The sequence below is a fragment of the Syngnathus typhle genome, linkage group LG14 (assembly GCF_033458585.1).
Source record: "Syngnathus typhle isolate RoL2023-S1 ecotype Sweden linkage group LG14, RoL_Styp_1.0, whole genome shotgun sequence".
Classification (NCBI taxonomy): Eukaryota; Metazoa; Chordata; class Actinopteri; order Syngnathiformes; family Syngnathidae; genus Syngnathus; species Syngnathus typhle.
Window position 1 is genome coordinate 8,674,083 of NC_083751.1, and position 144,179 is coordinate 8,818,261.

The 144,179-nt window shown below is 39.4% G+C and overlaps 1 protein-coding gene across 6 annotated transcripts; it reads right to left on the reverse strand.

Annotated features, from left to right (window-relative positions):
* Nucleotides 1-640: 640 nt before the first annotated feature.
* On the reverse strand, nt 641-120,880 carry ptprsa (protein tyrosine phosphatase receptor type Sa). 6 transcript variants are annotated; one of them, XM_061296807.1, is made up of 35 exons: nt 120,694-120,880; nt 120,417-120,524; nt 91,773-92,002; nt 84,891-85,036; nt 83,259-83,400; nt 70,953-71,141; nt 59,784-59,894; nt 51,049-51,318; nt 50,274-50,855; nt 50,031-50,167; nt 49,795-49,939; nt 43,837-44,157; nt 42,633-42,826; nt 41,673-41,699; nt 40,630-40,747; nt 34,240-34,833; nt 33,170-33,264; nt 32,813-33,063; nt 32,237-32,324; nt 31,902-32,114; nt 31,606-31,772; nt 29,433-29,548; nt 26,167-26,214; nt 23,400-23,497; nt 21,440-21,563; nt 19,243-19,418; nt 17,179-17,298; nt 15,571-15,725; nt 13,556-13,841; nt 10,669-10,847; nt 10,462-10,588; nt 10,252-10,377; nt 7,651-7,805; nt 5,086-5,221; nt 641-3,782 (listed from the first exon to the last, which is right to left on the reverse strand). In XM_061296807.1, the coding sequence occupies exons 3-35, from the start codon at nt 91,867-91,869 to the stop codon at nt 3,714-3,716; spliced, it is 5,802 nt and encodes a 1,933-aa protein (XP_061152791.1). In that variant the 5' UTR covers nt 91,870-92,002; nt 120,417-120,524; nt 120,694-120,880; the 3' UTR covers nt 641-3,713. The 6 variants fall into 6 exon arrangements, with proteins under 6 accessions (XP_061152791.1, XP_061152786.1, XP_061152789.1 ...); XM_061296802.1 differs by lacking the exons at nt 120,417-120,524; nt 120,694-120,880 and adding an exon at nt 107,740-107,817; XM_061296805.1 differs by lacking the exons at nt 26,167-26,214; nt 120,417-120,524; nt 120,694-120,880 and adding an exon at nt 107,740-107,817 and having other exon boundaries at nt 23,400-23,500.
* Between the last annotated feature and the right edge of the window lie 23,299 nt (nt 120,881-144,179).

Genomic DNA, 144,179 nt, shown 5'->3' on the forward strand with positions numbered 1-144,179 from the left:
TCATGATCAAAAAGCCCCAAAATTCAAACCAACAATTTAAGAAGATGAAAGTTTGATGGGCTACAATACAAGTTGGATGAATGAAGTTGCATAACATGTTTTTGCAAAAACACACACGTTTTTGTATTGCAACAGAGTTGGTTAAATAGATCAAAGTGAATACGATTTAATATTTAGTTGCTTGATGGCAGTGATCTGGCGCAGTTCTGCCCGGGGCTTTAACCCATACAACCACTGCCCCCTGGGTTGTGAGTCGACCACAGTACTGTAACGGCTGAGATAAAAACCCTGCAAAATGCATACACTATGGTGTTTAAGTCTGTTTTTTTGCTTGACTAGTCTAAATCATTCTTGTCTGAAGCCTCTTTTCTATTTTATGATAATATCTTGCTACATGATGACATGTTGATCTTTTTTCTCATGTTTGCAGGTCAAACTCACATGTCTAGAGCAAAAATTAAAGAATTAACATCACTGTTCCAATACTTTTGAAGAAGTGTGTGGTTCCTTTCAATCCTTTGTGGTTGTGACAATTACTGTATTTCATTTGGTCCTTTTCAAAAGTTGACATGTTCTAGAAAGTTTCGGCAAGTCTGGGTAAATCCAATTATCACATGGAAAGTATAAAATCCCAGGCAAATTGTTTTTCAGACAACATTTCTTTAATACAAAGTCAACATATCTACATACACAGTGGCTTAAAACCAATCATGTTTCAGTTAGATGTAACAGTTTGAAAGTGACAGCACTTGGCCCTCATACAAATGAAAACTAGTTTGAACTTCTTGATCGTTTTTTCGTTATGTTGTGGAAAATGCTTGATTCTTTTGTTAGTGTCTTGATTTTCTGTTCGTCTCACTTCAGTTATTCCGTGACATTTTCCAATGATTGTGGCAGGTGTTGACAGAGAGTCAGAAACGTTCTATTGCACAAGTTTCCAAAGACCTCCACAGTTACAGTTTCGACATAGGCGCTCCCATCAGTTCCACAAGAAGGATTTTTGTTCTTGATCAAATATGTCAAAGTTCCAGCTGTTTTAATGTCGTACCGGGAATGTAACTTTGCAGCAGGTGTTTGGTTGTCTTGGGTTTGCCTTCATTTGTTTCACTTCCTTCCTGTTTGTTCTGCATCCCATTAAAAAAAAAAGCAACAATGCTGCATGTAGAATGTCCCAAAAAATCAGTCACATGGCAACCGAACTATATGAGGTTTGCACCTGGCAACTGAAAATCAACTGAGATTCACAGGCAAAATTTAAGGGATGACTTATTTTGTTGCCTTTTTTTATGCCCTGATTGAGGTGTGTGTGATCGAGTACTTCCAGTTTTGACTGCAAAGGGAAAAGAAAAACGGTAAAAGAACCAAATGGTACCTGTTAAGGTTTTTTTTTTTTGGTGGGAAAATGAAACCATGATTAAGTAATCTGGCGATGATAATCCACTCATTGCACTGTTCCAATGAATTAAGATCTTGAGGGTCAAATGAGTTACAAATACATATAATCTATATATTTGTTTATTTACATGTATGTAGATTGTTGTGTATATATTTAACAAAAAAAATAATTACCACATTAGGTTGGAAATGAAGTAAAAAAAAAATTACAAAGTACATAAATGTTCTTTTTTTTAAAAACAAGGGTCATGCCTTGTACGTGATCATCCGAAGTACAGTATGTCAAATTTGGTGGAATCAGATAACAATAAAAATATAATATAATTTTCACTTTGTTAGATATTGTGTGGACAGTATTCTCCTCAGCTGCAAAAAAAGTAATAAAGTCTACTAATAAAGCAAATACTAATGTCTACAAAATAAATGATAATGTGTTGTTCTATTTGAAATTAACCTGCAATGCCTATGCACATTGGCACCGGAAAGATAATCCAAAAAGGGCAAAAAAAGGTTTGTTGTCTTTGCAAGACAACTTTGTTTTTACTTAGGTTAAACAAAAATTGCTAAAATGAAAAAGGAAGCCATCATATTTCTAAACTCTGGGTTGGTAGGGCAAGACAACAAAAACATGATTGGATCGTTCTAAAATGGATATATTCTTATAGTCTGCATTTAAATATATGAATGTGTGAGTGTGCAGTATGTATGTACATATATGCACACACACATTATACTGACGATTTCTACAGTGAAAAAATAGAATGTCTTTTAACATAATATGAACAAATAAGCACTTCTCTTTTGCTATTTTTATATAGAAAATGCAATACAACATCTTTGTTAAAAAAGAAAAGAAAAAGTTAGCTATGTAATGCAAAATAAATCATCGTAATACAACACTGATGTTTTCATAATGTTACAATAACAATAAGGCTTTTTTGGAAATATAAAAAGGATTACACACGGTTCTGTCCATCGCTCTGGTTGTTCTGTGCGCGTCTTTCGGAAACCCTTTCATGGAATCCAAACAAGCACATACCAAAGCATTGATAACTCAAAAAAAAAAAAAGCCGGCTGAGCTGATGTTCAGGAGTCACATTTAAATTAGTGCGTCAAATCCAGCCTGCAGTTTTTTGGCAGGGACTTTGTTCAAGTTCATTTTCTTGCAAGGATGTGCAAGTAACTCGGATCGATGATTTTCCTCGTAGCTCTGCTTGCGTCATCCACAGAGTAATAAGGGCTCAAAGAAAAACCCAACAAATGAGTGGACAAGGGATCTTCAAACACCTGGTTTTGTAATACAAATAGACCCAATTGTTTTTTTCCTTTTGTCTTTTGAAATGAAACCTATTTTAATAGTCACTCGTGCATGAGATAAGCAGCATGTTTGGTTTGAAACAAAAACTAAACCCCAAAAAAAGATTGATATATAGACGATGAGCATTTGTCAATGTACATAAAGAAAGGCTGTGAGCTATCTTTGTCAGGTTTCTCCTTTTGTTGCAAAGCTTCTGACCACATGTATTTTTTAATGTTTGCAACCCCAAAGCTGGTTAAAAAGAAATAAAAAGTGGGTCACAGACGACCAAGCCACTGCTTCTTTTTACAGGCACAGCTTCCCACAGTTCTCCAGTGACTCGCAGAAATTCTCATTGGATGAGATGTTGCTTTCGTCCTGACAACTTTCCTTCTGATCCCTTCTGATCATGTGATGTGTGATGGACTGTCACACTTTCTTCAAAGGAGCATTGCTCATCATTAGCGTGTCTGTTTCTTTGCTGACCACATAGGCTGTCTTCTTGCCTACGGTTTCCCAGCTTTTGGGAGAAAGACGCACCCATTCCGCAACCACAATTTGGTCATTCCTCTGAATAGTACTCAAAAAATATAGTTGGAAAGGGCGAGAAAAAAAGTACTTGGAACTTTCTTTACATCCAGGGATATAAAAAAAAAAAAATCACAAGAGACTGTCACTACATCTTGGCTAGAGCCATCTCATTGATATTTTCCTTGTACTTCATCTGTTGCGTGACATTTCAGCAAACCTTTACAATGTCTGTATGGAAACACTTGAGGTAAGGTAAGAAGTCGGACACTTGCCAATGCTTCTGGGTCCGGCTCCTTTTTTCTTCACTGCGGAGTCTGAGCTATCTAGCTTGGAATTATTCTGGTTGGAGTGGTGACAGAAAATCTTGGTTGAATGCGTCTGACTGAAGAGTGGTGTTCTTGTTGTGACACCACTGTTTCAAAATTCAAGTTTCTATGGCTCAGGAGACTGTTGAGGGGGTGACAGGACTCATGGGGGAAAGAAATGGCTTTTACGTTGCATAGTGATCAAAGCTTCCTAAGTACTCCAGAGCGGCGTGATAGCAGAACTGGTACTCATCCTGTAGAAGAAGAGCATACACAGAGGGAGGAAAAAAAAAAAGATATCAGAAATATAATCGCTACAGTACTGTGAGCAAACGCTTTGATCACTATGTCATTAAAAAAAAAAAAAAAAAAAAACAGCCGTTTTTAATGCAGATTATGTCAGGAAAGACATTTCATGCAGCGCATAGCGAATGTTTTTAAAAGGATAAACTTTCTAGAGGTCATTTAATAGCTAGTTCCACTCAACTTTAATTAAATGTAGCTGCCCTCAAACAAAGTTGAGGACATTCATGCACATTCTGTTCAGAGGCAGGTGGTCAGCAGGTCCCAGGTGGGCCGGCGCTCTGTTAACCTGCCGCAACGCAGGCGGCGTTTGAAGCCAGTAAGTGCTGTCTAAAGATAGGTACCCGGTGTCACGGCAGCGAGGCATCAAGGACTGCTTGAAACCAACTGCACTTCCTGTTTAATGAGATGCCGTCAAACTGCCTCTGGAATACGCGGTTTTGTCCCCCACTGGTTGAGAGGGCTGAATATGAGGTGCTGGCATGTCCACGTTGCTTAATTAGATTCCCCGCAGAGGGCATAGCCCTTTATATTGCATATTAGAATTCCATTAATTAATAATTGGTTTAATTCCAAGCGTCTGTTGAATATACAATAACCAAGTAACTGTAAGATGAAGGAAACAGACGCAAAAATGACATTGTAGCTAGAAAAGATAAAAGTATGTACAAGCATTGTATCTACATAACTTTAAACAAACAAACAAAAAAAATGATGGTAACAATGATATTATCAAGACAGGAGCGGTGTAATGGATGGTTCACCAACATCAAACATCACCAAAATAGGTCATACTGAGTTGCCATGGTGATAAAAAAAAAAGAAATCCAAGTATTACAAGACAGTGAAGGCTCCGGGGTACAGTGAATCTCAAGATGTCATCTTAATTAAAAGTAATGAGAGACTTGCCAGAAGAATAGCAAATAATTGAATTGAAATGAATTATCGAATACAATAAACCACTGTGACACCATTGATGAGATGTTAATATTGTATATATTAATAGATGCGACTGGTTATTGAATTACGAGTGGGCGACGTAACTACAGATTAAGGCAGGCATTCATATCATCTTTACGCATGTTTGGATTTGCAACAATTTCTTTTTGTTTCAAATCACATTACGTTCAATTTTTTTCTGACTATTTTTGTTTAGCTTCCAAAGCTCAATTGTTAAATAATAATGTATTTTTTTTTTAAAAAGCTGATAATGAAAGGATTTCTTTGACTGTGTGTATGTGACAGACATCTGACCTCAGTTTGGACCATTGCCGGCCTCTGTGTCCGAAGCATCTTCACCGTCTGGAAGATGTCAACAACGCCTTCGTAACGCATTCGCTCCAGGACGATGCTGAGGGTGATGAAGACGCCAGTCCTCCCCACACCAGCACTATAAAACAGAGCACCAATGTGAAGCATAGAAATAACAAGCCACAACATTTGGATGGCAAAGTTAGGACCTCTTGTAAATGAAATACAATCATATTTATTTGTAGCGCAAGTTAATTTCTTGGCAGACAAAAAGGACTGGAACCGCTCAAGGTCACAGTAATGATGACAAAAATGCAACCAATCTAATGGTCCGATAAATAACAAAATATCTTGACATCTTTCTGGCTGCAACTGCTGTCCATAAATACAGTCTAGCGTTTTAAGTAGAATCCGGAAATACTTCAAAGCTTCCTTTCTAAGCTGCTTTGCTGTGAAATGACTTCCACTCCAGCAATGGAACAATAATTGATATGACAACAATTTTATTTGGGCTTCCTCCAAATGTTAAAGCTATTTTGTTGACAGATCAACGAAACTGACGGCTGAAGTGCTCGTGGGTATGTCTGTGTCAGAGAACAAAAGTCACTTCGAGTGTTTTGGAATTATTTAAAGAAAATAAAAAAGCCTTTATGATATCAGACATAGTATTTCTGAGATCTCCAGCCACCCACGAACATCCTCCCCCGACTTTCATTCCTGGTGTATCGCTTAGGCCACCCAAAGCCGCTTCCCGGGAGTCGATCACAGCTTTGTCACATGAACTCAAACTCCTCTTCCCAGTGCTCCTCTCTCACCAGTAGCATCCCCTCTTCAAATATGAAAGGGCGGACCAGCCGTAGCCCACTGAGAGGATTTGGAGTCTCTCATTCACAGAACTTAATCATGCAATTAATGACAAAAAGCACAAAGGTCTATTAGATAGTGGCTGAGAAAAAGAGTGGAGGCGGCGGAGAAGTGGAGAGCTTGGTGGGAACGGAATGAAGAAGGGCTGGGAGAATGAATGGAACGAAATAAAATGAAGGAGTAGAGCAGAGGATTAGAAACAAGAAATTGGGATGACAGCTGAGGAAGGTGCAGAGTAAGGGAAAAGGACAAAGCCTTCAACCAAGAGTTGACAAAGCAAGGCGGCTGCCAAGAAACCAATCTTGGTATCAAACGTTGAATGACATGAAGTCTTGAATTCAATATATAAAGACAGGTTGGATGTAAAAACTGAAAAAATAAAATAAAATAAAATCAAGTGGGTGAAGATTAACACACTAAAACAACTCACACTAAATATGTATTCCTATGTTATTTTTGGTATGATTTTACAAATAACATTAAAGGATGATGTTTCTCACAATATTTTATTGTGAAAATTAAGAATACAGTGAGCCTATTAAAATGGTTATGTATTTTCCTTGGAATTATTTTTATTAAACCTCCACTGACAAAGTCTCAACAGGCCATTTGATGGCTGGTGACATCAGCTTCCCGACATAACAGGTGACGTTATGTTTGATGATGTTATCGCACCCGTGTGACACAAATGCAGAAAAAACAAGCTACAATGACTCTTTTAGAAAAGTAAAACATTTATGTGACAGTAAGAAAATGAGTCATATTGTTAATGTGTTTGAATCATCGACTCACAAGAATTTAAGTGGGGCACTGGCGAAGCTAAGTGGGAAGCTAAGGGCACCGCACCCCTTGTAAAATATCCTTGGACCCCCCCCCCCCCCCAGGTTCTAGGCCAGATAATTCTGATTTTTCTGGAATTTTTTTCTCACATTTTTCCCGTGCTTCACAGAGAATATAGTTATAATAAATGTTTATCAGCGTTTTGGGTTTTTTGAGGGTTTGCAGACCGTCTGAGATAGCCTTGACCCTAGGATAAAAGTCTAGCCCCACCACTGAGTGGAGGATCTCCGAAACACACAGTAGATCAAATAATATGCAATACACCATTTGTTTTCTATATATAATCAAAAAGAGGGTTGCCCATTTTGTAGTTACAAAAGCTAAAAGATGGATCCTTCTCAAGGCCCATCGCTAAATATGAATAATCTGAGCTCTGACACATGACCACAAGCAAATATCCATTTTTGGCATGTGTAGCATGCCAAGTTAATGATGTAGGTTACCTTGGAATCTACACCCCAGGTATTAGAATCCATCATGAATCATAAAAAGAAAAATAATGGCTGTTTCATTTCATGCTCCTCCTCTTTGTAAATGCCAAATTGCATCTCAGCCTTATCAATTATGAAAGAAATGGGCCTGTGGAGTTCCACAGCATTACCATAGCAAAAAGAGAAGTGAGTATCATACTTGGTGATGCTGTGAGGAGTACACAACAGGAGGAGGCAGAAGGAATTTTAATAACAATGTTGGTAAAAAATAAAATAAAAAATCTCTTTGTATTTCAGTTTGTCATGAAATGCTTCTCACCAATAAAAACATTATTTACAGCTTAAAATAGATTTCATTGTTTCATGAGGTGTCCATCCAAGGTTCATTGTACTTTAGATTTAGATTTCACAACTAAGGTAAGAGTGCTCCCACCTGCAGTGGACAGAAATTGGTCCATCCTGTCCAAACTGCTCCTTGGTTTTATGCACCTGGCCAATAAAATCAATGAAGCCCTCGCCAGATTTTGGAACGCCTTGCTCCGGCCAGTCGGTAAACTGGAACTGCCTTACAGTCCTGGATTGCCCGTCCTGTCAAAACATGGAAGGAGTGAGTTCACGAGAAAGAGTGTGGAATATACACATGTAGTCAGATAATAATTGACCTTCGACCTTGGCCATCGCAAACATTTTGGGATGTTTGGCATTGAAATTTCCATTTCAGTGAGTATTTGCGAAAACATGCTAGAGAACATATCCTGAGTTGGATATTAATGAGATTCATGGTGGGAAGAAAAAATGAACAGTGCCACATGAGAAGGAAATTCACAAGTAATAGTACCTTAACACCTAATGGTCAAAATATTTTGTGAAAAAAAACCCATTAGTGAGCATTTGTGTATGTTGAAAGCGCTGTCTAATGAAATGAATCCTTATTCGCCCAATTGTCCAACTCCTGCTGGTTTTGTTGGTGTGTAGTGTGACATGGCTCCCACTTGAAGCTTATCAATAGTTCATTGGGATGATATGCGTCTTATCCCAAACAGCGTACAGAATAGTATAATCCTGTGCGGGCGATCAATAGCGCAATTTGATGGATGAGAGTTGGGGGAAGGGGTGGAGGTTTAAAAAGCAAGACTGGCTGACTAGTTTAGCAGGATGTGTGATTGGATGATGAAAATAGAAAATTAAAATTGACAGTATGCTCACTAGATAAATAGTCTATCTATCTAAGTAAATTGATCAATATTGATAGAACCGCACTCAAGTTTAATGTATTGCTTTCAAAACTAACTGTACCTTATTGCGAGAAGGACAGAAGGCTTTTAAGACAGAACCCTTTAAGGAATCATTAATTTTGTAAGATATCCAAAGACTACAATATTAATATTATACGGATGTTCCTGCTTCATTCAACCACAATGCTGTAACTAGTATCTTGAGTGGTTTACAATCATTATTTTAGTCTGAGCTATACCGTATGTTTTGTAGGGCTAGGATAAAATAAAAGAATTTTCACGTTTTGAGTATGCAGATTACGTGACTCATTTAGAAGAATTGAACAGACCGATAATAATCTAATAAAGTCCACAACATTCACTTCTCTTTATTCTTCGCAGTTGTTTTTTTTTCCTAACAGCGTTCGCGCCACTATGCACTCTTACATGTTTAATATAGTGATTGTATCACAGTAATCTGCGTACACCGACTGGTTTTGTTCATGTCATGTTTGTATTCCGCTTTTGGTACGGATAGCATGTTTCCTTTCTTTTCACCCTTTGTCTTTCATCTGCAAAACATTACGCCTCAGTAGGAGGATTAAAAATAAAACGAGAGCGGCAAAGACAACGGCACAATGGGCCACATGCTCAGTCGGGAGAGTGTGGGGGGGGGGGGGGGGGGAGGAAAATTTAACACACAACCTGAGGGCCCACGCTGCGTGTCAAATTGTGTGATTAAATACGTGACTGGCTCGCGAGATGTAAGTGTTGAGGCATGCAAGCAATGTTATTTTACTTTGCAAAACAAATTGTGCAAGCTTACTCTCATTTAAAAAATATGTATACAAATGTATACAGTAAGCACATAGACAACACTATATGGGGTTAATCTGAGTTTATTCCCACTATCCCCGAATCTACACACACTTCTAACATATGCATCTACAATTGAAGCTCTTCTCTATATGTAATTGCCATAGACTGATCCTCTTGAAAAAAAATACTTGCACTATCAGTTTCAAGCCCCCTCATGGTGGTTTGTCTGTCGCACTGATGAAGTGAACCCGTGTTAGTTTGCTGTCTGCTGCCTCATAATAATTCAGACAATTCTAGACCCTATGAGACTAAAAGACAATGCTGAACCATTTTTTAATGAGGTGTTAAAATTTTCTATTACATAGATACTACTGTGTTTAATAAAAATATTTAAATTGCCTCTGTCAAGTAGGTTCATTTTTGGTTTTAAGAAAAAAAAAACCTCGGAGAATTGTGATGGAGAAAAGAATAGGGAGAACCATATGGTGCTGTTAAATTTAAGTCTATGCTTTAGTTGACCCTGCTTTTCTTTAACTTCTACATTTAGATGATTTTTTTGTAACATTCTCATTGTTTCTATGTACACCAGAGTTCATGGATATAAATAAAAATAATTGGATGGTTGAATGTTGTTGGCAGAACCGCTAACGCTGCATCATACACAATTACCACAACATATCTGTGCATGATTACGTGCATACTCCAATATGGCACGTGTATGATATGCAATATGTTCTGCTACCATCAGCAAGACATTTACCTAACTACCTGCCACACAACTTGGAAAACCAGTGCAGAGCAGAAGCAGTTTTATGTCGATGCTGTAGTATTGCTCCCATTTTAAATTAGCGCAGATAATTGGTCTTAGAATAAACCCAACACATGTATTCTCATCAACAGGCCCTTTGACATATACGTTTTCCACTTATGGCTTCTAAGAAATGTTGCAAATGATAAAATCTGTTGACACTGAGCTTGATTTGCAGTTCTGATCATCTTACCCTGGCATCTGTGACCTTGAACTCTCGTAGTATGTACTGAGGCATGTTGTACTCAGCCATGGGGTCCACGACAAAGTATTGATACCTAGCAGAGCGCTCTGCTGGCCAATACTGGTGACACTTTTCCTGTATAAACACATGAAGACGTTTAACGGTGTCTTGATCATACTTATGATACAGCCGGTTAGAGTGTAGGAGTTTGTGTCATACCCTTCCCATCTCTCTCAGTTTGGTCAACATGACTACAATGGTGGAGTTATTCTCCCAAAGCATTCTCCAGAAGTCCTCTGTAGTTTCTGCCAGAGGGCCCTGTGTGGCTATGTAGGCCTTCTGTTGCCTTTAAAATTATTAAGAAAAAAAAAAATCAAAACAAAACCACACCTTATCCTTACAATGCACACAACCACATCCTCCTACCTGTATCCGTCAATAAAACTAGAATTAATGTAGTCAGATCCTTCCAGGCCTCTGATTGGCTGCAGGCAGACACGCGTGGTCTCGTAGGGCATGATATTGACCAGGCGATTCTTGAACTTGTTGCACGGTAAGTTGGCACTGATGAAGCGTGACGTGTGGGCTTTGGAGTTGGCCAAACGCTGGCAAAACAAAAACATGGAGGAATACGTTGATAAACGAACAGCGGACAAGAGAAGATAAGGAAGCAGCTTGAAAAAAAAACAACAGGGCGAAAAATGAAAACTGACTGATAGCAAAGTAGTTTAAAAAGGATGTAAGAGGAAAGAAGAGTAGAGGACAGTGAACATTGGTGGACAGATAAAAATGATGTAGAGTCTACATCATCAGCTATGACTACAATGCGGCCCGTGAAAAAAATGAGTTTGACACCCCTGATGTGTCATAGACATTTGTATGCCAGACGTGCATCTGACCACCAATCCGATTGTTAAAACACAACGAAGCTACAGTTTTAAAGGGTCACTGCTTAGTAAGTATGCATTCCGCAGAAAGTAATTCAATATGTTTATCCTCTTTTGTAAATCATGGAGTCCGGGGGGGTCGATATCAATTGTGGGAATCTATGGCAAACACAAACACACATAAACAAACTTGTAGATAAAGAATGAAGGAAACCACAAACTCTCTGGAAAGTGGGTCACTCTCGCCTTTGATATGTTGCAATGTATGCAAAGAAAATGCCTTGCAGACGGATATTCAAACTAAAGATATTAATGTTTCAGCAGTTATCCATTGAATGGCTGAGAATTGGATTCATCCATGTTCATCTAATGTTTGTATGAAAAGACTTAAGTAAGATAAATGAGCTTCAAAACATTTGATGTGATCGACCAGTCCACATAATGTTTTTCAAATAGTCTATGTGTGTGTGTTTGAAGGTTCTCCTGGCATTTCTATCTGAACTGGGTCAATCATTAGATTGTAGCATTTCTTCCCCGATTTCTCTTTAACATGAGCACCTATTCACTTGGATTTCATTCAGGCCTTCCTCTTTCCACCATCCCTCGATCCCTCTTGCTTCGGCCTTGGCTTTGATCAGAGCTCCACAAGGGGACCTGGATGGGTTTGAGGCGGCCTGGCAGCGCTACAGAGGCCCTTCAGCTATATCACCAAATACTACAGTGGGTACGTGACTCAGATCCAAAGCTGGCCAAGTCAACAGAGCCGAGAAGCATCAACGCTGTCGCTAAACCAACGCGCCAATTCCTTTCCATTTTTAGCACAGCAGACTAAACATTAGGCATGGCACTGTACCCAACAAGAATTTGTGTGGTGGTGGTATCATATCAGAAACTAGACAAACATTTTGACAATAATTGTTAAAACAGAAATACACACAGGAATTATTGCGCCAGTTATAAATTAATGAGAAACCTTCAAGTCACTTCCTTTTAAATAGTCCACTACCAGCCTAAGTTTTGCAGGCAGTAAGAGCAATAACTCATTTCATCGTCATTTGAATCTCCTCTACAACAGTAGGCCAACTGCAGTTGTCTTCCTGTTCATCATCACACTCAATAATGTACTACCCCGCAGCCTCCTTCACTTCCACCTCTCTTACTTAATACAGGCTTTGGAGTGAACATGATTATTCCCCTATTCAACTCTTGACGCCAGCTCAGCATTATCATCTGTATCATCTGACGGTGATTCCGTCACTGCTGTGCCTCACTAAGTGGAAACACACCAGCACAGTTATTGTTTCTTGGCGGGGTGCCATCCTGATACATGGTGAATGGGAAGAAGATGACTAACTTGAGCATTACACTCAAATTAACATGTAATATGCATGTAATTCAACATCAGGAGTTATTCATTATATTCTTTTTCTACCAAACAGATAGATTAAAAAACATCGTTATAAAACTTCCAGCAAAATCGAATTCAAAGAGTGTATTGTTCTTTTGAAAATGTCATGTAAGCTTTAGTATTTAGTTAGCTTGTATAGTTTAAGATCAGGGGATGTTTGAGAATAATTGTCAATTTCTGCACATGTTGTCCTGAATGTTGTTAGCTACCTAAATGTTGTTCAGAGGCCGAGATGTACCAGAGTCAAATTCCTTGTTCGGCATGCTCAAACTTGGCAAATAAAGATTGATTTGATTTAAAAATGCAAATGCTTGCAGAACACGCTACCGAGTGTGGCACACATTTACAGAGACAGCCTTGCAAACACAATGTGAAAAGAGCCACCCGCTCTCCTTATTTTTTTAGCCACTGCCATCTGAGCCACGGCGTTGCCACCACTCCCTTCATTTGCTTAATATAGATCAGAAAGTTCTACAAGCTATTACATTTTCGTACAGCTGAGAACGAGGAGGGATTCCATGTAGCCTGGCCAACTTGCTTGTGTCGAGAAGCATGATAACAATGCCTTTTGTACTGCTCTATCTATAGCTTTGCTCCATCTGGCATCATATAGTGTAAAATCTATAACAAAGATAAGTCAACAAGGCTCAATAAATCCCCTTTAAACAGAAGCCCGGTGCAATTAAAAAGGATCATAAACTTCCAGCATTACACATTTTAGCAGTCTCATGTGTCTGACTAAATTCTGTTTGTGAGAAATGTACTTCTTTACTGACACAGCATCTTCCCCTGTCGTGCTGATGGTGAAATACTTGTGTATTTTACCATGCTTTATTTAAACTGTCAAAATAATTTGATATACTGTAATTAACTGGATGTCAATTATTCTCATGCATCCTTTCTTGTTTTAACGAGGGAGCTCTGTCCTTTATAAAAAAAAAAAAAACCTGCAGGTTAAACTTGCTTGCTCCACACTCCCTTCAAGTATAAATTTCCATCAATGGTTACTTTCTCGTACCTTGAACTCAAGCTCCATGCCAGTGACGTGCTCGCCGCTCTCAACCTGGGCCAGCTTCTGGATGTAGGAGTAGAGGCTGCGGGCGGCCACCTCGGTGTTGCCACAGGCCACCGCCTCTAGCAATGCATCATGAATGAAACTGTACTGGTCCTCCGTCTGCACCATGTAGTTACGCTGGGAGCGCATCAGTGTCACGTGGCCATAAATGTCCACTGTCTTCTCGTGCTTGATTCTTTCGAGCATAGCGTCGATGACAATGAAACAACCCGTTCGACCAACGCCAGCACTAAAGAGTGGAGAAAAATAAAATACACAAGATTATTTATTTTGTCACAAGTATGTATGTATGTCACTATAAAGGTACTTTTAATAAATAATGAAAATAGTATCTAAGATTACATCAGTAAAATAAATAATAATAAAAAATATTAGCAATAAATAATAGTACATGATAAATAACAGATAGCTGCTCCATTTACGGCACGTGTCAAACTCAAGGTCCGGGGGCCAGATACGGCCCACCACATCATTTTATGTGGCCCGCCAAGACAAATTTGTGTCATTACTAGAATTGCCTTTTCTAAAAAATGTCTTTTATTAAAAATATTTGACCAGTTTTTTCTTGTCTGATTTGAAAACGAGTTATTTGTCAGTTTATTTTGTAGCTTTTACTGTACATAATATGAGGTGCTCAGACATTTATTTGGGTTGACAGTCGTAATGACCCTCCGAAAGAAGCTATGACTACAATGCAGCCCGCAAAAGAAATGAGTGTGACACCCCGGATTTACGGTATAGGAAGATATTCGAAGCGGCAGACACTAGAATACAGTACAAACGGCAGTTAAAAGAAAACAGATTGATAGATCATCATTTTCAGTTGCTGTTATATTCATCGAGGTGTAATTAGCTATTGCACTGGATCTGATCATAGATCATAGTGTACAGGGGTACCTAATACTGTGTCCTGCGAGTCTTAACCGGTAGTGACGCAATGCACTAGAATTGTATTAAAAACAATCACGTAGACCGTACACAAGCTGTCATTTCAGTTTTATAGTGTAACGCTTTGGACTGATTGGGGTCTTCTCATCTTGACAAAAAGGAAGGCTTTGAATAAGCCTTTTTGAAAACTATAATTTGTTAAAGGCTACAGGGCAAAAAAAGAGGAAGAAACATGAAAAATGGGATCGGATTAGGGTGACTCTTTTTGACGGCGTGGGGAAACAAGAGACAGACATGGGGAGAATGGGAGCAGAATAAAAGCGGTGCTTTGAAGGGGAAGATGATGTGATCACTGGAGAGAGAAAGGATCTGCAACTGCTAAGAAAGAGTGAGAACAGTTTTCTATCTGCTGTATTATTTAATGTGTAGAGCAGGAGGAAATGTGCCATTTTATTCATTGGTAAATGTTTAATATGCAGTATCTAATGTTGGCAACATTTCACTATATGTTGGTTGTACTTTTTAACTTCTGGAATGAATTAAATCAAATAAAACACAAGTGCAGGATGCTCATATTTATTTATTTTTCCATCCCAAAAACAAACAAATATGTTTGAATATTTGTCTTTGGATTGCAGTGTTATGGTGTTATTATATTTGTATTTGGGATTTTGTTATTGTTCTTTAATGCTAGCAGTCTATCACAATACTGTCATTTTTTAAGGTGCCATTTTATTACATTTAAATATAAACAGCTGGGTCTCTGGGGTATTTGCCCACCCACTAAGTGTGAAATAAATGTTTCCATGTGATACAGAGTAAAGATCTTCCCCCGTGAATTAAAATGCTTTCGGCGAGTAAGTCGGACACGAGATCCACCCAGTTGGTCTAGCTAAGAAAAGAGACAGCCTGCACGGCTTCATTTTTGCAAGACAAAAAAATATAATACAATTCTTGATCTTTGAGGTATTTTGTCAAAAGGTTATTCGGACATTTGGTTTCAAATTATGAAAAAAGAAGCTACAAACACCCCAATACATTGAATTACGATAAAAGTTACTGTTGCTGACCTGCAGTGGGCGATGATGGGTCCGGCATCAGGCGGGTTGCAGGTCTTGACCCTACGGAGGAAGGCCAAGAAGGGTGTCGGGTACTCTGGCACGCCGTGGTCAGGCCACGCTGTGAACTGGAACTGGCGAACCTCACGTTTCTCACTGGATCCATTCTAAATAGAAAGAAAGAAAGTCGTGTTAAATAGACCAGAATACCTTTTTTCCTCCACTGAGCCTATTAATGCAATTCAGAATTGCGCAGCACTTTCCCAAACCTGACTTAATGCTTTGAGATATGGATTACCGTATTTTCCGGCCTACAAGGCGCACCGGACTATAAGGCGCACCTTCAATGAATGGCCCATATTAAAACTTTATCCTTATATAAGGCGCACCGGACTATAAGGCGCACCATTAATGCATCATGTCAGATTTTTAATCCAAATCAAATCATTCTCCATTTTATCTTTTTTATTTCAACTTCAGACGGAACAATTTACGTTATAATCATAAAATAATGATCCATAGTCTTTTTGATTCATGATTCATAGTCTTCAGCGGGCCACTTATGATTGATTTCACGACACAATGCTTTGGGCCAGTTTAAATTTAGGAATTTGGTCCATATATAAGGCGCACCGGACTATAAGGCGCACTGTTGTTTTTTGAGAAAATTTTAGGTTTTTAGGTGCGCCTTATAGGGCGGAAAATACGGTAATTGATTTAGCTTTTTTAACAGACAATGACCTTGTTTGTTAACAACATTTCCACATTCATTTTTTTCTCACAGTTACTAGAAAATGAGTGCGTTTCATAGATTTTTGTACGATAGAGCTGTTTTTTAACAACCCAAGAAAGAAAGAAGGATTCACAGAAAGATTCTTTGCAAAGTATGAGAGAAGAGAAATCCCTTCATCTGTCCTCCCTTCTCTTCTCTTGTGGAGATACTGCTTGCATTTCAATGCGGCGTTTTTGCTTTCCTGACAGACTCTTTCCCCTTGCTGAATAAATGAATAAATGAGTGTGGTAATTAAAAGCAAACGTGCCTAGATCATATTTTTATGGGTTTTTCTTTGGTCACTCCCTCATTTTGTTGCCGAGGCTTCCAGCAAAAATGTGACAAGCCGTCGGCTGCCACTTGTGAGGAGACATTTTTGCATCTCTGCAGGAGAGACATACATATGGATCTCGACCACGGCCACCGCTTTGATGATTCACCGTTTGTACATCTTCCACCGTCCTCTACTGCCTCAACACAGGAATCCTGCAAAATCTGTTTTTATTCACCAAGCTAAGGGATGAAATGAGCTCATATTCTCTGCAATACTTCTTTGCACAGATCCAATTAAAGCAAGGTCACTCTGCATGGTAATGTGTGTGTGACACTGCAAGTAGCGCTTGTGATGTCTACTTTAATTAAACTTAAATTTGATCTCACCTTGTGCTTTTTTGCCTTTTCAAGTGCATTTTAGGAAAAATCTGAGAGTTAAATACTCGGGAGAGATTGTGTTGTAATATTACAGGCATTCTTTTTTCATTTCAGGTTTCACACATTATTACAATTTCAAATGTTTATATCTGATAATCAGGAATAACCCAGTTAATTGGAAAAAAAAAATGATTTACCTTGTGCAAGGAGAAGGTGCGCACACAAAAAGTGGCTAATTCTATGGTGTCCAACAGGGTCACTTGGGTCATACCATAGGTTTCTGAACCGCGACTGGGCCAGTACTGGTCACATTTTATCTGTGGGGAAAAAAAAGAGAAAGAAAAAAGGGTCAACAGGTTTAAAAAATAGATTATCGAATCAAATAAAACAGCAGTGAGAGCTGATAGATGGAGCTTCTCTGCGTTTTGCAACAGAAAACTGCACAGTAAACACAGAATCACACTGTCTTGTTTTAATTTCCACAATTCCCATCTACACCCAACAGTACCTAATGTAAAAAAGTCACGCACATCTGCATGCCCGGCTATATTTTCCATTTAACATCTGCTTGAACATTTGGTTTTCAGCGCTCTTGCACTAAGCCTGCAAAAACACATCACCTGCCTCCAATGTCAGTGCATCTCATTGAGTTTCATTCAATATGGTGCAACACCCTGGAAGACATTTTCTCTCTCATTTCCTGCTCAAACTGACGCTGAGCTTCCAGCGGTCACATGTCCTGATCATGTCTGACAGTGGAGGACAGTGCCTGTCAGGATTGTGCACAGGTAAACAACTGAAGAGAGGTGAGATGAAGTGGAGACACCCGAGGTAAGTAAGTCTGATGTTGACAATGGTTCGGCTTGACAGGATGAAGTCATGTTTGTATTTTTGACACACACACACACGAACACATACACACGCACACACACACACACACAAGTTCACTTGCTGTGAGGAAATTACCTTAGAAGATTTCACACTGTGTTTTCCATTTTTGCTATTTGTTTTGAGGCAGTCATACAAAAATTCAACTCAAGTTTCCGATATTGTCCTCAAGTGATAGGAACTACTCATGGACCGATTTAACCAAAAGAACAAAGGAGATATAGTGAAACCATCTATAGTTTGAAGGTTAAATACATACCCGTTCAAAAATATTGAAACTAAAAGGAGGAAAAAGCTTTTTTTTTTTTTTTTTGCTGACTTTGCCATTTTAAATGCTTTCTTTACACTGTACTTGGTTTTCGTGGCATTCATTGGGAACGAAAGGCACAAGACGGGAGAAGGGACAATAGTGCATGGCAACGGCCAATAACTGTGAAATGTCTCTGACTGACTTTTCAACTCCCAACTTCTGTCAGCTTCACAATTACTTGTTTTACACTCACAGACATCTCTCTGGTTTTTATGCCACCTTCACAAATCAAAACCAAATCTGAAATTTAGAGTCAGAATGTAGCGCTGTTTATTGTTAAAATAGTATAGGAGAAGAAAAAAAAGTAATAGGACACACCGGATGATGAATGGACGAAATGAAATCCACAGACACACTCGCAAATCTTGCAGAAATCTTCCCAGAGAAGTGAAAGCAGTTTTAGATGCAAAGGTGAGACCAACACTATGTGTTGTTTGTCCTATCACTTTTATCCAAAGTGTAAGTCTCGACCCAACATTATGTATATCTAACTTCTTTCATCAACAAACTGCTCTGGGAGGGAACAGTCACAGTTCCTGCAAAAACTCCCCAGCTTACAATTTAATTTTAGCTTACTGCTCTGTGCAAAAAGAAGCATCTCTTGAGTGTTAAAAGTTGCCAAGACTTGCATGGTTCGGTATTTGTACAGAAACTTCTCTCACTTTTGTAACTGCAAAGGGGTGATAAAAAAACAACACAGCCAAGTCCCCCATGGATGTTCCCCATACTATCAGACGTGAGAGGTAGACCATTAGTGAGATAACTGTTCAGGCACTGCATTCGCGACCTCATTCAAATTTCACAAATGTAATTTCTATTTTTCTCTGAAAGCGAGCTATCTCAAGAAAATAAGGTCTGATTACCTGCCAATGAAGTTTGAGTTTGCATTTGGGAAATCACTGCAAAGCTGTACCATTTTTCACATTTTGTACCTCGGCTTCATGAATCACTGATTTGATTTTGATGTATATTGTGGAACAGCATTTTAAAAAGGCTAGGACAGTCACTAGAGGCAAGCTGCACAGAAAAAAAACAAGTGTTTTGTGTGCTTGAGCAGACTTACCCGTGACTTCTCCTCCAGTCTGGTCATCATGACCACGGTAGCTGCTCTTTGCTCCCACACCATCCTCCAGAAGTCCCCAAATGTTTCTGGTAAAGGACCTTGGGTGGCAATGTAGGCATTCTGCTTCCTGTAGCCATCAATGTAGTTGGCATTGATGTAGTCGCTACCAGTGATTCCTACACAAACAGCGGAGAAAAAAAGTTTTCAATTACCCTTTTTCCTTCAAAGTGAAGATGTAAAAATCTTGCTTGTTACTGTTGTGTCAGATCATGAATGGAAACCAACTAAAGTTTTTATTGGAAATTATGCTTACAAAGCTGCACAAAAATTTACAATGCATGAAGCTACAAAGTCTGGCTCGGTATATGCATTCTTCATCAAGGTGGTTAGTGTAATATAGTTTAGGCCACATACATCCTTCCCCTTTTTTCCGTCTTCTTCAGGGTCATGACTTATTCGAGCACATTCATTTTTTTGTAGACGATATAAGCTAAAGTAATAATATAGTGCTTTACACAAAGACTTGTTTTCCAACTTGTAATTAAAATGTGAGAAGTGTTAGGCAGCAAGAACAGGTGGACGCAACAGACTATTTTTACTATTAACAAATCCTGCGTATTGTAAATTTCCAACATTGGTTCGTAATAAAGTGTCAATATTGTCTCCCTTTCTAACTTCCAGGAGACATATGTTAGACATAAAAAGTCAAAAGATCTCTTATTTTGCCTTAAAGCAGGAGCCCTTGTGCTGTTTTCCCCCCAGATTGGTGCCATCTGTTCAGTCTCAGTTGTTCAGTCTGGACTGCAAATCTATGGATGTGCTACAACCGACACCATCTGATTTCTCACCGCCTCAACAGTATATGTGAAGCTAAAAGCAGGAGGCGGACCCGTTAAACATGTCCTTAAGATGCATACTAGAAGCGCTAAGGGGCTCACTCCGTGCAATTAATCATCTCTTGACTCTGTGGATGAGCACATATACAAACCAGCAAGACTTGTGATCTTGAACTTTTGCTTTCACTCATGTCGTGTAGCTAGCAAAGTATCTGTAGTACACAACTTCAAAGGTAAACTATGAAGATCACTGCATGGCAGAGTTTCAAGAGCACTATAAGTCTGTCGTTTCAGCGTGCACTGTGCTTATCTTGTCACCGAGCTCTGATCTGCACATGTAAAAATCAAAGCTGATGACACTGTGAGGGTCATGATCCCGCACATGATGAGAAAACAAACTTTTACAGTTAGGTGAAATTCAAACTGGGAGTGGGGATGGAGGATTTTATATTTGAAAGTCACGTTTTTGCGCCAGACGTCGCAACACTTGATGACAATGAAACACTTGGCTGGTCTAATTTAAGAGTTTAAGAGAAAGGAGACTTAGTGAGGACAAGAACCAAGGTGGAGGGGAAGAAAAATAGTGTGGACAGAGATGAGATGCTCACAAGAGGAAGAAAAATGAATTAAAATAAAAGATAGAATTTAGGAGTAGGGAATGTATGCAATGCAAATTCCATTAAAATTGATACTGCACTGAGAGTGGTGACTTGGTTTTAGTCATGGCTAAATGAATGGAGAAAAGGCTGTGTGCATGAATTGTTATTCTGCTGCAACTAATAGCAGAATCACTGCAGTGTAAAATAGAAATTTCAGACTTGATTAATTTATGTATTTATGGATGAGGCGTTTGTTTTTTTCCCCCCTCTCTCTGTGAGTTTTTTTTTTTTTTATGTTCTAACCACAAATTGTGAGGTGTTGAAAATCTATTTGGAACATTTAGCTCACACAAAAGGGAAGAACGGAGAAGAAGTGATTTTGTCATCATTGAGAGGAATCAGGAGTTGTTTGAGTGTTCCAAGCCCGAAAAACAATGTCAGAAGTGAAGAGTGACTACCTCTGACAACGTCCCGAACGATTTAGGAAACAAAACAAGATTTTCTAGCCCCAGCGCTGTGTCTGAGGAGCGTCAAGACAAAAGTGAAGGATAATCTGACAAATAGGCTGGTACAAAAAAAAATCCTGAGTCATTCTTAAGTGTGAGATCAAACTGATTGCCGGACCAATGTCCTCTTGAATTGACAACTTTAATCCTGTAAATGTGAGCCCAGTCAAACAGAAACAAGTCCTTCAACTCATACTGCAACAGTTCAGCTTCAAAATGTCTGAGTGAGCAAAATGAGAGGATAGGTGAGCCTTACCCTCAATGGGAACCAGGATGACACGGGAGTGGTCGTAGGCAATGACATTGGCGTAACGATTTTTTGGCTTGTTCACCTCCAGGTTGGAGTGTTCCCAAGTGAACTGCTGGCCTGGATCAATGGACTGATGGGGGACAAAGACAAAAGAGCACAAACAGAAGAACTCAAAGAAAAGTTTAAGAATGACATTTCTTATTATAAAACAATCCTTTATTGCTTTTGGGAAAATTTAATCTGTCACAACAATCTAAAGATTATAAACCATGTGCAACTAGGAAAAGCTTCAGAAAATTGCATGGAACATATGCCTAAAAAGAATGAAATGCATTGTTGATATCATGCAATTGAATGTGAGTGAAGAAAGCTGTCACTGGTTGCGTGTGGTCTTTAGTGTACAATCAAATGTGACAGCTTGAGGAAGGAAGGAAGAGGCCGACAGTTTGTCTCTCCACACGTTGCCTGAAGCAGCATGTCACACAAGGTCTATTATATCTGTTGGTCTTTGACATCATTCAGACAAAATACTCCTAAAGTGAGCAGTCAAAATATTGAAGGGTGCGCTACTCTCAGGCTTCATATTAAATGGTCAAACGTGGCTCTAGAAGATATTGTTAAATTTAGTTAGATTGGGGATTTCAAGTGGGGCTGAGGGAATATTACAATTGGAAATGTCTTAAAGCAATGGAGCCAAAATGGGTTTAAAGACTTTGTTGCAAGGAGTGGAGAGAACATTCTAGGTTCCTGTGGTCAAATTGAAACTGAAGGAAGCAAAATTTGGTGTGAGACACTAAATGAGAGCATCACCATTGGCAAAGCGGTTGGCAGAATTTGGCAGCATAAATAGTACGAACTATGTAGAGTAACGTTAAGATAAATTATGGGCACCTTTTCTTTATTATTATTGCTGTTCTCTGGGCTCAGCAAATCCTCACTACGTAAGCCTCTGCCGCATCTCCCTCTCTTGCCTCTTTCCTCCATTTTTTTTTCTCCCTCCACTTCCTGCCTGGCTGAAAACCAATCAGTCAACGGCCTGTAGAGCGCCGCTTGGCAAGCATGGTCGCATGGACGAGTGGCCATTCATCACGAAAATAACAAAATTAAAATTACACTTCTCTATTTAATTTGGTCATTTATTTTTCCTGAGGGCTGATGGGGTTGTTTGAAAGGGCACAGGGAGGGCGAGTGAGTAAAAGATATATTGGGAGAAGAAGATTGGGTGGTTGAATTCACTCTTTAAGCCAAATAATTAGACTTGGCATCACGTCTCTCGCCTCCGTGAGCGAAACAAGCTTGTCCCTTTACTGCACGGCTCAGCTGTAGAGTTATAAATAATAGATACTGCGGAAATGCTGCAATGCTATGAGAAGTCATTATCGCCAAAACATCCAACATCTTCCAGCAGGCATGATGTGTACCCTCTTTCCACCTCAGCCTCGTGAGCCGACAGCCACCGTGATTTAGGGACAGCGAGCGGGAGATATTGCTTGTATGCAAACGAGAGCTGATTCAGCGCTCCTGATTTCTAATCAACTCCGGTGCCATTTACAACCCGAACGATCGCAGAACTCAAGATAGCTCAGTTAGCCGCTCCCCCTCCCAATACTTAAATTCACAACACCACACTTCAGTTGAGTACAACACAAAGCATGTGCATGCCTGCCAGAGTTCATTTTTGATATGGTGACTCAAATTTAAGGAAAACCCCCAAGATTCAAGTATTCAAGTTAATCATTGCCCTCATATGTATATACACACACCCACACAACCACAAACACAGATACATACATACATACACTCACATGCAAAAATTAATCAACAAGTAATTGATCATCAAAACAATATTAAATGTTTGCACCTTCCGTGACGGGGATAAAAAACACCACCACCATTAATCTAGTGAATAAAATGGACTCTTGTGTCCAACAAAATCTGAAGGCTGAGAAAATTTCTGTCCACCCACCTCGTATTCTTGGGAGAGCTTCAGGTTGTCGTTGGCTTTGAGAAGCTCTGTGTGCTCAGCCAGTTCAGAGATAGGAATGGGAGGGTGATTCATCATACCTGCTTGCCAAAACAAAGGAGGAAACAATAGAAGGAAAAAAAGTTATGACATATTAGGACAATTATATACACTTCACTTTACGAGTGAGGTCTTTGCATACACAAAATTGTTGAATGTTGGGTTTTAGTGATGGGGAAGCTTGTGCACAACATGGTGTAAAGTAAAATAATGTATTAACTGGGTGTGTTATTGGAATTTGAGCTTGTGGATAGCAAACTCCTTTAAAGTAAAATATTTGTCAACAAGTAACATGTTGAATCAAAATGAAAAGGCAATGGTTGAGAGCATACTTGATTGATCAGCAGAAGCACAGAAGCTATTTTCAAAACTAGCAAGGGATCCAAAATAAAAACATCCTAATTATCAGAATTAGCAGAACCATTTTGGATAGAAATTATTTTATTTTAAACTGTTGGACATTTAGTATTTTCAGACTCCCTCATATATGTGTATTGGGTAGCTGTTGCAAAAATAGCGTCAGTACTGACAGTACTTATTAGTGACACCAGTCCGTAGCAGGAAACTAATTTACTGTCCTGCTGTGGACTATCTTTACTAAGTCATGCGGGAACGGACACTGAAGCACTGTAATAGAGTACGGACCAGACATTGTGATTTTGTCCCCACATGCGGCATGGCAAATTTTACTATTTTATTGTTATGTGGCTTTTTTTTCCCACACCAAGCTCAAATGCCAAATGAGTGTTAAAATATGCCCAATGGAAAAAAAAAAGAAGATTTTTAAAAGCACCCTAAGGTCTAACTGGCCATGCAATTTAGAATGATTAGATAAATTATATTTAATTTCCTCTCACTGACAATGCTTTGTCAGAAGAGGGTCAACTGTATCGTTTGCTTCAGTTGCACAACTCTCAGTGCTATCTTAGGGGAATCAGTTCATTTTATACACAGAACAATGCACCAGCATCCACTACATGAAGATTTTTGAAGATTACAACAAGATTGTGAGACAAATGGAGATGATATGGAATGCCATGACGCTCTCCTGAAAACGAGTGGACACGCTGAATTAACAGATTGGACAAGGCTGGGAATAGAAACATGCTCATTTTCAGTGGATCACACATTGAAATAATACAAATACCCTGTCGGACAAAAGAAAAACTCAAATCAAGGATTCGGTGTATTGATCTGTTCATTCATTTATATTTACTCAGCGAGTGAATGCCTTAATATGCATGCAGGGTGCAGATGCACCCCTTGGAAATGAGTTATTTATCATCTCTGCCACAGGATGACAGGAAAAACTTAAATTGCAAATTAAATGTGCTTGTCAGTTTAGTTGCTTGAAATTCAGAGGGAAAGGTGTAAGATGCTACGCTAGAAAGCAGGGAATGTGTATGCAAATAAGGGGCCCACATTTCTCCTGCAGAGAACAGGATATGGATCTTTCCAGTAGAGATCAAAGAATGTTTGTGTGTTTTTTGTGTGCATGTGTGCAAATGCCTGGATGGTTGTCCACATGCATTTGTGAATGTGTACAGCTTTGCAGACACACTGTATCAATTGCTTTTACTTTGGGGCAGCCCACATTACCGTCTGCATGCATAAGTGCTCGCAACAGTTCAATAAAAACATCACACAGCCAAAACGAACCACATTGCTGGAGGAAGAGACAGATGGTCCTACACTCTTTATCATCATCATCTATCTTTGCACTTTGTCAGCAGAACTTACCACACTCGCATTGATGGACCTCACAACTCAAACGATTACTTGAGCTCTCACTGCATCTTTCAAAAATGCATTTGTTCAATAGAAAATAGTCTATTTGTTCCCTCGCTGTCATTTATACACATCACGCTAGGTTGAAATGTTGATTTAACAAAATATGCTTTGTTGTAATTTGCACTCAAGTAAAGTTAGTCAAGGACAAACTGTTATTCCTTTCTTCCCCTGCTTTGCGCTTAGCATCCTTTTACACATTTTCCCTACACACCTACAGATTTTTCCCAGCACAACTATAAACATGATCAATATGCATAGACAACAAATTTCGCCGTCTAATTTTGTATTTGCAATCTCTCGATCTGACTCTTGACGCATCTGAGATATATAATAGATCTTTTTGATGGGCTCCTTCCTTTGACGATGCCAATTTCCATTTAAAAAAGGAAGAAGCTAAGCTAAGGAAATAAAAGGAGGAGGAAGGCAGGGGTTTGAGGAAATCCAGGAGCATTTTTCTCCCCGCTCTCTCTCTCAGATGATCTTTCAGTGAGTAGAGAGACTAATCACATTTCAAGCAACTGTTTCCCACTAGTTTAATTCTGTTGCTTATCTTTGAGCACAGAAAATAGTCACTACATTTCAAATGGAAATGGTGCAGTAGTGGTAAAAGAGCAAGGATAGCCACAGGAAGGTGGAGGAGATGAAGATAACAGGGACTTGACTTGAAAACGTATCCCTCCATCAACAGACGTGATCTCAGTGGTTATTTATGCACGTGGGATTAATGCATAGCTGACAGCCAAGTGAATACTGTGATTTACTGAAGCGACTCAGTACACCCATAGAAACCAACATAAAAAATTAGTGCCGATATTATGCTGCATCATGTGAAAAAAGAATGCAATTCATTTGTAAATGGAGACAAGCAGTGCTCAAAAACAAAAGCTGGTATGCAAATACTAAGAGCATAAAGACTAACTTTCATATTCAATTTCAGCTGCACTCTGAGGACTGTTTAGACCAGAATCTGAAAGAACAGCAAACATGGGAAAATGTTTCACAAAGTCGGTAATGTAAGAAAATGGTTACGGAAAGCCGACAAATGATTGGAGATAATGAACAACAGTTTTTTGTTGTTTGTTTTTTATATTGTATACAAGGATGGCCTGAATAAGTCTTTGGAGCCAGTTCATAATCTATATAGATGTAGAACTCATTTAGTACGAATTTTTGCATATCTTTGCTAAAAAATGACCCGAATTATTGTTTCATTCAGATTTGATACTAATTCAGAATTAATACTAATTCTGGATCACTGATTACACTGATTATATGACCTGATGTCATTGTTAAACATAATCTTGCATATTATATAATGAAATGCGAACATATTAAATGTTCATCAATATGACCTTTCCAATTCCAATACAAACACGGTATGGATGAAACCTTGACATTACAGTTAATGACCCATAATATTATAATTGTTTGTCAATGACTTTATAATGTGTGGATTTCCATCAAAATTGAACGCGATCAGTGGGATCAAGTATACCTACCCATTATACGAAAGTTTACCCTAACTTGAAGCCAGGATGTTGCACACAAGCCAAGGTGAAAAGTGTGACGAAAACAAAACCTCTTTGGTTGGGTTGGAAAAAACAGAAAGCAGAAAAAAACAAGTCCACAAGACCAAGATGAAAGATTATAAAGTGGTGAAGAATTGATTTGTTATCTCTTTCATGAATCCCAATCTAATTGACTGAGGAACAAAAAACGTTTTTATTGGTGAAAATTGATTCGAATAAGTTTTTCTTTTGGAGACATCAGGAGTAAAGCTGTGGAGTGGTATCGATATTTTTGTTTTGGCTGTCAGTTCTGGAGCCAAAGCTGTCGGGAGTCAGTACCTAAGGACTTTGATGAAAGTTCAAAGTATTCTCTGTTCCGCATGAGAAGTCTTCTCCAACCACTTTTGGTAGAATAAAACTAGTTTTGAAGGGAAGGAGACGATTGGCATCTCAACGATCAATATGTATCAGTATTGTGTATTCATTCAGTTTATGTATTAATATTTTCACATTTGAGTATATTTGCAACACACACATTGTGCAACTAAGTTTGTCCATTCAGGGTAGCAGTAGCTGTTGACCTTTTCATCCCAAATTGCTAAGCGTGCAAGGAAGGCCCATCTTTGCTGTTGGTTTTCATTAAATACGGAATAATGATTCTAATCAATGTAAGATTGATCTTTTGACCTTAACTGCCTTGTAGTTTTGGTGTGATGTTGCGAACTAAATATTGTAACTAACTGTGGTGAGGAGTGTACCTCCTACCAGAGAAGGATGCAATTCGAAGGATGGTTACCCGAAGTGAATTACAATTACTAGGATGGGTACTTGGTTACCTGAAGTGAATTAAAATTACGATGATGAGTACTTAATTTTCATTGCAAACTAGGGCTATATGTCGAGATAGATGATACCATGAGAGTAAAAGAGATAAAATATGGCAGAAGGTTGGAGTTGAAGGCTAACAACAAGTCAGCGTTGCAAGCAAAAGGCGACGTGATTGGACATAGAATGTGGATATTCACCGAGTTGTGCTGCTTCATTACTTTGGCCCCATTTTCCAATTAAACCCCGGAAACCACAGAAGATAATGAAAAGAAATGAGCCACTCTGCGCTTTTAGTAGTATTGCGATGTCAACGTGTGAGGCTATCACGTGACACACACACACAACCTCTCTTTCAAATACATTAATTGCTCATGGGAAAAAACAATCAAATATCATTTTAGTACTGAAGCAGCACAATTGCTAATAAAGCATAACCTCAACTGAATGGAGTCAGGCCGAGCATAAGAGCACCGGGAGCGTGCTCATTTCAACAATAGTTGCTTTTAGCTGATGGTGATGTTCACAAATGCTCAGCGTCTCACTTAATTGGTCCAAAGCGTCTATTTAAATGTGGTTCCCGGGGTGCAGCGATAAAAATGTGGTGTATTTAGAGAGAACTGTCTGCATATATTAGTCAATTTTATGTGTACATAAGACAATGCAGGATGTCAGATGACCTCAGCAAGTGACCATTAATGTACCCTTGTCATTACACAGCCACTCATTTGAAAGAGGCTGTGAATACTGATCAAGATAAATATGGGGTAGTATAATGAACTCCATGGTTGGGCGGTTAATACTATTTTCTTAAGTCTCTTTTTATACCCAACTCCCACACAAAAGCACACAAGGCAGTATGCACTGCATGTACGTGACCCCGAGGACACTGGAGAGAGAAGCTGCAGTTTGAAATGTGAATCTTTTGATGGAGAGGACTGACCATGAAGTAAAAAAAGGAGTCAAAAGCAGAAGCAGAGTGAAGGACTGTAAGGAGTGTCTATTTAAATCCTGTAAACAGCCCTCGACTTGGCTGGCTGCGCGACAAAAATGCGTTTCAAATTCAAGTACGAGTCTCTCAAAATGTCTTCTGCCAAATGAGCTGCCAGTAGTGAGAGAACACAGTCGTTGAGAAGAGGCTACTGAGCATCAGCAAAGTAAAGGCAAGATGAATGATGCAACATAAACTTTCAAATATATCCCCACAAGACTTAGCTGAAGGTAACGGCAAAGATCGAGCTTGATTTGTTTATTTATTTAGAGTGCTCCACCTAAATGAGCACACCACCTTTGAAAAGTATGCTATTCATCCATTTCTCAAAGGGAAAAACTTTCAGAATTTAGATCATGATTAGAGTCACCTGTAATTGATCTCTTTCGAACCTGATCTTTTTTTATAGATTAGCAGACTGTGTACTTCTGCTCTCATTTTTGCATTATAGCAACATTGAATGATTAAAAAAAAACATTTGTTTAGCAAGTGCACATTGACAAATCTTTGATTAATAGAATTTTGTAGCATATTAAATGATACATTATTCATAACACAAATCAGTTGATGAGTACTCATTCGTGATGAGCACGGTATTTGAAAGATACTGCTTGACTAAATGATCTCCCAAACTAGATATTTGTTACATAGTTCTATGGACAGCAATGTATGTTCTTATCAATGTACTAGAACTCAAATTTTATCGTTTTGTTAAAACATCGTAACTAGATGCTTCATATTTAATTATATTGTTTCCACAAATGGACTGTGAAACAAGATTCAATATAAAAGCTGTATCAAACAAATCTTGACAAAAAAAATTAAAATTGGTCACATTTGAGTTGTGTGGAGTTTCCATACCTGGTGTTTGGAAGTTGATTCGTCTCATTTCCACAGGGTCGGTGGGATGATGAGGCGTGATGTCGACGTTGTTCAGCAGACATTTTGTACGTGGTTCTGACTCTTTTCTCTTGCGACTGGATTGTAAGAAAAACAGGGAGGGGGGGGGGGGGTTAATTAAAGCTCTGCATTGCAAAACCCGTTTCTAAGGCCACTAAGGAGCTTTAAAAAAATAAAAATACTTGAAAACTTGCGTGAAAGCAAATCAAGAGCTGAGGAGGAAATTATGTGCACATTTGTGAGTCTCCTACAGCCACAATAATTAGTTTGATTTGATTGATTTGTTTATTTTGGCATGTACGGACATAGTCACAATTCATCACAGTTTTCACTGTGTGCACTGAACAAACACAGAACTTGCCAAAATGGGAAACGGGATGAAGCAACTTCACTAATCGTGTCCTGCCCCAATTCCAACCAAGGATTTTGTTTGCATGACACATTTAAAATACACTTTCACTCGTATTTTGTCCACAAAACTAAGAATGACAGTTCAATTTTACATCCAACACACAAGGGTGATGTTTCAATTTTTAATTAAAGCTATCTTTTCTGCTGAGGTCGTCTACATTGCCTTTCCACTGTCAAACGTGATAGAATTCAGTCGAACCTTACCTGTCAGGTTTGCTGTTTCCAGAGAAGGCAATTGGAGTCAAATAAATACATAAAGATGGTGAAAACACACAAGGAAAAGAGGGAAGGGGGGAGCCAACAAGAGAGATAAATCAATGGAGAGCAGTTTGAGATTCACAAGGGTCACTCCTGGGCCCGCAAAAATTGCAAGATAAAGCTCATTAGCATTTGCAGGAGATTTCTATGGGTGTGTGAGTGTGTGTGTGATCAGAATGTGGCTGCAGACAGAGGAGGGTAAAGTCAGAGCCAAGGGCAGAGACGGAAAACACTATTCACCAGGTAGCGATTGGAAGAGCAGGGAGACAGGAGAGTGAGGGGGAGAGAAAGAGACCAGAGGAAAAAAAAACACAGCGATTCAAGGAGAGATGTTACTCTTCCTAACCACCAAGGTAGAGGTGAGTCAAGGTCAGACAGGGATCATCTGACAGTAGTAGTATCTAGTTGGAAAGTTCATAGCAGCCCTCTTAAGTTAATGCAGGGTTCTGGCCTGCATTTTTCACAATGCTCAGTTTGAGCTCTGACACACTAAAGGATACAGCGTCAAATCATCTGATGTATGCAGTTAAGTAATAATGGGTAATTCTATGTGGACAGAAGTCTTTGGACACATCTCTGAAAAAATACCGGACCTCAATTATGGAGATAGTTTTGGAATAATCTATACATTGGTATATCTTTATAATAATGGTACCATTACTCGTGTGTGGTATCGTGTTTATATAGTTAATAAGACATTCCCACAGTACTAAAACAGAAAAACTATGGCATGAACTTGGCATTACAATAGAATAGGTTATTGAAGGTTTACAAAATTCTTATAATTGAATAACCTATTTATAAATAATGGGAAAATATTCTATACAGGATTTTGTTTGTAAAAGAAACTATTGTAAATAGGTGCTAGAAATTAAGAATGGAGTTGGGTCCCCTATTTTGTTCTTGTATGATTGTGGCCCAAAGTAAGGGTTTTTCAATGCATGGTTTGTGTTTGTAATATACCCTTTGACATCTCAAAGAATCTCATCTTTTCTCCTTTCTCTGACCTCCTCACTTCTCAGGATTAACAAAACATACGTTTTACATTTGTGTGCAACCATGCCGTCGGGGCTTGGAGTAGCATGCAGGCATTAATATAAAATAAGCTCTTCATTTGTCATGTACATTCTAGTAGTAGCTTCTCCAATAAAAAAAACAAGTTACTGGTTCAACATCAAATACTGAAAAGACTGCCATTGTGCTTTGCTGAGGAAGAAAAAAAAAGCCCCCAAGTTCCTAAAACGTTTGCTTAGATTCGCTTGTGAATGACTAGCATCAGAGCCGCTGTTTGTATTCCTAAAACACTGTTGGGAAGGAAGGGAAGCATGCATAGACTTTCAACTGTCCAAAATGAATGAATTGTGAACTGCCCTTGACATATTTTTACTTGAAGTCGAACTTGGTTAGATTTTTTAAAATGGTAACATTCACCACCTTCAAACCAAAAATAAAATGGCCAACTCACTTTTTATACAGGAGGATAGCGATGACAATACAGATGATGAAGACCACGGCCAGCACTGGGCCCACCACCCAAATTAGCCCATCACCGCCAGTCTCTATTGGCTGTGGGTCGTCGACTTGTTCAGGAGTTAACACTGTGTCAGTGTAAGGACTGGTTGCAAACATTTTCTGAGCCGAAAAACACAGTCATTATCATCACTATTTTTAATTACAAAAAGGGTTGAATAAAAATAATCTTATCTCGACACACTCAAATTGAAATATTCCTGTTGACTGGTTTTAAAGGAGAAAACTCACCCCGGCAGTAGCATTAAGCTCTGCCATGAGGAAGAAAACATACTCCTGGCCAGGTTCTAGAGCCTTGTTTTCACAACTGCTCTGCCGATGGTCGGAGCCCACGGTGAAGCTGGAGGGAAGCTGCCGGAAGCAGGCAATGATGTAAGGCTTCCACTGGTCCAACTGGGCCAACTGACGACGTGAACGGCGCTTGGGGGTCACCTCCCGCAACAGCTGATTAATGCAGAGGGTTTTGCGTTACATTTTGTGTGTTTTACACAATGAGAACTAATGTAGATTGATGGTAAGTTAGGGTTAGTGAACCCAAACCTCTAACCCCCTTTTCAACACATTACCTCTTCCATGTCCATCTCATCAGGAGTCTTTAGATTTTTCACAGTACCTGTGGTTCTCTTCAGTGGTACCACAACCACATAAAAATTCCTTAAAAAAATAAACATTCGGAAAAAACAAGATTATTTTCTTTTAAAACTATGGATGTTGGTGAGACATACAGTAAAATAAAAGACCAGACTAGAATTATTTTATTCCAATCATTTCAGATAACAGCGACATTATCCATCCAATTTTGAAAGTTGGGAACTTAGAAAAATATTTTAACAATTTAAATCCACAAAATTAATTAAGATTTTGAACCCAAAACACATATTCAATCGCTCATCTTTTTTTAAACACTAAATCTGTTCAAAACAGTTCTTACTTGCAAATGTTTTTTTAAAAAGGCATTTTTATAATTAAAAAATAATTAAGGTTGCAATACTGTAAAAAACATTTTGTTGGAAAATGACAATTTTCCGTTTTACCATTTTCATCACGATTACAGCGAAGGATGTGTTACGTATTCTGCAGGGTTGCAGCTACATGACTCTAAACTCAAGGCTAGATCATACATTACAGCAAGTTAGACTCACTTAACATCCTTGGCATCAACTGGTGGGAAGGACATGGTGAGAATATTGTCAGGCTCCGCGTAGATGTCCAGTTTTGGTTTCTTGACCAGAATGAGGGGGGCAGTCTTGGCCACAACACGGTGTTTTGGCCCACCATCCATGCTTTCTTGGCAGGTCACTCTGAACTCATAGGTGGTATTGTGCCTCAGGCCAGTAATGAAGACCCGGAGCTTTCTGGCATCGACGTCCATCTTTTGACGGTTGTATTCGATCTAGAATTTAAACGCAGGGTTCAGAATTTGACACAAATTCAAGAATTCCACTTTTTAGGTAGTTTGCGGGAGGCCAAATTCTAGAAAGTAACTTCATCAAACGTACCGTGCATTTGTATGCGGACCTGCTTTCAGAAAACTTCCATGCAAGGACCACAGTGGTCTTGGTTGCCCACTTGATGGTAAAATTCTTTGGAACATCTGTTTGGTGGGGGAAACGGTGGAAAAAGGTATAATAAGTGGATTGAACATAGCACCAGTCCAAGTGAAAACCTCTGGTTAAAGCAATAAGAGAAAATAGTTGTTCCCCTGCAACGTTCCTCTGGTTTGGAGAGTGAGAATCGGTGAGCTGTTACAGACTGTGAGAAGGGCAATGCCATTGGTTAAGACACAGAGGACGGAAGACTCATGGAAGACAAACCCATGGAGCACAAAGGTGCGCCCACTGGCTAGCTATCATCATAGTGCCAACCAACCTCAACACTGTCTTATCAATTAAATCAACGTTGACGATGATAAGCAAGACCCCAGTATTCCTCTACCTCCACTGATTTAGGGTTGGCACTACTGACATGCTGCCAAGTGAACAGAGAGACAGACTCAAAACACAGCATGCCTTTGCAGTGCAATTGGGGGATACCATGCCACAAGGTGTCCCGTAAATGGGCAGGGAAAGTGGGTAGAAGAATTGCAGAAAAAAACAAAACAAAGAGGGTTAGAAAGGGCGCAGTATCTTCAAACAACCTCAAACCCAAAACAAGGAACCAAGACCAGTTTTCTGTCCTTATCAAAAGGTCCAAAAACTCATTTGTGACTGGGTTTGCCTAAAAACCATACCTTCGTTCAAAACTGGTGGTGTAAGATGGCATTAGTGTGAGTGTGCCTGGAAAGGGGCTGCAAAGACCACTTAAGGAGTGTCTGACCATACAGCACTTACCTTAGATTTTAAGGCTGCTCTCCCTTCTTTCTCAAGGACTGACTAGGACTTACTGACTCTGGTTTTACCTTCTTTGAGTTAGTGAAGTGAGTATCCAACAGCAAGCATCTTAATATCACTATTAGCTTTCTTGAGGAAGAGTGCAGGTGGATAGAAAGGGGTGTGGTAGTTTTTTGTGTTCTTGCAAAAACTCCCAACCGCCTGGTAATTGGGTTGGGGGAGAAACAGGCAAGGCCTACCTGTTGGATCATAGCCCACAGTCCGATACTGGATAGGTGGGCTGTAGGGCCCAGGACCTACAATGGTGTGCGCACGAATTTTCACATCGTATGCCGAGTTTGGTTTGAGGCTGTTGAGCACGTAGGTGGACGGGTTGGGGGGCAAGTGGAGCTCCCGTGGTGCTCCTCCGGATTCAGCTTCCTTATAGGCCAAAGTGTACTCTGTGATTACACCGTTCCTCTCTGCCAGCACTGGTGGTAACCAGGACAGCTGCACTGAGCAACATGTCACGTTGGAACCTTCATTCATTTGTGGATATCCTCCTGGTGTATTCTCTGGTACACTGAGTTCCACACCAGCCTCCTCCCCAAAGCCCCCTCTGCTTTTGGCGGAGAGTTTAAATAGGTAGGTGGCACCCCGGTGAATGTTGCCCAAGGAGTACTGCCGCTCTTGGGGAGAAAACTCGAGTGTGGCCAAAGGGGATACATCTTTACGACCAAACTGGAGCCTGTAACCTTGCAGGTCCATGCCATCTTTCAGGTCTGGTGGATCCCAACGTACCAGAGCAGATGTTTTAGACTCCTGTGTCACTGACAAAATAGGTGGACCAGGCACTGCAGAGAAGAATAGACAAAAAAGCGTAATTCACTTAAAACTTACTTACAAAACTAAAGATCTTGCACGTTTATTTAAAACAATGCTACAATCGTTAACATTTCATCAGACATACAGTCAAGGTAAAGAAAGCATATACGTAAAAAGTAAAGCAGCTTGTTATTTTTATACTGAGCATGTTGTGTCCTCAATTGAACCTTCCCATAATGGTAGGAATTACGAATAACTGATAAGAGAAGTAATCGCATTGATTATATGATATCTATTTTGCATCAGGCACAAGCTAGGGTAACATGCTTACTACGGAGCACTCACTTTTCACCCAATTCGGATTTCAGGTGAGAGAGACATAAGAATCAAGTGCATTCAGTTTTGGACGATATACACCTCAGCCTAGTTACAGTCCTACTTTCACGATTTATCAGGATAGATGCCGCCAGCTCCTCAGCTGCCACCAATTGTTCTTGAGAGATGGCTGTGGATGAGCAAGGATTACTTGCAAAAACATTCTATTCTATCCTCACTCAATTATCTTCCAAAAAAAGTCTTGCAATGACACTACTCAATCTCAGCCTTGTCACTTTAGAATAAAAAAATGTACTGAATGAAGAACACACAACAGCTTGTAATTCAATACGTGTATAACGGTGAAATGGAATCCAAGCAGGAATTAAAAAAATAAAAGTATTGCCTGGGGTGTATGAGTAAACAACGGAGTAGTTTTTATAGCATGCTATCTTAGAGACAAATATGGATACATTTGCCTTTCTTTTTTTGCATTACAGCTTTTGCGTCTACTCCACCAGTATACAATTACTGCGGAATATGGTAATTTGGGGATACTAGCAACACTGCGCCTACATATTAGTGGCTCCATATGATATCAATTCAAATTAACTCATTCAAAGTAAGCAGGACATCAGCCTCCTGTTCATTTTAATCATTTCCGTTTGCTAATGGTCCACATTCTGCTGGACTCAGATGAAGATGACTTCTGATGATGGGGGGTGGGGGGGAGTGTGTTTGGTGAGAGAAATGCCTCTAATATAATCCCTCTACATACTAAATTCCATCTTGATGTCATTAAGAACCCCACTCTGCTTTCCTGCTCACTCCTAATCATGGAAATTAAATCAGATCGTTCTGAATGTGACTGCTGAGAGTACGTGTTTCAATTCGAAATTTTTCTTCACTCCAATTCACTGTATAGATCAGTACATCTGTGTAGATTCTCAGTCATTCAGGTCATGGTAATCTGCAGAGTTTTGATAGCAAAAAAAATACCGTTATTTCTGGACTATAAGACGCACCTGATTATAAAACGCACTAGCAAAAATTAGGGGAAAATCTTTTTTTTTTTCCCATATATAAACTGCACCGGACTATAAGGCGTAGGTGTTTAATTAATTACCATTTGTGAGACAATATACACAAAGAGGATTGTCAGGAAAGAGATGGTTCTTTTAAGGACGCATACTTTTTATTAACATAATGTTTATTGACAGCGATGAAGGAGCTCTGCAAACATACAAACATGTATAAGTCTCTGTGACGACCACAATAAACTTAATGTGCAGGGAACACTAGCAACACACAACCAATAATAAAATGGGGCCACTGACAGGGGTGAAGTTGGCAATGTGATACGAGCTAAACGTAAAGCTCTGGAGAAGAAATGACTGGGGATAGAAATACTGAAAAGGGTGACGCAACAAGATGCCATCAACAATAGCCTAGTGCCCTCTACTGGCCAGAGGAAACATCTACAGTACACGCAGAAGCTCCATTTTATTCGTTAAGAGCCAAATCAACTGCCTTTGATTTAAAAGTGGCATCATATGCATTTCCGTTGTCACCCATAATAAGGGTTTGTGTATCAATGCTTCCTTTCTCCAATAATGTTCGCTTTGATCTCGTTCCGTCTCTTGTACGTGTCAATTGTGTGGCACTATTTGCCTGGCGGACGGACATGCCATCAACAATTTTTCCCAGTGACCATGTCTGGTCACATATCCCTCCGTCAAGCAAAGCGGTGCTGCACAACAGCGGTTCACAACCGTTTTACTAACGAGTGTTTAAGTGTATTAGACATCAAAAAGATCACGGAAAATCCATAGATACGCCGCATCGGACTACAAGCCGCAGGGCTCAAAGCTTGTGCAAAAAGTAGCGGCTTACAGTCCGGAAAATACAGTACTCGTTCTGTTTGTTGAAAATATTTGATCTTTAATCCACAAATTTCTCTTAACTTTTACGAGTGCGGGTTTAAGTATTTTTGCCTCAATGGATGTGACCTCCGGGGGTGGTCAACAGGGTATTGTTTTATCGCATATGCCAGCAAAGTCCCAAACTCATTTTATGTTGGAGATTAGTGTCTGAGTGTGTTTGTGTTTCATTAAAAAAAAAAAACTTCAAAATGTGTTGTATATTTTTAATCATCATTTCATATGATGAGAAGTGAAATGGTTTGATGTGTGTTTAGCCATGTGTGCAGTGTAACTGTTTGTAAAAGAGAGCAAGACAATCTTGGGGGATAAAAAAATGAGGAATGATGAAGGTGACACAGGACAAAGAGCAATCTCCCTTGAAGACAAATACTGCAGTTGGAAATAAATATTTGTTTGTAAGTGTGTGTATGTGTGTTGTGAATAATTCTGGGGGTTCTTCAGACCTTAATTATCCCTTGGTGGTCATCAATCTACTGTTTCTTCTGCTCTCCCCTCCCCTATGCCCCCCCCAAAAAGAATCATCTACAATCCAACACCCCTCCTCCACTTCTCTGCATCGAATTCAGGTTCTATTCTGTCTCAATCCCCTTTCGTGAGCTTCCTGGCACGTTTCCCATCAGGCCACAGTATTAACAGCCTGCTGCTGACACCCACTCAGCCTGATTGAGAAAGTAGGGATCATGTTTCCCTCCCATTTCCGCCCTTTCTCACCATCACTAGATGAACGCTCACAGCAAATAAAACGTACAGACTCAGTGCCGCCGTGATCATCTGAAATTGTACAACACAATTTGCAGTTACAGTTGTTCGACTGTACATTGGGAACATCTTAACCTACAGCTCATTTGTCCAGACTTCCAAATCTAAGTCCTTAATAACAGTCAAGAGGCTATGTTGTGCATGTGGACACATATATTAAGGGTGAAGGATATTAGATATTTCTTAAACTGAACCTTGGAAAGGTCAAGACAATTTCATCAAACTACTATCTCCCTTTCCTTTTAATGTTGTGTTTCTTATGCAGAAGCGCATGTGGCAAGGCTTCATGGATAAATTTAATTTGTAATGCAAGAAATGTCAAGGAGACACCATTTGCACTACATTACACATGGCATATTTCCAGATCTTACTTTATAAAAGAGAGCAATCCAGAAAGAAACGCAAGACTGGTTAACACAAAATCAAAAAATGCTGTTTGAGAGCAGGCCTCAAGATTTTCATGTACTATATACATTTTCTTGTACTGCATGTCGCTCCAGAGTATGTGTAGGACTAACAAATGCATAATAACGAAGAAAGCGCTGAGTGTCGGTCTAATTTCGAGGGAAATTTATTTTAAAGATACAATGACAAAGAACAACAGACCTTGGATTTAACATCTGCGTTTCCTAATCGTGGGTGTGTTCTGAACATCGGTCCAAGCGTGCACGGCTTTACTCTGACCGCTCACTAACTCAAAGCATCGTTCAAATGTGCCAGTTGGTTATTCAGAGTGCAACCAAAAAAGGAGTGCCAGGCCGAACAAGGAAAGGAAACAGTTTAAGCTGTCGGTGATTAAAATAGTACATCCACTGAGCCTGTCATCCTAGCGTTTGAAAGCCCAAGATCAAGTTGAGTCACCACTGTGCATAAATTCTTTTAATATATCACAAAAGCAAATTCCCGTCCGACGTCATCTTCACAACTCATTGTCAGCAATGCAAGTGAGCCAAATAACCAATTGTATTAACAAGACATTAATATGCAACAGAGACTTTCAGACAAGACTCATGAAGGCCCTTCAGCAACAAGGCTTAAACAAAAGAAGCCAACTTAAATGTATCTAAACTTACTGTTTTCATTCTTTATTGTCTAAAACAACAGAACTAGTTTTGCAACACTTTTCTGAAATAAGTTGTGTTCAAAAGTGGCAATTAATTGTTTTATGGTAAAAATATTGTTCTTTGCAATTCAACTTAGCTCAACATCATCGTCATCTAGAGGTATGGAAGTTTTACCACACACAATTTGTATACATTGTTGAGTGTCCAGCAAAGTTGATGAGAGGGATGCAACCTCTCCGGATGTCTTTGTTTAATCAGATTGATGCTTTTAACTGGAAATGACTAAAGATACGTGTTAACCGGGGCTTGCATTTCAAGTCTGCTTCCTGCACTCCACATTGAAGTGGCCACACCCTTTTCCTTTTAAACTCACACATGCACCTCATAACATCTATTGATATGGTGTAACAACAGCGTTGCATCAGATAATGTCTGTTAGCAAGCTTTCAAGATGCTGACGTCTTGCAACACTACCTCATAGCACAATCCTATAAATAGGATAAGAGACTGTTGTGACGTATTAAACAGCAAGTACTTGCAAAGAATCCTGCAGCTGCTTTAGTTTTGCTGTTGGTCTCTTGGCACCCTCCCTCATAATTTTTTTGTCAGTTCTTGATAATGTCACTACTGGGCCATATTTTATTCAGTTGATGATGACTGCCTTCACTGTGTTCCCTGGTATACTCATTGCCTCTTTTGTATCCTTCTCTTATTCGAAACTTCGGAATAAAGAGATCCTTCTGATTCTGGAAGCTCTTTGTAGATCATATCTTGTGGAATAAGATGTTATGACAAAAATTTTATGAAAGTCCAACTGCAAGATCTTTACGAACGCCTTAATGTGGTGCAAATCGGAGGCACTTAAGATTTAAAGTCAACTTCAAATAGTGGTAGCTGTTAGACTCCAATTGAATATGAGGTTGAATGTGATTGGTTAATTCTGAACACAGCCACATCACTTGCATGCACACCTCTTCATCTCAGTTACTTATTTTTACTTCCCAATAGAAAAAATATTCTTTGTTTTCAATTGAGTTGTACAGATTATAAATCACATTAAACGGGAGGATGTTTCGACTTGATTTATCTTGTTCTTCCTCTTCTTTTTTTTACGTCAACATAACAAGGCTTTTGAACAAGGGTCTGTAGTTTTTACATCAACTTCATACTGTCATGACTTAAGTTTGTCTTGTTTAATTTTTTTTTATTATAATAATAAAATGGACTACGTACAATAGACATCATATATATGCGTTACACTTGGATTATAAATGGTTAAAGCTGGCCTGTTTAATCTTCCTCTCATGGCATATATAACAATATTTCACCCTTCAATCATAAAAAAAAAGGGTTGTTGCCCTTTGAGGGAAACATGTTCAGACTGGCAAATATCAGTGAACCGTCTCTAACAGAAGGATCGAGTGTGACACCTCTCTCCTATGCCCCACACACAATGTCACAACCTCCTGGCACTTGTAACATCTGACACTTGCCAGGTATTTGAGGCCCCAGTTTTGTGTCACCATAATATTGATTGAAAAGATTATTTTTTGTTTCACAATTTGAAACTGCCTTTTAAATGCCATTGACTCAGCGTGGGGTGGAGAAGGGGAGATCACAATGTGATAATATTTCTATCCACGTTATTATAAAAACTGAACAGATCTCAATACTGTGACCCATGTGCTGCATTAAAAAACCCTCTGTCACACACATCAAGGAGTCCCATCGTAGTTGCACTGACCTGCGCCTTTGGTCACCACCAGTTTGGGTTTGCTCCGTGCTCCATCGCCTTTGGTGGTGTATGCCGCCACCGTGATGGAGTAAGTGGTGTCTGGTTTGAGCCCTCCAATAACCATTTCCTACAGAAAAATTAAAAACATAAGGGCAAAATATTAGTTTTTGTAAATGTTTTACCTTTTTACCAAACTTCATGCACCTCATGTTGACTAACTGGACTTTGCATACAACTGTTACACGTCCCTTGGGTGTGAAAATATTGTTTCCCATATGGTAGAAGAATATGAGATGTGTAAATTCAAAGTATCCCATATCCCTTTAGATATACACAGGTCAATAATTTAACTTTGCGATAAATGCGTTTGAACTATAGTACATCATATCCGTTCACTAGGAGAGTTTAAATCAGCCATTATGTTTCCTTTCACTCTCTTGAAAGAAAGCCTTCTAATCAATTCTTATGAATCTTTCAAGAGAGTGAATGAATGCAAAATGGACTCTTTTAACAGGCTGCCTAGCAGACAGATGGCGGAGGTCAATAAAATTAAATGAGCTATAAGCATTGTCTTGCAATTTAGATGGTTTCTGCACAATGAAGACGAACCAAGGTTTGTGTGCTAGTTTTCAAATTAAGATCATTTAAAAAATGCTTTTGTGTGATAAGGAACATGCATGCATGCATGTGGAGTAAAATTCACTGTTTCCAAATTCAAACAAAAAAGAAAATAAAAGAGACTCAAAGAAGGGACTAATATTGTTTTCAAGTATCACTAGGGAAAACAAGATGGGAGCACAAGACAATATGTTTCAACAACACACAGCAAGTATCACTCCAGGCACGATGGACAGTGGATAGTACATCAGCTATTGACATGACTGTTTTTCCTCAGTGGTCTAAAGACAAAGTGCCCACTTTTAAACTCTCGAGTTGCCATCCAAACACATGAAGGATTGAAGTAGTTTGTAAAATCATGCCGGATTGATGCAATAGCCACTGTCTATAGCTTCCCAACTTCACAAAGCACTCAAGTGGAACTTTGTACTCACATATTCAGCTGTATCGTCCGTTTCCCACTAACAACCCCCGCCAAAGAGGAGAGTATGGGAGAGATTGCAACATTTTTTAAAAAGGAGAGAGAGCAAACAGAGAAGAAATAGGATTGTGAGCGATGGTGGCATTCAAGATTTGGGTGCAGAAGGCTGGAGTCAGAAGTAGGTCGCTTTTTTTTGTGATACCACAAGAAAAAAAGAACTGAGAAAAGGTTTGCCTGCAGGGCGTGGCAATGTTTTTTTAGTGCTAAATCATCAATGCAGCAAAATCCAGATGCACTATTGGAGGCTTTCAAGGATTTTATCGTCATTAGAGTGTATTGTATAAGCATTTTTAATTTTATTGTATATTTCTTATATGGACTTTTTTACTGTAATGTAAAAGGCTCAGTCATTCTAGTTGGGATTTATGTTCAAACTTAAGTGTACACTTAGACAAAAGGGAACAAATAGATTGCTAGCTGTCATGGATGAGTGATTTATGGTGAATTGTTTTCATGATAGTTTAAGTGTTTTCCATGGTGAACTACAACGAGCAGCAGTTTCATTTTGTCCTTGCATTAGATTCAAGTGCACAATCATTTTAATGGAGAAATGAACAAAGGGTCCAGACAGTCCTAATAAAAGCCATGAAGGAAATGTTGCAGAGAAAGATGAGTGAAGCTTTTGGTTACAGTTTTCGGTAAGGGAAGAGGCAGTTCAGAATATTGCAGTAATACGAAATGATATCCAAGCGGGAAGAGCACCCAGATGATTTCCCCAACTCCAGCAATATTTGCACGGTAACTTTGCTGACCTAGATACACAGTTTGTAGTGTGTGGAAAAAAATGACTCTTACTTGTCACTACTGTTGAGTTAGAGGAAGTTTGACGGTAGGAACATGATTGGAAAAAAGATTCACACCTTATGAAATAATATTCGGTCCACAGCCACTTGGTATACATAGATGGTCTTACCTGGGCATCAGCCAGCATGACATCCTTGATGAGGGGCAGGCCCCTGGATTCTCCATTCTCCACACGAACATAGTGGACCTGATAGCCACGGATCTGACCGTGCTGCTTTCCTGGCATCAGAGACCGCCACATCACCTTAAGTGCAGTGGAGTTTAACACCTCCACCTCCACTCGCCTTGGAGGGCTGCCAGGAACTACAGGAAGCATTTAAAATACAATGTAAACTGAATAGAAGCTGTTTTCAACTAAATAAAAAATATTGAAACATGGAAAAGCATATTGAATAAAGATGGAATAGTTGTAGAAATTGTCCACAGATTCAGAAATATCATTATACGTGCAGTAGCTATGTATAAATATCATGACTGTGTCATTTCCAATAACACTGACAATTGGTTGTTTTTGTTTCTTGCTTTAGTTCTCATCCTCTACACTCACTAAGGCTTGTATTTGAAAGCAATATAAGCGTGACTAAAGTTTCAGCTACATCAGTGGTGTGCAGAAGGCTCAAAGTGCCGTGGTAATAGAAGTGGAAAAGATTTTGGGCAAGCCAAGGCTAGCCATCTGTCTGATTCTCATGTGCTGCGGCGGGCTCACATCGAGCCATTTATCTGTTTTATGGCTGAGCTGCAGGTTCTGTCATTGAGTTTTCACTGAGAATTTACTTGTTTTACTCATTACATTTGCACACTGTATTTTAGCTTAAACTGGAACATAAAACACATTAACTTTTTTTAATCTACATAAATTAACGTTTTGATGCACAACACAAGTCCAAAATGACCCGCATTCATTTCCCATGTCATTGGAGCTGACTGAGTTTTCATTTGTTCACCCTTCATTCAATTTACTATTGAATACTCCAAGTAAACTTTAAATTTTTGATTACCAGAGATCAATATTTTAATATTTTGTTTTGTAGGTTATTTACCCAACATGTTTACACTTGAGGGGTCAGATTGATTCGAGCTAAACAAATTTGCAATTAATATTTGTGATATGTATGCCATTTTGCCACACAATACAATCTATTTTTCAAATAACAGACAGCTATTGAACTATAAATAATCTCGGCTGCTTCATTGAAGACTATCCTATGCTATAATGACTTTGTAGCGCAGGTATGGCAATTTGTCAACATTTCTGTGAATGCTCACCCAAAGAAAACAAATACATGTTTACTACAAAACAGACATTTATGTACCGTCTTCATCGGTCCTGCAGATTAACGGCTCGCTTTCAGGGCCCGGCCCAACGACCGTAAGAGCGGACACAGTGATGCGATACTGGGTCCATTTATCCAACCGCTGCAGAAGCACCTGCTCTTCGGTGGCAGGCACGGTGGGCTCTTCCACCAACTCCACATCATCGCTGATGCCCTCTGACTGTTCCACCACCTGGTAGCGCACCCTATACCCCGCCAGGAGACCATTCTGACTCTTCAATGGCGGGGGGTGCCAACTTACCAGCAATGTGGTGGAGCTGGTGCTGCTGCACTTAATTTCTTGAGGGGGGGCTGAGGGCTCTGGTGAAGTGGACAGGACAGAAAAGTAGGCAGAGGGGGAAGAAGGAGGGGATAGAGGACCAGAAGGATGGTCAAAGAGGAGGGTGGGGTGAAAAACAAAACAATACAAAAGATGGGAGAGATAAAGAAAATGATAAAAAGGAAAATTTGAAACTTGGGTCATAAAACAATAGGAATAATTTAAACTAACAGAATTGCGGGAGCAAACAAGAATGTAAAATTTGGATTAAGAAATGTGAAGATAAATGGAGTGATGGAAACATTTATTGTAATAATGAATCAAGATGCTTCAACAACAAGTTGAATTTGAGCTGATCTATTCAGTTTTTTTGCATTTGGATCGTTTTTTTCCATGTGATCCTTGAGTTTTACTTCTTGGTGTAGGCCTGGCGTCTTGTTTTGACAAAAATGGCTGTCATACGATTAATTATTTTGAGTATTTCCCTCTTTACATTATTTTTTCCATGTGTAAAAATCATGTTAATAGTATCTAACATGCAAAAACCAAAACCTATTTGTGAAATTCCAAATTTTAACTTGATACTTTTCGCTTCCAATCTGGAAATAATTACAAATATTGTATTTAGTTACACAGCATGCCTTGCATTGATCCTTTTAACCATTTGGTAAGTAGAAAAAAAAGGGACATTTCCCTTTCGCCGCTATAATTGTAAATCACTACATTAAGCACCATTCATTATTACATTGAATGTAAAAATAGTACAACTGCAAACACATGAAATAAATACCAACAAAATTTAAGCCATTCCACACGCAAAAACTCAAAATCATAAACGTGAGAGGGGAACTAGGAGATGAATTTTTATGTAACCATTGTCACTCGAACAAATATAATAGTTAATTCAAAATAATAACATAGAAAAACATGGGACAAACAGAATACTCCACACAACCGCACAAAAAATAAAAAACGAGGAAAAAAAAAAAATGACAACAAAAATTGTCTGCATCATACGTACCTGGCTCCCACAAATACTACATTTTAAAGACTTTCTTACTACCAGCCCTAGACTATAGCAAGTGCTTCCTTTAATTAAAGACAATTAAGAAATGTTTGAGTCATGTTCAATTCAATTTTGCACTTTAATTTGGGTGATGTCAACATCAGCTTTGGATCCACTTTCAGAGTTCGTGAGGTTCAGCTTTTTGCTTTAGCCAGGTCTGCTTAATACTCATGTATGTTTGGGCCGGAAGGGTCCACAAGACTGTGAGAGGGGAGGCTGTAGGCTTAGCAAGGCGTATAACACACTCATTTATTTTTGTTTAAATGAATCCCATTTCATATCATTTGTTTATTAAACTTGTGAAGCTGCCAGGGTAGTTAGCTTCCATGACACAAAGGAGAAACGCCTTGGATTGATTGTAAATGGTACATACTCATTAAAGGTTAATGATATTGTATTGTGCATGACCGCATTGTCACTTTTTGCAAACCAACTTGACGAATGCATGGAATAAAAACCGGAGTTTGCGAGTGGTAGACAACAAATAGGTCAAGACCTCGCAATCCCTTCCCCGTGTCCAATGGGCTTATTTCTTTTCGGTCTTACTGGATTTGGAGCCTTTGAGCTTATTTCCACCACTTTTGTTGTATTAGCAAAACTCTCCACATCAACAATGATTGCTCAGTTCTCAGTCTTTGTGATGTAGTAAAGAGGCTGTGAATGTGACAGTGCACAGGCTATCGCTGTGCACAGGCCTCCTCTAGACAGATGATGGTTTAAAACTGGCTGTGGCAGAGCTTTAATAAAGTGCATTACCCATGAACAAGACCAGCAGTAGGATTATGGATTCAAGAACTAAACGAGAACCTTTGGTACTTCTTAACTTGAGGGTCTTTTGAAACTTCTATGGAAGTTTCATGCCAAATCATTTGTAATGTCTACATTCCAATTCTTTTTGAATCTGACACCAGGGAAGCAATTAAATTAAAGTAGCTGATGGTGGGAATGTGCTGTGTAATTTTAGAAGTGTACAATTCAATCACCTGCTAAAATCTGATTTGGAGATACCAATTAGAACTGTAAACTGTAGTTTATTATATGAGTCAAGAATTTATATTTAGCAGTCTGTCAACTCGGGATGTAACATGAATAGCTTACACTGCACTGTGACAGAGTTTGAAAAACTTATACTCAACTTGGAATCTGATCAAATTGAATTCTTCAAACATAAGTGACTTACGCAATGGTCCTACGCCCGGTCAGAAGCTACCAAACGCTTCTAGTAACCGCATTGCCTACCGTTGAAACTGGCTCAATTTGCATAGTGCATGTACAGTTCTAACACTTCATCTAGCCAGGCCGGCATTGGATGTCACACACACACACAAAAAAAAGAATTTGCAATCAGCGAAAAAGCACATCTCACTGCCTGCATGGGAAATGTGTTTTCATCAGCAGTGTCAATGAGCAGCATGGTCACATTTGGAGATCATTATAAAATTAATCTTCCTTGATTCCAAATGCCCATGCTGTATTTAAAACAAATGCTCCAATACATCTAAAAACCTCTCGTAATTACAGTAAGTGGAAAGGCTAAACGGCTTGTTTGGCTAAATATGGAGGATTTAGAATCCACTGCTTTAATTTGAGAGACAGCTCGACTGGCTACTGGCAGTTCCGAGGTATAATCTAAACGCATAAAGCCTAACAATCCAAGGGAATGGGTCAGAGCTCATAGCAAACCATGAAATTAATTCTGAAGCTATGAAATGGGATTTCTATCTGTGACTTTGTGGCCCTGCAGTCCGCTAACACCTACTCCCAGGATACAACTCATGCCCTATTACCATGTCTTAAAACTGGGAAAGAGCGTGAGGGACGCTGGGAGCCTGCCCGCTTCTCAAATTGTGGACCCAATCAAGCCTCGTCTGAACCGTCTCACATTAAATAGGCTCAGGACTGTGACACCTTAACCCTAGAGGCCTTGCTGCTTCTCAATGAGGGCCACTGTTGTCAGTAATATCAGATCTATTTTATTCATTTCATCTTATAACAAATAAGAAGCCCAAAGTGGCTATTGTAATTGAAAGGTGAAAAGGCAATTAATAATACAATTTATAACTAGACATTCTCGACAAAGTGGTCCCCATGACAATAGCCCCGGGTGATGCCTCTTCCATTGAGCATAAACATTAACTTTTTTTTGTATTCATAAAACAGATACTGGACAATTACTTCATACTTGTATGTCTTTGTTTATACTTAGTGGTGAAGAATTTCAGTCTGCCTTGGAATACAGCAGCATACTTTTTGTTCTGTGTTGTATGCCACTGACAATTGCACATCACTAGTTTTAACATGAAACATATGGCCGACATTATATCTTCCCTCAAGCTTGGATATATAGAGGCACTATAGTTTCTGACATTAATAGAAAGCCACTTAGCAGTGATGTCACCATGATATGATTTAACATACCAGTGACACTGCTAAAATGGAAAAAATACTGTGATGTGTTAAAACCAGATTGAGAATCAGGTATCTCTGGGAGGTTGTCAGGAATGGCAGACTGAATCCCTCCAACCACAAAGACACTTACCTTCTGGCATCCAACAGATTAAATTCTTGTCACTTATATTTCTCTCTGTTTTAGACTGTGATTGCTCTGACCTACACAGTAAGCTCCCAACGAGAATCCCTTGAGAGCCGAGTGTTGACTCCCACATTCGCCCCTTAAACAATATTTCCTGGGAGAGTTCACGGGCAAAAGGCAGAACCGTGAATGGATAGAAAAGGTGGAGAACTAGGTAAAAGCGAGCACTCAAATAGTATGCAAATTTAAGAAAAAGATGCTCAACACTTCAAATATGGACCGACACTCCGATAAAAATTATGGTTATCCTTTTTATCCATTGTGGAGTGGAGAAGCTCCCTTTCTCTAATTCTGGCTTGGACCATTCGTACTTTTTCAGTATGTGTGTGGAACTACAGTATGCTTGCAGCTGGCAAGACCTCCCCCAAAAAAACAACCAAATAAACAAAATAAACAGCAGCAGGCTACAGTTTGACACAACGTCAAACCAATCCATCAGAATAACCAATAAAGTAACAGAAGGTAACTAAAAGGATAAACTCAAAAATTTCAATACAAGGGAAGGGTCAGAATGTGAGCAAGGCCATTCATTCCAAGGAGAGCTTAGTATGTTCCTTTTCGCAGAGGAACAAGTGGCAAAGACAGAAGGGGATGGGGGAGGCGGGGGGTGGGGGTCAGAAGAGGCTGATGTAGGATGGAGTGTGTATCCAGCCCAATGTGGTTGTGGTTTATCTTTCAAGGGAAGAAAACACAGCGAAGGAAATAGCAGACGGAGTGACAGGTGAAGATGGACAACGACACCCAAGAGACACCAAGTGAGGAATGAAGCTGGAAGAATATAAAATATATTTTCATGCCTAGAACAATCAACAATGCAATGATTTAGATTCATAATAGCACCCCCGGGGGGTAAGAGTGACTGCCGCATGCAACTGGCGCTCTCCTCGGTGAAGCTGCACTGTCTGTGTAGCTCTGCTGCTCAGAAATAAAAACAAACAAACAAAAAAAATGAACAGTGAGGTGGTTGCTTCAAAGTTCCTGTGCCCAGATTTTGGAGTGTGGGGCAGCCAACAAGTTGCACTGGTAGAAACAGAAAATGTGTTAAAGGATGTCTACTCCTTCACCATGGTTCTCCTATGCACTGGTCATTTTAGTATCACAAATGGTGGTAGAAGGGAATTAGAGCATCATTTTTAGTATGACATTTATATATGTATCTATTTAACTTTTGCAACTGTTTGAGTATCAACACCCCATACATTTTAATATCACATAATAGACATGTCAGGATATTTGGTCTTTAAAAGAGTAGGTAAGGGAGGTATTTATATCATCATGTTGAAGCATAACGAGGGGAAGGTAAAGTAACATTAATTAAAGAATTAGAAATAAATGCCAACTTTAAAAGGGCAATAAGAGCAATTAAGGACAACAACTGATCAGGTTGTTGTAATACGTACAAGTGAAACCATCTTCGCAGAAGTAGGCAGGAATTCAGGAGGCATACTATATTTGGTGGACAGTTTTTCTTTGGTGATCAAACTCCCATATATTTTTCCCAATTGTGACCCAGTTCATAAGAGAACCTTGGTGGATTTAGAGCAGAGTTGACGTTTTGTGTTTTCATGTGTATCAAAGTGCACTTGCTCATTCCAAAAGAAAAGCAACAAGAAAGTAAAGCAGAAACTAGTAACACAACTGGGACACGTAAGTGCAGATTGATTAGGTGCAGAGGAGACTCCTATGCACCTGGAACCACAGCCATATTATCCGATAAGGTAATTCAGATTCCGTCCGTCTAAATTCAACCAAATGAAGCGATTTCTAATGCACCGTACATCTAAATGCACAAGATAAAAAAAAGAAATGGCGAAACGAGTCAAATTCAAAAATATGAATCCACACAGCTCGGCTTTGAATCCTGTTATGTCTAAGAAGAAAACATTGTTCAAACAATGCAATATTCAGCACCAGAGAACACATAATTTGCAATGCCTAGTCAATGGTGTTTTCTTGCAAAAAAATATGTTTGGTTAAGCAGGCACAATAGAGTAGAAATATTGGCAAAAAACTACATACTGGCTTGCAAGGTCTTCTGTGACATGTCATTGGTGAACGCTCCAATGCCCTTGTTGGAGATCGCTGCCAGAGAGAAGTGATACTCCGTGTTTGGGCGGAGACCTTCCACAATATACGAAGACGCAGGTCCAAATGTTTTCTTGATCTATGATCAATGAGAAAGATAATCGTCATCATCATCAGTGATGGGATAAGTATACCTTGATCTCTGCTGTGTGCTTCACTGAAATGCTTACCTGAGAGCCGAAATTCCCCTCCGTGTAGCGAAGTTCATAACTTATAATTCCTTCTTTGTCAAAGGCTGGTTCCCAGGTCAGTTCAATGCTAGTATCGGATACATCCCCAACTTGAAATTTGGACGGCTGGCCAGGAACTGAAACAATTGGGCGACTGTCAATTGACTGTTTGTAGTATGTACGTATACATATAATTAAATATAATATGCAGTGTTTTAACCATAGAAAAATTTATTTTCTTACCTCCTTGCAGCACTTTGACATGGATCGGCTCTGAGAAGGGGCCATCACCGACTGACGTAAATGCTAGGACTTTGATGGTGTAAGTCTCTTGAGGAACCAGGCTCTGAATTGTGGTGATAATGCTGTCCTGGACATTATGAATCTGCCAGAGGCTCATAGGCTGGGAGTCATCCATGGTGTAATAAACTCGATAGCCCTTAATCTGCCCATTTGGTTCCTCCGGGTCATCCCAGCGTACCATCATGGTGTTTTGGGATATAATCTGGGCCTGAATGTTACGAGGTGGACTGGCAGGGGCTTGTTCACCAGTTCTGGTTTCCACGGGTTCACTGGGAGGACCTTGGCCAATTGTATTGACGGCCGAAACTCGGATTTCATACTCTGTGTTGGGGTAGAGGCCACCAATGCTATAACGTGTAGTGGTGATGTCATCTACAGTCTCATATTTGCTGTCTGGGGATTTAGCACGATATTGGATGATGTAGTAGGTTACTGGGTCAGGGTTGCCGGAGTCCCAGGTGATAGTCACACTAGTGGCAGTGGTTTCAGTAACAACAGGAGTACCTGGAGGCTTCGGAAGAGCTGTTATGGTAACGAGACAAAAGTTGTGATTAACTTTCAGTGATTAATTAAAAAAAAAAAAAGACTTTGGAAAGAAAGTGGTTGATTCGAAAGATAACAGGACAATTAAAACAATCTAATCTAAAAAGGCGCATTTTGTATACATTGTTCATGAATCCCCGGTATTTCCTTCTCACTGAGTGTTATCGCTTACATTTGACAGTGATCTGCGCCACAGCTTCAATGATGCCAAGGCTGCTCATGGCCACACAGGTATAGTTGGCTGACTCACGAACGCTGCTCAGTTCAAGAACATTCCTACCCACTGGCATCTCATCCTCTGGCGTCAAATCCTCTGAATTTAACATCCACTTGACGTAAGGCATGGGGGACCCCACCGCCACACATGTTATGTTCACACTCCCACCAGGCATAATTTCTTGACTCGTTGGTGGAATGGAGAAGCGAGGTGGCACCCGTCGGACTGAGAGGAGGCATGAGGAGAGGATGACAAACAGCGCAAAGAGAGTCAAAGCAGAAAGAGAAGTACCAACATGTATGTCGATGAAAATGGACCCTTCTCGTAGAAGTATTTAACACAAAAAAAGTTTAACATTGTAATGGGAACAAAAGACAAACTAAAAAGACTTTTCAAAAACGTAAAAATATACAAATAAGAAGAAGGAACTAAACTAACAGAACTGCTTCAACAACAATATAGATTAACAAGAAAGCAACGATTCATAGCAACAAGGTTCCATTGACCAATGTTTGACCCATCACAGCACAATTATAGACACAAAAATCTATTACGAGTTTCTCATCTTTGGAGCTGGACTGCAGTTCATAACCAACTTCATCATAACCTGATCACAGCCTATCAAAGCCTATGAAGAAATAGGCCTTGTGATACAGTAGTACTATCAATAAGGTCAACATGGTAACCTGGTACTTCCTGTCCACTCTGCCACAGAGGAAGTTAGCCATTAGAGGCTTCCCCCATAGCATAGGAAGTGTCGGGTTACTGGGGTCTGGGGATCTGAACATATTCTAATACTGATTGTCACTCGTCACCTACATCTAACTAGAAACCTTAAAGATGAGAAACTTTAATGAGATTTTTGTGGTTTAGGGTAGATCCACTGGACAAAGCCTTATTAAGATCTGACACGGTTCCATTGATAGATGCAGCTATCAGTTTCACAGACAGCATGCATAAATAGATCAAGGTAAATTAAGGATAAATGATAACAAAATCAGATATAAAAATTGAGATAGAATGCATAGAGGAATATAACTGAAGGGTCGCTAGCATGCCCAGACAAAAGACGATTGGAGAGCAAGGAAGAGATACAAGATAGAGAATAAAGCATTAAAGGAGTGGATAGAACGGAAGGGAACAGAGGAGCAAAGAGTTCAACAGAGGAGTGGGGAGGTTTGGAGAAGGGTAAGGGGCGGGGAGTAACCCACTTCATTAGTATGTAAACTTTTTTTCCAACATCTAATGTGATAGGATGTGATGTTGGCACATTGTCACATCACAATCCTAGTTAACACAAAATAAGAATCGCGTAACAAGGTGTGTGCCTACAAGTACGTATAAAACAACTAGAGTTGTTGCGGCAAGAAATTCTTCTATCACAGTGTTGGAGTCAAGGAACAAAACAGGATCCACGGGGAGTCGAAATCCAGAGAAGGAGGGAGACAGTTGAGAAAGGGGAAATGTTGATGAAGGGCAGAATGAGAACAGGAAAAACAAAACAAAGGAAACCTCAATGGAGAGGAATTATAATGGAGATACAATAAGTTAATAAAGTATGAGCTCTGATGCACATAAAATAATTGGTGGATATAAGATACATATAAGCTGTTTGTAGATTTCTGCCATTAGAGGTATGACTCTGGGTGTAGTATGCAAGACTATATTCTGGAAATGATGTGTATGATAGGCATCCCAATAAACACTTGACAAAGGGACACAGAATGGGAATGCAACTAAATGTTTCCAAAGGAGAACCGAGTTCATACCAAGCATGGTTTTCTGTTTTTAATTAGTACTATGTGAGCAAATTATGTTAAGATGAGATCATTGCTTTTACTGTCATTGACTGGCTTTTTATAAAAGGTCGGAGTATGTAAGTACCATTCCTAAAATATTTGAACACATGGGAGGATTATCCTTGCACATGCCAGGTGGTTCAGCAGTTCATTCTGCTTAGCCAGATAGTTGATTTTGGTACATCATTGAATGATTTATTTTTTTATTTTTAAGAGGATCTGAACGAAAAGCTAACTAATTTGGGATTTAAAACTAAAATGAAACCTGCAACTAGAGTTAATGATGATGCAATTCTATTACATTTGGCAACCTTCATTCTTTTTGACGTCAGCATGTTTGTTGGGATGCAAAGAAGTTCAAAGAGAGTGAAGGACATTTGTACAAATGTAAGGGTAGAAAATGATGAACTAAATGAAAAAGCTGTGACAGACAGAGTCAGAAAAGACAGGACAAGTGACAAGGCGGAACCAAACAACAAACTTGAGCAGCAAGACAGTACAATAATAGAAGTTGACAAGCAGATTGACTGGTGGACATACAAACATACTGTACAGTACGCACAGGTTTAGGACAGGGTTATCATAGAAAGGGAGGGAGGGGGAGGGCATAAGTGGGGAGATAGAAAAAGGAGATTGTGATTCCAAACCAAAGCAAAGGACAGACCATGGCTTAAAGAGGATTTGAAGGTCTCACACACTGGGGCTTCAAAGCAAGAGTTAACTACACGAGGATAGCTTCAGAACCTAATCGTGCAAATGCAACCCAGGAACTCTCAGGTTGTTGGGATTGATTTGGGTATGGAGTGGAGATTAAATGGCCTATTGAAGCCATTTAAAATCGCTTTTAGAAACTATGGAGTTAGTGATGGCCGACTGGGGCATTTTGACTTATCCCAGACAATGCATGGTGCAGACATGGCAAACTGTTTTGTACTGACGTGAGCTTTTCATCTTTGGGTTTGGTGATTACTAAAAGGATATGGGAATTAATGTCAGTGGGATTGCATTCTATTGTTAGATTGTGATTTGTGCTTTAATAATATTATTATTATGATTATGAAAATAGGTTAAGTGAGTTATAGAATGACTGGTCAAAGACCCTAACTGAGTAAATTGTTATTGTATACTCCTTTCTGCGTCAAACAACTTACTAACTTTTGGCATTATCTGACATTTGACGCATGAATAATTAAAAAAAAACTGTTTAAGGTTTAGAGTAAAAGAAAATGCACTTGAAAATCCTAATTTTAATTGTTATTTAGTTGATTTGTTAAAATCATTCAGTTGGGTGGAAGTAGCCTAACAGAAATCTAACGAATGGTGGCCGTAAATTTACCGTTTCTCTGCGTTCAACTTTATCAATAATAATGCCTTTCAAACAAAGGTGATAGGGCAGTCCATTCATCACACAGACATGCATGGGTGTGGCAAGAGTGACATACAGTAGTGCCCCCATCCACACTGAGAACTAATACAATCCAAAAATGTCACACCAAGCCCTTCCAAGCATGCCATCACTACCCAAATACAGGACTATTCCAGACAAACTGACAAACGATGAGTGACAAATTAAAATGAAGAAAAAAAACAAGAACTAAGTCCGCACAGTTCCGTAGAAGACATTACTGGAATGCACTTGTAAATATATTATTTTGTTTCCATGCTATGTTTTGTGTTTCCATTAATTTGGTCTCCAATTGTAACAACAGCATAGGACAGAGTGTCAGTTTTCTGCGGACAGGCTAGATCACAATGTGCGCTTCTCTCCCAGGGGCTCAGGTCGGTCAAATGGATTGGGAGCTGCTGGGTGAATGAGGCTGTCTCGAAACTATTGCTACATGAACATATGTAGATCAGCAGTGGAGAAACACCCCCCCCCCACCACCACCATGATAAAAGCCATGTTTTTAACAGTGAGGTAGACCTCAGCTCAGTTCCCAAAGGAAACTATAGGAATGCTAAATTCTGATCCCTGGCCTTACTTTTTCTGATCACTAACTTGGGTATAAAATAAAAATAAAATAAACAGACTGCTCCGGATTCATTGTGTGTGTATCACGTTTCATCTTCATCTAAGAGAAGTCAATACTGTCTTTTAAGATTGGGCCTGTGCTTTCCTTTCTAAACTGAAGCGCAAAACATACAATTAAAAAGAAAAACTCCCATTGGTAAGGACAGGCTTCTCATTCACAGAGCCCAGGAGCCCAGCCGGCCCATTTGGAATTGAAAGGACAAGAAAAGAAACTTATAGCTCTATTTGGAGACATTATCTTGTTTCAAGCCCCAATGTGGAGAGAAAGACAAAAGGACTTACAGTGAACGAGGTGAAAAGCAGTCGAGAGAGAACGCCAGAGTACTGCACTAATTTTAAAAGTGGGTGGTGTTGTGGAGGGATTTGTGCGCCCCCAAGAAACAAACAAACAAAACAAAATAAATCAACAAAATCAAAAGTGAGGTGGACATTATTGGCCATTTTGGTAGGGCAGGTTTTGTTGCCCTAAAATGAAGGGGGAAGCCAAAATAATGTGCAGCCTTTAGTGTCACCTTGAAGCTGAGATTACACCCTCTTGCTGCCTGAGGACACAGGCATCATATGGAGATCCTTTTGTTACGCTTTCTGGTTGAAGTCTACAACATTTACATAGAAGCTGCAGGGGTCAGCCTGTTTTAATACTGTACCTTGGCTGTGCTGATACTAAAGACGTATGGGCAGCTCATCAAAATGGAAATTATTACCCAAAGAAATGTGACAGGAATCATTCCATGAGCATCTGACTATAGGAGGATTATCAACTTTTATTTAATTACTATTACAAAGGAGAAGCTGCCAGGTGTCATTCAAATATGTCTTCATGTAGTTTTCCTTTTACTAAGTCTTTGGGATGGGATATATACGTCGTTATTTGTACAAATAAAACTTTTAAAAGGAGTCTGTGAGGATCAGCCACAAACGTCAACTAGAAAAGGTAGGTTTTTTGTTTCATTTGGCCATTGAGAACATAAGGTGTAATCTAGCTTTCTTTCCCAACGTCAAACACAGATACATAGCTAGACATGCAAGCACATTGGGAACCAAGCAGATATGATTAGAGGAGGGCATACATGCACATGCGCACGGAACAGCACAGTCTTTCTGCATCAGTGTCATCATTTTGACCATATAGTCAAAAGTGACTACACGTCACTACTAGATTTTCCACTATTTTTGGAGTGGGATTTTGCCAGGCCTCTGGATGGCAGTTATCTGATTTCCTGGTGACCATCTCTAAAAAAATGATTTTTTAGTCACGTGAGTGTTGAAACTAACAATATGTGAGAAAGAATTTGGGAGTGGGTCACATCTTGTTCCAGTCCTTAACTAACAGAATGAAAAGACCTCGGGCCTGATAGACTAAAGGTTTGAAGATTATTCCCCCCAAAATTGCAAGTTGTAACCCAAAACACACTGAATCATTGGTATTGGCTCAGTTTGTTATTCAAGTGTTTTTTAATATTTCAGTCTTACTGTCTGATAGTCAAGTTTCAAAAAGTAATAGAAACACAAACTCCCATTCTTACGAACTGTCTCTCACGTTCATGCTATATGTTGTGTTTTATTTGTGTTGTGGATCAAAATTAACAAAAATATCATTTTAAATTTTTATTTTAATTAAAAGTAGCCATAACAATTGTAAATATAAAACAAGCATACTGTATTTTAAGATGATGTATACTGTCAAGCCACATGATGGCCTCCATAATTGCAATCATCAAGATGCCCACTTCAGTCAAATTTTTCTTTTTTTCCAGTAAAGTATTCATTTGAACAAGATGACAGAAACACTAGCTGTAGACACACTTTCATTCTGCATTTCCATATGCATTTCAAGAGTCAAGAAGCAGAGCAGCAATATTTGGAAAAGGAAACAGAAACCAGTCATAAAAAACAAACTAATATTTTTTGAAAACAGAAAATGACATTATTATACAACGGAAAAAAAGGAAGACAGACGTACACACACCATAATAACAACAAAAAACAACAATAGGAGAACCAAGGGAAAGCCAAAACAGATTGTTTGGGAAAAAGACTTTAAAAAAAAAAAGAAAAAACTAGGAAATAATAAAATGGACCAGAACACACAGAAAGCATAAAAAAGGACCAATACAGCCAAAAAGGTTTTGGACAGGCATGCAAGCGCAGTTACATTCTTCCATCGTGCAACATGTTCTGTTATTTCCACGTGCTGGGTTTCCATGACAACACATGCAAGAAAGCCTTTTTGATGCAGAAGCAATACCAGAGGATGCGAAACGAGAAAAGGCCCCACAATGCAAACATAAAAGTAAATTAACAAAAACCCGAACTAGTCAGGTTTTATTTCATCATTTCTTCCTCTGAAATATAGAAGAAAAGTTCTTTAAAATTAATTTAACAGTTTGGATTTCCTGGATTATCATTTATTTAATTTAGAAATGAATTGAGCAATGTAAAAGGCAAATCTAACTAGATTGTTTTTTTTTCAACATTTGGATTTTTTTTTCTCAATTGCGGGTTCATTAAAGTAAAAAAGAAAAAAAACACACCAACCTTCTCGAAGCTCTGAGGGATGTAAAGGGGTTGATGCAGAACACAATGACATGAGGAGAAGAGAAAAATAGGGGAAACACAGAGAGAGTAAAAAAAGCCACCTCAAGGTGTTTAGCTGCAGCTACATTTCCCTTTGCTTAAATCCCTTTTCCCTCATTTCTTTCCCCACACTGTCCCTGCTACTGGTGACACCCATTTTGAAAGAACACTTGCCTGCCCACCCCTTGAATAACTGTCATATTTAATAAATAAGCCCAAACAATCAAGATCATTCACTGTTGCCAATATGAAGAAAAAAAAGTGGTTATGCACCACTGGAGTAAAGATTATGCATATTATAATTAAAAGTTTCAAAAGCTCCTTATGACCACAAGAAGTTCCACTGATGGCTAATTCTGTTTTTCTTACAGACGGAAGTTAAATAAACACAAAATAAGGAAAAACTAATGAGCGATAGAAAAAGAAATAGACACATTTTGGGCTGAAATTAGAAGCTGCAGTCCAAGACATTGTTAAATGAGGAATTAATCATTTGCACCATCATTACTGGTTTGTATTTGGCATATACTTGAAAATAATTGTGGCACAATAATAACTCTAAGACTTTAATTCTTTGAAACAGATCTCTACTACAGCTGCTAATCTCAGGTGCAATTTGTGAACAAAAACATTGTCAACATCACGTATCAGAATTGATTGACAAAAGTGAACTGAAAACAGACAAAAGGTTGACGCCATTCAAGTGTATTATACACAGTATAGTCGAGTGAGGGCACCTGAATAATTATGACCACTGTATTTACCTAAAGGCATGCCGATGGAGCCAGTGTTTATGAAAACTGCATGAAATATTAAATTCATGTTTTTTGGCTGTCTCTCAATCAAGGAATCTACTAATAAATCCCAAGGCTGTGTACCAAGTGTTCCCATTATTGTTATGCAAGACTTCAAGTATTGCTCTTGACTGTAATTTGTCATCAATACCATGAGCAATTACGGTGTATGAATGAATACCTCACTAAACCAATTTTTTGCCTATTGTGATATAATAGCAACAGTAAGTACAAATAACATCCCTGACCCAATTTCTAATGTCAGACTAGTGAATTATTTATTGGGAACAAAGTTATTTGGTACACAGCAGAAGGAACAAACTGAGTAGACACCGAGGCATCTTTATTTAATATGTGCCATATAAATTATACATGGTGTTAGTGCATCTGCTTCAATTTATTAAACCTCACTAAACAGGGAGTCATTGTCTTTTTACATTAGTGGTAGGGGGGGTTGTCTATACTGCCTGTGTCCTTCTTTTCCGTACCTTTACTGACCAAAAGGACTACTGGATGTATGACCATATTAAGATTATATACATAGCAGAACCTAAGAATTTTATAGTACAGTTATGTCCCGGAAAACGACAGCAGTTTTGCTCACTGTGTTAAAACCATCATTTACTTTTCAGATTTTGATTGGTTACGACTAATCTCTTTTCAATCAAAATCCAGACTTACCGTTTTGCTCCATTACCTGAAAATAACAAAAAACCTAAGCAACTTCCACATGTTGGATACGGTGCAAAATTACAGTTAAAATGTGTCTTGCAACCGACAAAAGCAAGGACATACGGCTTCTTGTGCTACGCAAATCCTTCCAAGCGAGTTGGGCATGGCGTTGGAAGACACAAAATGAAGCGTTACATCATATAATACAGGAGTACATCAGTTGGTCAAATGAATATTTCGCAATCGGCTTGTATAGTTCACATTCAATTACACATCGAGTAGGCAAATCAGTGCTAAAATATTTATACTACCGTATTTTCCGGCCTATAAGGCGCACCTGCCTATAAGGCGCACCTTCAATGAATGGCCCATTTTAAAACTTTATCCTTATATAAGGCGCACCGGACTATAAGGCGCACCATTAATGCATCATGTCAGATTTTTAATCCAAATCAAATCATTCTCCATTTTATCTTTTTTATTTGAACTTCAGACGGAAACAAATTACTTTATAATCATAAAATAATGATCCATAGTCTTTTTGAGTCATGATTCATAGTCTTCAGCGGGCCACTTATGATTGATTTCATGACACAATGCTTTGGGCCAGTTTAAATTTAGGAATTTGGTCCATATATAAGGCGCACCGGGCTATAAGGCGCACTGTTGGTTTTTGAGAAAAATTTAGGTTTTTAGGTGCGCCTTATAGGGCGGAAAATACGGTACTTGGATAAAAGTTAAGATCAACAGAAATGACACTAAAAGAGGATTGTGCAGATATTTTACTTTTTTTGGTCTAACACGTGTTCTCCCTACCTCGCACATATAGGTTAGCTGGGGACGAGTAGCGGACGCCTTCCAAATTAGACGCCACACACTCGTACTTTCCTTGGTCTGTCTCCTCGCTCCTCTCGATCTGCAAGGCACCTGGAAATAACAGTGTCCAGCAAAAAACACCAGAATGAAAGGAAGAGACAGACAGAAAAAGAAAAAAAGGAAGGAGGATCTGATTAGTTGATTTTTTTTAAGGATGGGTGACAGTGCATGATGTCAGAAATGTCTCTAAACACTGGGCGTCTTGAAATACTCCGACTTATTACATCGAAATGTGCTTCTCTGCGCAGTGCTAATGCGGTTCACCATGACAAACCGCGTTCCCCTCCAGCATCCGCTATACACAGATAAAAAGGGAACAAATTTAATAAATAAAACAGCGGGCTGAATCAGTCACAGCAAATTTGTTGGTAGCCGTTGGATGTGACAAAGTAAAAGGACAACGTAATAATGCAAATGTAAAGAAAGCTATTGGGCAAAGGGACAGGGATGGTAGTGTAAACTAAACGGGATTAAACACAACATTTTGCAAAACACTGGCAAAGGGAGACAAAGGGAGTTGCAATTCAAACAACAGCAGGGTTGATTGTCTTCAATATGTAACCCATGGGTGATTGCACTAATTTGTAATTCACAGGAATTCCCTCATTTTAGGTAGTGTTTGATAACGAGCCAGTCATCTCTTATCTCACCGGTGTCAAACTCAAGGCCCGGGGGGCCAGATACGGCCCGCATAATTTTACGTGGCCCGCGAAGACAAATTGTGCATCAAATTTGTGTCATTACTAGAATTGCAAATTGTCTTCACGTTTAATATCTTCTTTTTAAATATTTGACCAGTTTTTACTCATATGATTTGAAAATGAGGTATTTGTCAGTTTGTTTTGTAGCTTTTACTGTATATAATATGAGGTGCTCATACATTTATTTGGGTTGACAGTCATAATGGCTATGACTACAATGCGGCCCGCGAAAAAAATTGAGTTTGACACCCCTGTCTTATCTGATTAAAGATTCTATACTTTTGACGTGTAAATGAACTAAAAGAGGAAGGGTATGGAGGCGGAGGTGAAACAACGGGTGTCACATCGTTCTGCATTAGAGCACAGTTGACGGTATGTCTTGATGATATCATTAGTACTGCTGGCTGGTTCAGCAAACAGATTGCAGCCCAGGCTTCCCTGACAAATGCTGCAATGTAGCTCATTAGTGTCGATCCAAGAAGCGTCAACGTAGCGGCCACCACCACATACATTGTGATATACTGTCTGTGAGGTTCGCCTTTCCATCAAATCCATAATGGCACTAAGTGTTGACCTTCAGCAAGGCCGAGCAATCCTTATGTAGAGCCACAGACTTTATTGCATATTATTACATGGGCACAACTCTAGGTACAGCGTATGTCCAACAGTTTTGACTTATCCAAGACAATCGGACATATGGCAGCTGCCTATAACAAAACACAATAACATTTCTGATGTCTACAGTCTCGAACCCAAAATACTCCAAAGTGACTGACATGGCTTTTCCTTTGTTTTCAGTGTGGCTCTCTATGACTCCTTTAACACTGGGTTCTAGAGCATTCTCTATTCAGGCTCAAGCACTCAGCACAACAGGTATGCATTATCAAAGGTCAGTCCACTGAGGACCACTTGAGTAGAAAGAGGTGAATAAAATGCCAGGTTGCATTTTTGGTGACAGTGTTGCCAGGCTTTGTGCTCACAGATTTCAGTTTCATATTTTTCTTGTTTTCCAACAAGTGGCAGGAATAGGTAAATTAGGATTAGGGTTGTGATTGTCCAAATACTTTTTTGTGTCCTGGGTTTTGTTAACGGTGCAGCAGTTGTAAAAGCACCATATAAATATAAGATATTTGTTTCCATTGTCAAGGGATCCCGGATATCCAATCTGAACAGTCCTACCTTTCTGTATCGCTGCGGCAAGCACAGCTATATTTAATATATGATTGCTCCATTAAGAAAAAAAACAAGAACTGTAGATTAGATTAGAGTTTCTTATTTGTGGGTACTTGGCAAACAACCATAAAATCCATCATATTTATTTGCCGCTGTCGCAATGTCGTCATATCTCACTTTGTGCATACTGTAGCTAATGCACCACCATGCCATCTTATCTTGCTTATGCTTATCTTCATTCAGTGCACAATTGCAAACTGTACAAAAGTCATTTGAAATGCTACTTGATGTAAATTAGTTTGCATGTTTAGTGGTAGAAGTTAAACTAGATTGCAAACTGTAATTGTATGGCCGAATTTAAGATACATTCAAAGCAATTTAATTCCTGCATAATAATAATAATAATAATAATAATAATAATAATAATAATAATAATAATAATAATAATAATAATAATAATAATAATAATAATTCACGTATATGTATACATGTATGTGAAGTGAGTAAATTACTAAATTAGACAAAAACAATGAAAAATTAGGACAAAAATAGAGTAGATGAAAAATAAAGAGAAGAAAAATAGGACTAGGATGTGTTGAGGCATGAGTGATTAATTGTGTAAAGTGCCCCAAGTTGTGGTCTGCCCACACTGTCATTATTTTTCAGCAGCTTTGCCAATTGTACCCCCCTTTCCCAGACCTACTTGTGTAATTCAATTAGTTTGCTCCAGCAAGCCTTGATTGATTTCTGTAGGCAATCAACAAAATAACTGGCCCAGTCTCACTCCCTAATTCTTGCTCTGAGGCCAGTCAGGCTTGCCAGAGGCATTTTATTCTCGCTGTTTCCTCTCAAGCTTCTCACGCAAACATTACTCACTGCATCACAACACAAATTTGATTGAAAACCAGCCGGATTCAAGGGGACAAGCACTGATACCTTTCAAACACAGCAGTTTTGTCACAAAGATGGATATATGAAGGTAAAATATTACATATCAGTGAAGATACACCTGTGTTTCCATCTGGATATTGCAAACATATTTTGGAAAGAAGAGTAAGAGATAAGATTGTACTGCTCAATCTCATGACATGGGCTTGGAGTCTATTTCCGCTGCACTGTTTAGTTCATATTCCTCAAAGATAAGAGTGACGTTCACTGAATACTTGAACTGTCCAGCAATGCAGCTGCACAAATGTCAGAAAGACTCCGATTTCTGTTTGAAATTTGGTTGAAGATACTCATGTAACCTAATGGCAGCAGGACCTGCAGGTCACTCTACAGTGGATATTACTGTTGTCACTCAGATACGCTCTGCCACCAGCCCAAGGTCGCTGCATTGTGGCCAAACCAGTGTGAGGCCAATCTGTGATGCCATTGTTTGTGCCTATCTGGCGAGGTACCCAAAACAATACAAAGTGCCCTCTTTATGGTGCAATGCACTTGTTTACTGCAAACTAACGACAACCTCAAGATTAAAATATCTTTGATGATGTGAAAATTGAGTGCTATCATAAATGTGAAAGGCAACATTTTTCACACAGAATGCGGTTCTCATTAAAATGGTCAGAATGCTATGACCCATCAATGTACCTTCATAAAAGGCACATGACATACTTACCTGGGTAACGAAACAAAAAAAAAAAACTGCAAGAAACACATTGAATCACAGTAGAAATCTGCTGGAAAATAAATTCATGTAAAATTATTCTCACAAACGCAAATTTACACTGTCATTCTATTCTGTACTTTAATTCCTATGCTGTCACGTAAGAAAAAAAAATCTTGTAAATACAGCTTAGTTTTTAAACAGCAGCCATAGCCCCCCAGGAGCATCGCTAGGTTCATCTTTGTAAGAAGCTCTGTCACAGACAGGAGGGAATAAATGCAAATTTCTGTAATGCAACTTGCTTATTAACATTACATGAGTGTCTCTCGGCTCTAGCGGAGACCAGAAGGATGAGAAGGATATCAAAGCGGAGTAGATGGGGAAAAAAGAGGTCACAAAGCTTGCTAGCTTACAGCCTTACAGTATTCATTAGCTCGGACTAAGACGACCTCCAAGCCCATTTCCCCATTTTAACATAACCAGTCCAACAACCACCCAAAAAAAGAGTTAAATTACTCCATATTTTTTTTTCCTGACAATACATATACATATATAAAATGCACGGAAGACACAGACGGAGATGGAAGAACACAGGTGAAATGGGCATGTTTAACACAGACATCGTAAAACATAGATCACACAGTAATATTATCCTTTTTTTTAATGGGGCACCAACAGAAGTATCACCCTATTTAGTCTTAAGGATGGTGTTGTGAGAGGTCTTGTTATACGTAGGATTAAGATATTTAAGGTTATATTTATATTGTTTCACTATGATGGTTAAACATCTTACCTCGAATCGGGGTACCCTCTGGAGGAGACACAAAAATGAAGACACAACATAGATTTAGTTATAGGTTAGTTGTAGAGTTATAGTTGGCTTTGGGAGTGGATCACTGGAACTGGATTATAACCCTTATAAGGCTTTAGGAAGAGCATATTTTTATACAAATAAAAAAATAATCTCTCTCACTGCTGGTATCACAAGGGGATTTTATAGCAGAGGTCCTCCACTTTTTTATTTCTCTCTTGACTGTATGGTCCATATTAAGAGCAAAAACTCAATGCATCATCGGCAGGGCTTGGCATTTATTTAGTACTGGCTGCAAGCAAGGGTGATAAGACATTGCTAGGGCATGACCTAACGCCAGCATAGTCTGCTCCCGTGTCATAAGCCGTTTCCCAGCCAAATGACCTTGAGTGGGAGGTCAGTAAACCTGTTAGACACCACTAACACCATAATATCCTGGGTATCTATATTACAAACCTGCTGAGGTGATAATGCAGTCTGCAATGATCTAGTTCAAACTGTACCTTCTGGGAACCACATGCTAAATCAAACACCTTGAAGTCGTTAGTTTTTTTTTTAATTCCACAAATCGTAAAACCCCTAAAGTGTTATAGATAGACACTTCATCTACAGCTTCAACACTCCTGCTCGGTCATTTTGTCTCTTGCTTTTTTCCATTGTTTCGTTTCTCTTACGCGGTGTCCTTGCCTATTCAATGTTTATTGTAAGTCTATTGTGTTACAAGCTTGACTACAGGCCAAATATCCCATTAGGGACAATAAAATACTCAGCTTATCTATTCACTCACTGGTGGGCTTTTTAAAATGTAGCTGTGAGTTGTTGCTTGGATGTAAAATGCATCCCTTGAAGGCAGAGCCATGAATTGTTGGGGACAGAGATTAACTCAAACCCTCTCACTCTGGCATGCACTACATTAAACTGTTATTTTGCCCATAGCAAGTGTTTTTTAAAAAATGTTTGACTCGAACTATTTTCCCATCTTTTGCTCTTTCAACTTATCTCTGTTTAGGAATTGTGCCATTTTCAATTTCACTCCCTTCCATTTGCTTTAGTTGTACAACTTACGGCACTATAAGTCATCTGTTGCAGAGGTCCCGAACCACCTGGCCGTGGGTCCTTTGGTACCGGGCCGCACAGAAAAAAAATCAATTCATTCAGGTCAAGACGCTCGTCTCTGTCACGTAACATGTTTCCTCAGTCGAGCCCGCAAAGCGACGGAGCAGATACTTAATGGTGAGTTTTATTTGTATGTGTTTTTTATTGTAAATTTATTATTTATTTATATATTCATATAAAGGCCAGTCCATGAAAATATTGTCTAACATGTAACCGGTCCGTGGCGCAAAAAAGGTTGGGAACCGCTGATCTATTGAGTTGGTTTATGCCAAGAAGAACGCACAGGGGGTGGATTCTTCACTACATTTGGACTGTATGTGATACCAGCAGATAAGAGGCAAGCATTGAGTTTAAGTCTAAGGTCTGCCTGTTTTGTGATGTATTTGTATGTATATATACAGTACATACTGTAAATAGTGTTCCCCCGTTGATCTCTATTGCAGATTTCGTGGCGATTGTTTTCATTGGTTGTTAGTTTACAGCAAAGTCTACATGTAGACTTGGGCTATTTCAAGTGTATTACCATGCGTCGAAATATATGCCAAGCAGCACCAAGGTCTACTAGAAGAGATGCATTGTAATTCAGAACAAGAAGAACTTAGTACTCTTATTTGGAGAACTGTGTGAGCAAGAGTAAGAACAGACACGAAGGAAATTAATTATGTCATAAGGTTGTGTCTTTGAATAGTTTTAATTTGTTCAAAGCATGTGGGAGGGGAAAAACATTATAAGAAAAAAAAATAACTTCCTATAATGGATAGGTGACTCTACGCCTCACGATAAACAGGGGCTCACTGCATACACCAATATGTACTGTATGTATACACAATCATACGGAAGTCATTGCAACAAACAGGCAAAACTGTGTAAAAAGTGGCATCATGAAAATGATTTTGACGTCCTGTTTCGAAGCCACATAAGGTTAATCACAAGACAATGGACATTAGGGCCCCAAGGAGGTTATATTGTTATGGTGTTAGCATTTGATTAGAGGTTGCAAGAAGCGGTTGAGTTATTTTAATCCAAAGAATATGAATTTTTAGTTGGGAAGTTAAGGGTGTTACTAGTTCAAGTTTGGATGAGGTGAAGGGTACTGTTAGGAAAAGGTTGGGGTAAGGTTATGGGTAAGAAAGCAAGTTTGTAAAAGGGATGACAATCGCACATAGGCCTATTCAAACTTGTGACAAAAGGGGATGGGGATTGGTGAAAATAAACAGGTTCAATAAGTTAAAGGTACTTCATTTAGGAACAACACAGATAAATAGATATGCTACGGAATTATCGAAGGCATCTTTTCTGTTTTGGTTTAAAAAATTAGTATAGAGACAGAGACAACGAGACAGCCAGCGAGACAGACAGAGACGGAGACGGAGACAGAGACACAGAGAGAGAGAGAGAGAGAGAGAGAGAGAGAGAGAGAGAGAGAGAGAGAGAGAGAGAGAGAGAGAGAGAGAGAGAGAGACAGAGACAGAGACAGAGACAGAGACAGAGACAGAGACAGAGACAGAGAGCGAGAGATAGACCGATAGACCGACAGACAGACCGACAGACCGACAGACCGACAGACCGACAGACAGACAGACAGACAGACAGACAGACAGACAGACAGACAGACAGACAGACAGACAGACAGACAGACAGACAGACAGACAGACAGACAGACAGACAGACAGACAGACAGACAGACAGACAGACAGACAGACAGACAGACAGACAGACAGACAGACAGACAGACAGACAGACAGACAGACAGACAGACAGACAGACAGACAGACAGACAGACAGACAGACAGACAGACAGACAGACAGACAGACAGACAGACAGATAGACAGATAGATAGATAGATAGATAGATAGATAGATAGATAGATAGATAGATAGATAGATAGATAGATAGATAGATAGATAGATAGATAGATAGATAGATAGATAGATAGATAGATAGATAGATAGATAGATAGATAGATAGATAGATAGATAGATAGATAGATAGATAGATAAATGGCCAGGCAGCGTACAAATCTACCTGTATTATAGCAATGCAACTGAATGGCGATAAGCCTCCCTCCTTTCTAAGCTTTGGTCCGTAAAAGGTTGATCAGCTTACATTGACATTGACCTAAATACACCTCAACAAGTGACTGACTTATCAGCTGTGGCATTATTTACTCCGCTGATCACTCCAGATGTTTGCCAAACAGCCCTCTAAATATATTAGAAATATAATTCAAGGCCCTATCCTAGGTGCAATCTGGCCTGAAATGTCCATCGGCATACAAGATAGATGGATTGTCTGATTTTTTACACTTGTTTGACTGTCATAGTGTATCTGGATAAGATCAAATCGTCCCCTCAGCTGTACTGGAAATGTAAAAGAGCAGTAAATAATATGGATCTTGCAGATTTTTTAGCTTAATCCAAATGTAATATAGGATTCTACCATATGAGGCTGTGAGTTTCCATTCAAAAAACATTACAAAAACTCAGGCCTTCCCTACCTTTGGGGCATTTAACCTGATAAGGCCACTGAAAACAAGATGTTTGCAGCTAAAGCTCATTCAGTAAGAAATGTCAAGCTCCCTCCATAACTCTGGAGGAACTCCTTGCGGGTACCACACAAAAATATCACTGGCCTGGCAGTGTAGTGTGATCTGGAGAAAAATAAATAGGGGGGGAGGGGGATCAAACTGTCTTTGTACATTTAAATTGGTCTCTCAATTTATTAGTACCGTATTTTCCGCCCTATAAGGCGCACCTAAAAACCTAAAATTTTCTCAAAAACCAACAGTGCGCCTTATAGTCCGGTGCGCCTTATATATGGACCAAATTCCTAAATTCAAACTGGCCCGAAGTATTGTGTCATGAAATCAATCATAAGTGGCCCGCTGAAGACTATGAATCATGACTCAAAAAGACTATGGATCATTATTTTATGATTATAAAGTAATTTGTTCCGTCTGAAGTTGAAATAAAAAAGATAAAATGGAGAATGATTTGATTTGGATTAAAAATCCGACATGATGCATTAATGGTGCGCCTTATAGTCCGGTGCGCCTTATATAAGGATAAAGTTTTAAAATGGGCCATTCATTGAAGGTGCGCCTTATAGTCCGGTGCGCCTTATAGGCCGGAAAATACGGTAAGTTTGTCTTGTTGTTTTCTGTGACTTTTTCAAATGGGGTATTCCACAACCAAATAACATATCCACAGGCTGACTTATCTTGACCTGAATACTTTATTTTTACTATGGCAAAGTGAAATTTGGAGTCACCTTCAAAGGCTTGAAGGCTTGCCTGGAGCAAACAAGTAAACAGATAACACCTCTTTAGAGGCAGTTCTGATACCTATATTGTGTAAGCTCTTCTATAAAAAGTATAGCAGTGTTATTAATAACTTCATTTTTAGCATGATGTAAAGATACTATAAAATAATTTGGAAAGAATAGAAAATCACTATTTTTTTGTGAGAAAACATTTTCCCATGTTGTACTTATTGCTCATGAGGTATTTTACCATCAAAGGCTACGTTCATGTCGTTGTGATTGCAGGCAATTCTCACGTGTAAATATATTCTTATATTGCAACAAAACGCTAGGTTGGCTAAATTTTGACCCATGTGATCAGCTAAAGTAAATCAGCCAAAGCTTTCCTGGATGTTAACCTGATGTTACTTTCCTCAAGATGGAGTACTATGTATATAATAAATTGACCTAGATCAATATGCCTTGAAACAAGCTTGACATTATAAGGTATTGTAAGGTTCAAAGGTGACGGTGGTGGAAATAACTGAACAGTGGAGGAAAAGGGTTAAGATAGAAGGTAGAGTAAGGGATGCATGCATTCTGGACAGGAGTTTAAAAATGCCATCTGCTTGAAGGAAAGTGGGTGGGCTTGCATGACTTAGATGAACACTTACCAAAGGTTTCTGTAAATCACAAAGCAAGATGAAAGTAAATAGAGGAAAGAGGAAGAACAACATAGTTGTTTTAGGGTAAGGTTGAAGGTAACTGCCACTTAAGAATTACAATGCTGAAGTTTCAACTTGGGTTTTGTTGTGATATCAAACATTTTAGTTATTTAAAGGTTGAGAGTGTTATTCAACTGAATAATTGTCATGTCTTTTTATTTTTTATTATTTTGATCATACTAATTTTGGTGTCTTTTAATAATCAGTTTCAGTTACCATATATTTTGGTGTTAGATTGAATGTGGTGAATACTTTGCAATGTGTATTCATTGTGATGTCTCTTAGTTTCTTTCACACACAATTACAGACAAAGTACACAGAGAAAAAGAAAAGCATCCTTCAATTAGACAGGACATACAAATGCTATTGAAGGAGAATCAAAAGAATGATGACAGAGAAGTTAGATTAGAAAGCTGTCAAATTTGCTGACACCGTGTTAATGATAAAGTCAAGTAAACCAGCATCGATTGACGTCAATTTAAAGTTCTCCTTAACAAACACAAATAACATTATAATGTCCATAGGCATGTGTACAGTTAGTATTTCATATCCAACCGACATTATAAGTAATTCCATCAGTGAAATAATATTGAAAAATAGATGAATAGTAAAATATACTTCCTTTACAAAACATACTGAAATCTATTCAATGGTTATACTTACCAAGACTTGCAGTAACTCCTCAAAGGCTTTGATTAGAGCTAATGAGAACACATCCCTACTACACACTGCACAATTTGAAATCATAAAAACCTGCTTATGAATTATTATTACTTCTATAGGTATGTTTCATAGGAGGTAATTGATGCCAATGCAATTGATTTATCTAATGGTAAATAGGGTGGTGAGAAACAATGAATAGATACAGAACTTCAATTTACTCATGTGCAGAAGGTGGTGTGGACAAAAATATGTGCACAGATATTTCTGGGACTTCTCAGGGTTAAACTAGTGCTGTAGATTATAGTAATTATAAAAGTCCTCTCTGCAGCTACACTACACCTTTACACATTAATTGATTCCCTGATTCACCTACGTTTATATCCACGAACTACTACAAAGGAATCTGGGTTGAAAAATGACAAATAGAAGTCAAGAATAAATATTTGCTAAAGGAAAAACATGTTTGGTAGTTGTCCATTTCTTATATATGGATAGGGATAAATAACAAGATGGTCAATCAATTATTTGGAGTATACCACACGGGAGGCACAAATAGGACATGAACTCAATCGTGAGACAATTTAGTGGAATCCACACTGATTTACATTTGCAGTAACAGATCAAATAAGAGTCATTGGATTTTTCCAATGGTGACAAATTATCGACCAAAACTATCTACCCCTTGTTGCCCTGGGCCACTTCAGAGTCTGCACTAAATTAGCTATATAATTAGACTTTGCTTTAGTGGACCTCTCAGTGTGGTTTAATCAATGGGGAACAAGACACAAACATATCCACAACTGTGTTGTGCCACTACAGCTTTAATGCGACTTCAGTGACTATGCCAGGGTAGTATTAATTTTTTGACCTTTTTCATTCCTTGACATACTGTAATTCCAATGTATTCTTGGGAGCTACACTCAAAGTCTGTTTAATACCTTGCAGGCATCACCAAAAGTATTTTGGAAGCATTTCACAACAATTCAGGCTATTGTTAAACCAACTTTAAAAAAAAAAGAGTATGTTGGGAATAGAAAAAAATAACATCAACACGCTTAGTAGCCTTTCCTTACCTGAGCGTAGCTGTTTGATTCTCCCATCACTTGCACTGGGGTCAATGGGCAGAAAGTCTTTATACCAGGTGATTTCTGGGTCAGGGTTGCCACTGGCGGCGCAGAGCATCGTTGCTGTCCGAGTGCGCTCCACTACTTTCAGTTGAGGGCCCATGTCGATGTTAGGAAATCCAGGAGGGAGTAGATCCTCTGTATAAGGAAAATGAACATCATTATCATCATCATCACATATATACAGAGCATTGCAAAACAGTCAAAACATTTTAGAACTTGTAGACAGTGAAATAATTCCAATTCAAATTATGCGAAAGGTAAATAAATGCAAAACCCTTTAACTTACTAGCCTTCCATACTTCAGTTTTCAATTGGACATGAAAGGTACAAGACTTGTGTTTTTGTACGAGCTCTCACACTTGCCTCATTCATCACATTCAAGAGCCATTGCACAAGGGAGGATTATTTTTTGCAATCTTGGATACCCACATCTGATAATCATGCATGATTGAGCAATTACTTCACTATTAATGGATGAGGGAGTGTAGTGTTCTCCGTAGTCATTGTCCTCCTTTTGCTGTCACGCTGGGACAATTAGTCCCTTGGGTCAAAACGCCTGACCTTTACCCTGACTGGAACCAAAGTAGTGACTCATTCTTAGATTATGAGAGCTGCAGGGTGTAGTGCCTTGAGCTGCAATATGCATCAGAAGCTCAAGGCCACATCACAACTCTGAGAATGACTAAGAAATTGGCCAGTGCTACATAGGTCACTGGCCATTTAAAGAGCCAGTGACCTAATGTCAACATTGCGTATATCATGGTAGTATCGGCAACCAGGAACTACTGAATTGGGGACAGTAAGTGGAGTCACAGCTGAAGCACTAGGTAAAGAGTAGGGCAAGTGGCAAGATCACTGCCAGACGTGGTGGAACCCCCAGGCTAAGGCCATGTACCACTCACCCCTGACATTACCCAGACTCACGACTGTGAAGTCCTTGAGCAAGACAATGATAGCCTGAATTGCTCCCTGAGCGTTACATTAGTCCCCTGTTCCATTGTGTGCCACTAACTGTGTGGTCACTACAGTGATGAGTTAAACAAAGAAGACAAATTTCGTGAATATACATGTAAGCATTTACAGTGTATCATGACAATGATTATTGTCATTCTTTTATTCTTAAAACTAGACTGTCAAGCAGCTTTTGGAACTAAAAGTGCCAAGATCAGTGCCTACTAGTAACGCTTAGAGCCGATTTTTTTTTACTGCAATGTAAAAGGGGCGATGATGTCAGTTTGCTATGCACAGAAAATGAGAACTTTTATATTTGTTGCTTAAAAAGTGATGCTCTTGGTTAATGTTGGTTGACAGAGCAGAAAGGAACGATTAAGTCTAATATATGTTATTAGCATAATCAATAAATGCAAACATAACATTTGAACAATAAACACACACAAAATGCACTATGACTGGAGCACTTGGTTATTTACTTGTGAGAGTATTTTCAAACGTAAATAAGTACCGTATTTTCCGCACTACAAGGCGCACCTAAAAACCTCCAATTTTCTCAAAAGCCGACAGCGCGCTTTATAATCTGGTGCGCTTTATATATAGACCAATATTGAGCCACTACAGCAGGCGTGTCCAAATATATGGACTTACATATGGAAAAAGTTTTAAAATAGGCCATTCGTTGAAGGTGCACCCTATAATCCGGTGCGCCTTATAAATGGAGAAAGTTTTAAAATGGGCCGTTCATCGAAGGTGCGCTTTATAATCCGGTGCGCCTCACAGTGCGGAAAATACGGTAGAATCTTCTACAACAACAGACATTCGGTTACCTTCAACTAAAGCTGGCATCAGCAGAGCATGATGAATATTTCACTGCTGAGTTCAAAGACATACAGGCATTTACACCATTTTCGGCTCTACTGCTGTATCCTTTCCATCGATTATTGATGATCACCGCTGTGTAATCTTTTTATATCGAGTTGCCCTGAAGCTTAGAAAGGCGATTGCAAACTACATTTACCTTCTGAAACTTCAGGACACGAGAGTGCAATATGTTCTCACAAAATCCCTCTTCTGTATGTCATCAATGATCTATGTTAAACATGCCATAATGGTGCGGCACTTTCATTCCCTTCTAGCTAAATCTGTCTGTCAGAGAAGGATTACATCACGGTCTGGGCTTTTCCCTGTGTCTACCGTATGATGTACTGGCTGTATATGAGGCTTATCTGCGCTTTCAGTCATCAACCTACAAGATATGAAAACTATAAATTGGAGTCAGGACAACCCACAGTTAGAATGTTGGAAACATTCACTGAAGAAGTGGATTTGACACGAATAAATTCAGTCACGTGACAGAGAGAATTTGTTTCAGCTTTGGACATGAAAAGGTGAGCAAACAAGTCTCCCAAAACAGCAGTATACCAGAAGAATCTTATATATAATTTAATATCCTTACAGCTGCTCTGACTTGATGCACTTTGGGCTGCTTTTCCTGAATGCTTGTTGTTGCATCCCCAGGAATTGTCAGATAGCATCTTTCCTCAAGCTCACAGGCTCTGTCAATAAAGGCGGCCATGCAAAAATAAACAGATTACTCATCGAAGGAGTGCTACTTCTGTTATCCAGCCTGACTGTGAAGGGAAGAAGAAGCCAATAACACACATAGATGCTATCCTGCCTATTCCCAAAGGACCGCTCTACCATAAGTCTCGTAATTGTATTTCTTCTTTGATGTGCACTTTTTGTGATGGCAGATATTTACAGGGCAAATAGAATCAATGGAAGTGCACTATCCATCAATGACAAGGCATTGTTTATTTTACCAAGAACGGCCTTTACCACTTAGGCCAATAATCATTAGACTCCAGGTCGCAGGGCGTCCACCTGCTGAGCTTATACGTTTAATTATGCAGCAGGTTTTGAAACACATAGTTCAGGTTCTTTCACTGCAAAACAGACATCCCAGCAGAAGCATACAGAATCCCATACGAGTATGACTGCACGTCTGTATTGGCAGATGGTAAACGCTAAGGTCAAGCTACAGTTTTCAACTTCACTTGCCTTTGGTTTTATTTTTTTTAACTGTCTATAATTTGGATTTAACATTTAATATTATTACACAAGTGACAGGTGCAAAGCCTTTAATCAGCCTCTGGATTGTTGAGCCGGCGCTGATAATCTGCAGATTCATGCCTGCTGTTGCCGTCAGCATGCTATCATGTGGCCTGCTTAAAAGGTCTGTCCTTTACACTCACTTAACTTTCCGGACTAATCCTCCTCTCTGTGGATCACTGGTACCAAAAAAGTAGTAGTTGCGCCAAAGTCAAACAACATTTAAATGTTAGTATGACTGCATCGATCAGAATGATTTTTAGGTGTATTGGTTTTCAAATAACGTCAACATTTGTTGTTGTCTGTAAAATATGAACATTCAACCAACATGGCAACAGCATTGTGACTTCAATAACTAAGACGACATTAAGCAGAAGTGGATTTTTGTCTAACAAAATACATTGATATTACAATACAGCAGACAAATAACTGGACAATGGAAGAGTCTGGGCAAAAAATACATTTATAGTACCGTATTTTCCGCACTATCAGGTGCACCTAAAAACCTCCAATTTTCTCAAAAGCCGACAGTGCGCCTTATAATCGGTGCGCCTTATATATGGACCAATATTGAGCCACTACAGCAGGCGTGTCCAAAGTCCGGCCCGCGGGCCAAATGTATATATCTTATATATGAACAAAGTTTTAAAATGGGCCGTTCATTGAAGGTATGCCTTATAATCCGGTGCGCCTTATATATGGACAAAGTTTTAAAATGGGCCATTCATTGAAGGTGCGCCTGATAATCCGGTGCACCTTATAAATTAAATTAAAGTCCCAATGTCCGTCACACACACATCTGGGTGTGGTGAAATTTGACCTCTGCATTTAACCCATCCCCGTGTGATTTTGATCCATCCCCTGGGGGAAAGGGGAGCAGTGAGCAGCAGCGGTGCCGCGCTCGGGAATCACTTGGCGATCTAATCCCCCAATTCCAACCCTTAATGCTGAGTGCCAATGGGTCCCATTTTTATAGTCTTTGGTATGACCCGGCCGGGGTTTGAACCCACAACCTTCCGGTCTCAGGGCGGACACTCTACCACTAGGCCACTGAACACCTTATAGCGTGGAAAATACGGTACAGTTCCAAGGCAAAAATCACTGCTAACTAAAAATAACATGCATGTCTAAATGCAGTCATCAGATGTAACGATTGACGGCTTTAACGCTGATACCCCTGATCCATTCCAGATATCATACGACGGTGGGCAAGCAAAACTTAATTTGTGGCCACTGCAGAAAATGCTATGGGGAGCACCACCATCCCCCACACCTATTACTCATATTATTATTTTCACTTACTGAAATGATTTAATTCCATCAGAGGCATAATCAGGTTAACTGATTACCCAGTGCCACAGCATGGAGACACAGGTTATGAGCAGATATAAGCATCGATATTGCAAAGGGATGGCTAGGAGATTGACACAGAGAATGTAATCAAGAGAGAGATTTTAGCAGCTTTTAGCAATGTGTCTTGACAGTTATTTTGTGATACAGCTATAGCGACAAATGTTTATTTTACAATGTTTGTACTCACAGATCAAAGCATTTGGAATTGCAGTCCCCCGATTCTCTATTGCTATCCCTGTTGAATTGCTTTTGAGAGATACAAAATGTGATGAGGGGAAAGAGGCACAAAGAGATCTCAGGGACATAGATAGAATAGCAGCACAGAGGGAATCTAATCATAGCGATTCTGGCCCCATCGTGGCTCACCCTCTCCAGATACACATCTCAGTTGAATTATGGTTGTTATACAGCCTGCCCTCCACCTTTCCACATTTTGCACCATTGTGAGAGGGATATGTTGCATTGGCATTTTTGACATCAAATGGATATCATTTACTGTACCTCTAGGTACAAAAAAGATACACCCAGCTTTCACACCATGTATGGATCAGAGTGACATTGCTATTGCTCTGATAAACTTTTTATAATAACATCCATCACCTTTGTTGATCTCTGTGCATAGCTGAACTACGTACAAATACATATTAGTAAGCAAGCATTGTAAACATGGTCGAGAATTGATAAAGGAGTGAGAACGAAATTAAAACAAAAAAACATTAAACCAATCCACTAGTCGGCATCTTTCAAACAAATGTATCACCTCCAAGGCCAGCTTCAAATAGGCAAAAAAGAGATAGGTGTTGCAGCCAAGGGCTCGGTAGGGTGTGAAAAAACAAATGTCAGCCTCCACTACAGGTAGCCACCAATGGCCAAAGTTTTGTCATACATCATAGCCAAAGATTAAAAGTAAGTTAAAAGTAAATTTTGACAACTTTATTATTATTATTATTATTATTATTATTATTATTATTATTATTATTATTATTATTATTATTATTATTATTATTATTATTATTATTATTATGTCTTGCATACAAGTGAGCAGGACCAATAATAAATCACAAATGCCTGATGAGGGCAAGGTAAAGATTACATTAAATGTTAAAAAAAAGGGGAAATGTTTGTTTTTCTTTCTTTCTTTTTTTATTAAACATCTCTCTGTCTTTTCCTATCTATCTTGTCAGGTTCCTGAGGCGACTGGGCCAAGACATGCACACTCCAGGGGGACAGTAGATGAGGCCTAGGCCATTACAGGAAGTGCTTCACCGAAGAGAAACGTCAACCAGTCAGGTCTGGTTTAGTGGTGGGTGGTTTGAGTGTGAGCTTCAGGAGGGCGGGAGTGAGAAAATCATGTGTCAGTGCTCCACACAGTAGGTGTGATTATGTTGCTCCACAGGCCTTTCGAAAATGTAAAGGCCTTCATTCATTTTGAATTTTAATAGTGGAAGTTTAGGCCCTAATTAAGAACTGATACACACCATTTCCCTAAAGTAAAACATGATGCTAGTAATGGACCATATTTTGTACTTGTATCTATATAAATTTCATGGAAATTGCTCTGACAATTTGCCTGTAAAGCAAATTTTTGTGAGTTTAAGTTAAAATCATTAAAGTCATCCATCCATCCATCCGTCTGACCATCCGTCCGTCTGCCCATCCGTCTGCCCATCCGTCCGTCTGCCCATCCGTCTGCCCATCCATCCGTCTGTCCATCCATCTGTCCGCCCGTCCATCCATCCATCCATCCATCCATCCATCCATCCATCCACCCATCCACCCATCCATCCATCCACCCGTCCACCCGTCCGTCCGTCCGTCCGTCCATCCATCCACCCGTCCGTCCGTCCGTCCGTCCGTCCATCCATCCATCCATCCATCCATCCATCCATCCATCCATCCATCCATCCATCCATCCACCCATCCATCCATCCATCTGTCCATTCATTTTCTGAACCACTTATCCTTACAAGGATTGTGGGTGTGCTGAAGGAATGATGTGTGTGAGTGTAGATGGGGGTGTCGCTGTGTGGGTGTCGGAGTATTTTTTTTTCCAAACTGTCCTATTGCTGTTTTGTTTTATTTTATTTTTGTTGTTGTTTGCAAATTAGATTGAATTTCTATGTACAAAAGGTGCTATGTAAACACATTTACGTTTGATTTGAAGTGTTTATATGCATTGCATGGTTCATCTCAGCTCATACACCAGAACATCAAGAGGAGACCATGTCCTATTTCCATAATTGCAAAAGAATTTGGCAGTAGATGGATGTGCGAGACTATGCTGGTAGGTCATTGTCCTAGGGAGCATTCAAACTCATGCAATTATGCGACTAATGATATGATTGGAAAGTTGTCTTGATGAAGAGATCAACACGATTGGCTGAATGTGGTTAGAAATGAGCGGAGAACTACTCAAATGGCTTCCAGGTAATCGCTTAATGCAATTTGGAGGTGACATGTATATGTGGCAAAAAAGGTTGGAAGAGGATTACAGCTTTCAACATGGTGACAGTGGTTAGACTGCTAGGTAAATACACCACTTGGAAAGGTTAAAACAAGAGAATGTGTATTGAATCTTCATAAACTAGTTCACCAGAAAAGAGGAGAAAGGATAATTCCTTCTGCCTTCTGCATTCGGCAGATTGGTGAGTGATATAGGAGAAGCTTGAGCATTCCAATGACAATTGGAGATGTTGCCAAACAACTTCCAAAAATCACTGTTCTATGAATCAAAGATTTTACCACTGTCCAGCCTTCCGAGATTCCCGCCATTTTTTTAATTCTCTCCATCAGGGGTGTAAAACTCGTTTTTTTCGCAGGCCGCATTGTAGTCATAGCTTCTTTCGGAGGGCCATTATGATGGTCAACCCAAGTAAATGTATGAGCACCTATTATTATATACAGTAAAAGCTACAAAACAAACTGACAAATAACTCGTTTTCAAATCAGACTAGCAAAAACTGGTCAAATATTTAAAAAAAAAAAAAAAAAACATAAAAAGTGAAGACAATTTGCAATTCTAGTAATGACACACGAATTTGATGCACAATTTGTCTTTGCGGGCCACATAAAATGATGTGGCGGGCCGTATCTGGCCCCCGGGCCTTGAGTTTGACACCTGTGCTCTAAATAATGGTACCATAAATAGTTTTTAAACACCAGTTTCTTGTAATTGAGTATTTAACTTATTGTATTGTATTGTATCTTACTGTACTATATTTTTGCATTCAAGAAATGAGATTCATAAAATGCGCAGGCTGAATATTAGCAGTGACATTACATTCGGACTTCAGTTCAATCAGTCGTACCCAGAGGCTCTACATCACAACCTCTGTGGAGAACAACTTCAGTCATCTGGGCTTGTAGATCATTTATATGTAGAAGAAGAGAAGATAAGTCACCCCATCTTTTTTAAATTTATGCATGATATGGGCCACTCAAAGGTCATCACTTGCACCGATTCTAATCATCACAAACCACCTTTCTTTCTCAACTCTCACTTTTTGCTCAGGTAAGGTAAAAATATTGATTAAATTTCAATACATTATGGTGAACATGGACCGAAAACTCATTTTGTTAATTTAATTGCCGAGCATAATTGACCAAATGAATCACCAATGTAAAAATTGAAATGGCAGCCATTGAAAAGCATGGCAAGATCTTTTTTCATGGCATTTATCAAGTTAGAGAAAGGACCTTTGCAAGTGGAAATCCTGACTGTGCTGGAAGGAAACATTACAAATAGCCTTTCACGAGTGAGCTGCCCAAAACAATCAAACCATTTAGCAATAATTTCAAAACCACATCTAAAACTCTTCCCCCTCAGGTCAGTCCCCAGACAAATGACTCACATATTGGGACTTTCCAGCCAATGACAAATCAATCTGAAAACCCGTATTGCTTCTTGTACAACTCACTCTCTCCCGTCCTCTTCATCATTCCCTTTCTACCTCTCTTACCTCCCTGGACCACAGGGGTTTTACATTGACTGGTTAGATGTACGGGGTCACGGGGGTTACTCTGCTTGAGCAGGAAATATATAAAATTGATGACAAAAGCTCAGAAGTCATCCACCTTGAGTTAGAGGCTCACTTCACTTATCTTTCTCCATCGGTCCGGGCTTTTCATTAACTCCATCCGTCGCCTGTCTTTTTCGACTCATATCTCCAATGTTAGATTCAAACTACATATGACTACAGCAATACAGGTTCCAAGGATCAATTAATTTGGGTGCCATCAACTCTCATCTGCAGAAGTAGCCATGACATTTTCTAAGCTTTCAGTCTACAACAACAAATACATGCTATTCTGGATTAATGTACGAGGAACAAAGTATGAGGAAGGCCCAAAGAGGATAACTCTGCATAATACTAAAGTGATGATCCATAATGAATAATTATTCAAGGAAGTACATACCACTTTCTATGTAATATTATGTTTTGTAATAATTCCAATGAAATAAATAATGATCTCCTATCCCAGCGGTAAGTGGGGTACACTCTGAACTGGTTGCCAGGCAATGGCAGGCCACATAAAGAAGACTGACAGTGTGTTTTCAAAGCAATTGAGGAAAAATACAAAATAAACATGTTGTCAATAACTTCAAAAATAATGAACAGAATCCAACACTTTTAGATGGTGGATTATTGTTTCAACAAAAACAGATATTTGTTTACCAGCACTACCAAAATCTACTTCCCACATTGTCAGTCTCAAAAAGTAAATATGAATATACAGTATGCTGACAAAAATATATTTTACCTGCTTCTACTCCACCCGATGGGAAATTACCCTATAAAGGAGGAAGAGCGAGACTAAAAATATATTTAAGGAATAAGCGGGGTGGATAAAAACCAGGCTTGGGACTTGGCATGCTGAGAGAAAAAGCTTTGGAAAGACTTTAGAGAGATGCTGATGAGAGACTGAGAGGGTTTTATTGGTTCCACCTGGTTGGGAGTGGTAAACCAAGTGTATGCCTCACTTGAGCGCCTGCATACTATATTCCACTACTCTTGCAATACAGGACAAAAATGAGTACAATGAAAACATCTTTTAATCGTAACTTCTGGTCCTTGAGAAGGTTTGTGGCAAAATTCATTCATACAGTTCTAATCACAAGGGTACAGGGTCCAGCAGTCGAAGACAAGTACACAAAGCTAAAAACTCTCATTCCTCCAAACAGCGGGAGCTCACAAGTAGAAAACTTCCCCATACGCCTGACATGCTTACATGTGGGGGGTAACAACAAATCTTAAAATAAACGAAAGACGTGTTTAATATGTTACTACAAATACTTTACAAGTGATGAATTAATGATACAAAATGTTTAAAGAAAATATTTTACATAAGCTCTGCTGTTCTTTAGAATTTCAAGAAAAATGCTCCTATATATTTTTTGACTCAAACGGTGTGATATCAGTATGGTATTGGAGACCAAAAAAAAAGGGGTCGGAATATAGCCAAGACAGCATCTCAGTCAAAGATAGTCAAACCTGTCCTTGCTGAATAGAAAAATGGGTCACTGAAACTCAAGTGCCACTAGTCTCTTTAGAACAGGGGTGTCAAACTCATTTTTCTCGCGGGCCGCATCGTAGTCATAGTTTCCCTCGGAGGGCCATTATGATTGTCAACGTCTTCTATATTCACTATAGGCTACAAAAAAAAACTTACTCTTAAAGCATTAAAACATGTTTTTATGAATAACTGGAGTGTCTGATAGAATATTACACTCAGATTTTGTATTCATTCAATGTCTCCTGCTAAACCAACTAAGGCAAAGTTGTGTACCACACTTTTTACTATGCTATGACCATACAAACTTTATATTTATGTGCACAGTCCAGTGCCTACAAATACCCGGCCAAACCAGCCATCTTGACATCCCAGAATACGATCGCTCCCTTTAATGTCGATGCGTCCCATGTGGCTTGCCCATCCGCTTTGCTCCTGTTCCAAGAGCCAATATTATTTTTTCCCCTGCTCACCTATTCCACATTGCCTCTTTTGTCCTCCTTCATCTCCAGCCAAGTCCTCATTTTATTTTCCTCTGTATTGCACATCTGATTTGCTCCTCATCTTTTTGTCTCATTGCTGCCAAAATGTCTTTACCGCTTTCTTCAGCATCGCTTCCTAAGACACCCCATTTCATTCACCATTTCAACAGCTTTCTTAATAATGTATTTTAAGTTATCCATCTTTCATAACTGATGTTTTTTTCAGTGTTGTATATACTGCAATGCTTGGAATTTCCTACATATTTGTTTTATATTGATAAGTTGTGATTAGTTTTTTTTAAATGCTAAACCAAAACAAAATAATTTAGACACATGAACTGACAAGTGAAACGGGCTATGGTAAAATGAGCTGTTTGTAAGTCCCATACTGAGATGGACAGTAGATCCCTTTCCAGATGGAAAATAAAGGAAACAAGCACACGCTCAACAAGATTCTTTCCTTGTGTGCTTACTCTTGCCAGAGCAGGATGGATGTTGTCCTCTGAAATCTGGAAGAAAATTTGTCAAGATGATTTCACTCACTCCACGTTTTTCTCATGCTCCTGTGGATTGCCCTACATTTACCCCATGCTTACTTCCACAGAAACAGTACATACAAAAACACACGAGTATACGTGTTTGAATATTTATAGCAAGATATTGTTGCTATGGTTGTCCAGGAAATTTAAAATACTATCCCTGGTTGTGACCTTTACATGACTTCATATGTATGACATAAAATACACAGACTGTCAAAAATATGAAGATCCATGCCCTTTCAAAGACAGTAACCCTAAAGTATTTGCACCATTCTAGCTACTCAGAACAGTATCCAATTAAAAAAAAAAATTTTTTGGGAGCGTGCTGGGCTAGCCTCAAACAGCCAGCAGGGGCCTACCATGTACATTGTGAGCCAACTATAGCTCCGCTTCATCCAGTCCATGGCAGATGGCAGCAGGAGAGAACAGATAGGACGTGGTGTGTGTGTGTGCGTGTGTGTCTGTGTGTGGGAGAAGAAAATAGTGTGTGGCCATGTGATGTCTTCCTCTTAGAACATATGGTAAAACATAAAAAGACACTAACACCTATAGGAGGCATCCAGTAAAGCAAATCTCAGATTTCTGGTACTGGTAATCTGATTTTTGTGTCTATCAACATCTTTCTGCTCACAAACACTTGCATTTGTGGTCAAACAGTTCTTCCATGAATTGATTGTGAATTATTGTCTCAGAACTGGAACAATGATTAATAGTCTTAAGGTAGGGCTCATTAATTATTGAGTGGAAATGTTTTTTGTATTCACATTTGTTCTTTTACCAAGCAAAAATATTTATTTTTATTGGAATAAATCATTCCATAGAATTTTCACCAAAATATTCGATAGCTACAGCCTTCTGGCACTAAATATGTTTGATTATTGTTGCTCCTCTTGCATTATAAATCAAAAACATTTTGCTGTTGAAAAAACTAACTGGACACTGCCAGCTTTACATGGAACGATATGATATTTTAGCAATTTCATAGGCTTGATGAGCAAGACAAGAGATTTCCAGCCGTCAGGTAATTTGAATAGCTTCTTCTAGTATATTGATGATCTTACAATCATTTAATGCAGTACTGTACACTGTAGTTGCAAAATGAAAGTCAGATTGTGAGTTCTACTTAACACCTGAAGTAGAAACGCTTAAATAATCATGAAGACGTTCACTCTATATGTGGCAAACGCACTATAAAAACTATCAAGGTAAGATATCATCATAACAACACTGCGAGAGCTCACTGAAGTCCATTTTGTTATTTATTATGGCGTTTTCACACTCTTTCATACTGCAGGACCCACCTCGAATGATCGACAGCTTGGCATTGACTGTGATCTCGCCCTCGCTGTTCTCAGCCACACATTCATAGATGTTCTCATCACGTGGTGCACGTAGAGGCTGAATTCGGAGCACGGCGCCGGCACCCTCGTCGAATTCAATGTTCTGTTGGTCCAAAGTCAAGAATCATTGTTTGGAATTCAAAGAAAAAAACACTATAATTTGAAAGACTGCCTGATTGAATGAGTACAACAGTAGCCAAGGAGGTCATATCTTTATATGCCCTAGATGACTTTTTTGATTTTCTGCACCCATCACCATAAAAAAAAAACATAGTTGGCGGCAACTGACGTCAATGGTGCTCCTCGTTATGATTCGTGTTGGTGGCAATGGATGTTGATGTTTTTTTTAAAACAGAAAGTGAACACTTCAAATAAATATGCCGCTGCCCAAATACTGCTGGACTTTTCTGAAATGTAAAAAGTTGAATTAATTTGTTAACCAGAAAGATTACACAATGCAATAGGTTTTGTATTACTAAACTTTAATGCATGGTGCGTTAACAGCCCAGCTCAGCTCTGCTCACAGTCCGGTAGTAAGGCCTGTGAGACCAGTGGTTCGGAACCTCTGTTGTATATAAGGAACCTCTTAGATCCCTAAGTTTTCTTAACTTACTATGCAAGCAGCATTTTTTAAATTAAAATATTTTCAAGCTGTAATGGCTGCCAAGTTGAGATGGTCATTCAGAAAGTCCATCTGACAGCAAACCCAGGCTATTTTTCCAAGGGCGGGTTAACATTGAAGCAAAGAGGGGCTTCCTGCGGAGATCTTTTGGTTGAAGCTAAACTTTAAGATTTAAATAAGTGTCTTGAGCAGCCTGCTGCTCCATTGGTGCACATCCCAGGGATGAGCAGCTAATTAGGCAAAAACACTGCAGAGCGGAGCATCACGATCAATATCAAAGCATCTCTCTTGAGGCTAGAAACTACAAAAAATAAATCAAAAATCCCTCAAATATTTTTGAACATTTTATATATATATATATAAATATATTTTATTGCAAGCTAAAAGCAGTAAGAGAAGTGTCCGTTTTCGCAGGCTCCATTATGCCCTTGGCTTTGTTTCCCACTTAACATGCAGCAAAGCAGGAGAGCACAACTTTTCATTTTGTCCTCTACTAAAAAAACGGAGTCTCCCCCGATTATGTTGTTATTTCTTGCTTTTTAAGCTCTCTCCTATGTGATTCCCTTGATGCCGCAGAATGTGTACGCCTATCTCTGCGCACTGCAGTTGTTAATGATGCAACTTTTCAATTAAAAGACACTGAGCATCAATCAAAAGTTTTAGTGAGTCCATCCAGAAAGATTGTATCAGGTTGCGGGTTAGGTTGCAAGGCACGAGGGGTTTATTTTGCAAATGTGACATCAGTCCTTCAAGTGTAGAGAGGACAAAAGACCAGGACTTGCGTGGCACGAATGGCTGATGATCTTGTGGTGAACAAGGAAAGAGAAAGTGGTTTGGACTAATTACTGATTGAGATTTGACCCGGAGGTGAGAAGAACCATGAAATGCTGATATTTGCCTTTGAAGTGAATTGTTTATTGAATTATTGAGTTATCAAAGGCAGTCTCTAAGCATAAAGTCAATTGACTCACCTCTATACGCTGGGAGTTGACCTTTTTGCCTTTCTTATTCCAGCTAACCCTTGGCTTGGGGTCACCTGTCGCTTGGCAGACAAAGGACACTACACCCCCGGAGACACCTATCTGGTCAACAGGGACTTTTGTAAACCGTGGTGGTACTGTAGAGAAAGAAAGGAAGAAGAAACATGAGCACAATTAAGACAAATCTGTCAACATGAGTTAACTTATATGCATTTAATAATCGTAATAGAAATGAATCATTTGTGCTGCACTTCACATTTCAAAGAAATCTCAAAGCTCTATAGTATAAGGCCAGTTCTGGATGTTACTCTTTAATTTTAACAGCAACCCACACAAGCAACCCTCTACTTGCAGCCTGTCCACTGAAGCTTACTCTCTATCTTTCACCCACACTATTGGAGCTGAAAGGTTTGACAGGAAAAATACTCAAGAAACATAATGCTTATACAGATGAAGTAGAGAACCTAACATGATTTATGGTACAACTGTGAATTGAGTTGTTCCAAATAGTATGGAGGACTAAGTGAAAATTTCATATGGAATCATCATTACTCTAAGAGGCAGGAATGGAAAAGTAAGTCCATTTTGCCATTTAACTGAGAGAGAAAGACAGAGACAGAGACAGTGACAGTGAGAGAGATAGTGAGATAGTGACAGAAAGACAGAGTGTCCTTGGCAAGATGATTCATTTGAATCATAGAGATGTGTGGTGATCAAACGGCAAGCACAAAACGTCAAGTTAATAATTAAGAGATCGGAGGGCAATGGCAGTCTCCAGGCACCGCTAAACACATGAAGGAGAGTTCCTGCATTCATTATTGGGTAAAGGAAGATAGGGAAGCACCATATGTAAATGCAAAGTTAATCCCCTTGCACTTATAAATAAAATCCCGATATGATATGATGCAAACATTAACGCAAGATACTTAAGTATGATTGACTGTAGTGTGATATTGGTCCTGAAAGTTAATGCTGGGCAAATCAATCCAAATATCCAGAGTATTAATACCAAGTCAAGTATCAATATCAGATTGTTGAGATCAATATCTTAGTTTCAGTTTTGCTCTTGTATGCACTGCTGTGTTTTTACCAAACAGGCAAGGACACTTTTGTCACAGCAAAACAGGCAGACTTTCTTCCTCCTCCCTCCTCTTGCGCTTCGATGTTGTGCCGTCACGATGTTGTGCCGACTTAGCAGCGCAAACAAGCACATCAAGTCCACACTGGGTGACTTTTTTTTTTAACAAAGAGCTTTACAGATTGTTTTGTTGCTTGATTTTTTTTTTTTATTATGCTTTATCCAGTTGTTTGTTTGTTTTTCCAGAACAATAATACATTTCAATTTTTGCCCAACATTTTTATATCACAGTAGTGGTAGGTTGTCAGCCAGTACAAGATTCATGTGGTTATTTGAATTACAGCTGGATGTTATTGTCAAATCCAATTATGAATTCTGGAGCTTCTTTTGGGATTCTGACTTTTTGTAAATTTTATTATACAACAAAAACGCTGAACAAAACCTCCACCAGCTTGACCTCTTACTACCTATATGTATAGGATATAATGTCGTTGCTTGAAATATCTTAAGGACTCCCTCCACCATCGTACTATGGATGACATCCGAAGGACAATTGTACCATGATGTATTGTTTTCCTGACCAAAGTCTTCCTCTAAAAAAAATGATAGGATAAGACCACACAACTTGTGTTTATCTGCTTGGCAGGGGGAGCCAGCCTGAGCCAAAACGGCTAGTCACAGGGACTCCTATAACATTTCAAGTTGCTGATAATAGAACACGTCAACGCAAACGCTGCTGGCTTGCAAAACTCCCACTGAGCGCACAGACGCTTGTTTCGTTAATACAGCTACCACCTGCTACTGGCTGCTACCTCTGTTGGACCCGATAAGACAAAATAGGCTGGCAAAGTGATTGTAAAATAGCGAAGAGTGGAAGGGCCTCAGATAAATATGAGAAAGCTCAATTTTCACTACTCTACTGTTATTTGATAGGATAGTGTGGCAAGAGAACCGGGGGTGTCTTTATTGACTAATGCAGTAATAGATGGGCAAAAGCTTCTTTGGTCATAAATGGTCGCCATTACCCACTGAATTAGCGAAATGGATGATAAAATGACACAAAGGCCTTCTGTGATTTGCAGAAAGGAGAGTAATTGGAATCTTCAGGAAGCAAAAAGATCTGTTTTAAAATCCACTGTTTGAAAAAAAACAGGATGCTATTCGATGTAACAAGCACTTTATCCATTGGGTGGTAATTCGAGTAGAAATGATGGGAGTAACATTTTGTTGCAAATGTCATTGGCCATTCAATACATAAGAGCTCAACTTGTATAACTAATGCTATCATTGTTCATTTGACTTGACAAATAACTATTTATAAATATATTGCGTTAAGTCGACAATGAAGGCCCAGGTCCGAATTGCACCACCCGCCACTACATGCAGTTCGCAAACACACATGCACAGACAAAAACATCGACAAAGCCAATTCACACAGGCTCCCTGGGTAAGCGCCATCACCATAGCAACCAGGCCTTTACTTTAAACCATTGCTTGTCTTGTCAGTAGGGTTTCACACACAATCACTCACATTCAACCAACAAAGACCAAGCAACTTGAACTATCTGGATTTCTTTTACTATCTGGATTTCTTTTAAGTTAAGAAATGGTGGTACAAAGTTTACAGCTTGTTGTAGATGGAGCTACTTTTCTTCTCTGCTCTTCCCAGCAAGCAGAGCATTTCGATCATAAATTTAATCACATCTAATCAGGTATTACATCGTAAAGAAAAATGTCCAAAAAGCGCTTTTTGCAATTGCATGGATTTGGTTTGTACTTTACAAATTCTTTGGTCATTGCATCATAAAGTGTATCATCAATGTCAACTGCACTGCGAACAAACTTCTGGGACTGTTCCGGCAGGATGTAGAAATCTTGTCTGAAAGAAGTATTGGTAGCAAGATGTGGAGAGTAAGTGGCAGAATTTCTACAAAGAGTTGCATACTTGTTATATGCACAAATTGGTCCCATTGAAACTGCCGTGGGTAAAAAAAAAGCAGGGAGTGTGGGGGATGAGCCTGTTGATACACCACTAAGTATTCTTTTGCATACTGGTAATAACATTAGTTTGGTAGAGATTAACTCATTTCCACTTTGGTTCGAGGAAGAGCAGGGTTGCAAAAACACAAATCGTTGAACCAGACAACGTGTACTAACATTTCCAGTTGATAATATGAAATTAAGATTCACATGAATTTAGTTTGTAATTTATAAAATGATAAGGAGGTGTGGGGACATTAATAAACACATCTCTTCTAAAATAAAAATCTTTATTATGTTTTAACATGTCGCTGTGATTGCACACTCTTCTTATTTGCTCTTTGTTTGCCTGTGATGGCTGTTTGGCTGTGGGTGCACTTATGATGTCTTGGCTCATCTGAATACTGCTTCTGTGTGGTGTGGTAGGAGGAGATGGCAGTGCGAGAAAAGTGATTTGCATTTTGATGTAGGAGTTTATTTAATATCTTTTTTGTTTGAAGGATGTTAGTACTGCATCATTACGAATTAATTACCATACATCTAATTAATCAGATTGTTGATTTTGTTTTGATATTGTAAGAATAGTTTGTGACATTTTCAGTCATTTTTAGAAATCTAATCTGAAATCTCACTGTCACTATTGATTTGCTTTTTTGGCGGCAACTTTCCGATAACAGCAAAAAATAATGAAAAAATAGGCCACAACACCAATGAAGATCGTGAAGGCCACATCAAGTGGACTCACACTGAACGACTGCAATGTCGCCATTGGCTTCATTGCGATTACGATGCACTGCTTTGTAAACATAAATTTAAGATCTATTAACAAGGTTCAACGTCTTTGTCGATGAAGAAAATATAAAAACAATCTGGCCAATTTGGAGGTCAACCAGCATTGTATGCAAACGGGGTATTCTTTAAATTCTACATCCCTATCAAAATGTTTTCTTTTCATGACCCTATTTGATGTGCAGTCTAAGTTTATGGTGTTCAGCTGCAATACTGAGTGCTTGTTTATTCTTTAAATATTCTAAATTATTTAACTGGGGCCAAAGAAAAGGTTTCTAAACTGTTGCCATCTTCCAAGAATGCAAAGACTGCCAAGAGACTTCTTAGTGCATGGCTTCTTTCCTGGCACTAAATAAAAGATGAACCTGTTTTCTTCCCATTTCAGAGTGAAAAAAATGTAGATTATAACAATTTATTCGGGCCAATCACACAACAGCTGGGCGCGTGTCAACTGAGCTTGACAGTCGGTTTTATAAATTAGGTGAAAAAGATAATGTGTGAAAGAAAGAATGATTGGCAGCGAACAAAGACAAGAAACTGATAAGTAAAGCTATCAAAACAGGGCCAGGAATGCACTTTTTTTGCTTACATTCAAAACCAATCAGAGTAGAGTCTTTCATAGCACAACTGGTTTTAGTTTTTGAACGATTCGGTTTACAATTGATATCGCCTGAATTTGGCAAACTTTTTTCTTCTTCTATCTATTCCGTTTTTATTTGAAAATCATTTAACTTGACTGCTCGTTCTCCTGAATCAAGCTCTACACAGAGCATTTGATGCACAACTATTGAACATTTTCGTATTGAATGAGCATCAGCACAAAACTGCAACACATTTATTAAATGTGAACGCTGAACAAGCCACTTTGAGGACAAAAAAAAGTTCCTGGTGGTAGCGGCACTTTGATGAAGGAAAGACTAAAGAATTCAAGAAAGCTCGTAGCAAAATAGGAAAACGGCAGATTCCCCATCTAGACAATAACCTCTCCATAGTGCGTCTGTGTACGTACATATTTATCCATACGTACATACGTATATAGGAATATGTATGTATACGCATATATGGATATCTCATCCTCCTCATTACTTCTTGCTGAATAAATGCATAACAATGTCGTGTAGTACCACATGTCTGTGACAATAAATATGTCCAAGTCCCCTAAGTATTCTAACGGCACCTGCAGAAATGAAATATATTAATGCACCAATATATGATTGAAGGTTTTGCTGTTTGGATTTACTACCCCATCGTTCCTTCTCTTTTGATTAAAAGGTCTCCATTTTATTGTGATTTATGGACATGAATTGCAAGGAAGGGAGGTCAGAGGGAGATAACAGCAGGGAAGATTGACATGCTTTTAGTGGGTTGTTTCCAAAAAGATATGTTTGTGGGTGGCGTTCAAGCAAACACATTCGTGACGGTAATGTTAAGGACTAGGAAGAAACGTGAATAGTTTAAGAATGATGGGAAAAGCAGTAAATGGATCCACGACAGGCAAGAATACAGAGATGATAATGATGATATAAGAGAGATGTGTTTGAGATAGCAAAAACGTTTAAAGGTGAGGAACATTTGCTTTAAATTTGACTAAAAATGCATAGATAGTTCACCCTTTGAAAATGCAAGAGGAAGAAAAGACATTTGCTTGTCACCTGTTTGTGTGCAATTTGAGATGTTGTCCACCAGCTGAGCCATAAACACTGCACAATCACGTGACCAGACTCTAAACCTTCATGCAATCGAAGCAAGACATTATATGTATTGCAACATGATGACAATTGATTCCTCCTTAGATTTGAGCTACCCGTGAAGGATGTACCCATATTTTGTAGATTTGATTAAATGTATATTATAGCAAAACAATATTCCTTTAATCATGATCACGATCGCATTTAAACCGGTTTGAGTATACAATAAATACTGCATCTATAGATGATTGCTTGTGTTATACTGCCCCATATGTCCAGAGGAGTGAAGCTACACGGGTATATTGTAAGTTGCTACTTACCTTTCAAAATTAAAAAGCAGTACGCTGTTCTTGTTTACAAAAATATATTATAAATTTGTCATGCACTTTAATGTGTTCAGCTGTACAGTGTTGTGTTATTAATATTAATTCACGTTAATTTGTCTAGCCGCTGTAGTGTGTTGTGTTATTAATGTTAATGCACTTTACAAAATGTACCGTTTTTGCATCTACAAGATGCCAGAAAAATTAAGTTGCTATTGACTTCAATATCAGAAAACAGTGTGTTGGTGCACATACAATTTCAAAAATGTAATGAATGTTCATGGTGTGAAATTTAATTTTTTCAGACACTCATAATGAAGTTATGATCTCATCACAAAAATCTTCTTTAGCTTGACGGAAATCGTCCAAATAAATATAGTGTCAGTATTTTGATATTCTATGCAAATGGTTTAATGTACAGTGAATCCCACACATATAAATTAATATACAAAGAAAAAAACACACACAAGCAAAGGATTTACAATTGATGAACATTCCCCCAACCTTGTTAACACTCATGTTCTGTTCTGTTTGAAGAACTTCTTTGTTGTTTCCCTTCTTAATGCTGATCTAAACCCATCTTAATGGAGAAATTATGCCGAATAAATCTGAAGTAGGAGTTGACAGGTTGGAATAAAACGCAACTAATTATTGGAGGGATACCAATAATAAAATGGTAGATTTAACTCTTCATATTGATGTCAACCATAATGGTTTTCTTTTTGTTCTAGTGTGATTGATAGACAGACTCCATAAAGTCCGAGTCTATAAAATATCTGTAAAGTTGAGTTAAATCACTTGATTTGATAGGCCTAAATGATCAATTGTAATATAGTGATATGACAAGATTGGACTTTCAAATAATTCATGGATTTTTGTAAATTAACAATTATGCTTCAGCTGGCCTGCAGTAAATCTAAGGTGATGGGTACCATGACAACCAAATACTTTGTGAGAGTGTCTGTCAACTGTCAACCTGCCATTGAGAGGACTGTGGAATTCCACTGGTACTTACATAAGGCATGTGAGCCAGTGAGCAGCAGTGATAGCAGCAGAGTAGTAACAGGCAGCAGGAGTGCAAACGGGAGATGAGCAGCACACCTTGTGGCCATCTTGGTTCCAGTGGGCGTGTGTGATGGGGTAGGGCAGTGATAGGGGGGGGGCCTTATCTCTGACCTGGCTGGAGAGCCGAGGCCCCAACGGCACGGGGAAGATTGAGTTTTGCTGGCAGGATGGTTTGGCACTCTACAAGAAAAAACAGACAGAGTAAATGTTTAAACAGTTGCCTTGTGAGATATACTTTCAGATTTTTTTTTTCCCAGTTCAAAACAGTTTGTCTCTTCAGTCTCCTCTCACCAGAAAAAAAAATCCATGTTCCTTGAGCTTAGTTCCATCTATCTTTAAATTGGCAGACAAATGTTCCAGTATAAATGTACGAGTTTTGCAGTTCCCATTAGATCAACAATGAAGATTAGAGAGCCTGCCGTGTAATAGCATTAGCCTACATTACATTATCCAGAATATGTTGTATACTGAGGATGTCTGTCTCCAAACTTTGCTTTCAATAGTTCTCTTACAGCTTTGACCTTGATTATTTTCTTGATAGCGCAGGAATACGATCTACAAAATAAAGGTTTATAGAATACACTATTGTAAGTCTGTAGTTTCTATTTGGATTTCTATCAGCCTGAGAAATACTACTACTGCACAAAACCCGCAAATCCTATTGAAAAACAAACCATTTTCTATCGTCTGCCATTTAACTTATTTTAAAAATGCATGAGGAATGCAGTGGAAGAGGGCACACTGCCAGAAAAGAGTGGGCGGCTTTGACACACCCATCGTAGCTTTCAACAAAATTCAAAACTATTTCTTTGCCTATCGGTTGAAGGACGTCATTGGTAACAACTAAAGGGAATACAGACGGATGGCAAGAGCAATTGTCTCGGTGACTGAGAGAGTGATGTCTTTTGTTCTCACAGTAAACAATGTTTGAGGTACAGGAAACCTTGCCATGCCAGTGGGAGATTACTCCATTCGTGCAGAGGATGTCCAGGGTTATGATTTATGGTCCTCTCCTTAGGGCATGCCTATTTTTATCTGCACTTTAGCTAGCTATACAAACTTCACAACACAATTACGACACCTATTGTGGTTGAACGTGCAGGCCAAACATAACCCTAGGCTATATGTGGGATTCAGTTTAAAGGTGGCTCCGCATGACTCTCTTCACTGCAGTTCAGCGCTCAACGTAAAACTAAGACTGAAGAGATAAGGCAGAATTTAGGCATAGGCAGAATAAGGCAATTTTACCAATGTCGAGACTGGCGCTATTGTTGCTGAAAATTCAGAATCACCTGTGTTCAAAAAAGCAACTAGAAAATGTTGTGAATTATTCTGACTCTTCCAATTAAGAGAAGCGCTGTGAAATATATATTTATTTTCCTGCTACCAATGTGTTGGACGAGTTTGTGGGTTATCAAACAGGTACAAATTCTTTTCTTATCTAACCAGACTACTTCTTTTATTATTGGTTTAGTTTTTCGGGTGATAATATTTTCAAAGGCGAGTTGGGGACAAAGTAGTAAGAGGTCACTAACGTTAAACCCAAGAGAGGAACTGGCTGACAATTTGTGTTGGAGCTTATTCCAAAGATTTTTGAAGGACGGGACAACGGTCGTACATTCATCCTCAACAAACTCATCTAACCATGGCTTGAGGAATCTTTCGTTTCCACAAACAGAAAGCATCTCTCAAATATCTTGGTAAAATGACAGCTATGCAAACTAAGAAATTTAGCACCACCCCTGATACCATTAAAAGGCGGGTCCCACAACCTGCCCACTTCCCTACCCCAAAAACGGATCATTAAATCTGCCAGTGTACAGCAATTACAGCAAGAACGATGGCATCATTTTCACTGAGTGATGGTAGTCACCAGTTACTGGGCACGTTCACTTTGTCAGTCTAGCAATACATTAAGATGATTTTCATTTACATATTGATACTAATGTGTTTGATTGACTGAGAGTGAGAGATGCAATAATAGGGCAGGGCAGTGGAAACTTGGGAACACTTTTACGGGATGGAGCCCTCTTGGAATATGGGTTTTCCACAAAAAACGGGGAATATATGTATATTATATATAATATATCATATATTTAAAAATATTGAGGGGAAAAAAGTGGTGTGAATATGTGAATCCGCAGGGCCAAACCGCAAGGATGCAGGGGTTCACCGTATACGGATTCTAAATATATCTTCCTGATCAAAACAGCCATCTTTCCAATCCCCCATGTTCTTTTTTTCTACTCCCTCATTTCCTCCTCGTGCTTCCTCCACCTTCAAACTCATGCATACTAAACTATGCTTGCATTGCAGATGTGCAGCCGGGAATCACATGAATTTGCATGGAACTGCAGGACTATTATGTAAATGGTCCTGCATACCTCCCAGCATTATTCTTCCATTTCCATCTAGTATATCCTGCAAAATCTGGATCAGAGTAACTTGAGATGGGGCACACCTGTCATTAGCTGCTATGCATAGGGAAGCCCCACAGGAGGGGAGAATAGCTTGCGCAACAAAAACACCCGTTGCTGAAGGATGCCTGAGGCATTTATATTTCAAGTGTAACTTACATCAAGGACAAGCTGCCCCACATTTGCAGGTGAAGTGGTATGTCAAAAATATTCTATAAAAGCAAAGATTAAAATATGATTTAGTTTTAAGCTTTGGGAAATGTTAAATGGACAATTCAGACCTTTCCTTGTTGTTTTAAAACTGTTTTTAAACTGTCAAAACAAGCTAAATATAATAGCAATGGTGTACCAGAACACGAGCAAAAAAAGAAAACTGAAAGAAAATGCATGTATTATTAGTTATGGCATCAAATGAGCATGCATTTTGACTTTAAGGTTTGCATGAGCAAGGAGAACTGCAACACCGTGACCTTATTACGAGAATGCAAAATTCCCAGCCTCGGAAACCTCTCATGGGGTTTCCTTTCCCACAAGCCTCTGCCCTTTACTGTTTCCAAATTCACCACCCCAGCAAATATTGTATACAGTATATGTTGTGTTGACCATTTGTTATTCCCGCAGGAGTCTTTGGGATAATTAATGTTGCTCTGAAGGGACACTAAATAAGTTAGAAAGGAATATATTCTAAACCGTTTTATTGAAACAACACTGGGTATTATGCACTGCATTTATTGTACTTCCAAATTTGCGGACAGTTACACGTTACCTGTATTGCATGGTTGTGTTTAAAGTAATTTCTGGAGTTACATTTTTCTTTGTTTGTTTTGAAATCATGTTTTTGTTTGTGTATTAACAAAAAATACTCAAACAATTAGGATCCTGGTTTGCAATTAACACACAGGCTTGGGAGGCTTGACATCAAAATCTCTCTTGAAGGATGTTGAGATCAGCAGCCGTCAGGGTCATGCGGGCAGGTCTGGGAGGCATGACCTCTTAAATGCAGACTTTATTGCCCGGCCATTTTGTTTACCACTAAAGAAGTGACACCTTGCTCCAAGAGAAGATGAACACACACACGCACACGGATGCCGTTTGCTTTCTGACTCTCCTCGTTTCCAGCCGTGGCCAACCATCACTCGGGTCAAAGGAACTGGTATCATTGTCCGTGATAACAGTCAAACAGAGCAAATGCGACTCGGTTGAAGGGAGGTAGGAAGGAATGACATAATATATAGAGGGAAGGTAATGAATTAAAGCATCTGGCAGTTGAAAAAGAAAGGAGAGACAGGTGCGAGACAGTCCTTGACAATAAAGATGCAGTTGATTGGATTGGATGTGTGTGCGCACGACACGCACCCACCCGTTTGCAGAAGCTGCAGGTGTGACATCATCTTCTGGCTTTTTGCCAAAAGACTCAGACAAGCATCACCAACTGGCCCAAGGCTTGTTGAGCACCCTTTAAAAATTGCCACAGGAGAAGGAAAGAAGTGTTTGAAGGGCAGCTAGGACAGCTGGGAAAGCATGGCTCATGTTCACTCTGGAAATGGATGCGGGTGAAGGAGAATGAGATTATTTGGAGTGACTGAGGGGGAAGAGGAACAAGAAAACCTGGCTGTGAAGAAAATGCTCTCTGGCAGAGATTTCTTTACGAGAAATGACTCACAAAATAAGAAAACAATCAACAATAAAGCACTATACAGTACACCTTGACAAGTAAGTCTTTGGGCAGCTGACTATAAAAAGATAAAGCTTGATGTTTTAATCGGTGATTCATTTTATCCCGAATAACACCCCACAAAAAACTCAAATTTAAAGGGCAATTTTTTTTTTCCACTAAGCCTTAAAAATCCTTTAAAAAAGGTTGTACTGGATTTTACCCTTTTCTTCAGTCAAAGATTTCAACAGCACGAGCCCATGGGGTTGTTTTTACCTACTAAACACTCAAATTATTGTCTGCTTTGCCAGCTACCACTCCATTCAACATACTAATCAGCCAGGAGCCTCAGCAATGGTTCTTCTCAGAATTCAATTAAACGGCGCCTCTTGTCCTCAGAGAACTTTGATTAGTTCTGTCTCAAGAGGGGAAGACTCAAACCAAAGTTCTATTCATACAAACATACACATTTACACTCCTAGACTGAAATCTATGAAGACACACATGGACAAAACTATTTGATCAGTTCATAACAAAACAGTGAAAGAGCATAGCTAATGCTCATTTTCAATGAGGTCAAACAGATTGATATTTGCTAAGAGACCTAACTATGGTGTCCTAGATAAGACATTTTCCATTAATAGGCATCTGTGGTCATCTGAAGAGTAATGCAACTATGGACCAAATAAAGTAGTGACCACGAAAATCTCCACAACTCAAAGCACCCACAACTCACAGAACTTGAAGATAATTTTAAATAAATACTACTAGTCTCACACAATGTGAAGTTGTATGAAGTTTGACATTTTACTGATGGGCAAAACTATTTAGTGCTTAACAGCAGAAAGAAATATCTGACAATGTTCTCCATCATGTAACACCTAGAACTAAAAACCAAAATGTCACTGCTGTTAACTCATAGAAAACTATCTCGTCAGAGTCCACTCCAAAGAGTTTGATAAACTGCAGTGGTGTCTCATTGTACAGTAGTGTATTAACAAAAAAAGGCTGCCAGAGTTCAGAACAATTTGCAAACAACTTTTTTTTGTTTTATAGTTGTAAATAAAATAAAGATGTGATCATATTAATAAGGCCGGGAGGAGAGCCTCTGCATCTCTGCCAATCACCCAACATAAGGGCAAAGACAGATGGCCAAGTTAACCCATGCTCGGGCCTTTCCACCTCTCAGTTTAGTCAACACTGCAATAGCAGCATCACTAAGCCTGACAAAACATCAGACTGCTAAGGGGCACAAACACAAGTCAGATAATAAAACTTAAAAATAGAGGCAAATTAGAACCATGGAGGTGGGTGGGGGGGGGGGGGGGGTAGTCTAGCGACATTAGCACACAGTAGCTCCCTTGTAAAATAATCCTGATTTCAACCTGATCACAGTAAAAAATTGACATTTGGCTGTAAGAGCAACCGAAATAAATTAGTTAGCTGCAGCTCTCTTGAAAAGCTTTTAGACGTGTATAACTGCTATAAAATGCCGCCTGACTGTTTTGTAACAGATCGCCTCGTGACAGCATAAAAAGTGCTCTGTCCTTTGTCCAAACATCTAAGTAAAAGGCTTCATCAAGTGACCTGGTGAGCATTTAGTCAATGCTTGGTGTGGGAGATAATAATGCAGCTCGCTTGGCATTAATGTGTGTTATGAAAAAAACACAGCAAGCTATTGTGAGCTGGTCTTATTTTCCTCCCACTCGCTGCAACAAAGAGTTGATTTGTTTCCATCGGACTGCTATTGTGGACAACCGCATGGACGGTAAAGGCCAGTGGAAAGTCGGCAACGATAACTGGACATTCTAAAACTAGGCTGGACACACTGGATGCCAGAATATTGCCTGTGACCAATTAAAATCCTGCAGTTAACCACCACAATTTTGCTGTTTGGCATTTACAAATACAAAAAATCTCATTTGCGTTTATTATTTTTACTGATCCAGTTTCTTCTCTTTTTTTTACCCGACTGCGTACATTTGATTTTTTTTCCCTATATGAAGGTCAATGATACACAGGTTTTTGCTCTTGGTGAGTTGAATTTTCCTTGAAGCATTATACGTTTTAAAATGAAACATATATGTCCAGTCAGACAGTAAAATTGTTGTTGTCAATCGTTGCATCAAACATTCAACATCAAGTCTTTTTTGCAGTTTTTTAAAATATGTCTCTTATGTTGTGCACTGGACTTAGGTCAGTTTGAAAAGTATGTATGTATTTTCATTGATATATTTGAAACACAGTGTTGACAATACAGAGCAGGATTTGAATTGCGTCAAGCAAGCATGTTTTTTTCCTTCATGCAATATAGAATTTATTAGGCAAGCGTATAAAACACACAACTACCCCCATGCAGTGACAGCCCATTTCTTTTGAGTACCACTGACTTGAGGATAAATATAAGAGGGATGGGAGTTGAGGGGAGTTTTGAGTGGGCTGTTGTGGACAAAGGTGAGAGGTCAGACATCTGGTAGATGTCTTTAAATCCTCTTTTTTTACTCTTAACGCCACACATTCCTTCACAGCAGGACATAGCTAACTCATTATCCATCTTAACTTGTTTAATACTGTGCATATGCCATTAAGAACTATTTTCTATGGTATATCTATACTGTTACTTGGTATGGTATAGCAGTACTGTGGTTTATTTTATTCTGTGCCCAAAAAAAAAAAATCAAACATATGTTTACAGTTATGGCAAAACTGGTCTAGGGTTGTTTTTCAACCTGCATGTACCCATGCTGTTTTAAATGGATGGAAAAGTGTGGTGGGGGGTTTAAGAGCTTCTCCTTTCTAAATCACTATGAGTCTGCCATTTCCCTTTTAGCACACAGGTGCTAAGTCATGGTGTCGCTCAGCATGGAGTAAGGGGAGAAAAACGTCTATCACTTTTTTGTTTTGCCGTTATGAAAAATGTTCACCCCCACATAGCAACAGTGTGCTTGACCCCCCCCCTCCATATTTTGTACAACATTGTATTTAGTTTCCTTCAAAGCCATCAGAGTAGATGAGCCAGATTGACCAAATTAGTAAAATAGGCTGCTTTCAAAAGTATGGGGCGGATGCGCAGGAACGTCTGAGATGGGGGGTCATGGACTTATTATTGCCAGATGGATGTATTATATTGGCTCCAGACAAGACTGTGGAGCCAGTATGAAACACAGCTGTCTGTGTACTCAACAGATCAGGAAGCAAATTCAGACTCCTGCAGTCATTTTGGTCAGTGTGCGACCAGTGTGACAAGCAGTGACCTTTGGAACTATAATTTCTATTCAAAATGACCATCCTGTTATAAGCCATAGGTTTTGATACAATGCAGATTTGTAGAATAATTTAGCGTGGGGAGCCATTTTGTCCATCATACCGTTTGCTGTCCTGAAATAATCATTGTAACATGTTTGAAAAGTTAAAAGGTGCACAATTGTAAACAATATTATTCATGTGATTCGATGCAACTAAAGTACTTTATTAGATGATCCGGGTTTAAAGCAGTTCATATCAGTATCGATATCATGGCTTCTGTGGGTGTGTGCGATTTCTAGGAATATACATTGAATATACTTAAATTCGTGTGATTTATAAAACGACCCACGGATTTGGAAATAACCACCTGTCATCCTGTGAATTGGTTCTAATTAAAAGCTCAACCCAAATTACTGTGGATAAGCAGGCACAAAGGAACACAGGGGGAGCGCATCACTTTCGGAAGGCTTTTGTCTCCAGCAAGCATCATTTGTCTGCGATTTAAAGATAGGTTAAGACCTTGCTTCATTCTTTGGCAGAACTTTTAAAGCAGCGTGTGATCGAATGCGATGAGAATAAACGAGCAGGTGGGTGCGGCTGCTTTAGAGGCGTAATGCCATTTCATTCTGAAGAATATGAAAGCTTAAGTGACAATTAGCCTCTAAAGAACAATCAATTCAAGGAAAATCATCTGAGGCCAGATCTACTCAACAGTAGGGCAATCAACAAATGGAGACCAGTTCTTAAGTGAACAGACATGGCGGAGCATATAAAGGTGACACCCAAACCGCACCACTCAACTTTTTTTGGCACCTATGTTGGCTTTCATGCAACCGACCAACCCATTTTCTTTACTATTTCATCCCTCTTTGCATTTTTTTTTTCACAATAGGAGTTCTGTACATATTATTTGCCTGATCACGATGCATATTTGCATTTTTGGATCACTGTCATTATTTATCGAGCTGGAAAAAAAAAAAGCCTTTTTTGTTCCAAAAGCCCGAAGGCCTTGAAATGCATGCAGGCTGCTTTCCAAAGGCTTTAATCACAGCAAAGGGAGCAGGCTGACTGGGGAGTCATGATTTGTAGCGAGTGAAGGGGAAGCGGGGACATGCGATGGAAATTGAGAGAGGGAGCGCGAAGGCAGGTGGCTATCAGGAAATGGTTTTAAATAATGGCTTGAACGACAGCAAGCCAATAAGCCATCAGTGGCGGTGACAGCTCAGTGCCTGATTACGCACAAACAAAGCTTGAATGAAGGCCTGATGGAATGTGCTGCGAGTGAAGGTGGTTTATTGATATTGATAGAGCATGACAAGCGATGGACTCGAGAATGGGCGACACAGACCCTATTGTCATAGTACGCACAAATGTATGTGGAAAGTTTTGTCTTCACACACCTCAGGTGGGCCCCTGGGACATGAAAAGTGGATCCTGGATGGGTTAAGACAGATGTCCACAAAGAAATGTGCCCAAACTAATCTGTTGACGTGTGTTTATTATATATGATTGCGTGAGTATGTTGTGTGTGTTTATGGCCCACCGCTCCGGCACACCTCAAGCTGTTCAGCTGTCATCAAGCCTGCTCAGCAAGAAGCAGGCTGTTCCATCTGCCTGGCCCACCTCCTCTCTCTCTCCTCTCCAGAGACTCAGTGTGTAGGAATGTGACTTTCCTGTGTTAATGTGTCCTGCATGTGCAAAAGCATGCCTTTCAATATCACAAGTGATTGCATGTGCATACCCACATACGATATTTACAGTTAGTGGGGTGAGAGCAAATAGTTTCTAATCCAAGGAGAGACATACTTGCAGCAGATTCATTAAACCATCCCTCTCTGCAGCAGATTCATTAAACCATAGCTTCTGTATATTAGTCCAAAAGGGATTTGTTTTTAAATAGATCTACAAAAAATAGTTTATATTAAATGTTGTATGTATTTTATAAAGGTATGGATATTATTTTATTATTATCATTTATGTGGTTATGGTAACATTATTTCAGCCTCAAGAATGTTTCCGATCCTATCATGATAAAAAAAAGTGATTCTATTGTACGTTTAACCTCGCCTATAAATAATAGGTCAAAATCATACAACTGAATGATTTTGTTCACCTGATCGCTTCATTTGTTGAATACCTCATGCCCCAGATATCAAGCTTGCATTAAGGCTCTATGGCAAGTGTGAGTTTACCACTAACAAGGTCCCGTGAGGCTCCCTGAGTCACCTGGGCATTTGTGCAGCAACTCGTAGTGAACCCGAAAAACAAAAAAAAATGTAATATCGTATGAGGTACGTGTGTGTGTGTGTAAGTTTATATCTTTTTGTGAGCATGAGGCCATTATCATTGGTTGCAACACAGAAATACGAGTTCTGTATGCTAGGAAACATTTGACGTTGGCGTAATTTAAAGGCGGAATCCTCAAATCATTAAATCATATCGCTTTTCAGGAAAACGAGGAAACCCCTTCCCAGGCATATTTACCGAGCCATTAACATTGCATCATCAAAGACAACAAACCATTTTACTCTGTTTAGATCATAGGTGTCAAACTCAAGGTCTGGGGGCCAGATGCGGCCCGCCACATCATTTTATGTGGCCCGCGAACACAAATTGTGTCATTACTAAAATTACAAATTGTCATCACAAAAAAAAAAAAAAGATATTACTTGCAATTCGTCTTTTTAAAATATTTCAGTTCTTACTAGTCTCTGATTTCAAAACTAGTTCTTCATCACTTTGTTTTGTAGCCTATATAGAAGACGTTGACAATCATAATGGCCCTCCAAGGGAAACTATGACTACGATGCAGCCCGTGACAAAAATTAGATGACACCCCTGGTTTAGATTGATAAGACATTTGTAAAAATAACCGAACTGACCAATAGGAACCATTTGAGGAATAAATATGGACCAGATTTGCATATAGGGGGTTCGCACCTGACTAACGATATGATCAATTTATAGTTTTCAGACCATTCACATGAACTGTTATTTGTTATACTGACCTAATCGAGTGCAACACGAAATGCATACTGGTAGATCTATTGTGGCAGCCCTGGGATTGTGTTCGAAACACTTCCGCTTTGTTGGACGTCAACAGCAGAGATCCTTAAGTCAAACTCATGTGATGGCTTTAATTAGATTTGATTCAAAGGTTCATCAGCACTCAGAAACGTTCTTGATTTTGTTTTCGACAAACATGTTTTGTTTGATCCGGTGAACCAGTAAACACACTACAGGCTGTTTTCTTATTTTTCTTTCCATTTTGTCATTCACTCCTGCTACTCTGTATGCCCTCACTTAATTCCTCTGGTGATGACTTGTTTTTGTTTAGTTTTTCCCCAAAGTTCCCCCGCTGTTGCGTCTTTTTTCCATCTGCACCCCCCTTTTTCAATGACTCGTCTGCCTTGTTTTTTTTTTTTCTGTTTTGTAGTTGTTTGCTCTTTCATTCTTCACCCCCCATCGGCTTCTCTGCGAGTAGAGGAATGAGAAGCAACAAAACAACATGGCGGTTGCGTTGCACCATCAGACCAACTGTGGAGGCCACAAACTAAACACACACAGCTGCATCTTTAAGACGTGCCAAAAAGCACACCTACACAATAAAAAGAATACTTAGAGCAAATATGTGCAGAGCATACAAACAGAAGGGGTGCCAAGAGCAAATAACGGTCCCTTCAATAAACATGTTGCTATGATGGAGAGGTATTCTCATGATCATCAGCATCATTACTAGAAAGAGGAAAACCCCAGACAATAATGAGGAGGGAAGAGGGGCCTGGATCAAATGACAACCTGACATTTGAGTCAGAAGCAAACAAATCGATCAGGATTAAAAGATCCATCTGTCTGTTTACCATGGAAACAGAGAGGCAGGGATTATTTAGAATGGAGGGGAAAGTGAGATGTCGTAAATGGCTCTGATGCTAAGTTGTATTGATCCATAATGGGATGCCGGTTTGTTTGAATTGTATTGAATAAGTTCTGAGTAGTTGGTTTTGATCTAGGTTTTGGATGCCACTTCATAGTGTTCCAGTTGTGCTACAAAAATGGCTGTCACAAATTCTAAAGGTCACAATAGTTTTATAGATCTTTTTTTTTTATTCTTGTCTATGTACAAGTATTTTTTCTCATCTTGAGAAAACAGTCAAGATACTTTGTTGACAGAAATTCAGATAGTTAACCTGGGCGGCGTCAGATTATATTAACCTTTTAGGGCATTAGCATATGTGGCGAAGGAGAAAGGGAGGAGAGGAAGAGTTAGCAATGCAGTACTGCCCATGGGTTGAATTAATGAGATTGTACCTATCTGCATGGCTGCACATTTTGACTGGGCTTTGGATGAGGACATACAGAGGGAGAATAGAAGATGAAATGAGGAGCGGAGAGGTCAGGGCAAGCAACCAAGGGACACACACAGTCACGCACGCGCACTCAGGCACACACACACACACACACACACACAAATACACAAAGCCAAACACACATCTCTGAAAGCCTCTCATAGCCAGCTACCCATTCATAACCTTCAATTAACCTTCCCTCTGAAGACTGGCGAGCACTCAAGTAGTCTGACTGGGGGCAAGTTACTGAGCAGACTGACTGACGAGCGCTTTACCGATATTTAGCACATGCATGCGAGTGTTTGTGTGTGTGCTCTCATGCATCTGCTTTCGTTCAACTGAAAATCAATCTTTTCTTTACTAAGTGCCTCCCCCTCCTCTTTTTGTAATCGACTGAGCCTCACTGAAATTCTCAAGACTGAAAACGTACATTATTTTTATTAGTTTAGCACTGAGGAGCTAAATAAGTGGAAGCATGTGCAAAAACTGCCAGACAAGAGCAGCCTAGCCTCAGCCCAGTTTCATTTCTTTACAGACAAAAGGTATCCTTTTTGAGTTTTTGTTTTTTAATTTGTATTTAATATTTATTCTCGAATATAATTGTTTTTGATCACACTTAAGTTCACAACGGTCGCAGGTGGACTGGAGAAACCAAGTCCACTCGACATTAACTTGGAGACTGGATACGCAGACTCTATTATTTCACGTTTCATGTCAATCACCCTGATAGCGTACCATGGCGGCGCGGGTGGTGGTGCAGCTGGCTCGGGTTCGATTCCCGATCAGAGACGATTGTGCACACAAGTATGAAGGGTATTCTACTTCTGTTTGAAATATAAAACACCTCTAAAAGCACCACCTACAAATTTAAATCAAATGTGTGAAGACTGTTTCTGTTTTATAATGATACTCTAACATTTAAAGCCCCTTTAAAAATCTGCTGATTTAACTTTTTTTCTCTGTCCTACAGCAGGTGAGGGGTGGTTTATGCTTCATTTTGAGATTTCTGCGGTTTTAAATGAATATTATATTTTCTTAAGCAAGGTGAGGGCAGGTTTGTGGGTATGTATAAAAAAGGTGATTGAATGCAATTATGGATAGGTCGTTCAGAAAGAAAATACTTTAATCTGCCTGTCCTTTTCTTATTCCCTCCATGCCCAAAATGTGTGTGTGTGTGTGCGTGTGCGTGTGTGTGTGTGCGTGTGTGTGTGTGCGTGTGTGCACGCGCGTGCAGCTGCTCAAAGGGAGGTCTGAATTGGAGCTGATGAGGCCCCTATAAACATGAACATCTGTGAGAGGCTATTCATACTGTAAAAATACGATTGGGTGTAGAGCACTGTGTCTGTGTTCTCAAATTTGGGAGAACCACACCCCACTCTGAATAGCCCCTTTCATACAAGCATTGCCAAACTGAACTGGACATTACCCAGAAAAGCTGCGTTAGACCACAAATGTCTGAATCAGTCAGTTCAAACAGTGGAGGGATTTAACCCCTTAACAAGCTGTTGTGCAGCGTCAGCACAATGTAAAATGGTTACATATCTGATGTTGATGTTCAAAAGCATCTTGACTTTAATGTGGACCGTTAAAATGATTCCCACAGACACGCTGGAATTTTAGTCGACAGTTGTTATCCACTGGAAAGAATACTATATTCTCCTTGCACTGGTCAAAAAAGTGGATTGTAAATAGAGACGGCACTGAGGCTTGAGCATGCATGAGTAAAAATAGACATGTGACAGATGGTGCAAACATGACATGTTTAACATTCAATGGAATTTTGGGAAAGAACAACAGGGATAAATAAGTCTGCTAAGTCAGTTGTGACTAAGTCATTAGTGAATAGACATCACTGTGAATATGTTGCAGTTTAACTCATAACTTGGCGCCCTATTGATATATTGTGTTATTGGAACCTGTTTCAGTTGTGATGGTTTAATGTCTTAATGTCTTCATGTGTTGCATGGTCACGAAAGCTGAGAATTTGCGCTGTCACTGCTGAATAGCTGATAGAGAGATTATTTTTTTTTCTTGGTATCAAATTCAATCAATCAATCAAATTCCTGATAATAAATGAATTAATATTCATATTAATAAAAATGCCTACAATAGTTACAATAATAAATTAATATATATATTAATAATAAATTCCTATAATAGTCGCTCCATTCGAACTTTGGGGAAAACAAATAACAAAACGTATTCATTTCATTGAATGCATTTTAAAAAGTGCAATTAAGATTTGATTCTTATTAACACTTACAACAAGGTGACCTCTGATTTTATTAATTCAGTATCAATGCTCCTCCATGTTCAATTACCTTAAAATCTATAAAAATTAGAGCCTTGCAATGGTCCATATTGTTTTGTATTTTCCTCTCAGCAATGTATACGTTAAGCCTAGCCAACAAGCAAAGCACAGCATTTGTACATGCTACAAATTGTTGGGTTTGAAAAGCATGTTCCACTCATGAAAACCTTGCTGAGCGTTGGCGTCTGTAGATTCAACATGGAGTCAAAAGACAGAATTCTGTGCCATTCAGATGAGCACTGTTTTGTTGACCGTATTCAAATTGTATTCATGTTGACATTTTTCCAGTTGCGTACCATGAAAGAGAGAGCGATGAGGGAAAGTAAAGAGCGAGCCTCGTGGACTCTATTCCAGGAACGTGGAGAGAAAAATAAGCCGTGGAGGAAAAAAAAACCAGACTAGAATGGGAAGGAAGGAAAATCAATACCTTAGTTTAAAGAGAAGCCTGCTCTAAAGGTACAATTATGCTAAATAGCTTTGTTTATGCTGTATAGTGCCCCACAAGAATTTTGCAACTTGAAGTTTGGAGCCAAATTAAAACATCATGACTCAAGGGGATAAAAAAAACTAAAAACAAATGTATCTGGAATTTGCAAAGCCCAACTGACATTTTTCACATTTTTGTGTGAACCAAAGATGACATTAAGGAACACAGAGGCCTCTTTGTTAAATTTGTTTTTCTCTGCCCAGCAAGTAAAACTGTTACAAAATAATACAGTATAATGTTGTTTGTCTCTGGCAGCCGCTGCTTTCATTCACATGCTTTTACATCTAAAAGCACAAGTGCTTTACTTGTGCTGGAATTTTTTTCCCTCTTGCATATTTAGACGGTTGATTCGATTTATCATATCACGTGTTGATATAACTTTGCAATTATGCATAGTAGAGAGTTCATGTTTCAAGCGAAACTATCTAGTTATTTTTGATTGAAATAAGTGGTTCAAATAATGAAAAACAACATTTCATATTGGCCACAGTAACAACTCAAAAGAATTCTGTGCTCATCCAAATTTGTTGTGCATATGGGTCAGATATTGCATTACTTCAAGGCATCATGCAAAATGTGTTAAAGGGGAATCAAGCCAAACATAAAGCGAAGAAACTTTATGTGCTAGCATGAGTCAAAATTTCATACTCTAATTATTATTGTGTTTGCTGAATAAGAATTAATAGAATAATTAGTCAACGTCGCTCACAGACCTTCACCGCTCTGAGATACGGGTTTGAGGCTTTCTGAACATTTCACAGGATTTGCTTCTTACGTCTGTCTCACTTGGTCTTTTTAGCAGTAATAAATGGACTGAAGTCACGTATTGATCAAACCAAGGGGGCCTCCCTTGGGTAATTTCTTCAACGTACAATCTCTATTGGTCATAAATCATTTTACTGTGCAATCTAAGATGACATGAGAAGGGGTTTAGGTGACAGTCCTTGGATGTAAGTAAGAATGCATTCTCAAAACTCTGTGATCTACAATGTGAATTTCCAAACTATATTGCACTTTTGAGTACGACTTAAAAAGGTTACAATGGCAATTTTTCTCACAAAACGACAAGAAAGGAGTCGAATCGCTGTAGTGGCACAGCGTGTCAAACGAAAGCTGCACTGACGATTGCTGACAGGGATGCAGAAAACAAAGTTACCATCAAAAAGTGTCATGCACATTCTTGTGGAATGCCAGGTGATGAGCTCAGTGCCATAAAAAAAAGACATCCGAGGAGAATATGATTCACTTAGGTGTCAACAGAGAAGAATACACAATGACACAATGCAAAATAAATATAGATGATCCCAGCAAGAAAATATGAATCATACTGCACAGTTACCAAGTTGGAAGTTTACGAAAAAAGAAACAGGCTATTAGATTTCAAAGCAACCTTTATATCAGGTGCGAGGAAGAAGTTTTGTCTTAAACTTCATCTGCACATAGCACCTCAGATCACCTGTCAGCTCGCTGAGCCGAGGCCTTTTTCATCTGTTGCCTTTGGCCTATTTCAAGCCCCAACAGAGGTCATCGACAGGCAGCAACTGCAACCAAGACAATATGACGTTTGAGAGTAATCCCACAAAAGAAATCCATGAGATTATTCAAAGAACAATTCATGCAGCTGTAGAGCTTTTCACTATATTATTACATCAAGGGAGGCAGTCTAAGATAGTGAAGGAAAGTCCGGCCATTTTTCTTTGAAGTCTTCTCGGAACAGAACAGCTCTAAGCTAAATCTAATCACAATAGAAACGCACAGGACAATGAGTAAAGTGACTTCATTATACTGATGTCTAGATAAGAAATGTGAGCAACAGCCCCGAAACCCAAAGAACTGACAATAGCTTCAGAGTATTAGAATTAAGAGGGTGCAGAAATGTTGATGGGCTATGTTTGATAGCTTGACAGAAACTCACTCCATTGACTGAAACCTTATTTCTACCTGACTTGATTCCTTTAATTGCTTGTTTAAAACATAATTCAATGCTAATAAGCGGCTTTTTGCTGGCATTAAATGACACGAAGCGCATATATTTTTCTCCAGAAACATTGTAGACGGTTTTGAGCTCACGCCAGCAGGTCAAGCGTATGCAGTCGCCTTGTCTAATAGCCTGCACCAACTCAGATCAAGCGTGATCACAAACTCAGTGAAAATATTTCACTCACTCAAAGTCAAAGTGCAAATTGGTTGTGTGAAGGGGCTTTACTCTGTAACACATTAAGATGCAGGTAGGCAATGATTTGAACTCTTGAACGCATCTTAAGTGCTGCAGCGTCAAAAAATGTAAATCTCCATTGTGCCTTTTGGGCTTGCTGAAGGTCAGCATCTCCTGCTGTCTGTTATTTGAGAGTCAATTCCAGTGTTGTTTAGCCATGAGATAAAAAGAAGTTATGAAGACTTTGAGGTCAAAGTCACCTTCAGAAAAGGACTTGTTGTGGGGCTGTACAATGATGAGGTGGCCAAACAGGAGAATGTGGTGGCTTCAGCAGAAGGAAGGACTGTGCAGTAGAGTACGTTGATAGAACTTTTGTCTCTTGAGCCTCTTCTCTGGAATGCAACACAAGTCTCCATTGTTCAACAGAGGAATGCATCAGGCTCACAAGAACATCATAAATAATTGCCACTGAAAATTATGTAATAGTCAAACTATTACAGATGGTACACTTAATATGTGTGTGCCTTCATAAACACTAGGCCAATGTTAACAAACTTGCAAATGTCTGGTATGTTTTACCTTATTAAAAAAATATGCTGCCTTATTGTTTTATGAAAAGTTGTCCAATAATTCCATGTAAAATGCAGGTCTTTAACCATAAAAGTCAAAGTTATCAAACCATGACCCCACACACTGCTGACCATGTCTGGAGTTCATCTCATTGACAAAACAAAGGCCACCAACTAGCAGGGAGCCTCATCTGCAAGCGGACTTGAGTAGATATACGATCAGCCAGACAGGTCCTGCAAGATGTCAGCAGTAGAAAAGCACACAACTGTAAACACAATCATCTTGGATTATAGTTTGGTCCTGAGTGTGTTTTACTAAACTTTTTATGTTGTGTAAATTCTACTCAAATAAGAGAAGGGAAAGTCGGTTGTGGCTTGCTTTGTAAGGAAATATCAAGATTCACAGACAGACCGAGACCTAAGTTTGCTCGCCTCGATAGGAACTGCTTAAGGCAATGCTATTTTTAAAAAATAATATGCTTCCAGCATATTTTGCCCTTTATATACTTTTCGCCTTCTTGCATCCACAGCATCTCCACTTCCAACACTCACTATATTTTTCAGAACATTTCAACAGTAAGATCATGTCTTCCATTTTTTCCCCCAGAAAAGTCACAGTTGACATTGCAGCAAATTTAGTTCTCACTCCTCCTATGTTCATCCACACACAATAATGTCCAATCAGATCTCATATAACACAGATTCTACAATATATCAAATAAGGAGATGCTTTCATTCTCTCAATTCATTCAATCTTGACTGTCCCATGTAGCACACGCCAATGTTATTCCATGTAAGTCTCCCAAAGGCGTCAGACCCAACAAGACCCAACTGTGATTTACAATAGACGAAGACACTTCATTATTAACTGGATAGGCTCACAGCCTGGAGGCCAGACCATTCCCTTCACACAGGGGTACATGCCATAGGCAGCTGTTGGTCTCTCGGTCTGGTAAAACGGCACATTGTAAAAGTGATAGATAGGGTGTGTACTTGTAAGCTTTGGGCACTCTCAGAGTCCAGAGTATTTCCAAATATACTGGCTTTGGAGAAGACCAACACAATAGCCAAAAACTCTTTGTTTAGTGTGAGAAATGCACACATGCTGCAAATGATAAATCTTTTGTTAAGAAGAAAGTATTTATCAAGTAATTTATGGCCACCTATGGTATTTGCACCACAGTATAACATACAAATGGCAGAAGGAAGCTAATTTCTCGATAACAACTGTGGGGAGAATTTTCCAGACTGTGTGAACACTATAATATCGTTAATGCTATCACCGTCCAATTGAAATACAAACACATCCGGTAATAAGCTAACAAGATAACTTTATGTGTGGGATTGAGTGGCAAAATAAATGATCTTGTTTGAATTGAAGAGTGGGTTTTAGCCTGGCCAGTTGGGCGCATCAAATACCCTCCCAGCCCTGGCACAGGCCTCACCAGTGGCAGCTGGAAAGTGGGGCTATGGCTCTTTTGGTGATTGCAAAATTGGGAGCACCCCTGACAGTTTGGCTGTAGTTAAAAAAAAAAAATACATTAAACCCAATCTGCTCCCTTCTATTTTGCCCTTATGGTGCATCCCACGAGGGCACTAGTTCAAATGCATTAGTGCTTCTTTTATCTCCGTGAAAATGGGGACCCTCTGTTCAATGTCCTCCCCCTGATTTTCAGCTAAAAACTCAGACTCCCTAATTTCACTGTTCTCCATTATTTCTCTTCCTGCATTACACTCATCCAAAGCCAAAATAAATAAGAGGCCACCTCCATTTATAAGACAGGTTTACTTTGGTCTTCTATCCCCATGTTTCAAAATAATATTTGTTAACGCATGTGCGTGTGTGATCATGGTAGCTTTAAAAAAAAAATGGTGATACCCAACAGCATCATTGTCTTGCTTCAAATGCATACAGGTTATCAATCATTATTATTAACCATTCTATTGTTTCATTACACTAATTGGTTATGTCAACATTATTTTTCTCAACACAATATATATATATATATATATATATATATATATATATATATATATATATATATATATATATATATATATATATATATATATATATATATATATATATCAATGCCCAACTTTACAAATCCATTTATTAATTAGGACATCTGAGGCCATAATGCTGATGATTTAACTAGCTTGCAGCGAGGGGCTTGATTTGATTGAGCCCATAATAATCCTGCGAACATGTTCCTGAAAAGAGTTTCTGGGACAACTCAGTGGTTCTGTCTATTGACCGTCTGATTAAACATATCCACAGCCAAACCAGGACAAAGTTGCTGAATAATTATCATTGCCAATTCCGCTGCCAAAATCTAACACAACCTTTTAAGAGCAAGAGAAAGCGCTTTGCCAAGTATGACACAATACAAGTCTTGCATAATGGCTTAATTTTTCCACTAAATCAAAATTCAAATAGATGAATGCACGCAGGGATGTGGTGCCCCTCTCTTTCTGGTGGTGAATACATGTCCGCAAATCTCTCTTTCCCATAGTTGCCATTACTTATTTTATTAAGCTTCTGTCAGTGTCACACGCTGTTTGGATTTTATAATCTCAAAAAAAAAAAAAGAGTCCAATTTCACTATTGAGAATTTTGAGAAGACCCTAATAGGTGTATTTTTTACCACTTATCTGCCATTACACTATTAGCCAGCAGGGTAGCAACAAGTCATATAATGTGTGCAAATTATTTGGGTTCAGAGCACAGTGTCTTATTCAAGACACAATAAAGGAAAAAAAATCACAAACTCAGTAGACCATAGACAATCTGAAATCCATCTGTCTTGAATGGAAAAAAAATATGACTCACTAGGTAGGTAATACAAATACTACAGGGTGGCAGGAGTGCAGATGACCAAGTGGATGTCAACTGCAAAAACAGAGCAAGACTATCGATGTAGGTCATCCCAGGCCCACTTGGCCTCGATAACAAATATAAAATATACACCCTGTATTTACCAAAACGCAACGGTTTCCCAGCTGGAGCACGTATTACGATACGACATACATTAGAAGTTTGGTGGCACCCAGACAATTTAGTTTTTCATGAAAACTAACATAATTGCAAAAGGGTTTAAATGTTTTCTAATCATCCATTAGCCTTCTAACACAATTAGCAAATACAATGGACCATTAGAACACTGGAGGGATGGTTGCTGGGAATGGGCCTTTATACGACTATGCATTAAAAAACAGACGTTTGCAGCTAGAATAGTCATTTACCATATTAACAATGTAGAGAGTGTATTCTCGATTAGTTTCATGATATCCTCATAGTAAATATAGTGATTTTATTTAAAAAACAAGGACATTTCTAAGTGACCCTAAACAGTAGTGCATATTTGTGCCAGAAAATGGTTGTGACAGAATCACAAAGCTGTATCTGACATTTTTTCTGACATATTTACAAATAGTCGTTTTTCCACTCGTCTTCTCAGCATGACAATATAAAAGAACAAGTTCACCTTGCAACAAAGGTAAATACTAAGAGTCTACTCTGTTTCCTGTCAGTTGTAAAACAGTGGATAATTCCCGTCACCATTTACATACAAATGTCACCTTTTCTCTTTGCAAGCACAGAGAAGGTTTTTATGCGCTCGACCGCGATACGCTTCAGAAACATTTTCTTCCCGGCTATGAGATGCGCGGTGAAAAAGTGAGAGGATCTTCAATGCAATTTGCCTCTGGTGGATTTTCCCCATCTTCTCGTTTTTATGCACCACTGGTCCACTGTAATTTGTGCATCCAGACTAAAGCATGTAGGCTTTGTTTTCATTTCACTGAAAGACGAAGCAGTGAACTGTTTGAAAAGGGGGCTCAGGCTACGGAAGTTGTAATTACGGACGAGGCTTCATGATTGGCATTTTCAACGTGTGGCGTTGTGTTGTTGTGGGAATTTATTCATATACATACAGAGAGGGTTACATATGCAGTACACTGAAAACAGCGTGGGAACAAGCATCATGACTGAAATGCTGGGATCTGCATACAATTCAATCCTGGCCATGTTCCACAGGCAGCCATTTCTGTTAAGTGGCCCACATACTGAACGCCCGCCATCTTTCATAAACTGGGACGCGTATCCCCTGATGCATAGGTATGAACAATCAGCCTGACAGGCAGGTAGTTGCTCCTCCTTAACCCCGGCGAGTGCTGAGTGATGCATCCCTCAACTCCTTCCAATCTCCTTCTCTTCCTTTCTCGACTCCTCTCCTCAGCCTCCATTCTCTGGCTCAGCCCCTGCCCATGGGTGTCCTCTCGTTTTCTCTCACCCTCCCGGAGGCGAATGTTGAGTTGCTTGCCGTGCACGCACGCACACACACATGCACTCACACTTCTACCCATCAATTATCTGCCCACTCTTTTTGGGGGGTTACTCCACTTCCCTTTCTGTACACAAAACTCCCCCCCTCACCCTGCACACACATGTTCTTTGTTGTCCCCATCACTCACCCCCCACCCTTAGGGCAGCTGAGTGCCCCCACCCAAACACACATAGTGCCAGATGTCCCTAAAGTTGGGGGCTGCGCAAAACTATCAACAGGAACAATAGAAATGAGAGGATTATTGAATGTTTTGTAGCCACTCTCATTTCCAAGCTTTTTAAGACCATGTAACAATCTGTACAAAACTATCAAAGCATTATATAGAGCACCGAAATATAAGACAACCATTAGGAAGCATTATTTGCTGTTGGGACATGGAAAACACTTCTCACCATTTCCACCTAACGGACCCTACGGAAGAGGATTAGGGCCAGTGAAGAAAAAAAAATAAGGGGGGTGACAGGATTCTGACTTTTGTTTCTCAGAATTCTAACTTTAAAATGAGAATTCTCACTATTTAAATCAGCGTTCTGAGAAAAAAAGTCGGAATTCTCACTTTAGAGTCAGAATTCTGACTTTAAAGTCAGAAAGTGGGAATTCTCACTTTAAAGTCAGAAAGTGGGAATTCTCACTTTAAAGTCAGAAAGTAGGAATTCTCACTTTAAAGTCAGAATAGTGACTTTTTTTCTTAGAACTGACTTTTTTTCTCAGAACTGATTTTAAAGTCGGAATCAGAATTCTGACTTTAAAGTGAGAAAGTCAGAATTCTGAGGAAAAAAAGTCAAAATCCTGTCAACACACACACACTTTTTTTTCTTCTTCACTGGCCCTAATCCTCTTCCGTACAGACCTAACATGGTACACTATCTTATTTTTTGGTTAGGAGATATCTATGAGAAGGCTATCAAAACACCTGATCCTGCTATGACGCAGTGGCAATGATTTGAGTGCATTCAAAGCTTTTTGTGTTTCTTCTCTATGTGCAATTTTACTCTTCTTTTTGTACCAACCCGCCTACACATTTCGATGCGGAAGCCAACACAAAGATCAGAATTTACAGTTATAAAGACTACTGCAGTGAGCCCTGCTGAACCACTTTGTAGAAAAATATCTGTACTTTCTTGTCTACTGGCCGTCTAATAAAATGGGACTTTCAAATTACCAGTCTACTACTGCGAATATGATCTGACAGTGACCATGAGGGTATGCGATGCTGTGTTCAGGGCACATTCAAACAAAACACACTCCTGCTGACAGACAAACAGACTGTTAGACCTTAGAACTGACCTTCTTTACTACTCAGCTGTCGTGCATTTAGTCTTGGCAAGGCTTTAAGTTTATTGCCTCATGTGGGCGAAGAGGCCAAAATTAGAGAAATAGTTTGGGGCAATTGCTTCCCAGATACACGCTTCATGCAGATGGCTCAACAGGCTGGCAGGCACCATCTAACGGCCAGCATGAGCTGTGTTTAAATGAGCTAACTGCAACCTGCCCTAGCCAATCAGGCAAAAGAATCGGAGGTCCTTTTCAACCCCTCCCCAGGTGCCACATGTCTGGAAGCTCAGAGGGGTCACACTGCTACGACATAGGGCAAACTTCCCTACCAGACACGGGAGGAGGAGGCAGACCGCTCAAGGGTAATGCTGCGCATCAATCTGGGGCAAGCCAGCTGGTATTAACACTTGACAGAGAAGCGGCCCAACAGCCGGAGACAAGAATAAGGAGACTGCCAGAAGACTCGTAGACAAAGAAACAGGATAGACACGCCTCTCTCATGCCTGTCCATGAAAGTGAGTTAATTATCGCTCACGAAAAATAGTTTGTGTTAACTATTAGGATGAAGGGATTAGACCTAAGGTAGAACAAACTAAATTCATCATTCCTGATGGCTTTAAAGATAAGACCTTTTGCATCTTAGAAGTCCTAAGACTCTGTGAAATGGGGAACATCAGCACAATATAGACATTTTGCACTTGCTTAACATCAGAAGTATACTTGCAAGCCTTGGGGTGATTCAACACTTGTTAAGAGGGAGGTATCAAGAGAAGGGGCATGTGCAGAGAAGGTGACAGTGTGTCCGTGTTTTCCACAAAGCTTTACCACAAAGTCTGGTGGACAGCGATTTGTCCACATTTACCAGTTCACCCAGTTACTTGAAAGAACATTCTCTAACTAAGCCTCCCGTTTCACCTCAAATATCTAATAGCACATACACTCTATTGCAGGGGTGTCAAACTCATTTTTTTCACCGGCCGCATTGTAGTCATAGCTTCTTTCGGAGGGCCATTATGGCTGTTAACCCAAATAAATTTATGAGCTCCTCATATTATATACAGTAAAAGCTACAAAACAAACTGACAACTCGTTTTCAAATCAGATGAGGAAAAACTGGTCAAATATTAAAAAAAAAAAAAGATATTATTAAAAGTGAAGGCAATTTGCAATTCTAGTAATGACACGAATTTGATGCACAATTTGTCTTCACGGGCCACATAAAATGATGTGGCGGGCCGTATCTGGCCCCCGGGCCTTGAGTTTGACAACGGTGCTCTATTGCATGCAGTGCATATGTACATAGCAGGTTTTGATATAAAAAATATTTTAAATAAATAAATGAGCAAGCCGGATAATGCGGCTGCACAAGTGTGGCCATGTTCAAAATTAACCAATCACATACATGGCCATGGACCATCCCCGGTGGAAGAAAGCCATATTGAGAATCCAGTCCAACCCAGCGGCGCCTGGAAAGCGGACTTTAAACCGATGATGATGATGATGATACAAACTCGTGTTAAATGGGGCTCAACACATACCTGTAATTCAAAGTGCCTCTCAATAACTACGAGTAACCTTAAGCGTCTTTAGCTTTTCCTCACCTTTTTGTAGTCTCCAGAGAGCTTCCACAGCATTACAGATGTCAATATTCAAAGCTACCAGCCAGGGGAAGGGTATAAAATATTTTTTAGGGCGTTAAGTATAGCATCACAGGGAGGTCACTCATAATCCAAAAGTGACATTTAAAAAAAAAGTTGCCAATAGGCAACACTGAAAGTGCTGCAGGAATTTCTGGCATGTATTGACTGTTTAATTTAGTTGACAACAATCTCCCATACAGTATACATCTCGGGTATCAAAAGGATTGCGAACCACTGATGTCATGACAAATTAGACTGAGAGCGCAACAGCCTGACAATCAGCCAGAGGCTTACATTTTAAAGACCAATTCAGCTAAAGTTGGAAATCAAGTTCACAGCCTACTACACTGTTATTTGAACTGACCTTGGCCTCAAAATTCTTTACTTGATACTGAACAATCATGCCTGGATATGATATGCAAGTGTTGTTTGAAGAGGGTACAGCAATTCCACACCTCTCGAAAGGTCTGCTAAGGTCCAAGCTACCAATTTTAGACCACAGCAGCCAGCAGGAGTCTAGTGAATGGTTTGGTCCTTGTCTCATGTTTCTACCAGAGCACCCAAGGTGAACATTTAGTTCTAGGGAGTACAATATAACCCGCAGTACATTGTACAGTATGTTTAACGATGGCAATTTAAATTGCTATGACTGCAATGTTCTGTTTTTACTCTTTGACCACTTGGCTATTTTGGTCTTGAAAAACAAGCACATATTCCCAGAGGGAAGCAAAGAATTTAAAAGAAACCTATTCTTTTTAGCTTGGCTGTAACAATAAACAGAAAAACAATAGTTAACGAAAATGATTTATCCGCCATCATATTTTCCATACAAATGTAAATGAAATGCAACAGTGCGACATTTGCAATTAGAAAGTGAACTGGGGGAAAGAGTTTAATGAACTTGCTATTTATCCAAATGATGGGAAGTCCATGTTTAAGGCATTTTTTTGTCATCACTAGGGAACATAAATGTAAAGTTTTAGTTATCTTTCCTTACTTCTAAAATGGTACTGTCCTCACACCTGCAACTTTAAAAATATACATTATGCAGTGTCACAGTGAGTCACTCAGCATCAGTTTTACCATTGACAATTTTCATGTTCCCATGTGTGCTCATGGCCGCCGAAGCAATGTGCATGTTACAGTTAAACATCTGATAATCGTACCATCGCCCAGTGTATGAATCAACGACCTGGGAGGAGTAGGAATGATGGCATGCTGTACAAGCCACACCGCCTCCTGTTTCCAAAGTGCAGTAATTGCACCTCATGTTAGTGAAAGAGCACTGATTTAGCTCTCTGGGCTAATTAAAATGAATAAACACAATTAACTGTGAGAGCGACAGCACCGCTGTTCATGCACATAATTTCCCTTTTCCTCTTTGCAATGACACTCACTTTAGAAGCAGCTGTTATTAGTTGTGTTGCTGCATCAAAAGCATTGTGACTAATTGCAAAGCACTTGATGTCACCCAAATGGTCCCCAATTTGGATTTGATTGAACTGTACAAAGCATTGGTAAGTAAGGGGGAGGCATGACTGGTAAATTGTGAGCCTGAAATGAAATCAGTTCTGTGCATGTATTGTATCATGGAACATTTTGAAACACTGTGAGGTTGTAAGATTTGTACACAATTAAAAAAAAAAAACACACCTAAAGGTCAAACCAAACAGTTGGCAGGCATGTTGTAACACTACTAGACATCAGACACGTCCAAAAGAACACAAGAAGAAAAGACTTGTCACTAAAAATGAATGAATGAGTGACTGAATGAATGAACGAACAAACAAACCCATTGTTAGACTAAAGAATAGTGTTACTTCTCCAAATTATACTATTTCTGAATATATATATATATATTTTTTTTGCCTGTGAGTGTTTTTGTAAATATGTGATGTTTGCTTGCTCCCTGTGTCAAATTCAGCAGACTCTTTCCCCATTCAATCCCATTGGAAATGGGGTGCAGACAAGCTTCTATTGAGGTAGGGCAAATTTAACAAACAGTTTGCAAAGGAATGATTGCAAGGAAAATGAATTTTGAAACCTAGGGGATAGTCTGACTTGTGTTAACTTGACAAGGAATAGGCATCATATGCGGGGAACAATTCAATTAGCTGTTCCGCCAACTTCTTGGGAAGGAGCTCTGGGGAGGAATCAAAAGTTTTTCCTCCAATAAAACAAGTTTTCAAGGATGCAATGTTCTCACTCTTCCACTCTTCATTACCTCTGCCTGCAAGTCTGGATCTTATAAATGCATTGATCTGCTATTTCTTTTCATCAAGAGAATAAATAAAAAACTGAATCGTCACGTTGATGGGGCTGTGACAGACAGGAACTCCGCTGAGCGTGGCAGCTTATCCCCTTTTGTCTCTCTTGCCCACTTATTTGACAGTGATCAAGGGTGATAAATTCTTCAATTAAAGCCACATTAAAAATCCAGACAAACGCTTGACACACAAGCCTATGTGTACATGGTTTCCAATTGCTGTGAAGTACAAGAGTACTTCTTGCTACTGACAATCAACATGCAACTCTCATCAGAAGACAACTGAATATATTTATACAAGCTAACAGGATGATTGAATGCTGGAATGCAAGAATGATGAGCTGTGATTAAACAAGAAGGTAAAAAAAAAAAAAATCCATAGCAGTTTGAAAGAAAACATTCCTTGCCTATGCAGTAAAGACCTGGAGGCATCGTTCCTGATCGAGTTCAGTGCCTGAACCTCACATTTGACCTTTCACCATTTTAAGACAGTTCCCTGTTGTTTTAATTACAGTCAAGAAAAAACGTAACTGGGTTTGAGCCACTTTCCATGTCAAAGTTGTACCAAATGAGCTGCATTAGTCTTTTTATGGCTTACAGTTAATATTGGGGCAAGACTTATGTGTAGCCTGAGGAAGGTTTGGCAATAAATGTTATGATCAAATTAAGATCTATTGCAATTCAAATTGCACTCACTAGAATTATTTACGAGTCAAACCCCCACCCACAAAAAGCAGGGTCACCTCTGGACTGGGGCTATATCTAAACTTTTTTCACAATTTGACCAAAGTTGCTAGTCTCGGCAGCTATGTTTTTTTTCAAATCAAAATGCACGACTATCATGGGGTTCTATATTGTCCTATGGGGTTTCTAATAGTGCAGAGGGGGAGTAATACTTTTCTGACTTTTCCCTGACAATGCACACAAAAATATAAAAATATAGAATTACTCTTTCTCTAAAGTAATTGTTTGGCTACAGATACATAATGAGTTGCCAAAACATTAAAATATAAGCAAAAACTCAAACCATAATAATTGGTATAAACTGTTATTGTGTAAGGTCAGTGAATAGAAACTATTAAAAATAATGAAAATCTGTGGTTTAAAACACTTTCATCCTATGTTGAGCTCCGAATTATTGTTAAAAACACAAAACTTGATCATTAAAACAATAAAACCTTCAACCTTTTCTGGGGAAAAAAAAAAAGCAGCCAAAGTATCTCAATTATAACAAAACAACGGATGTGGGTTTAATGTGTCAACACAATCTTGATCATTATAAAAATTCAACTTTGAACCTTGTTCTGCCCAAAAAAATAGGTAACCACGAATCTAATGCATCCTAATTATAATGAAAAGAATATGGGTTTGATGCAACACACGTCAATCAAAAAGTTGCGCATTTTATTCCGACGATCAGCGACCCAATGAAATCTAAATTGGAACCTTTTTCTGATGAATGATGCGGGGTCAATGCATTGATTTTGCATTGTTGAGGTAAAGGCTGACACTTTTTAAAGTCTTTCAGGTGGCCTGTTTAATTCATAGTCCCTAATTTTACGGACAAGTATTTTGCATTAAAAACATGTTTTTTTTTTATGTGCATCAGAAATGGCTTGTAAACCGCCTTAAAACAATCAATGAATGGAAAAAGTAAGAAACTTGTGGCAGGGTGAACTTTTTTGACTTTCCCATATTTTCATCTTGAGCGCAGTGGACAACTGCGTCCAGCCGTCCACTCCAATTCAGCGAATCAAACGGTCCTCGCCAATGGTTATATACGGTATTATACATGCACATTGTCACCATCAATAACATTTCCCCCTACAAAATCAAAACAAGATTAGTGAATTAATGAGGTGCAAAAAAGTAAACTTACTTGAACTCCAAATGAAAATGAGACAACTGGGAAAAGCCTTTAAAATCCGCTGAGTATTCTTTGTCAGTGCGCGGTCGTATTTCTTCAGGAAAAGTGATCGCTTGTATCCTTAGGAAGAAGAAAAAAACGGTATAGTGTATTCCGCTTTTAAGTCAGGCAACTCATTCCCTAACGAAAGGCGGGTGTAACGTAGATAAACATAATTTCCTTCTCCGATCGGAGGCTCCATGGCAGAATCTCCTCAGTGAAAGAAACCTAAAAGTAACACAAAAATAACCTGCAGGGAATCCATGCGCGACAACGCCGCGCGTGGATCTCCAAAACGTCTCCTTTCTGCTTCTTTCGTTATCTCCACGTCGCAGGTTTGCAGTCTTTTCTTCCTAAATCCACCTCGCACGGACCGACTGGGGGTTGGGAGACAGGAGTCAAATGCCCTCCTCACCCTCCTCCTTCTCCTCCTCCTCCTCCTCCTCCTCCTCCTCCTCCTCCTCCTCCTCCTCCTCCTCCTCCTCCTCCTCCTCCTCCTCTTCTCTCCCTTTCTGCGATTGAATGAAAATGCGTCCCTTGCTGCGTTCACACGCACCTCATAAACTTCGTCTCCTCTGTCAACGAGTTTGTGCGTTCATGTACGTTCAGTTTCACTTTCAGTTTTAATTATGTATAAGCAAAATTCAAGTAGTGAAGGTATCCGTGGTTTTTTTTCATACTAATCAAATTGTTCCACTGACTCTCATTACATTTTGCTGGCAGTTTCTGTCAGTATTAAGAAGAAAAAGCAAGTTTTTTGTTAAATGATGCAGCACTGGTGTCAGTATTTTTTTTTTATAATACAAAGTATTTAATTTCAAAGTACAGTCAAACCTCCGTTCCAGAAGGAGGTTCGAGAAGTGAATCGGTCGAATTAGGAATCTATTTTCCCCATTACAAATAATGGGGAAAAAAATGTAATCCGTTCCAAGACAAATAAAACGCCTTTTTAAGCATTTTTCATTTGCGCATTTTTGTCCGATCGCGCAACTGCAGCGCACCGCCGAACGCGCAACCGTAGCGCGCCGCCGACCGCGCAACTGCGCCGCGCTGGTCGCATTATTGTGACAGAGCCGTCGCTGAATTTTAGAAAATATTTTTAAAGTCCTGATGTACTTTCCAAAATTTAATTGGACCTCAGTGCGCAGGGAGCTTAATTTAATCCGATCGCGCAACCGCCCGCAGCGCGCCGGGCGCTCACTGTCGCATTGCTTTAAGAGCGTCTTTGTGTTTTAGGATGGCTTCACTGCTCCCACTTGCTTTCTTTGGAGGCATGATTAGGGGTTAATACAATCCTCAAAGTAACGAAAATACAACAATGAACGGAGTCAGTCGGCATCCGGGCCGCGCGGTCGTGTTTTCTCGGGTCCTTTCGGCTCATCTCGCGAGGTTCGACCTCCGAATTTTGGTTCCTCAACCGAAGCAAAAAAATCTCGAACTTTTCGTTCAAATTCCGATTTGTTCGAGAACCGGGACGTTCGAAAACAGAGGTTTGACTGTATTGGGTAGAAGAAGCAAGTTTTTTTTTTTAAAGATGCTGCAGCACTGGTGTCAGTAACAAAATCTAAAATACAAACTACAAGTATTTAATTCTCTACAGTTGAATTATTTTTGCCGGCTGTCTCTGCCGATATTTCCTCAGCAGCTTTGTCGTCGTGGCCATCTTGATGTTGCACAAATCCAAAACCGATTCCCATGATGACCTCTAAGACTAGACTAAGTCAAGTCTGGTGATTATAGAGGTTTCCCCAGATCACCAATCTTCTTGTTGATTAGGAATTGGCAGATGCTCCGAGCATTGTAAACAGATATGTTGTCATGGTGCATATAGGTGGCCATGAGTTGTCTCTGTCCTCTTCACATTGAACAAAGCAAACACCGCAGGATACGGGCTAGCTCATCATCTGACCCGCAATGAGTTTGGCGTTGGCTTTGAAATATAGCTTTTGTGACACCAGTCCTGGAAACCATCTGGCACACCAAGATTATAAATATGTAACAGAGGCAACCATAAGTGCTGAGAGAAAAAGTGAACCTTACTCCCCGGATGCTTTAAAAAGCACACCGGTTGGTAGGCTGGCCGCCCAGGATCTTTTATCCAGGCATTCAGCTCTGAACCAGTAAGGAGGGTAGGGCTTTAAGTTAGAAACCCAGTGGTGGCTGGATATGACACCACCATTGCAACTGTAGGGAGTATTTTTTTGAGTCAAGTGTAATGGAGGTAAGTGTTGGGCAAATATGTGAACTTCAGTCCCTCAACCGTTTTAAGAGGGTGTTGGCTAGTAGGCTTGCAGCGAGAGGCTTAGGGCACTCAACTGGTAAGAATGGTGGTGGTGTGAATTCAGTGGAACAATGTTCTTCAACTATTTTTCAGTGGTGCACTCATGAAATATTTTTTTTTAGCTGGGCACACTTTTAGTGGTGATGGTGGTGTCTTAAACAGAGTGCTTTGACAGCATTGTCTGATTGGTGGAACTTTGGAATTCCATCCATCCATTTTCTGAACCGCTTAGTCCCCACGGGGGTCGCGGGAGTGCTGGAGCCTATCCCAGCCGTCATCGGGCAGTAGGCGGGGGACACCCTGAACCGGTTGCCAGCCAATCGCAAGGCACACAGAGACAAACAACCATTTGCACTCCCACTCACACCTAGGGACAATTTGGAGTCTTCAATCGGCCTACCAAGCATGTTTTTGGGATGTGGGAGGAAATCGGAGAGCCCGGAGAAAACCCACGTGGGCCCGGGGAGAACATGCAAACTCCACACAGGGAGGGCCGGAGGTGGAATCGAACCCGCACCCTCCTAATTGTGAGGCGGACGTGCTACCCAGAATTGGAATCCCATTTGGAAAATAGTTTTTCTTTAAATGAAAAAATATACATTAAAACATCATTTTAATTAACGCACACGTGCGTAAATACACACACACGCACACACACAAACACATACACAAACACACACAAGTGTGCTCCAAGGAGAAGGAATGGGATCTTATTTGGGGGAGGGTAGAGCAGCTCTGATTGGCTGCTTGAATTTGAATTTGACCAGTGACAGCTGTTGTTTGTATTGTCCAGCAAGTGGGAGGTTAGAAAAATAGTGGGGAGTCATGCCCAAGATTTTAGTGACTAAAGCATCCCAAAATTTCCCATCTAAAAATCTAAACAAATAACAGCCATTGTATCTTAAGAGATAGAATGTATAAAGGCAAGCTACTTCACGTAACACCAAATATGAAAAAAAAGTAAAAATGTTCACCGAACAACACAACCTGGTTGTGAGTGAGTTAATGGAACATACAGGAGCTACAGTACAATCGGGAAGAAAAAAATTCAACAGTCTGTAGAGGGAGCCGCAATTTATGAGTGCATTAAATGAAAGGCCCAATCCAAGCAGTGCATGGCAATATATTTTGCGTGAACTTTTCGAGGAATGCAGAGGGTAACGGATGGGAAGGGGCCATCTTTACAACGGCAGTCTTTGCAGTTGGCAGTACGCCATTCAGAGCCACAAGTCATCCTTTGGTGTCCTCTATCTACTCTTTATTCAAAAGCCAGCGTCACATGTAACACTCCATAAAGAGGTGTAAAAGGGGTGTGAGGAGTCCTCAATTTAACTACGTCGAGTCCGCTCTTGTCTTCTTATTTACACCGAAGCCCCTTATTTAATCTGGCTGGTAAATCTTAGAAGCGAACCACAGGTCTCGCTGTCATTCCCCCGGTGGTGTAAGCCTTAACATGGTAAATTTCACTCTGGTAGGGAAATGCACTCAGTGACCGAGGTTAGTGCTTTGGAAGGATAAAAAGAGCACTTACCGCCTGACATGTGCAATCCATAACAGAATAATGAGACTGCTCTACAGCAGGAGCTCGCTCTCGTGCTACGTTTTGTTTTCCTTGTAAGTGTTCATAAATGCCATGTAAATGCAGAAAGTGGAAGATAGTGAGAGTGCTCAAGGGAGAGTGTTCAATCATTTGCTTCATGTTACAGATTCATGTAACAGCATGTTACTGCGTGAAGATGCTCCCAGTTCAGATAGTGAAAGCGCCGGACTCCCTACTTCATCCGCGATAGCCTCAAGAACATATCTTGAGCACTGTGGATCAGGACACGACTGCCAATACCTGGCTGGTGTGTGTGTGCGTGTGTGTGTATGTGTGTGTGTGTTTATATATGTTTTTATACTGTATGTGCCCTGCAATTGGCTGGTGGCTAGTCTAGGGTATAGCCCCCCACTCGCCAAACATCAACTGGAATAGATTCCGGTATCCCCAAAAAGGACAAACGGTATAGAAAATGGACACAATGTTTCATTTATTATCATTCTATGACACTATAACTAAGTATACCGTATTTTCCGGACTATAAGGAGCACCTAAAAACCTAAGATTTTCTCAAAAGCCGACAGTGCGCCTTATAGTCTGGTGCGCCTTATATATGGACCAAATTCCTAAATTTAAACTGGCCCGAAGCATTGTGTCATGAAATCAATTAGATACGGTACATGTTTCCCTTATGATGCCTCAGAAAAGAAAACAAAAAAAGGAACTCAGATTACAAAACTAATAGCTAAAAGGTCAAGTTGTTGACCACAAGGTGAGTAACCTTAGTGAAGTCAGGTCTGGACTACGCAAAGACTATTGCTTCGTTTCTTATTGTCCTGTTGTTTTCCGCCCGTTTATCAATGTCACCCATAGGCGATGACGCACAATCACCTCTGATAGCAGGAGGCCATCGCTCACGCTGTCTCTGGAGGCGACAACCTGCTTCCAGAATCCATTCTGCTAGACATTACATCACCTCATCCAAAAACACAAGCATGTGTCAGTCTATCAATCATTACATTCATGTGGCCAAGTAAGTCATCTTAAATTATTCTTAGATAATTACATGTAATTATCCTAAATAATGTTCAACTATCGTATGATGATGTATACGTACATTTAAGTTTGCATCGGACTAGTAATATTCAGATACAATTATACAAATCCATAAGAAACTATTTGCATGTCTTGGCGATATGCATTTTACACGGGGCAATCTTTTACATATTTTTTTTATTTATTTACGATTAGGTATATTTTTAAGGTTGGTATGGTTGTGGCGTTACTCTCATACAGGCACACACAAACACACACAGTACACACTTTACACAAACACTGTACAGAAACAGCGACAGACTGATGGCTATTAGAGTGCAACGATGCTCCCTCTTATCTCCCACTGTGATAGAGATCTACAAAGCGCTTGGGAGAGATTATAAATTCATTACCTTGATACACAAGTGAACACTAGGATAGACAGGAGTGTGACAACAGAGATGGGAGAGCACAGCAAGGGCACTGGGAGGGGCAAGGATGCAACACTGCAGGAATAGAATAAAAGATGACATAGCTCCCTTCCAATAATGATGTAAGATGTGTTGCATGTTTGTTTAGTTGTTTGTTTGTTCACTTTGCTTGTTTGTGCCATATTTAATACAAACAACCACAATCATTTAATATAATTTTGTATTAAAAGTAATGCACTGGAATTTGTAGAAAACATGAAAGTTATTTAATTATAGTTATGATTTTTTGACATACACTGTGGTTATATAATAATAATAACCATTATTATTATTATTATTATTATTATTATTATTATTATTATTATTATTATATTAGCATTGTTATTGTCAATAAGGATTAAAATCTATAATTATAAATTCTACCCGGTGTTGGTGGCGTCCTTAAGGACTTCATGCCATAAAAGCATTTTAATATACTTTGATCTTCCCGGCTTAGAAATAAGATTCTGTTCTGTGTCAACACAATGTTGAATTGTAAAACACTTTCAAACACTGTTTGGTTGAAACATTTTGAAATAACTACTACTGTGATGTGCATGTCAAAAAAAACCTGACAGAATAAGGAATTGTAAAGATTTGTTCTTCTTTGTGGTCCAGTGATGCATTATTACTTTATGTGCAAGCTGCGTATATGTAGCATCCTTTGAATCCTTTGAAGGTACACGACTTGTGCTTTTAGTCTTTTGTACTTGCTCATGCCTCAAAGTGATTTTTAACGTAGCTTTCGGGGTCACCAAGTGTGCTCATGCTGTGCGCAGAAATAACCATGCTTTTCAGCAACTACACATGCACATGTATGGTGAGGGTGCGTATGCACTTCCCTACCACAGAGATGCAGCTGAGGTTGATACTGATGAGTGATGCCAGAGGTGGTTTTCTACCAACCTCTTTGCTGGCTCACTAATGGTTTCCTCACTGGCTCAGCTGACCGACTTGCTGCTTCTCAGCCTTATTTGGTAGAAGGGAAGTGCAGAGGGGGTTGGCAGCAGGGTAGTGAAGGGGGAACAGTGGTGCTCTGTTTACATGGAGGGTCAGGGGGTCAGAGTACCAGTCTGCCATGGAGTAAACCCAGAACAGTAAAAGACAGCAAGAGAGCAAGCAAGTCTGCTCCATTGGATGGATTGGGGAGGATTTACTTTGTGATTGAGCATCTGTTATAATAAGTAAGATTCCGTGGGTAGATAACGGTACATGTTTGGGAGAAGCCCCGCGGGAGGGGGGTGGGGTGGGTGGTAGCACGTAATTTCCACATAACGTTTGCGCATTCCATGATTTATTTATTTCAATATTTATATATTTTTGCTCCGGGGGCCTTGAATAGTTGAGCGGAGGTAGAGAAGAAATTAAAGGCAACCATCCTTATAGTTTTGCTCTTGTCCGCTTGACTGCCTGCATGCCTGCTTGCTTGTCTGCCTGTGTTCCCTGGGCAATGTTTATGCTGTGCCCTGCCCAGGACAGAATAGATTCGCCCACACAGCACTGTGCTCTCAACCAGAACTTAAGTAGGTATGGCAAGTTCGAGCCACAGTCTCATTCACGCTCATTCCTCTGGATTAAGTCCGATGGCCTGGGGAAACACGGCACTGGTTACATTAATAGACCCAAAGATAGCATCTCCGCACCCCACCCTCTATATATACATATCCCTGCCATTTGTGTGAGGAGCCATGAAAGTTTGTTTATTTCTCCCTGAGTTTCACAGGCTAGGACTGACTACTTGGGGAACTTGAAACTGCTAAGTTGCTGAATTTCTAAAGGTCTCCATGGTGATGTGAAATGCCAAGCAAAGATGGGTTCACATTCAGTATAACACGTCTGAATTGATTAAGCAATTCTGCTGACGTAAAGAAAAAAAATGATTTTCAAGAGGGCAGCACAGTGGGCCAGCGGTTTGCTGTGTCACCTCACAGCAAGAAGGTCGCAGTTCTGATCCCGGGCTGGACACTTTGTGTGGTAATAATTGCCATCCGCCCACAGTACATGTTAAGGTACCTGAATAAATGTAAATGTTAATGATTGTATATGTCTGAATTCAAGGTGAGCTAAATTATTAGTTGACATTATTTGTTAACCAGCAAAACAAACTAAATACCCGTTTCTGACGTAACCCGTATTATTTGTTTTCTTCACGTTCTACTCTTTGTTACAATTTATATCAACCAATTAGTGGACTGCAGTGTGTGTAGCTCAAGCCTACACGAGTGACCCATGATGTACAAATGCAATTAGTACAGCCCTAAAATTGACTGATGGCCTGCTCAGCACTCAATGTAGAGGTACTGTGTGTTAACAGGAAAACAAATTACCGTATTTTCCGCACTATAAAGCGCACCGGATTATAAGGCGCATCAATACAAACACCTCCACAAACAACAGCACTGTAAACACTGCAACATCCAAGCCACAGCTGTAGTTGATCTTGGCGCTGTGGTCCACCAAAATGAAAAGTAAAAACTTTTGCAGAACGGTTTTTCGAGGGTTCCTCCAGCAAGGCTACTTTTCTCTACATAATGAGGGTTGCACGGACGCAGTGTGTAATGACGCCAGTGTTACGATGACGCTGATAGAAGCTCACAAGGCACATTAACCAGCTGATAGCAGTGCACTGCGAGAACACAGTGTCTCTGGATGCCAGCTGTAAAGATTAGCAGAGCTTTGTTTAATTGCGCTGCTAACATCCTGGAAGCCGCTCGAGAGTTAACTGTTCTCCTTTCCTTATAAACTGTCTTTAAAGCTCAGTCAGTGGTTGCCGTTACTTGTTCACTCGAACGCAGAGTCTTGATCAATTTGCTAAATGCTTAAAGCGATGTGCTATGGCCATTTAAGGCACGAGTATTCGCAGGAGCTAAGGTGTAGTAACCCCAGGAGAAAAAAAAACAAAATGCAGCAACAAAAACCTTTGGCAATTGGCCTCAATTTTACTGCACGTTGAAATTGATTTGATGTTGTAATCCAAAAATAAAAAAGGTCCCCATAAAACCCCCAACAGTGCCCCTTTGAGGCAGAGTGATACATCAGCCAACTGACCCAAATTGCCTTAGTTAGCGCCAACTCACCAGTTGGGGTAAACAACATCAAACATTAGAGTCACTGAACTTTGATCCAATTACATGTTTTCCTGCCTCTTAAAGCACAACAGAAATGCACAATAAATCAGACAGCAAAGTGAATCCTTCATCTGTACATCACTAAAGTCTTCCCACTGCAGGCTAAGCGATGAGTAGTAACGAGAGCTCTCGTGTTCTCCCGATTGAAAAAAGGTGCCTAAAATTTGACATATTTGTCTGACATGCATTGCAGACAATTTATTGTTTGTGAGAACAGCACTTTGCAGGACTGTCACGACTCATACCCGATCATGTCTGTGTGCCCATGATTTAGTGTAATCACACTCATCTGCCTCTCGTTACCTGTGTTGTATTTAAGTTCTGTTTGTGTGTCACTCGCTGTCGGAACATTGTGTTGACGATGCATGTGTCACCGTCATGAAGTTTGTTTGGTTCCTGTTTTTTGTTTCACGTCTTTGTCGGTCAGTCCTGTTGGTTTTGTTGTTAGGTCACGTCAGTTTGCCGAGTCTGTCTTTTTGAGTTTCTTCAATAAACCCTGGTCCAAGCTGCACTTGGTCGCCCTGCTCCATTTCCACACTCCGATTCGTGACAAGGACCATTTACACATTACATGACTCACGCTTAATTTTTTTTTCCCTTTGGAGCCATTTATAAACCTCAACGGCAATAATATGATGTGTAAAAAATGTGACTGTAAATACGTACATACCTTTTGAATATACCTGACTGGGGGAGTCACACACAAGTTCCGGTTTGTTCAGATTAAAAAAATAATAATAGATAAATTTTACCAATGATACATACACTTACGCACACACACCAGAACTCACTTAATCTTTATGACAAATGACAAACACTTAACGTGGAGTTGGGTGACATTGGACCTCACACATCTCACAATGATTTTTATGCTAAATGGAGGTCTTTCTTTCAAGGGGCTTTGATTTCTGCACGATATAATACTGGGTTAAGCTCTGAGATTTGGAGCAACTTCAGAAAATGTACACTTTGATTGTACAAGCTCGAAGGCGTTTGATGCACATTTTTAGCAGTAAATTCCACGGTTTTCCAATATAGTGGGTCTAGTTAACAAGCTGGTAGTTCCTGACTGGAGCGGAGATGAGAAGCACATAGAGTTGTGATGGTTGGCCCTACATCTGCTCTGACACACATTTCCTCCACCTCGTCTACAGTTTGTGATTGTGAAAAGCTCTGCCAACAGGACTTAGAATCAAGCGATGGTGTACCCAATGAGAAACGAGTGAGCAGAGTATTAAACGGCAGTAGAGTCACTCTTAGAAGAGACAGTAATTCAACTCAAAATGAAACTGTCTACTCTAGCATGCAAAGTGCAATGCGAACAGTTTTCCAACCCAACCAAGAAATATGCAATGATATACATCTGAAGGACAAAGGACTTCTTTAAGTGTCAGTGACAAAGAACAAAAATAGCTAGCTCTGTAGAAGCTCTGTAGCTCTGTTCTACACTCCTATGTGAAAGCCATCCTCTTTAAAGACCACCAATGTGCAATATTGGATGACAGAAAAGCTGCAGTGCAGGCAGAGGTCCTCAAAGCTATTTGGCAGTGACAGGTGGATGATAGTGCGCGCTGAGCCTGGGCTCGCCTGTCAATAGGAATGGACAAGCTCAGCGCAAACAATTGGGCAAAGGTGACAGTGTGTCACACATCAATCTGTGGAGATCATTAGGGAGAAAGAATATATTTTCAATAAATCTTAACTGTTACCTGGGCTTTTGGAAATTGCAATTATGGTCAAGGGCAATGTGTTCTTGCGAACAGTATGTTGTCCGCCTATCTGCTTCCTCAGCCACTTGTGTCTTGTCCAGGTTTAACACATTATTTTTTGTGATTACTATTGCTCACAGGTTTTGCCTCCCTGCTTCCTTGCACTTGGATCCTCACCACTCCACCATGCAAACCTCAAACCCGGACAGAAAATACACCATTGTTATACTAAAAAAAAAAACAATTGTCATTTCTATTTTCTATTTCCAAGTCCAAAATGTATGATTAGAAAATGTCTCACATTATACCGTCATATGACATACTAGCACTGATTTATATACTTTTACAAATTCGAGTCAAGGGATCAATGAATTGCCAGATCCAGAAGATAGTACTGTTTCAGACCAAGTTAAAATTCTTAAATCAAAGTCACATGGCTGTCACACAATCGAAAAAAAAAAAAATCCCAATGGGATCATAAAAACCTTCTTAGTTTTTTTTCCCCGAATAGGATTATCCTACACTGTGGTTATTTCAGGTTTAAAAACGGGAGCGGCAATAGCGGAGTGGAATAGTTTCTACAATAGAAGAAAGATGAAAAAAATTAATGGCGACATTAAAAAAAAACAACAAAAACAAACACCCCTAAGACCTATGGAAAGGTCTTTTGAAAAACACTATAATCCCTATATAGAAGAAAATCTCTTCTCTAAAATGGTGGCAAACTGTGCATAAATGCAGGACCCCACTCACCACTGGGTTGTTTTCAAAAGGTCTTGAATGTCATATCTTCAGCTACTCCAGCAGCTTCTTCTTGTTACTTGCTCACGCGTACCTTTAAAGTCGAGAAATTGGAGGAGGGAGAGGGGGAAAACAGGGAAAATGAAAGAGAAACATTAATGAAAGAGACTAGCAAATGAAGTGCTTTTTTTCAAGTGGTGGGTGGAGGGAAGTCGACAAACGCTGAGATGAGTTTATCTCTCATTCTCTCTCCTGGCCCTTTGTGACCACAGCATGGCAGTTCTCAGGCAAAGAGGAGACTTGGTGCTGATTGCCAGAGAGTTGCAGAGCAAATCTACATAAAATCCCTGAGGGTTTTTTTTTTTGTTTGATCATTTTGTCCTTCACATCTCTAACGAGCCAGGTCTGAAAATGTCAATATACTGTATGTGCGTGCACAATTGTTGTGTAGCCTATGTTTAAATGTGATCAATGCCTTATTGAGCAGTGTTTTCTTGCAAAACAAAAATAGGCAATATCAATCAAGCCTCATTTGATTTGAAAGTAAAACTCTCAGATCTGGATCTTTACCCGTGTCACCCAATGTGGAGCCTTTACAAAGGTCAGAAGAGCTCAGCAGGGATGAGTTTCCTCCAGGATAATATTATGAATATCATTTATGGAATACTCAACAGGGGCATGTTTGAGTAATATGAATGTTGAGTCTTCTGCGTTCATACAAGATTCATCAGTGGCCATGATCCAGTTTTCCCCAGGGTATTACAAAGAACTGCATGTGAAAACATTTCGCTCTTGTATGATGCTGACTCTCAGGTGCTTTACCAAAAAACATATTTAGAATATTTATTTGTTCCCATTTACAATTGCCATGAGTTTCAGTTTTGCACCTCATGTTACTCGATTCTAAGCGCAGACTTTGACTTGGGATTCATTGAAGCTATTGTTTTACATAGAGCAAAAAGGTGATTGATGCTCAAGAAAGTGTCCCTGTAATTTTTGTCAATTGAATGGAAGTAAAAACTACACTAATCCTTACCCCCAGGAGAGCACAGTACCTTACAGTTTACTTGTCTGAACTCTACCCAAATAATTTAAGCTTTTTTTTTTTTTTTGCAAAACATTTATATATATATATATATATATTCTGAAAATGTTCTTATTGACTTTTCTACCCTTTCTATTTTTGGGTTTAGATAGTCTCCCAGCATCCTCAGTGGGCATCATTACCTCAGTGGTCAACATTCTGATGGGCCACAGGGGTCATGTTAGTGCTTGCGGGCCAATCAGACCCTAACAGGTTGGCTCCAGCGCAATCTAATGGTGCACTGTCTACAGGCCAGTAGAGAGTAGGTACAGGTGAGTGTGTGTGTGTGCGTGCATGTGTGCGTGCGTGTGTATGTGCATGTGGGGTTTGTTTGGGACAATGATATTGGCACGAATGGGGGTGAAAATAGATAAGTATTTGCTATGAAAACTATTGAAGAGGTAACTAAATTTGTGGCTGTACCTACACGTAAGTTCAAATATCTGAGAGGGAGGAAAACATGATCTGCAATCCTCCCACATGCTTGGCTGCTAAGACAAGCGCAGGGGAATTTGTTTAATGTACAGCATTTATTCAGCGCACACACGCTGTCGTACTACCGCTTCCTCCACTGCATGAGACACTCCCTTGGCCAGGCAAGTCGCCATTAATCAACCACAATGACGGCTTGGCGGAATAGCAAGGCAGCTAAAAAGTCATTCTAAAGCCACATGGAAGAAAACGGAAAAGTGCCCTGGCATCGCAACAATAGCATGTAGGTGGGATCAAACAGCTCAAAGTCTCTGCAAGACTCTCAGTTCTTGCTGTGGATTTGGGGGGCTGGCTGTACAGTTATTTGCTCCACTCGTGTGGATAGCAGTTTGTTTTCTCATGACCCTGCAACATATTGGCGTTGTGTTTAGTCACCTTGCTGTGACAGATGGCCAAGCATCATGGTGCATGGCAAATTGGGAAATGAAATGTGTGCCCGGAGATGATTTTGTTCATTTTCTTTTTCAGCGACATGACCACATACATGACATTATCGCTTTCAAGCATATTGGCAATGGCCTCGATACTGTAAATCCATGTCTTTGGCCTTTGTGTTCAAAGTTCAAAACAGCCAAACAGTCAATAATTAGTTAATTTATAATATAATATAATATAATATAATATAATATAATATAATATAATATAATATAATATAATATAATATAATATAATATAATATAATATAATATAATATAATATAATATAATATAATATAATATAATATAATATAATATAATATAATATAATATAATATAATATAATGATACAATCTTATATACTACAGTCATTTAGAAACAAAATCATAAAATGTGAAGCAAGCACTGCTTAAACACCCAACAGGTCTGGAAAACAAATAATACATTTAAACTTTAAACTTTGTGTTGCCTTTTTTGCCTCCGTCTATGGTGTTTGGTTAATTTTTGTTCATTTTTGTTGTACTCAACTGTCATTTGTTCAAACTCTAATATCAATCACTAATTGTCACCACAGAGCAAAGGATGTGAGAACAGTGGACTCAAGAGAGACAGTAATCCAAGTTTGAGATAAGACACGGATGGAGAAATGTAAATTTGATGGGACACTTTGAGAGGAGAGAATACAGGAGAGGTGTAGGAGGATAAGGAGGAATAAGAAGACCCAAAAGGAAGTAGCAAGCGACAAGAGTATAGTATGTGTGATGGACAGAGGAGAAGGCTGAAGGGGTAATGAGCTGGCAGAGTGAGGTAAGCGCGACAAAGGTAAAAGAAAGCGCAGAGGGGAGGGCAGAGCAGTCTGCAAAGTAAAATGATTAATCACAAAATAAAGACAATTGACTGACCAATGACAAATGTCAAAAGTGTGCACATGTTTTTACAGTCCAAACTGATATTCTTCTTCACATATGGAATTGTTGAGAGGTCAATCTTTCCGTGGTAACGCATATTGGACTACACTGGCAAGTGCATCAGCTCAAGTGAGGTAAAGTACCAGTCAAGGTTCTTTTGGATTGAGTAAAAAAATACACATTCATTCACTTCACTGATAACTTTCTTTAGTCACTGAAATGTATTTTAAAATACCAGTACTGCAGGCTACATTCTGACCCACATTATACTTTATCACCTTGCTTGTTCTAATTCTCTTCAGCACCCTTCAACAGAAACAGAAATGCACGTCTTGCTTTGTTCAGAACCAATTCGTCTTTTTCTTGTAAAAAGTACCAAGGTAGCTGAATTAATGGTTAGTCTTCTTTTGTTTCTAAGTGCTTTTTTTAAAACGTTCATAATTCATTCTAGTCTATTACTAACCATGATCATTTTGGTCATGATTGTTAAATATCCAGACAGTTGAATCTCTAGATTTGTGACGTCGAACACTATTCTTAAAAATAACGTGAAGCAGTCACAATGAGGTTGAACATCTACGAGTTGACCTACCATATTTTCCGCACTATAAGGCGCACCAAAAAACCTCCAATTTTCTCAAAAGCCGACAGTGCGCCTTACAGTCAGGTGCGCCTTATATATGGACCAATATTGAGCCACTACAGCAGGCGTGTCCAAAGTCCGGCCCGCGGGCCAAATGTATATATCTTATATATGGACAAAGTTTTAAAACGGACCATTCATTGAAGGTGCGCCTTATAATCCGGTGCGCCTTATATATGGACAAAGTTCTAAAATGGGCCATTCATTGAAAGTGCGCCTTATAATCCGGTGCACCTTATAATGCGGAAAATACGGTACTGTATATGATACCTGCTTCACACATGATGGTTTTTGGACTTGAACCTACCTGAGGTGGGTGTATGCCAATACATCATTCTTAACTTGTGCTTTTTTTAATGTTGACTACATATGAACGGACTGTGACTGATATCCAATTAGTCAACCTGCCACCTCTATATGGCTCCCTTTCCTAACTAAAAATAAATCATTTCACCTGACAGCATGCAGGTCGATAATATTAATGCCTCCATAAAAAATGTTATTGTAGGTCCCTTGTGTTAATGGCTCGTGATATGATGGGTGGGATAAAACTGAGCGGGTGTTCTATTGTGAACATGCAGAGCTGTACAGGGAGGGGATAGATGGGCTAAATCCCCTTCAATGCCCTTTGATAAGGCGCAGTGGTGACATTGGGCTGGAAAGGTGCCGAGGTGGTCACATCTGTGTTCCCAAGACTGCCTCGCGAGTGGGTGGGGGAGTAAATCGTCAGTATATATATATATATATATATATATGTGTGTGTGAGGGGGGGGGGGGGTAAGGTTAGCACACAGTGGATTAATTATGAATTATTTCCCAGGGAACATGTTTTTGTGTTACGATTGCTACTCTATCTGGCTGGCTGATTTTCATCTGATGTGCTGTAAATACTGCTGGGGGTTAAGTCAAGGAAGGCTCAGCAAATGTTAAATAGGTTAATGGTCATAAATAACTGGAATGGCATATATCTAATTGGAGTGTGGGTTTATAAATGTAAACATGCCACAAGAAACAGATTTTTCTCCAGGTAGTAGCATTTAGAGTCCGCAACAATGACAATCTAATTTATGTGCAGTGAGCCCAGGATATTCAAATTTGCCAATTCACAAACTTATTTTGCAACTAAAGTTAATTGGCGAAGTAAAAAACATGCTTTTTCGCTATTTTTCTGGTCAGGCCAAAGCCATGTCACACATAAAAATATTGCTCTGATGCCATCCGGTGTTTTCTTGGTGGCAGGCACCTGTATCACACTTAGGCGAGGAGCTTTATTTAGTCAGGCACTTTGTCGAATAGGAAAAGTGCTTGGCCGCCATCTTGTGGCATCAATAGATAATTATAAACGTTTTGTGTGGGTGTCAATTACTTGTAGATTTTCACGCTATTCACAGCGGGGCTCGGTCCTGATCCCCGATAAATAGTGAGGGCTCACTGCACACGCAATCTGGCAAAAACTTGCCAATTCAATTTTGCTGCCAGGATACTGTTTTTTGTTGTTTTGTTATTCCCTGACAAATGGCAACAGCTCATAAATAACTAAATGGATGAATAAATCACTGCTGACAAATATTAATCAGTTTTCACGCACATCTTTGGGGAACGTGGAGGCGGTATTGAGCTGTGTATGATTGACAGGAAGCACACACATATCACTTCAGCCATTCTACATTCATCATAGCAACTCTTTAAAACAAAGCTGTATCCTAAAACGAACAAAACACACAATAGTGGCCAATTCTTGATACGATTTCCAGCCTGACTTTTTATGCACCATGATGTACAAACACACAGACACACACACGGGCCTGGACCAGAGGTTTTGCAAAGCCCGGATCATCCATGCTAATCCACATTCATTAAGGATGAACTGCATGATAGCATGCCACCACCAGCAGCCTTCACGCCCCCACCCATCCCCTTTTTACCCTACTTTCCCCCACACAAACAACTACCCCGCCACTGTGGATAAGTGGCAGCTTTGATAGCGATTAGAATAAATTACTCTATGCATGTTTGTTGCCCCTGCTTGAGAACACAGAACACCTGCCACACCTGGTGATGTAAATCGGGCCGCATGTGATTAAAAGTGACAGCACTTTTGTTTCACACTTCCAGCGCTGCTGTGTGTTCGAGAATTAGGGAGGTAGGTGCACCACCATCTTCATTCCACTACAAACAGCAGAAGGATCCAAGATGAAATGAGTTGAGGGGCAACAAGGTCAGTGAATCAATTTGCGGTCTTAAAATGTAAAAGAATTCAAATTTAGCAAACCTTATATTAATTATTCAAGCCGTCCCATTGTTGCACGGCACGGACAAGAAATTGTTTCTGCACATTTGTTTTAGCTGTTCGAACATGAAAAGATTTTGAGGTGCCCTGCAAGAGGAGCGTACCTACAAACCCTTTGGGCTGAAAAGAAAAATGACACACTGATACTTCTCCTTGCAATTTTCTGCCTCTAAAGTAAATCTCCCTGTTTGAGCATCTTAAATAAATTAAAGCGTTGCCATCCTTCCAAGATGTTCTCCTGGCTCAATTAAATATTTAAGCCCATTTAGGTGGTTGCCCGGTGTAACTTGAAGCAGTGCGGTTTTAGAGCGTGATACCCAATCTTAAAAGTGGCGGTTGTGGCTTTGGACCTCCCCTATGGACTTGGGAAAGGGTCTCAGTGTTGATCTAGGTATGTGCTAATTGGTGTGAAAATGCTGAAAGTCTAAAGGATAAAATACTCTTCATTTCAAGACTGTCTTTTCCTCAGGATAACTGACCGAATGGAAATTGTGAGTCCACTGATTTTACCGATGCCGTTTTTTGGAGGAATACATCAATCATGAGTTTACCATAAGTCAAAAGCTTACAAGTACAAATTGGAGTTATTAGCAGAACTGCTATCAGTCTGCATGGCATGGCGACATGTTAGTGTTAATCTGGTAGACCGTCCGTCAATTTTATGTGGTTAGACTGACCTGTGACTAAAATGATTCTGCATCCTCAGATTCTATGGAGCTAATGGTAAAGCAAAGTCAATGTAAAAATGGTTTATCAAGGACGATCGAGACGCTATAGCATTGTGGTGCACCGCCACCTTGAACATGAAGATATTTTACTACTGGTCAATACTCAAAGCAACCAAATTGAATAATCCACAGCTAGTACGTTAGCGTCTTTCACCATAGTCTCTATTAAGTAACCACATCCATTTTCTTACACAGAGTAAGAAGCATGCAGAAAGCAACAGGATTACGAATGACACCATTCCCAAATTCTTAATTATTTTACAATTAATTGACTATTAAATAGAAAATTAGCTAGGCAGATTGCACATAAACAATGATGCATTTTTTTTCTGCTTTAAAGATTTGGAGAGGCTAAAAGGCTAATTGGATGTAAACCTTGAAAAACATTACTCTATAGAATAGCAGTTTGTGTGTGCGTGTGCGTGTGTGTGTGTGTAACAGTGGGTAGTATTTAATAGACCCCACCTCACCATAAAGCCAAGGAAAGTGTTTTGTCATTTGACCTTCATTAACATTCTCTATTCATTGCTGCAACAGCGGTGATAAATCACGAAATGACTCTTATTGTAGTTTCCGCTGGTCTTTGTAAGCTTTTTCTTCCAACATGACTTTCATTACCTTAGGTTCCTTTGAACAATAACCCGAGTTTCAATCAAGCACAAATTTTACAAGTTATCTGGAAGACAGAGACTGCACATAGAAAGTAAAAAGCAACAAGCGATAAAATGTGTTTAGTGCATGTAATTTTCATAACAATATGCAATCTGCAATAACCAATAGCAAAAGAAGTTGCTACCCAGCCTCAAATTTTGAAAAAGAGTAAATACTATATTTCAGCGAAGCCAAAATATAAAAATATTAAGTTTTAGCCATTCTGGTATCATAATACAGCTATTCAAATTATTATATTTTTCTTTTCTGCAACTTTTTATTGTGATAATTATGATTGCTGCTTCTGAATACAATAGTCTCGTTATAAAAGATGAATTTTTGAACAATATTCTATTTAATCACTGTGAAAACAGGATGATATCTGATAAGCACCTTAGACCCAAGTCTCAAGATAATCACTTGACAGGTCTCAACACTCTCAAACTAAAAGAAACGGAACACAATAGCCCTTTTTTGGAAGAGGGCACTTTTCAGAGGGAGATGGTTTCCCTCCATTGAAGCATTGCTGGATTAACCTAATCAGAAGATTAATCAGACTTGAAACACTGGTGGCTGTGCCGGTGGGGTCTTTATCCGACTATGCCGGGCGGCAGAATTAGGATAGACATTTGGGAGATGACACTCTCACAATGTTCCCCGTAGAGCTCCCTGCTCGCCAAAAGACCCCAGAGGCATTGGGGGGGAATTAGGCTTCCAGTTTGCTCAAACTGGAGTTTTGGAACTGGGTCCCTAAGCATTTGTCTCATTATCTTTCAGACAAGCATTTAATTGTTGTTTGGAGCTACTACAGCAGTGAATTCTTCCAGATGAGTGAGCAAAGGCTATGAACAACATTCCTCACAATCATGGAGTTTAGATGAACCCTATATACCACTTGAGAGAGAGGATATTTTTACACAGTGTAAACCGCTGTATTGTTCTTTTAAATGTCTATAAAGACCAATGAAAAACAAAGGAGAAACAGGAGAGAGCGCAATAACACCTTTCATTCAAGAGCTGTGCAAGGCATGATAAAGTCATGGCATTGCAAGCAGACTCCAATCACAACCGCCAAACTTCTTTCACTTGATCAACGGATGCAGGTGGGGATCACATAATTGTGAGGGAAATCATTTTTCAATTGGAGCTTTGGTTCATCCTTAACTGTGGCTGCTGGGGCAGGGAGGAAATGGAAAACATTTTTACTTTACAAGACAGACGTGTCAGTCAATATCCAGAAATGTGTTGACTCAGATTAATTCTGACTCCATTTACATTGTAATATACAGGGAAAATTATTGTCCGACATCACTTGTTCGTCTTTACACTTGGCCATGAGCCAAAACCGTTGTGTTTGGGATTGAGACATCAAGAGAGTTAATTTGTTTCAAAATATAGCTCTTAAAAAACACTTTTAATTTATACGATAGACATGGCTGTCATATTGACTGAGACAATTCTGGGATAGTACTGCGAATAGTTGACAAATGCGCTCTCCTCATCCCTCTACAGTCCTTCAAACTGCTACGTTAAAAATTGGATTGATCCAAGACATTGGGTCAATTTGACCCATATATACTATATGTCAAGAAATGGCCCAAACCACGTAACAAATTTGATCACTTGAGGGGTTAGACACTTGAATGATACCAAGAAGTGCCGAAACAATCTCCTTGCACAGAATGCACACAGGAGCTTTCACACAGACTTAAAACCAATTTCTGTTTTTTAGCAAGTGAGCCAGAGCTCCATTGCTGCTATTCAAATACAGCAACATACACAGTACACATATATTGTGATTTACAACAATACTAAACAATAGCAATTAATCATTTGTGTTTATTATAGATCAGTAAAGTCGAGCTCGACATTTAATTAAGAGACACGTGCTTTTAAAAAACAAGTTATGCCGGTAAAACTTTCGAGAACTGTTCCACCCCGAGAAGAGTCAGAGTTATGACACTCGCATGCATGCACACAGATCCTTGCACACACTTGCACAGTTGAGGCAATGTGGAGCCTGTGTTGCCATTATGTGAAAAACGGTCATCACATCAGGGTGGTTTTCTTTACAACCCATCAACACAGTGGGATAATACAAACAGCCATTAGCAGAACGGGGAGAGCATATGCACAGATAAAATACATCTCAGCTAGCAGGCTTTAGCTATCACAGAAGGGGAAATTAATAACTCGATGTTAAACAAAAGATGAGGAGTTAAGTGTTCTGCGTATAAATAGATCACTGGTTGTTATAAACTACATTGAAAGAATTACACCTTATCAGCTGTGTTCTTCTATTAACAAAAATAATAAAAAAAAATAAACACAATTTCAACCCGGCTACCATTTCTCACCCATGACTTAAATGACTGTGTATGAAGCAATTTGCTGTTTGCTGAAGACTCACATTATTACACCATGTCAGCTCTCTGCAAAAAGTAATCCACACTTTTATTACTTCCAGACCGAACTACGGCAGAACACATTATTCAAGTATCGGCAAATCTAACATATACTCACATTCAGGTCCCTAAAACTGGGATGTACAGGAGGTATAGTGACTGTACAATGGGGCAGCTTCAACCTTGACTGTACAATGGGGCTACTTCTACCTTTATAACAACAGCAAAATACTGAACAAAATATATATACCGTATTTTCCGCACTATAAGGCACACCTAAAAACCTCAAATTTTCTCAAAAGCCGACAGTGCGCCTTAAAATCAGGTGCGCCTTATATATGGACCAATACTGAGCCACTACAGCAGGCGTGTCCAAAGTCCGGCCCGCGGGCCAAATGTATATATCTTATATATGGCCAAAGTTTTAAAATGGGCCATTCATTGAAGGTGCGCCTTATTATCCGGTGCGCCTTATATATGGCCAAAGTTTTAAAATGGGCCATTCATTGATGGTGCGTCTTATAATCCGGTGCGCCTTATATAAACTGTAAGTGACAAACACATGTGTTGCTAGACACTAAGGGAAGAAAAGTGCACCTATTTTTTCTAGTCTAAGTGATTGAGAACTTTAGAGATGAGCATGCTAATAATAATGTTAGATGTGGCTTGTCTCCAGTGATGTTGAAAGACAAAGCGTGAAGAGAATTCTTCTCCATCACATCCTGCTTGTCTCCCTGTCTTACAGCAAAAGTGTTTGTCACGTGTGGCATTACACGTCATCACATTGCTTTTCCCGTCCTTCGGCGCCAATGTCTGATTGCAAGTAGGCCAGCTTTAATGGAGTTTTCACACGAACAGTAAAAGTAACAAAAAGAATTGGCCTGAATGAATATATCCACAAGCGTAACTGTAGTCATAATCACCTAATCGATTCAGAGGGGGTTCCACTCCTCATATCAGTGTAGTTTGACATCAATAGTCCCTGGTTTGACTTTGACATTAATGGTGTAAGTTCCCTTTTACATCGCTGCCTGTCAGTATAATCCACATAAAAAATGAGCAGACAATTCCAATGGGAAAATATTCCGCCTTGTGTCAGCTCAGTATGGAATGATAGACTGAAGCATAAGAAAAATGATCCGTGGAAGAAGCAGCAATAGATAAGAGGATTACTCCATTATTACCTACCCCAGGGGCCGATACCCTAGAGTAGCGCAAGACGGTTGAAAACGGCAAGACCTTGAACCCCCCAACACCCCATCTGCTGCACCCAATATTGTTGGACAGATTGAGCAGGCAATAGGTGCAACATGACAGTTGATACCACGTTTTCAGCTCAAACCTGAATCCTGAGATGACCTTGATATCCTGTCCAGCTTTCTTTTTATCCTCATCCAGAGACACCAGATGGGTGGATCTGATAATTGCTTTGGACTTTGAGGTTAAGTGTTTTTAATAATCAAGTGATTTGACTCTTTTGGGGCAAAATGTTCAATTGGTAATGATCAAATAAAGTATCGACTGTGAAGACATGCATTCGTTAGAACTTAAAAATCATTCTTCAGAATCATTCATCTTTTCTAATTAAATATTCCCATGCAACAGTGTGATTATTAATGCCGGTGTTTTCTCTCCAAACTGAATAAATTATTATTATTATTTAGAACAACATATTTGTTTAATGTTGCAAATTTATATGAAAGTAAATTTGAAATGATACTGTGAAGAAAGGAGGGCTATATTCTACAAAAAAATCATGCAATTCAAAATGTAAATGCTTAACGCGATGAAATCCAATATACAACGTGTAAATAAAATGTCTTGAGAGATATGAACTCATTTTTCATTGCTCAAAGTTGAATGGGTCAAGTTCAAGCGCCAAAGCTCTGTCATCAACATTTGGCCAATGGTTGTTAATATCATGCAACTATTCTTTTCTGACAACAGTGTTGGAAAAAGTTGAGTCACTGCAAAAATCCAAAAAGTAGTAGGACCTCTTATGTGGCAAGAAAAAAAATGCTGTATTCTTCTATAAAGGTCTAAACAGAGCTTCCTACTGGTTGATTAAAACTCATCAAAATCACCTTTGAATGAAAATGATAAATTCTGAAAATCAGATTTAATCGTTCCAAAAAGATAGGAAGGAAACTAATGTATATTTCCATTCACATACCACAGAAAACAACTGTGTGGGTCTTTGAGTTAGGGCTCCCGCTTCGGATTAAACAAAGACATCAAGAGTGTTGCCACGTCAAGAGTGAAGTAATAATTACTGTCATTCAAGCAGAAAGCTCATAGCACAGTCAGGAATTAATGTGCACGAGCTAATGATGCTGTCTTTATGTTCAATAAACACACACCAGATGTTTGAGGCAACAGCTCAACAAGTGAAGGCTCCCTATGATCTGAGCCAGATTTTTTCAGAATATCCTCTATCCAAACTGAAACCATCATCCCGTGACCCTAATCAATTTACTGTCAGTTCAATCAACTAAAACATTAAAACGTATGGAGATAGAGTGAGGAGCTATATCACATCTGTGACGGACTACAGGTGTAAACAAGGGGCTTTGGGGCCAATATATTGGGCAGAATAGATTTTCCGTTCTCACATTCACAAGCTTAGTGACCTTTGCCCTCTGAGTGCTGCTGTGTGATTTTTTTCCTTGTAGGGACAGACAGACCAAACACACACGGGCACACACAACAGCCTCCACAATTCCGATCTGAAGCAGACTCCTAACAAGTACACACACGACCACTCACTGTCCAGCAGTCAATATTTTCTGAAGGATGGCCTCTCTGGGGAACAAGCAGGCAATCTGAGGGGGGCCCCAACAATGAAAGGCCCCGTGATTGCATTCGACCGTAGAGCTTACAAAGGCGCTGTACATCAAATGCCAACAGATGAAAAGCCATCCGCAAAGAGTTAATCAGCAGAGTAGCTTTCATGGTCACGATGCAATTTGTCTCAATATCATGACAAGAAGACAGGCTCTTATAAAAAGTACTGATATAAATAAATACAAATAGCAAAAACACATGAAGTAGTAGTGCTTCAAGTCTGGTTCTTCACATTCACCTTTTTACCAATGATTTTTACTAATTTGCCTAACCTTAAAGAGTGTGTGCCAATACCAAATTTCGATGCCCCCCCCCCCCCCCCTTTCTGACCAAACTGGTTCAAATTGATTTGAAAGCCCATCCAAAATACA

Bases quoted from the DNA above. Each gene is read 5' to 3' on its own strand.
- ptprsa (XM_061296802.1), bottom strand. From the start codon at position 107,771: ATGAAAAAGGCCTCGGCTCAGCGAGCTGACAG. The intron at 32,325-32,812 runs GTGAGTCTAACT...TATTTTTTTAAG, and splicing joins GTTGATGCCAAGGATGTTAA to GAATTTTTATGTGGTTGTGG. The intron at 19,419-21,439 runs GTAAGGCTCACC...CTGTTTGTGTAG, and splicing joins CATCCTGGTTCCCATTGAGG to GAATCACTGGTAGCGACTAC.